Source organism: Miscanthus floridulus, chromosome 5 (assembly GCF_019320115.1).
Source record: "Miscanthus floridulus cultivar M001 chromosome 5, ASM1932011v1, whole genome shotgun sequence".
NCBI lineage: Eukaryota > Viridiplantae > Streptophyta > Magnoliopsida > Poales > Poaceae > Miscanthus > Miscanthus floridulus.
In genome coordinates this window covers 58111523-58255701 of record NC_089584.1, presented here as the reverse complement: position 1 = coordinate 58255701, position 144179 = coordinate 58111523, and the positions used below count along the sequence as shown (strand labels likewise).

Here is a 144179-nt window from a genome sequence, read left to right as displayed (position 1 = left end):
ATAGCTGTTGTTGTAAGGGAACTCAACTAAGGATAGGCTCTTCTGCTATTTTGATTCATAAGTTAAGATTTGAACTGTAAACCGCTCTTCTAGGATCTAATTTACACTTTTAGTCCGACTATTAGTCTAGGGAGTGGAAGAGTTCTATCATAATCCAACATAGTACCCATGGTTTTATGAAAGTTGTGTCATAATCCCGGACCTTCCAAGAATGAAATAAGCCACTTGGTCCAATCATCAATTATGCCCCACATCGTGTCATTTTATTTCTGAGAGCAAGGTAATGTCCATACCAACTGTAATGTTCATGTTGATATCTCCTTATTTCCTTAGAGGAATGTCCATGCGCTGAGGTAATCCTATGGTTCTCTGGTGTTCAGCCTTTACTTCTTTGGTAAATGTCGTATCTAGCCACATAGGTTGGAGTAACATGTTTTCTGACAAGATGGCTTCTCAGATTTGCTGATCTTGTGGAGTCCATAATTGATTCTTCAATCACAAGGTGTCTCATGCATCGATCTAGTAATTCAAGAGCTTTTCCCCTGGCATAAGTGTCTTGACCTTCTCGGATCTTCTAGTATAATTTAAGTGCTTCTCTGATCTCCTCTTCTAAGGTGTATGTGACTACTATCATCAGCTTCTCCAACCCTTCAGGCAACTTAGGCGATCGCTTTATGACAACCAAGGTGCTACAAAAGGTGTGATAGTGGCCATCTCCATATAATCGAAGTCACCTATACCGAAGCTACCAAGGTGTTGTAATAACTTCTCCTATTCAAGCCATTGGCTTCAATATTTGCTTTTCCTAGATGCTAATGAATCTCTAGGTCATCATTCTTGATCAAGTCTAACCATCTATGTTGTCTCATTCAGCTCATTCCACGAGATTGAATACTTGAGGTTCTTATAATTGGTGTAGATGTCACACTTGTTGACGATTAGGTAGTGTCTCCACATCTTAAGGGCATGAACAACTGCAACTAACTCAGGGTCATGCGTGGGGTAGTTCTTCTCAGGATTTCTCAACTGTTGTGAAGCATAAACAATCACTTGATCATTATGCATAAATAGACTTCCAAAATCCTGCTTGGAAGCATTGCGATATACCATGAAATTCTAATAACTATCAGGTGAGGCTGGCGACAATATCTAGCTATTCCAAGAAAACTTTTGATATCGGTAACATTCTATATCTGCTTCCGTTCAACTGTCTGCTTCAATCCTAGATGGGTCCATTGAAAATTCCATTATGGTCAGCACATACTAGGTTTTTTAAAACCAAAATTCACACTTCTCAAACTCAGCATACAACCAATTCAGCATTAGCCTCTCTAGCAATTCTCTAAAATGCTTCTCATGTCCTTCGTCTATTTCTAAATAGATCAAGATGTTGTTAATGAATTCCATGTCTACCTTATCTGACTCTTCCATGAAGGTCTTGTTCATCATATTCGTGAAATACACGGGTGCACTAGTTAATCCGAAGGAACACTATGAACTCAATGCCCAGTTTAGGCGATATTTCTAGCAACTCATCTAAAAAGATGTCCTATCATCGGTGAGTATCCGAATGTCTTATAGGGTCTTCTCTGTCAAGTCATGAGGTTCATCTTTCTCTGTGTCATCCAAATGATGTGTAGCATCAATCAGTACTTGAAGGACCTCTAGGGTGTTTTAGGCTTCCATATTGAGCATATAAGAGTTTAGGGTTTGATCTCTTATCCCCATTCTGAGAATCATATCAATATCTATCTCAAACTTTAGGACTGTCAGGCCTACTAGTAGTATATTCTCCTCTCTTAAGTCTTGCAAATTTGTATACCAAGGTGCAAATGACATCTTCAAGGGGTGAGCTAGTGATGATTGATTTGCTTCGTCATTTACTCAGAAGGGACTATTGCTATAAGAACTTCGAAGAGACATGGGGGTAGGTGGCTCCTTCTATGTTTATATTTCCAATCTCAACTTTAGGGAAGTCTTCTATTGCACTATTGATTGTGGCATGGTTAAGTCTTCTGTGATATTCAAGGGACATGAGTAGCATGCTTCGAGCTGGTGATGATCGGTTCTCAAGTAGTCCTAGCTAGACAAATGTTTGACGTTGAGGGCAAACTTGGTCCTTATGTCCAATCTAGTGACTTGCATAGCAACTTCAATCACCTTCTTCTCCTTCTTCTTTAGCATCAACAATTTGCTAAGTTCACACTTCTTCTTCTTACTCTTATTGCACTTGTTAGATTCCTTAGCACATAGCTATTCTTGAGGCTCGTTGTGGTGGGGTCTAGGTAACTTGAGTTGGAGATATGAAGCTACCATACCTCTGAAGCCTATAAGAGCTTGAATTTATCAAGATTTGGCTGAGATCTCTGTCTCTCCTCATTGTGGAAGGCTTTTTCTCTAGTGCATTCTGCTTATGATCCATTTCCATGAGAGTAGCTGTGCTGATTCACTTCTTCAGAGTCGGGCAATCATGAGTGGCAAGAACATTTTGCAAGGCATGGGGGAGATTCTTTACATAGTAGGGCTTCCTTTGTCTCTCAAATTATGTGTACTTAGGCACATATCTCGTTAGCTGTATGAATTTGGTGGTGTACTTTTGAACCAACATAGTTCCCATCTGCAATTTCTAGTGTTCTTCTATCTTTGCTTCCATCGTTCTTTCCATGGGGTGGTACTTGTAGAACACTTGTGTAAGAATTCATCCAACCAATGTTAACAGGGTCAGAGTGCTTAGCACAAAATCAATCTCACCATGAGTTGGAGATGCCTCTGAACTAAGAGGTGGCAATGTTCAAACCTTCCTTGTCAGTGCATTTCACTAGTCTAGCCTTTTTATTTGATTCCATGTAACCAATCATTTGCCTTGATTGGGTTGTCTACATAGTCAAGGATAGGAGGCTTTAGCTCATAGGACTTCTTGAGCTTCTTGCCAAAAGATAGCCTAGGTACTGCTGCATTGTCAATCTCTTCTACAAGATATGGGGCTTTTGCGCTATAGCTGTGGTCAGACTGGTGCCTCTAGACTCTCCATTCTAGGACTCTAGTCAGGTTTTGGGTGTATCCAAGCTTCACTACATGGGCGATGGATGTCCAAGAATAATTGTCCATTACCCTGATGTGATTCTTGGAGCGATGGATGACGGGTATCCAAAACTCATACCAGGGTTGGTGTCCATCGGACTCTCCAAGCTAAGATCACTAATATGTTGTCTAGCTCGTCTGGCTCAATCCTTCTTGTTCTCTAGCTTGATACTCTTTCCAAGACTGGCATCCGGTCATCCAATGGTAAGGTGGGCTTAGGATTATCTAGCTAGGTTGGCTAGGGTCCGGAGTCTTACACACATAAAATAGTTGCTATAGCCTACACTTAGGCATCAAAAAGCACAAGAAGCACAATAACACAAGATCTAGGCAATCAAACAACATTACAACTCCTATATGCATAGCGTTGACTTAAGGTGACTCCAGGCCTTCAAAGTCTCACACGACTACCGATCTAGCATGGGCGGTAATGGGGAAGGTTCTATACGGGTCAACTTTCCAAAATTGGGATGTCAGATAGCACTAGAGTTCATGGCGAAGCAAGAAACAAGTGTTAATGCCTATGGTTCTACAACAGATAGGATGGTTGGCTTCTATACTAGTGTTTGGTCCTAAGAGTCTCATCTTAGGGTCAAGTATGGCTCTGATACCAACTAAAACGATCCTGATTTTCCCACGAAGGGAAAATCCATAGATACAAATTATAATGTGATAGTCCAGGAGATCAAGCCATCACATTATCAAATAACAGTTGATACCATAGTTCATACATAGCAGAAGTATAAATTTACAAGGTATTACAACACTTGGTTACACACAAAAATACATTGTTATACTAGCAAAAACGCACACAGGGCTTCATCAGAGTAGACGTAGGCATCGGTGGGTGAAGGCTCCTCCTTCATAGACTATCATCAGAGTTGACGTAGAGCGTTGACAGGTGAAGGCTCCTCCTTCACGGGCAATCAACAGAGTAGGCGTAGTACATCAGCAGGAGTTGACTTCATCTTCATCTCCTCAACCAAACTTGAGTGTAGGAATGAGACCTTCTAATCCTTCTAATCTCCATTATCGTCGTCGTAGATGACATCCAAAACCTACCAAATATCTTCCAATATGATTTGTACTAGCCACTGGCTCCCAACCTATGCTTTGCGTATGCTTTGTGGTAAGTGGAATGCAAGGGTAGAGCATAAGGCCTATATATGGCTATAGGTTTCCTATGCAAGTTCATCCAAATTTTATAATAGTTCATCAAGTTTTTACCCATCTCATCCACACATTCACCCATCCCATCACCACACTCTCACTCTCTAGGTGGCAAGGATGACTCCCGCTCGTACCTTGCCTCAATGGCCAAAGCCAGAAACCAACACCAAACCTAGGGGGGAGAAGAAGAAAGGAAAACTCTCGCTAATCAAGGGAAGTGTAGGTCATAGGAATGTCCATATCCGTGGACACGGCTATACGTATAGATCGATCAACTCTGCAGAGCATGTACATCTAGAACCACAAGATCAACATCATTAGCGGTGTGCCGTGCCTAGGCAGATACCGACTGCCTCCCAACCGGTATGGTGCCACCCTACCACTCAGCCCTAGGCCACACCAGAGTCGATCGACATGTTGAGACTGTGAGATGTAGTACCAGGCCTCTAGAGGTCACTACACTATCTTAGGAGGGTGTGGGCGATACGCCCGTACCTCACTACACTATCCACTTCCAACCTAGAAGTAATGGCATTGTCCTAGTTGGTCAGGTAACCGTCCCTCGCCCATTCAGGAGCGAGTGGAGTGTACGTAGGGTCCTATGATTCGGTTCTCTCAACATACTAGTCCTTAGGGGGATCAGACATGATGTCTTCTCAAAGAGGGTAACCAACACCCCATGCCTCCATGGCACCTCCATCCTAGGGCTTCATCCCATAAAGAAACTCCACCTTGGGATCTCCTCATCTCACAAGAACCCACCACAAGTACCTCTTGTAGAGGATGCCCAGGTCGCACCCCTCAGCAAGACTCATCCAATGACTCGTCATAAGATCCTGCCTGATTATTACCACATTATCGGCACCTTGTGCCTTAACCACTCACAAACAATCCTCCACCAAGCATCACATCATAGATATAATGCATAGTAGAAGCAGTAGCAAGTAAGTAGTAAGCGGTCATCTAGCCTAATAGCAGGTGTGCAAGGGTATATAGGTTGTGACAAGGTAATGGCTTTCAAGCAAATCTACAATGCAACATATCATAGATCATTTGCATAAAAGTAAAGCACTAGCAGCTACATTGTTGCATGTCTAATAGGATTCTATGAGGTTGAATGGGACATGGCACCTATTGACTGGCCATATCCAAGGTCCTTAGTGTACTCATAGCCATTCTCTTCATGGTCCTATTGTCGTTAGTGTTCCCCTTCCTCCAGCGGGTTTCGATCCAATAGACGTTATCCTCAAAGAAATTACCTCGATAGAGTGACAAATAAGGCAATAAACAATCAATACTCTAAAAAGATGACTAGACATGGAAAGTTTGAACAACACAAAAAGAACACCAAGGGAAAAAGACTTAGCCCTCTCGGTGGATGTCTGATCCCTGGGCTAAAAGAAACAGAAGTGGTTGTTTGCTAAGCACAAGCTTAAGTCTTAGCCTAGCCAATACTTCCTGGGTCAATCGTGTCGACCTGTATAGCTTCAATAAAAATGGCATAGACCCTAGCTCATCTTAAGCGAACACCATGGCTTGCGGTCTTCTGATCTGGGAGTCATGGAGATTGATGGAAATCGAAAAGAGCGGCTAAGGGGAAAGAAGTAGTTCTAGTCTCTCCCAATCCTTATGCCATTATAATTGATGAGAACTAAGGGAGGGTGGAACAGGGGTAGAAGAGAAGGGAGGTGGTTTGCTTCTTCCAATCCACACACCATGGCAAGAGACAGGGCATCGAAAGGAGTGACACACAAGTTAACATGAGTGCCCAACTACTTGTAGGGTACCATGATCTAGGTGCACTAAATGCACTAAGACATTCCAAGGGTTCTTAGCGGTGTGGTTGTCACCAGCAAGATCCAAAGAAATGCTACGGTCTAAGTAGGTACAAGCATACAAGGGTTTAAGCACAACAGAACCAAAAGAGGGGGACACAAGATTTAGCTTCCTTTGTTCCACTCGCCATAGCAACGATGGGAATCGAAGGAATGGAATCAAGAGAGCAATAAACACCAAAAAAGCAGAGGGCTCAATCCACATCTTACTGGATCAATGAGAATTGTGAACAAAAGAGGAGAGAAGATGGAATCTGCACTCTTTCGGCCAACTCATCATGGAATGAACGAAGGTTGGAAGAAAGGAGACACGATCCCATGATCCAAACCCACTCGTAGGGCACCATGACCGTGCAACTAAATCAGCACAAGGCTATCCCTAAGGTCCATAGCGATGCAGTTATCACCGCTAGAACCGAAGAACGCTATGGTCAATGTGGTACAAGCATACGAGGTGGTTGGGATAAACAAGCGAGCAAAAGAGGTAAAGCCCAATGTTCATGGCGAGGCAACTCATGGCCATGAGTTTCACCTAAATGAGTTGGCTTCTGACGGTTCTATGAAGGTTGTCCCCTAATTCGTATCCCACTAGACTAGGTCACATAGGCCTCAAAATGTGTGGGTAAAAACCACGTCGACATCAAGTCCACCATGGCCATGTCCTAGGGACATGGATGGGAGCTAGCGCTTGTAGTACTTTAGAGCCAACTAAGAAGTGAGGGAACAAGTTATGCTCGGCATTACGGCCATGGCGAGTCAAACCCATGACCAAAACAATTGAATGAAGTATGATCCCTCGATCGCTCAAAGGCATGGTCCCCAGATGATAACAAACAACACACAACCAGCAACACAACAACACAAGAACAAGAGTTAAACTGACACAACAATGACTAGATGGAGTAGCACATATCCATAGCACAAGAGATAGACCAGCGCGAAGGTATGGCATAGGCATATATAGAGATAGATCAAGATCATGTATGAAGTGTATGAATGAGCATAGATGATAAAATGATGTATGAACAAGTCTATGAAAGAGCAAGAAAAGGGTTTTCATCGATGTTGGGAATGGCGTTGACTACGGTTCGACCTTGCTATGGATGAAGGGCTACTGTGGCTTGGCCAAGGTGGTGGATTGGTGCTGAAGGCACGGTCTTGGGGTCCTATGGTACTTCTACAAGTCCAGCACAGCGGGTTCCAGCAGCTTGCTATCACGGGCCTCCTATAGATGCTTATTGAGGCTGTTGCTAGAGACGCCAGCGACGATGAGGAGGGTTGCAAAGGTGTGGCTTTGAGCTCGCAGCAGGGAATGATCAGGGACAATAGGTACAGTGGTCGATTTCAACGAAAAGAGGGGGCTTTGGGTGGTATAGAGCTCACTTGTGGTGGAGAAGGATAGGTCGCCAGCGAGGTGGTGCCGCTGCCAAGCTTGGTGAGGTGGTTGGCATGATGAACAAGCGATGTAGCTCCTATTCTTGGCATGGCTCCTCAGCAACAGCAGAGGAGGGCATGACAGGGAAGGCATGACCTTCCAGTAGGGTATGGAACTCAGTGCGATGGCTGGCCTCAGACGAGATGAACGGTAAGACCAACAGTGAGATGGAAAAGGCAGGGCTCAGGCACATTGGCTCATCAATGGCAGAGGAGGAGCTCCGATGAGGGTGAGGTAGAAGCTCGATGGGCACTAGCTCAATGGTGAGGAAGGGTGCTAGCGACATTATGGTTCATGGAAGAAGATGACGGCGCCACGGTTATGGTGGAGAATGAGCTTGATGTTGTGGAACAGTGAGGCTTGAAGTGAAGATCATCGTGGAGGTATAGCTTAGCATGATGGCGAGGGTGCACGGATCAACTTGGAGAAGGTCACGACCAACGATAAAGCAGAAGCAGGTGCGGTGGTGTCCTGCTCGGTGAGGTGCTTATGGATGGGGAGGCGAAGGGGGTCGTGGTTGCCGTGTCTAGCTACGACATTCCCAACACTTGGCATGGCCCTACTGGTCACCGATGAAGGACGCTATGAGGTAGAGTCAGTAGGCTCGATGTTGTGGCTTCCCTGGTGATGGCGAGAAAAGGTGTCCGCAGTGATGGCACTGCCATTTGGTGGAAATAGTGGTGTTGCAAGGTGGAAGGATGAAGCAACAAGCTCGGACAAAGGCACGACAAGGCGAGGACATCACACTCTAAGAAAGGGTGCGTCTGCATGGTGAAGGAGACCGGTGGTGCATGGTGTTGGCTTGGTGGCATGGCATAGCAGGCACTAGGCGGTGTTGTGGGCTCAGGGCTGGTTGTGGCGTGGCGTGAATGAGAAGGAGGAAGAAGGAGCAGTGGTGGATTAGGGAGATTGCAGGAAGCAGTGGTAGCTAGGGCTCTTATAGGCACCGCGAGCTAGGGTTTGAGGGAGCTCCGATGATCTCTAGCATCTATGCCATGGATGGAACATACGGTGGTAGATGTGGGGCTTGGGGTATGGATGCCGAGGCATGGGGTGTAGTGGGTGTGGCTTCGCTCGAGCAGCGATGGTGGCATGAGTCACCTAGGGCATGTGACTAGGTGTGACTCAGGATGCACCTAGTGTTTCAGGTGGGGCACGGGCCCATAGGGGCTAGCTAGGCTAGTGGGTTCCACGCGTGGGATGGGCTAGGCGAGCGCTACTGGGCTACGCTGTGAGCTAGGCCACGTGAAGTAGAAGGGGCGTGGGAGGGCACCGTGGACCGATGGGAGAGGAAGAGGGGAGCCAGGGCAGCTAGAGGAGGAGAGAAGCTAGGCCAAGAAGAAAGAGAGTTGGGCTGGTGGAGTAAGAAAGGATTCAAAAGGAATTTGAGAGAGATTCAAAAGAAATTGAGAAGGATTTTGCTACGGATTTTTGCACTCCAACTCTAAACAAAACTCTCAACCCAAAACCAACTCAAGAATAGTAACCAATGTGCCAAATCTTGAAGGCAAGCATCTCAAGAACTTATGGAAGAAGTCCTTGTCCTTCACCTCTTCTCCAAGTGCTTTGAGATCATTGACAAGCACTTGAAGCCTATGAAATATTTCCGGCACACTCTCATCCTCCTTCATCTTAAAGCTTGCAAACTTCTCTTTGAGAATGTATGCCTTTGCACCCTTCATGGCTTGAGTGCCCTCAAATGATTCCTCCAATTTCTTCCATGCCTCATGAGCTCTCTCAATATTCTTGATTTGCTCAAATGTTCTCTCATCGAAAGCATCATGGATGGCACTAAGAGCAATGTCATTATTTTGGAGTAGCATCTCTTCGACGGTGGTGGGAGCCTCTTCATCATCAATCTCAATTTTGGTCTCCACCACCATCCAAACCTTCCTATTGATTGACTTGATATAAGTTGTCAACTTAGCCTTCCAATAGGGATAGTTGGAGCCATCAAATTGGGATGGCTTCTTTGTGTTGTTGATTTGAGCCATTTTTACACTGAAGGTTGTTAAGCCTCAAATCACGGTGACCTCAGCTCTGATACCACTTGGAAGGTCTTAATGGCTAGAGGGGGTGAATAGCCTATTAAATTTTTCTACTACAACACTTAGCAAACCGGTTAGACAATTATGAGGCAAAGCAAGTGTTGCGCTAGCCTAGTAAAATTGCAAGCCACCTACCATAATTCTAGTTTATATATATTTTCTATCCACACAATAGCTATATCACTACACTAAGTTAGTGCGCTCTCAAATGCTAACTAAAGAGCCATACTAACCAAACTAACAAGCTCTCACAACTAGCTACACTAAAGAGCTTGACAACTAGTTTGCGATATTGTAAAGAGAGAGAGATAGTTATACCACCGTATCAAGGAGTGAACCAATTAATCACGAGGATGAATACCAATGAAGACCAATCACCTCGGAATCAAATGATGACATAATGTTTTTTTACCGAGGTTCACTTGCTTGCCGGCAAGCTAGTCCTAGTTGTGGTGATTCACTCAATTGGAGGTTCACGCGTGGCATCACATGCCAAACCTTCAATAGGGTGCCGCACAACCAACACAAGATGAGGATCACACAAGCCATGAGCAATTCACTAGAGTACCTTTTGGCTCTTCACTGAGGAAAGTTCAAGAACCCCTCACAATCACCATGATTGGAGCCGGAGACAATCACCAACCTCCGCTCAATGATCCTCGTTGCTCCAAGCCATCTAGGTGGCTACAACCACCAAGAGTAACAAGCGAATCCCATAGTGAAACACGAACACCAAGTGCCTCTAGATGCAAACACTCAAGCAATGCACTTGGATTCACTCCCAATCTCACAAAGATGATGAATCAAAGGTGAAGATGAGCAGGAGGGCTTTGGCTAAGCTCACAAGGTTGCTATGTCAATGCAAATGGCCAAGAGAGTGAGCTAGAGCCATCCATGGGGCTTAAATAGAAGCCCCCATGAAATAGAGCCATTGTACCCCTTCACTGGCCACAACACAGGGTGACTAGATGCTCCGTCATATCGACCGGACGTAGGATCCCAGCGTCCGGTCGCCCAATGCTTGCCACGTGTCATCAGCTTCAAACGTTGATCTTTTGATCTCAAGGGTCATCAGTACATTTAAGTAGTGACTAGACGTGCTGCTCAAAGTGACCGGACGCACCAACACTAACATTCGGTCATTTCTAGTAAGGTACCAGAAGCAAAAATTCACGACCGGATGCATCCGGTCATGCCCGACCAGACTCACCCAACGTCAGGTCACTCAACATCTCCCCTATGCGCTGCATATGTCATCATACATCATACTAACTAGACTCAGGCCCTGAGCATCCAGTCATTTCTCATGCTAGCATCCGGTCATGAGACCGAAACCACATGCTCACTGCTACCATTGACCAGACGCACCGATCCTACCAAGACCAGCGTCTGAACACTTACAGTGACCTCTGTTCACTTGGGTTAAGCCACTAGACATGTCCGTTATGCTCTGTGAAACCCTGTCTTTTCTATACAGTGTGTCGGTGGCACCGTTGGACTGTCCACACTCTATAGGCGGACACTCCATTGATGAAGTTTCTAACCCTTGCTCAAATGTACCAACCACCAAGTGTATAACCTTATGCACATGTGTTAGCATATTTTCACAAATGTTTTCAAGGGTGTTAGCACTCCACTAGATCCTAAATGCATATGCAATGAGTTAGAGCATCTAGTGGCACTTTGATAACCGCATTTCAATACGAGTTTCACCCCTCTTAATAGTATGGCTATCGATCCTAAATTGGATCACACTCACTAAGTGTCTCGATCACCAAAACAAAAATTGCTACTACCACTTATACTTTTGACTTGAGCCTTTTATTTTTCTCTTTCTTCTTTTCAAGTCCAAGGACTTGATCATTACCATGGCATCACCATCATCATGTCATGATCTTCATTTGCTACACCACTTGGATTGTGCTACCTATCTCATGATCACTTGATAAACTAGATTAGCACTTAGGGTTTCATCAATTCATCAAAACCAAACTTGAGCTTTCGCAATCGCACGGATACCGCTATAGCTTTCACCTAGAAGTATTTCAAGTATCGTATCCACAGGGAAACATGTGAGACTAACTATGGTCTAACTTAACTAAGGGTAGAAACATGGTTAGGATAAACAGGAGCATAGAGAGGATAACTAAGGTTCTCTAGTTCTAACTTTGGAAAGCTATGTCTTCTACTATTCAACTAGGGACATTACTAGGGAAAGACACCAGCAGAGGATGCTTTCCTTCGTAAATAGGTCCTACTTGGCCTAAAAATGGGAGGTGGACTATAGAGGATTCAATGAGGTTATAAGAGTCACCCTCATGAGCTACCACCGATCTATAATGCAAGGTGCATCCACGATTAACCTAAGTCTAAGCACCACGCTTACACTTACGATTAATACTTTACTCCCCCTAGGAAGAGAATAAAGCACTCAAAAGAGTCATGATCCTAATGAACAATATAAACAAGATGCATACTTGAATACGAAGTTGATTGCTAGAGACATCTTAGAAGCAAGCTCAGATAAAACATGGATCCACCAAGGTACAAGCCGTAGAGACACCTCTATCTCACTATTATTTATAAGACTAAATCCTACAGAGGACTAATCTTCTCTTGATAGTTGGCTCTGATCCTAATGGGGATGATATGAATTAGGTTTTTAGGATGGCTCCAGGGAGGGGATACAGGGGGTAACATCAATTCTGGACCCTTGGATCAAACCGACTTGATTAAACGGCATAGATGCGATCTTTAAGGCGATGGAGAACCGACATAGCAACAAGGGACTGAGCGGTGGTCCTAGGGGGCTGGTCATTCTATAGGTGGGACCAACCGATCCCACCTAGTGCCCTCTCGCCCTCCACCATGGTGTGGTGTCTTCTACATGCTTCTAGTGTTGTTTATGCCATGAATAAACTTGAACAATGGATCAGGAGTTGCTACAATGCTTTCACACCTCAAAAGTACACATGCATTCAACCAAGAATTCTCCTCCGGATTAGAATAAACTAGTCTAACTTTTAAACTCACCCATATTACCTTCAACCATGGGGCTTCTTAGCCTTCACTTGGGTCTTGAGTAATTAAAAGATAGAACAATCAAGTCAAGCACTATAGTCAAAAATTCTTTGTTCCACCATTGTTCCAGAGTTTTTATAAGTTTACAAAATAAAAGTCAGAGATTCCATTGTACGACACTCTCAAGTCTCTCAATATATGTGGTATTTGTGGATCCTCACCAAGGCAATAAAGATGTTATGCCTTTTTCTTCCTACCACTAAGGCTTATGTGGAGTTCATAGGTAGGGAGGAAGCTAGAGCATACTTGCAATGCATATATTGTAAAGTCAAACAACGGATCCAAAGAGAGTTGAGTCATACAATCAAATCAAGATGTGCATGTGTGTGGAATATATATGGTGGATATATATGGTGGCTAACCTAATTCTACTTTGCTCCTTGAAAACTTATCTCTCTTCTGAAACTTGGAAACATTTGCTAGAGAATAGGGACTATCTTATTCCTCTCTTCTTCTTCTTTTCAGGTGGGTATCTGAGTACACATTGTAAGGAAAATGGACCATAGGCCCATTTACTTTGGATTTTGGTGTTTGATGACCAACACAACCAAATTGAACTAATGAATTTGCAAGTAATTGTTCTATAGTTCAATAGGGTGCAAGATGTGACTTGGACGAAGGCAACATGATGATCCCACGATCAATACCATAAGCAAGACCATAGAAGCACAAGAGAAGAACCAAGATATCAAGCAAAGTCCAAGCATGAAGATAGGAACCAAGCTGGATGCAAGATCGCGAAGAAATGAGCTCCACAAAGATGACCAGACGCGGCCCTATGAGGACCGGACGTGGCTGATCAGTTGCTCGGCAATAGTAGGTGTCAGTAGCAGTGACCAAACGCTGAGTGAAGCAGTGACCGGATGCACCAATGACACTATTCTTCATCATGGTAATGTTTTCAGCGTGACCAGACATGATGGCAGGATGACTGGACGCACCAAGAAGTAGCATCTGATCATGTCCAGAAAGGTTCTAGAGCGGCGCCAGCGTGACCAGACGTGTCCGATCGAGTGAGACCAGACTAGGCCTAGAGTTTGATCAACACGCACGCTCCAATGGTTGGGACGACCGGACACATCCAGTTAGGACGACAACAGCGTCCGGTCAGTAGCAGAAAGCTGGGTTTCACCCTCCAATAGCTACATTCTCTATGGGGCTTATAAATAGACCCCCCCAACTGGCCATTTGAGTATAGGAGAACTGAAGAAACATACCAAGGGTGTTCATACACCATTTTAGTGATCTCCACTTGCATAGTGCTTAGTGATTAGTGTAGGTGATTTGCAAAGTGCTTAGGTTGATTAGACTACCGCTTATATGCTTGCTCTAGGTTTAGGCCTAGTGTTTAGTGAGGTTTGCACATCTCTTATCACTAGGTGCTTGCGCGCACCATTGTTGTACATCGGAGGGGCTTGTAGTCCTGCAAGATCACACCATCCGCGTTTATGGTGTGGCCGCCACCATGTACTGAAGGGAACAAGGCCTGCGGTGTTTTGGCCAAAAGCTTGATAGTGAAGACAGCGGGGAGCGGTCTAGGAGAGGCTTGCCGAAAGGCACACCGAAGACCCACTTGCGCTTGGGGAAGGCCCAAGGCTATCCACAGAGTTACCCGACCAAGAGCTTGGCCCTTGCGAGGGGCTCCAATGAGGACTAGGGGGAAGCTTGCGCGCTTCTCGATACCTCGATAAAACTACTAGAGTCATCGATGGGAGTTTGTATATCTCTACCTTACTCTTTAGCTTTTGCATTTACATTGTAATCTTGGTGTGTGCTTTACTTTCCTAGCTTAGTGATAGGCTAGTTGATAGGTTTGGAACCTAGGTTGCATAACTCCTTTTACGGTGGAGATAGCAACATACTAGCAAAACTGTAGTTGCACATTTAGATAGTTTATCTTTAGCATAGGTTTTGCTAAGGGTAGAAAAAGAGGCCATAGTTTAGAGTTAGAGTTTTAAGTTTCCTAATACACCCCCCTAAGGCGTCACGGTCCCTTACACCCATTGTTTTAGATATCTTAGACACTTGTCCATTTTTTCTTAACTCTCTCTATTTCTTCTTTCTCTTTTTTTATGAACAACTTTTGCATAGCCCATGCCTCTTTTCTGCAACAAAACTTTAGAGAGATAGCAACAAGAACTTGGAGCATTTATTTTAAGTCAAAACCTAATAAGCATGTTTTTGTGTTCACTCCTAGTGTAGGAGTAAAATATTTTTGGGTGGATCTAGATGGAAGGCATGTTTTTCTGCCTACCCCTAGTGTAGGAGCAGCAGGTGTATATGGTGTGTACGTGATCTTGATTTTAATAGCATGACAAACATCTCATAAGGGTCAACAAAGCTTGACAAAACTCAATGCAATTACAAGCAGCGTATATGTGGAAGTTTTCCTAGCCTAAATAACATGCATGGCTCTGGTGGGAGTTCAAGCTTTGTCATACAGGAACTCACCATGTAACATTTTTCTATTTTTTAAAAGATAAATCTCTAGAACTTTAGTGTCACTTGGGACAAGATAAACATCAACATAGACCTTCTCATATCATATCCTTCAATTACCTAGACATAGATCAAGCATATGCTACCCATGAGTTTCAAGTTCAGAGCAAATTCTCATATCAAAATAATTTTATCCAAAACTCGAGAGAATTCAAGGCTGAAAACTACATACTTGAAAGGAATTACAATAGAGAAACTATTCATCATTTCCTTTTAAGAGATTATTCTGAGTGCTCTTTATTTTATTCAGCTCTTAAAAAATTAAAACAAACTAGGCACACCTTTTTATTTTGTTTTCAATTTTACTAGATCACACATTATTACTATAAATGACTAATGCAAAGATAATTTTTTATTTTGTTTTTCATTCATTATTTTTTAACTAAATAAAAGAAACTAAAATAAAACAAAAAGAGGAAAGAATACTTACCCGGATACATGGGAGTGCTTCTCCCCAAGCAAGCTCTTTTGGTGAGGGTTCGATGTAGTAAGTCCTTCCAACTGGACTTCTTGTGAAGTTCATTGATCAAGTATCTCGGTTTGCTCTGAAGATGAGTATTCTTGTGGTGACGCCTCTAATGGTAATGTCACATTCTTTCACCAAACCTATCTTGGTTTTGAGTTTGATAGGTTTAGAACACTTGTAGAAATTTGAAGAATCAACTGACTCTCCCATACTTTGTTTGAAGTGTGTCTAGCTCATATAAACAAGGTAGAGATCAAGTGCATGGGCTCTGTTGGTGGAAAAACACCAACAGAACCAAAACTTTATTTATTCTTCTCTAACCTCAAGCACATTGAATATGATAGAGTTGATGTTATGTGCTTTGTTTATTTATATCATGAGTGATAAGATTAGAAGATTGAGCATGAATGTAGCATTTAAGTATATTTGGCCAAAAAGGTTGAGTTTCTTAACCTATGGAAGGATTGTCTATCTATGCATAATGTATCAATCTTTACATGATTATGACTATCATCTTCTAGAGATAGGATGTGCACTTTTTAGTTTAATTAGTTAAGGCTATGAAATCAAGAAAACGGGTGCTAGGAACAAGCTTAAAGAACTAAGCATGTTGAGTTAATCAGATTAGATCAAGTAAGTTATAACTCAAACATGTTTATTTCTTGTTTATGTGCCTATCAGAATCAAGGAGAAACTCTTCTAAAAAATAACCATTTACCTTAGGATGTTACGTTTATCATTGGAGCTTGATGACACCATGTGATGAAGGGTAGATGATTTGTGATGGTCCTTCCCTATTGATTGAAGTTTTCCTTGTTCGGCTAGCCTTGCAATTTGGACTATTCATGAGCGGCTTGTCTCCTAGATTGCACCATTTCTTTCTCATCCTTTTGTCATGCCATCTTTTTGCTCTTTGATCTTTGTCACTTTGTTGGACCTTCCGCTCCACTCATTGTTTTATGTCTACAAAGGATTAGTGGACAACACATACCCGAAGGATTGTACAAATAATTCAAGGCAGATGTAGTGTTGTAATAGGGCTGAAGGTCATCTTTCTATGCTTTAGAGGAGTTGGTTTTAACATGTTAATTAGCATAGAACTTTTTATCCCATGTTTTAAATGGTGTGCCTTGCTTCATCTTCGATTTGAAATCATCTCGTGACTTACCCAAATTGAATTAAATGTTTCTTGTAGGAGTTAGTCTAACAAAATATCCAGCATCTACTAAAGCATAATATCGGCTCAAAAATCAACTTAGACACCACGTCTAATTTAATTTAGGAAGGCATTTTAACCTAAGCACCATGCTTAATTTAAAAGTCGTTGGAAGTAAAATCAGCACCCCTAAACTAAGCACCATGCTTAATTTAAAAGATGTATAAACATACTCCAAACCTTAAGCATACTATAACAAACAAAGGTAGCATGAAAGCATTATAGAGATTTATTCAAATAGAGATGAAACAGCATGGTTGTTATTTAGCAAATTAAGCATGGCTTAAAGGTAGAGACAACCAAAACATGGCATAGGATTTTTTAGAAAAGTTCATCCCCACACTTGAATTTTGCAAATGCAAAATCAAGTTTGTATGGATGTGATTAAATGTTGTATGATAATTGGTTGGACATACCTTGCGTCATCATCCTTCATTCTTTTTGCTTCAAACCTGAAATGGTTAGTGACAAAAATACTTGAAGGAATATTTTCACAACTAGGTAAATGCACGTGCGTTGCAACAGGAACACATATATCATGATAACATTTGTAGGAGTGCATGTTATACTGATACTGCAATCATGATGTTTGGAACAGCAATATTACATAAGTCTTCAGGAATGATAGATAATTGAAATATAACTCCAAAATTGAATGTGAAATTGAAAAATCTCTCAATAGTTCGACCAGGAGAACATGCTTTGCATGGACACCAAGCTGGTCACCAATCAAAGATGATCCAGAAGATTTTCAAGTCCAAGATATGGCGTCTGACTTCTTGCAGCTAAAGCATGCAGATGCCTCAAGCTATATTTAGAAGTATCCTGCATATAAGTTTTTTTAATTTTTAAAGTTAAATTACTATTGATATTGTATCGATATGTGATGTGTTACCTCTTTCATGGAGTTAGAACCTCTTTATATATGATATTCTTTGTGAATATATCCTTTATCGGTTTCTTCTTCCACTTTTGTCGGTGCAGAAAGTAACCAACACGTAAATATTTGTAGTTATGTCGTACGTTGTGATCAGAGGTGGCCTAGCACTCAATGATATAGAGTTTATACTGGTTTAGGCAACATGCCCTACATCCAGTTTGAGTCAGTCGGTGACTTTATTCCTGAGCCTAGGTGCTCGAAGTTTGCAGTGGTGTTACAAACAAGAAGAAGAAAGATGGGGGGTACAAGAGGTCTGGTCGAACTTTGGTCAAAGGGACCAAGAGTGATGGGAACTCTACTATGCGCTATGTGTTCGAGCGTGTGCTCAAGGTTTGAACCTAGTGGTTCTGTTGTTGTGTACTAGTGAACTTGATCTATCTTAATAAACTTAGATGTGTTGGAGAGAGCGCATTCCCTTTCATAGATGAAGGGGATGGCCTTACAAGTGAGAGGGAGAGAGTATGTTCGCTGCTAAGTCTTGCTGCCCACGTCGGTGGGTACAAGATGATGGTAGGTGCCCACAATACTATTGAATGTCAGATGCACATGGGAGGTTGCGTCGTCTTCTTCCAGTATGGAAGATGTCGGTGCCTGCCATACTGTTGATACCCAGAGGTATGCGAGGGGTTTTACCATGTTCATCGGGTACAGTAAATGCCAGTGCCCACAACACTATTAACGCCTAGAGGCATGTGGGGGAGCCTTACCATGTTTGTCTGGTATGGGAGTTGATGGCGCCCACAACACTGTAGGGGAAAATGTCGGCGCCTACAACACTGCTTGGGCTCTGTCATGTCAAGGAGGTTGTAGAGTACTATCCTACAGGTGTATAGGGCATGTTCCTTGGTATTGTGGTTGACTTGAGTGCCTTGCCTTAATTTCTCTATCTGTTCCCTGGTCTATACTGGGCGGGCGTCCCTGGTCGGTTGGTCCCAATCGAATCTGATTATGCTAGTCATAGAGGAGTTGTAAGCAGGGGTTCGACACATTCCCGGTCGGAGAAGCGGGTTGAAGTCAGAAGCGGTGTTTAGCTAGGCCTTCCGATCAGAGAGGCCGTCCAAAGGTGGGCTGGAGACCGAAGCGAGCGCTCCGGTCAGAGAGGTGGGCCAGAGTTAGAAGTGGGCATCGTTCCTCCTCGGCCAGGCCTTCCAGTGGAAGATTGGATCATCCTTCTAGCCTATCGCCTAGGCATTTGGGCTGGCCCATGAGTTGTGCGTTGCTCGCAATATTGTTTGTTGGGCTGAGCCCTTGTTGGGAAGCCGGTCCATGAGGGACCCCGAGTTTATGAACCCGACAGGAGCCCCTGAGCCCCCGGATGATTCGGGTAGAATCGTCTAGGGTTTTTTTGTCTCGACGGTGGGTGCACGCGAGCGCACCCATGGGTGTAGCCCTCGGGCGATTCGGGTAAAATCATCTAGGGGGTTTTTTCATGTTGCCAACAAGGGAAGTTTTCGTTTTGTCAGCGGGAGCACGTGAGCGCACCCACGGGTGTAGCCCCTGAGCCCCTGGGCGATTCAGGCCAAATTGTTTGGGGGTTTTGTCAACCATGCGTGTGTGCGTGTATTTTAGTCGAGTCAGTTAGTTTTGGGATTGGATGAGACAGAGCTCATAGATCCGAGCATCGGTGCACGCCATGGGATTAGGCGAGTCAGAGTCGTAGATCCTGGTATCGGTGCAGCCTGCGCAGCTGAGGTAGTTTGTTTGGGGATCTGACGAGACAGAGCTTGTGGATCCTAGCGTCAGCATGCGCCATGGGATCAGGCGAGTTGGAGTCATGGATCCTGGCATTGGTGCAGCCCACGTAGCCAAGGCAGTTCATTTAGGGATCGAACAAGATGGAGCTCACAGATCCTAGCGTCGGTGCATGCCGTGGGATCAGGTGAGTAGGAGTCATGGATCCTAGTGTTGGTGCAGCCCACGTAGCCGAGGCAGTTAGTTTAGGGATTGGACGAGATGGAGCTTGTGGATCCTGGCATCGATGCACGCCGTAGGATCGGGCGAGTCATAGTCGTGGATCCTAGCATCGGTGTAGCCCGCGCAACCGAGGCAGTTAGTTTAGGGATCGGATGAAACAAAGCTCGCAGATCCTAGTGTTGGTGCGCACCATGGGATCGGGCGAGTTAGAGTCATGGATCCTAGCCTCGGTGCAACCCGCATAGCCGAGGCAGATAGTTTAAGGGATCGGACAAGACGGAGCTCGTGGATCCTAGCATCGGTGCAACTCGTGGGATTGGGCAAGTCATAGTCATGGATCCTAGCATCAGTGTAGCCCATGTAGCCAAGGTACTTAGTTTAGGGGATTGAACGAGACAGAGCTCCTGGATCCTAGCATCGGTGCATGCCGTGGGATCGGGCGAGTCAAAGTCGTGGATCTAGGCCTCGGTGCAGCCAGCGCAGCTGAGGCAGTTAGTTTAGGGATCTTGAGCCCCCAAGCCCCATTAGGCTTGGTGGGGTTTGGTTTGAGTTTTGTGCGTTACCTTGTCCTCGGTTTCTCATAATCGGAGGGGCTAAGCTTTGTCGCTTGCCTCGATCACTCAGGCTCGAGTGACGCGCACGGTGCGCTCGCTAACAGGTGTGATCGAATGGAATCTGGGTCCATCATTTGTGATGGGGTCGCATAGCCCTCTTGTGATATTCCACTACTCCTTTACCTGCAACCCGACAGATGCCTAGGTTGTTCCGAAGACTGACCCGGGTGGCCTGCTGGCCTCCCCTCGATGGAGATTCTATGGGTTTAGCGAGAGGTTTAGGATCGAACGAGAAGGTTAAGATGACCCTGTTCGCTTTAGGGCAGACTAGGTGAGGGCCACATAGGGCTCATTTGCATTTTCTCCCCTAGCTCTATTTGACATGAGGAGGCCTCGGGCCCTTTGTGGGCCAGCCTTCAAACCCCCATCGGTCGTTGTTCATGTTGAATGAGGCAACTGCCCCTTCGTGACACAACATGGAGCATTGTGATGCATTTTGCCACATGTGCTATGCCTTAGTTCCTGAGCCCTTGGGCGATTCATGACCCGAATCATCCAGGGGGCATGACGTATGGAATTAATGCGTGTATGGATATATGAATGATTATATAAAGAAATAGCGGGGGTCGGTAGTGTTACCTTGATGACTCGAGTGATGGGGTTTGAAGGGCTCCAATCGGAAATGTCCGATCGGGATCCATGCTCATCGTTCGTGATGGAGTCGGCATGGGACACATGGGGCGTCCCTCTGCTCCTTACCTGCCTCTTGGTGTTTTCTTGAGCCGTTCGATTGACTTAGGAAGCCTGATGGTCTCTCCGGGTGGAGATCCCATTATTTGGGTTTTTCCAAGTCCCATCTGGGGAGGCGGAGAGTTGCCTGCATGGTGGCGCTTTGGTTCTTATGCCCGACATGCGGTAGTGGTGGGCCATACCCAGGCCACATCCTATCTGACCAGGCACCATTTCATCGGTCAGTGTGCATCCCATCATTTCCTATCCACATTGAATGGGGGAAGGGACAGAGTCTTTTGCTCTGATCCTTTGCCCTTCTTTAGCTGTCGTGTTTCCTCCTTAAATAGGGGGAGGGAGAGGGCTTCTTATTGCAATCCTTTGCCTATTCTCCAACTATTGCCTCTCCTTCTTCTTCCTCCTCACCGAGAGTGCCTGTATGCTGCGGCGGTTCCTAAGTGAGAGAGAGGGTAAGCAAGGGGGAGGACTCATAGATCCCTTCGTGAATCTAGAGCACAATGTCGAGCTGGAGGTCCCCCAATGTAGATGAGGTGCTGGTGGTCACCTTCATCTAGAAGGGACTGTTTCTGCCGAAGGAGGTGGCGCACTGGAGGGTGTCGTATGTCGCCGGCTTCATCACCATCTATGAGGCTTTCATCGAGATGGAGCCACACGTGGATTCCTTCCGATGAGTCTTCTTCGGGTGAGCCTTGTTGGAGAGGAAGACACTCAGGACTACGTCAGTGGGAGGTTTTGCCCTTGTAGCTGCTCAAGTTGGCTAGTTCATAAAGTTTGATGAGATATCTTCCAGCCACTATGGACATACCTTGGCGGGCAGCGTCCCTGCCCAAGAGCTACCTCGACTGCATGAGAAGGTCAGGAGCTCCATGCTCTTTTGCTAAGCATCTATGGGTGCGATGCCCTTGAGGTACCCGTTGCGCTTGCCGAAGTCGAGCAAGAAGAACCGAGCGGGTCCCTTACGACGGTGGTTGTGTCCGGCGACGTGTGTCGTGACCTCTCCTTTGGCATAACCGATGCCGCCGAGCGGCCACAGTAGTATTTGGAGTAGAAGTAGTTAGCAAATATAATCGTTAAGTTTGCGGGGGAGCCCCCGTGTGAATAGTTTTTTGTATCAATGAATACATCAGTTCTATTTTTGTGATAGAATCATTGTCCGTTCCTTGTTTTTTATCCTAGCATAGCTTTGTTTTTATCCTTTCTTTTTTGCACCTACCTGTTCGTTCCATAGGCTACAGCTTTTAAGAACCTGGACATGGCCCATGGGGCTTGGCTGCTCGTAACCTTAGGTCGTGGCAGGGTGCGTTCGGTTGGGAGTAAGAACAAAGTCACATAGGGCAAACAAAGGAATGGAATGCGCTTCTGTTCGGGGACAAAGTTTTTACCATGTGATAGTAAAAAGAGGTAGTATTTAGTATTGTACCCTCATGGAGCCCTCGAGCGACCTGGGAGGAAAGTGTTTGGGCTAGGGTGCTTTACAGGCACAAGTGTTGACTAAAAAGCGGTAAGACCAAATTTAGGGGAAAACGATGTAGCTGCTCAATGTTCCAAGTGTTGGTGAGAACGTTGCCATTGTCATCCTTCAGTCGATAGGCGCTTGATTAAATCACTTCGCTCACCATATAAGGTCCTTCCTATGGTGGAAAGAGCTTGTGTTTTTCCTTCATTGATTGGGTCCTCTGGAGCATGAGATCACCAACTTTGAGGATCCTCCCCCTGATCTTCCTTTTGTGATACCTGTGGAGAGTTTGTTGGTAGCGAACGGAGCGGATGACAGTCGTCTCGTGGGCCTCCTCGAGTAGGTCGACTATGTCTTGCTGAGCCTCCACGGCTCGATCCTGGTCGAAAGCCTTCACTCTTAGGGCGTCGTGGTTGAGGTCGGAGGGCAGCACTGCTTTAGTTTCGTAGGCCAGGAAGAAGGGTGTGAACCCTATGGATCGGTTCAGGGTTGTTCTTAGGCTCTAGAGGATTGCTGGGACCTCTACAACCCATCGCCCGATGTACTTGTTGAGTCAGTCGAAGTGCGTGGTTTAAGTCCTTAGAGGACCATGCCATTGGCACGTTCGACCTAACCATTAGTACGTGGATGTCCGACCGAGGCCTAGTCGATTCTGATGCCGTATCTATCACTGAAGTTGAGGAATTTCTTCCTGGTGAAGTTAGTCCCGTGGTCAGTGATGATATAGTTAGGAACGTTGAACCGGTAGATGATGTTGAGGAAGAATTTGATCGCCTCTTCTGAGTGGATGTTGGTGATGGGCTTGGCCTCTATCCACTTGGTGAACTTGTCGACCGCCACGAGTAGGTGAGTGAAGCCACTCGGGCCTCTTTTGAGGGGTCCTACCATGTTAAGGCCACAGACCGCGAATGGCTAGGTGATGGGGATGGTTTGGAGCTCTTGTGCTGGCAAATAGGTTTGTCGAGCGTAGAACTAGCATCCTTCACACCATGCCTGGGGCGCGTTTCACTGCTCCCCTTGATGGTCTGGCTAGGACCCGTGTCGCCTACTCTCATCGCTGCTTGGTGGACGTCATCATCATGCTAGGCCTGATGCCGGTTGCTGATGATGCTGTGAGTGTCTTGGTGCGGACTGGGCCGTTTGTGTACCGACGGTCGGTGCAGAGCAGGCGCCAGGTCAGACCATGGCGTAGCCGCTGCCTCCCGTGCCACGCTTGGCGGTTTTAGTGGTGAGCGAATGGAGCAATCCATCTGGTGCATCCCCACTAACCTAGTGGGGAGAGAGGGCGCGTGTTGGAGTCATGATGCAAAGTTTTCTACCTATTGAACGGCGATGGCTTCTACCAACGCTCGGAGGTTTCGGTAGACCGCCTGCTCCTAGGGGTCGACGGGCTCAGGAACGCCACACAGAAGCATTGCCGTAGCGGCGATGTTCTGGCTAGCCTGAGCAAACTATGAGGGGCTGTTCCCCTTATTCGTGATGTCACGCTGGACCTGGCGAGCATGACCCCAGGCACTGCCCGCCGAGTCATGTGCATGGGGCACAACATGCTGCACCGAGAGCGCTGGCGCAGGCAGCGACTGGTTCAGCCGCCGTCGCCGTAGCTCCTTGGTGTGCTCCTGTGCAAGCATGAGGGCCCCTACACGTGGGTCCAGAGGGGTGTGAGTCTATACAAACTCTGCAACCACCAGTGGCTACCCTAGGGCATTCGCCATAGCGCACTCCCGGGATGGACGGTGGCTAGGCGCCACATTACTGATGCTGGAGCCATCGGTCTCAACCTCGTCATCTAGGGGTTCATGCAAAGTGGTGGGAGCATAGCTCCCCATTCTCATAAATTCAGACATGAGAGGGGGTAGCGCCAGCGTCCTTTAGAGCCCCCGAGCACACACGTTCGTGGGAAATGTGAAGCTGTAGGGGAACCGATCGTACGGTGTTTGTGGTGCAGACAAAATGGTCCCTCCGAATAATCGGTAGGAGATAGTAAATAACAGTATGCACATTACTTACAGCAGGGTTTGAGCAGAGAGTTTGCTCGAAATGAAGCGCAGGTGCCTCATTGTTGAAGTCATCACGCGTCCTGGAGCCGATGGAGGGCGCCCCTTCGACAGGCGCTAGAACGAGTGCCTCCTCGTGGAGGTGTAGTATGCCGAGCCGGTCAGCGACGAAGTCCAAGCTTCCAAAGAGGAAGGCCTAGGATGGCTCGAAGACAGGTGGAACCCATATTCCAATAGGTGGGGAGTGCGGGAAACTCCAGTGAGCCAAAGAGAGTCGTATCGCTTGAGCCCATCATGGCGAAGGTGGCGGAAAAGTGGGCCATCCGATGACCAAAAAGTGTTGAACGTACAACGTCTTCCCCACGGACGATGCCAACTGTCGGTGCAGAAAGTGACCAACATGTAAATATTTGTAGTTTTGCCATACGTTGTGATCAGAGGTGCCTAGCACTCAATGACGTAGGGTTTATACTAGTTCAGGCAATATGCCCTACGTCCAGTTTGAGTCAGTCGGTGACTTTATTCCTGAGCCTATGTGCTCAAAGTTTGCAGTAGGGTTACAAACAAGAAGGAGAAAAATGGGAGGTACAAGAGGTCCGGTTAGACTCTGGTTAGAGGGACCGAGAGTGATGGGAACTCTGCTATGCGCTATGTGTTCAAGCGTGTGCTCGAGGTTTGAACCTAGTGGTTCTGTTGTTGTGTACTAGTGAACTTGATCGATCTGAATCAACTTAGATGTGTTGGAGAGAGCGCATCCCCTTTTATAGATAAAGGGGATGGCCTTACAAGTGATAGGGAGAGAGTACGTTCGCTGTTAAGTCTTACTACCCACACCGGCGGATACAAGATGATGGTAGGCGCCCACAATACTATTGAATGTCAGATGTACGTGGGAGGTTGCATCATCTTCTTCTGGTATGGTAGATGTCAGTGCCTGCCATACTGTTGATACCTAGAGGTATGCGAGGGGTTTACCATATTCGCCGGGTACAGTAAATGCTGGCGCCCACAACACTGTTGATGCCCAGAGGCATGTGGGGGAGCCTTACCATGTTTGTCTGGTATGGGAGTTGATGGCACCCACAACACTGTAGGAGAAAATGTCGGTGCCTACAACACTGCTTGGGCTCTGTCATGTCAGGGAGGTTGCAGTGTACTGTCCTGTAGGTGTATAGGGAACGTTCCTTGGTATTGCGGTTGACTTGAGTGTCCTGTCTTACTTTCTCTGTCCGTTCCCTGGTCCTTACCGAGCAGGCATCCCCGGTCAGTTGGTCCCAATCGGCTCTAATTGTGCTAGTCAGAGAGTAGCTGTAAGTAGGGGTTCAGCGCATTCCTAATCGGAGAAGCAGGTCAGAGTCGAAAGCGGTGTTTGGCCAGGCCTTCCGGTCGAAGAGGCCATCTGAAGGTGGGCTGGAGACCAAAGCGAGCGCTCCAGTCGGAGAGATGGGCCGGAGTCAGAAGTGGGCGTCGTTCCTCTTCGACCTAGCCTTCTGATCAGAGATTGGATCGTCCTTCTGGCCTGTCGCCTAGGTATTTGGGCTGGCCCATGAGTTGCGTGTTGCTCGCAACGTTGTTTGTTGGGCCGAGCCCTTGTTGGGAAGCCGGTCCTTGTTGGGGCGAGCCCTTGTTGGGAAGCCAGTCCAGGCCAGTGATGATGAGGTCATTAAAACAATCCCATGATGTGGCAAGAGATTCTTCTTCTAGTTGTCTAAAATTTAGAACTTCTTTCCAAAGGCTAACCACTTTAGAGATAGGAAAGAAACATAAATAAAATTTAGAGCATAACATTTCTCAATCTCCTTGCCTACTTCCTACGGTTCGACTATACCATTGTTTAGCTCTTCCCGTCAAAGAGAATGGAAACAACTTCCATCTTAAGGTCTCATCAGACATGCCAGCGATACGCAAGCATGCACAAGTCTGTGCAAACTCCCATAGATGTGAGTATGGGTTTTCGGTGTCTTCTCCTGAGAAGGATTATTTCCTTAATCTGTTTTATTAAAAACGGGCGTAACTCTTAGTCAGGTGTTAGGATAGGCTCTGAAGATTTTGGTGGCTTTAGCCTTGCGCTCGTGGGTTTAGCATATTGATATATAGGTGTGTTATCCATTCTAAAGGAAAAATTAAAACAAAGAAAACAAAAGATAAATAATTAAGCTAGGTTTGTAGTTAATTCAGCAACCATTTCCCTGGCAACGGCGCTAGAAAGCTTGTTGGTATTTATTAACACATATAGATATAAGATCCGCATGCATACGGATACCACTGTAGCGTTCACCCGGAAGTATTCTAAGTATCATATCCACAGGGAAACATGTTTGACTAACTACGGTATAACCTAACTAAGGGTAGCAACAAGGTTAGGATAAACAGGAGCGTTGAGAGGATAACTAAGATTCTCTAGTTCCGACTTTGGTAAGCTATATCTTCTACTATTCAACTGGGGACATTATTAGGGAAAGATACCAGTAGAGGATTCTTTCCTTCGTAATCAGGTCCTAATTGGCCTACAAACGAGAGGTGGACTATAGAGGATTCAACGAGGCTATAAGAGTCACCCTCGCGAGCTACCACCGATCCAGAATGTAGGGTGCATCCATGATTAACCTAAGTCTAATCACTACGTTTACACTTACGATTAATACTTTACTCCCCCTAGGAAGAGAATAAAGCACTCAAAAGAGTCATGATCCTGATGAACAATATAAACAAGATGCATACTTGAATCCGAAGTTAATTGCTATAGACATCTCAGAAGCAAGCTCAGATAGAACTTGGATCCGCCAAGGTACAAGCCGTAGAGACACACTCTATCTCACTATTATTTATAAGACTAAATCATATGGAGGACTAATCTTCTCTTGATAGCTGGCTCTGATCTTGATGAGGAGGATATGAATTAGGGTTTCAAGATGGCTCTAGAGAGAGGGATACAGGGCTATATATATAGGGGGTAGCGTCAATTTTGGACCCTCGGATCAAACCGAATTGAATAAACGACCGGTCCCACCTGGCGCCCTCTCGCCCTCCGCAGTGGTGTGGTGTCTGTTGGTGTCTTCTAGATCCTTCTAATGTTGTTTATGCCGCGAATAAGGGCGATTAATTTTGACATATAGGTCCACATTGACGGTTTTTTAATAAACCCTGCTGAAAATATAGATTCACCAAAACTCGTGGAATTTATTAGTTTAAATCCTTAAACCTATGTTTGGTGATGGAATTAAGTATATATGCAGGTTATGTTGATAGTTTATAATTAGTGTCTGTGATCATCAATAAACTTAAATAAAGATCCTTTCAGACCATGTAACGAAGGAGAAGGGATATTGGGACCTGAGGTTCCTTATCTTAGTGCAATTGGAGCGCTCATGTATCTTGCAAACATCATCCGACTAGATATCGCTTTTGCAGTGAACTTACTAGCTAGATACAATGATATTCCTATCAAGCGACATTGGACAGGAGTTAAGAATATCCTCAGATATCTCAATTACACAAAAGATCTTGGACTTTTCTTTCAAAGAAAAACAGATCCAAGTATAATTGGATATGCAGATACTGGTTATTTATCATATCCCCATAACGTCAAATCTCAAGCTGGCTTTGTATTTTTACACGGTGGAACTGCCATTTCATGGAAGTCTTCAAAACAGACTCTAGTGCCTACATCTACTAATTTATTCACTAAATCTTTACCAGCAACCATATTCCAAAAATATATTCATGGAATTCGTATGCGTCGTTTCAGAGATTTGCAAGGTCCAGGGGAGTCTCTTCCTGAGTTAATCCTGTTCACACATCATATTGCATTTCCTAATCTTACATGAGTTTTTAATTAATTTTCTCATGGGAGATTTAACAATGCAATATCAATACAAGATTTTATGTTTTCTATTTTTCCCCGCAGCATATTCAAGGAAATATCAAGGATCAATTTTCAATTTTCTTCGAAACTCAACGGATTTCAAAAGGACTAATGCACGTCACAGTAAGGATATTCTCATGAAAATTGAAAGAGCAAATTGATCAAGGGAGAATGTTAGAAAGTCATTAGTGATCAATTAGCAGTAAATGATGTCATTAGACATGTGTTAAAAGTAATTAGACATGTGCTAATTAAGATTAGCGCCAACCGTTCAGGACCTGGATAGCCTGAAAGGGCCAGTTTTCTGTACGAAGAGTCATGTACTCACACCCCTTCAGGGGATATAAGGGCATGTTTGGATGAAGCCCTGGGCTAAAATGCCTGGCCTGTAACCTTGCCTCTAGCCTGCCTGGAATGTATTTGGTTGGAACCCTGAGATATTTGTCTGGGAAGCACTTGCCTATGTCACTTGCCTGCCACCAGGCGATAGAAATCGGTCGCCTGACTTCTCAGTCAATCTGCCTGGACATATAATAAATGTACTAATCTCTTTCCTCTGCTCAAGGCTCAAGGCTCGAGGATCAAGAACGATGTGACGGACTCAATATTTATTTAAACACAGGAACTTGCTGAACCAAACGTTGTCTGCTCTTCCATTCACACTGGCAAGATATCAGGGCTTCAACCAAACAAAGCTATGAAATCAGAGTATGCCTGACCAATCAATTTTGCCAACCATAACAGGCAGGTCACAGGCAACTGAAATGCCCAGGCAACTTGCCCAAGGTACAAACCAAACATGCCCTAAATACGTAATCACTGTACAGTTCACTAACCAATCAAATCACTCTTTCATTGCATAAATCGCTTTCGCTTTTCCTTTCAACAGAGACTAGCCTTAGGGCATGTTTGGTTCTAAATAAGTCACCTACTTATAAGTTAAAAAAATGACTTATTTTGTCAAACACCACTAACTTATAAGTCATCTTTGCTTATAAGTTTTAAGTTGGTTCACTCCTGCTTAAAACTTATAAGTCACCATTTTTCGCATGGGGCCTACATCTTTAATGAGCTTATAAGTCATCTACGACCAAACAGACATGACTTATAAGTCACTGGTTTTCAGTCACCTGACTTAATAAGTCACCTGACTTAACAAACAGGACCTTAGCGTAGGCCCAATACGGACTAACAAGTTTGTTGACTTGAACAAAATGTACTTGTACTGCCTGCTACTTTTGTTATACTGACGCATGTCTTTTTTCGACACCGTCCTGCAGCTCCCCAACGCCCTCCGGACTGCTGCCTGCTCGTTCCGTGAGATGAAGCCAATCAGTTTGTTCAGTTGGTTCGTATCGTTGCGGGTCTGTGAAAAAATATTATTGATTGATTTATATGAGAGAAAAATACTATTTTGATTGAAAATTTACGATTATTTACGATAAGTCAGCCAAACGAACAGGCTGAATGTATGACACTAATGCACTACAGGGCTACAATACACAGTGACATGGAAGACTAGTGCGGATGTGGCATTTGAGGCATGCTGGAGCGTTGGGAAAAGCCCTTAGCTTGTATTGCTGCTGTCACCAGCTTGTACCAAACCAACCAGCAGTAAATAATCTACGATATGATACGGCCTCCTGAACAGGCTGACGATGGATGCTGGGTGTGCACGAGCCAGTACACTTTTTTAATAAAAAAAGGAAAAAGCAGAAAACGCGCCCGTTGAGATTGCTGGGCCGTGCAAACTCCGGCGGCACACGGGCGCGGGGGACGCCGGCGTCCCAACTCACGGCTCGTGCGGAAGCGGAACTGAACCAGACTTTGCGGCCTGCTCGGCTTGTCGCCTCGATCTCCGGCGGCCGACTCCGCGGCTGCGCACTTCCAACTACACAGCCGCCGCCCCAGCGAAGCTGTGGAGGACCAGCAAGCGTCCCTTCACCGGCCCCCTCCCTCCCTTCTCTTCCCTCCGGTCGACCAGATGGCCTGCCACGTGAAAGGTGGTAGGACAGGTGGAGCGGGTGGACGGAGAGTCGCTATCCTACGCGGAGTTCGTCCACCGCTTCATGGCGCCCAACCGCCCCGTCGTTCTCACGGGGCTCACCTCGTCCTGGCGGGCCCGCAAGGACTGGACGCTCGCCGGGCCCGGCGACGACCGCCGCCACCCTGATCTCGGCTTCTTCGCCCAAAACTTCCCTTCCCCTCTCGTTCAGGCATTCCCCCTCCTCATCCGTGCTGATGGCCCGTGGTACTTGGTACGCGAATGGAGGACCCGCACAACAACGATATCAATTGCGCAGGTTGCTGACTGCTCCTCGAGGGATTTCACGGACCAGAAGCGGCTTGAGATGTCCATGCAGGAGTTCATAGACCACTGGGTTGGTTCTGCTCACGGTGGCTCAAGCGATTGGGATCGGGATGGTTCTCTGTTGTACCTGAAAGATTGGCACTTCGTTAAGGTTTGTTCCCAGTGCCCTGCTCGCTTAATTTCGCAGAGCAATAGCATTGCCTAGTATTTTTTGGTCCTCTGGCAGTCTGGTTCATCAATTATACAGATCAAATGATGCAGTGATTTGGTGTTGATGCGCTTGACTCAGTGGGTGCTACACTTGACAAACATGTGCTAGATGTGCTAATATTGTAAAAAGAATAGTAGTAATGTGTTACCTCTTTTTTTTTAAAAAAAAAAAACTAGTGGGGGACCTGAATTTTACATTCTTAGGTTTATGGTAAATCGAAACAAACAGCGAGTCACTTTATTGCATCTCCTATTTTTGCTAAAACATTTTATGGTAATAATGTAGTAATTTACCATGATCACTGTTATATTTGTTTCTATATGCTGTGCTTATGTGAAGCTGGAAGATCTAACAGAGATGGTGTAACTTGTTACTTTATATAAACTAATATATGTTCAATATTATTCTAAGTTGGAGGAAAATTGTGGTGTGGAATCAGTTCGACCAAGCAGCATGGCCCTGTTGCAAGTTGTATGCCCACTGATTTTATTTCTTCTTTTTTTTTTTGGCATAGCTCAAACTTATTAATTGGTATAAGTATAATTGGCTAGCTACAAGGTTTTGCTCCAACATTGGCAACATTGTCTTTATCCACATATGAGTGCTAAGGACAAAGTTGTTTTCTTATTTGAATCTTTTTTCATCCTGGTGTCCTGAATTATATGGATTTCACCATAACTTCTGTGTTATGCAGTTGATCCTCACTTTGAAATGAACAATGTTTGTGCCTATGCTTACAAAGCTACAAGATTGACTAATCCTTGGATAGCATAGTATTATTACGCAGACGGCGCCTCTTTCTTTTTGCAATTGATATTCCATTTCCTGCTGTGACAGCAACATGGTTGTAATTACTTTTTTTAACTTAACTTTTCAAGAGTACCCTGATTATATTACATATACCACACCAACCTTCTTTGTTGATGATTGGCTCAACATGTATCTTGACAGTCACCCTATACATAGAGATTCTGACATTGCCAATCATTAAAATGAAATAAACTGTTCTGATTATCGGTTTGTTTACATGGGGGCAAAAGGTATGTTCCGTTTTATGATGTATCTTTCCTCTCTGTTTTACATGTCTAGCATTGTGGAATTCTGTGGTTCTACACGCAAGTTGCCATGGTACATGATAATTAACTTTACACATGATTATGGTTGAGCTTTGGTCTGTAGGAACCTGGACTCCTCTGCATGCTGATGTTTTTAGGTCATGGTCAGCAAATGTTTGTGGGAGAAAACAGTGGTTGTTTCTACCACCATCACAAAGTCATTGTATATTTGATAGGTACAATTTTGTCTTAGTATTTCTTATTTATATTTTATATTGTTGTTAGGTAAAAATGAGTTTGGTACTATTAGTTGATGTAGAATGGATTAATGAGAACATGACAAGTGAACCTGTTAGGTGCAAATGGGAAGTAACCATTAAAGCATCGTTGCAACTTTTACATAGAGCTTTTGCATTATTCAAAAGAAACATAATACATTGTGGAATGATGTTCGATATATATTTTTGTACATTCTATTGTTACATGATCAGTGGTTGTTGATTATGCCATGTAGGAACATGAGATCCTCGGTCTATGACTTACATGATGATGTTTCTGAAAAGCAGTTTCCTGAATTTAGTAAGGTCTCCTCCCTCCCTCCCTCTCTCTTAGTGTCCTTTTTTGAAAGTTAATTTTATGAAGTTTCTTTTGTAGACTGAATGGCTCGCATTTAATAGCAGGATGAAATCATATTTGTTCCCAGTAGATGGTATCACCAAGTCCATAACCTGGTAAATATCATTTGTTATTTGAGATATAATGTACCGGTTGGGTGTTATGCATTCTACATTGGATTAAATAGGGACAGAATAGGATAATGTGAACTATCCATCATGGTCTTTTGATTAGATTTGGTTGATACACTAAATGTTTTAATTTACTGGACATTTTTTAAATATCTTCCACCTAACAGTGACCAAGTGGCATGTGTAATCTACTTTGATCAAATTTTGTCCAACATTGGTATTGGAGTTATCATCCTCTTACTTTGAGGGTGTTGTCATCATTTACGCACTTTGTTCTACCGAAACAAATGGAAGGGTTTGTCGTACTGTCCCCATTCATGGGGTTTGAAAATGTCTTGAATCTATGACCAGTAAATATCATGCAGAAGAGGGCCAGGACAGTGGGGTTTTATGGGTTGAGACACTACTACACTAGAACAGAGAGAGGCTGACAATAGATGAGGGAAGGCGACTAAAGCGGGAGAAAACTTCAGAAGAGGGGAAGACTGTTCATTCCCATTGGTCGCACATGAACTTGTAAATGATGCTATCCTATCCTTATATGGATGGAGCATGACTTGGCCGCTACTCCCTCTGTTCCGGATTAATTCACTTTAGCATTGTCCTAAGTCAAACTTCTCTAACTTTTTGACCAAGTTTTTAGAAAATTATATTAACATCTACTAGTTTAATAAACACACTATCAAGACATTTCATGGAAAATTTAATGAAACTAATTTGATATTCTAGATGTTGGTGCATTTTTCTAGTAACTTGGTTAAAGTTAGATAAGTTTGACTATAACAAAACTAAAGTGAACTATAATTTGGAACAGTGGTGTCGGGGACCTAATACCGGGGTACCCCAGAAGGTGGAACCAATAACCACCGAACGTGAAAAACTTCTGGACGCATAAGGGCGCCGTTTCATCCCTTGTTCGAGTGACAGGAGTTTGGTTCCGCCTCGCCCGACGCCTTTGGGAGATAACTCTACCTCGCTCGAGGGCTCAAGGTTAATCTCTGTCTCGCCCGACGCCATTGGGACAGGCTCGGTCTCGCCCGAGGGCCAAGGGATAAACTCCGTCTCGCTCGACGCCTTGAGGGCGGGCTCGGTCTCGCGCGAGGGCTGAGGGATAGATTCCGCCTCGCCCGACCCCAGAGGGGCGAGGTCGGTCTCACTCGAGAGATAGGAATTGGTCTCCGTTTCGCCCGACGGCAAGGAACGAGTCTCACCCTGCTCCATATCTAAAGATTGTATTCATCCTACCTGACAACTTCTCCCCATTCCCTCAAGATGATAAGTACAGGGCAAGACAAGACGTTCGGGTCAACCATGGCTCCAAGGACCATACCCTGCGCCCTGGCAGGAAAAGTACTGCCAGGGGATGACAGGACAGGTGCTTTAGACCCTTCCGGGCGCCGCAGAGCCCGAAAGGTTGTACAGGTGCGTGCTCCTCGCCCTGTAGAGTTGTAGGCGCCGCCTTCAGCCCTGGGACACGCAACCCGACGAAGATATACGACAACCGCTACGCTCCAGAAAAGGATTTACTACCTCCACGAACGACGGATTTTTCGTCATCATGCTATGGACCCAAGGGAGCGGCGCCCGCTTCCCGACCCCTCAGGTCCGCCAAGTCAGAAGGCCTTGACCACGGCATTACGCCGGATTCCGACCCCTCGTCCCTCCGACGAAGACTCACAAGAACTAGAAGGCGTGCGGAGCAAGGCTAGGAGAGGCTGATAAGTCAAAACCACTGTACTACAACCCACACCCTACGCAGGGCAACGTTCTGTGATCAACCTGACATTCTACAGAGACATCGACAGTATTGTAGGCACTTATCTTCCTTCGCACTCATCAGAATGAAGGAGGAGGATTGGGTAGACGTGAGCCACAAGACTAAGTAGAGTATACATCCTAAACCCTCGCCCTTGTAAAAGCGCCCCCCTTTCTCTATAAAAGGGGATGCACTTCCTCCATCAGACGGGCGGACGCTTAAGACCGAACAATACGACACTCAGATACACACAGTCAAGTGGCTTCGAACCTCTTGACCTCCCTTCAGCCCTTCCATCAGAGATTTGGGACCAGTCTCTCTCTCGATCGTTTGTACCCCTTACTACAAACCGTTCACGGTGCTAATAACACGAGCAGCAACAAACTGGACGTAGGGACTTTCGGCCCGAACCAGTATAAATCTTATGTCCTTTAGCGCACCATCCGAGCCTAACGCGCATTACTATAAATTTACTTGCCGGTGCTTGTACGAAACACCGACAGTTGGCGCGCCAGGTAGGAAAACTTGCGTGTTCCAAATCAGGCCTCGGATGGCCACCCACGCAATCAGCTGGACCCCGGGCGCACACGTGCGTTTCGGCGACCTAGATTTCATCATCACACTAGGAGGAGAGCTGGAGCTGACTCACTCAGCCGCCCCATCTCTCCCTTCCATCAACCTCAGTCGTCTTAGGCTTGAGGGCCCACCGGGCAACTCCCTGGGAGTCTAGTCACCAAGGGAGGCCTCTCACAACGCCACCCTGTGTCCGGAAGGGTCCGTTCGGAGCGCCTCGACGGCGTTTCCGTTCGGTCTCGCGACCGCTGGCCGCCTTCAGGCGCTACGTATGGCTCAGTCACCCACGGACATCGAGTTTGTGGGGGCGATTGAGCACGATATGGAGACCCTCTACGGGCTCCTCAACGAGGAGCCAAGATCATTCTCTAGCTCGGATTCCAGTAGGGGGAGCCACCACCCTTCCCGGGAATGCTTCATGACGTAGACCCCCGAGGGTCACGTCGAAAGTGTCTCCAGGGAAGAGGTCACCCCTACGAACAACCCTGATAGCAGATCCGGGGAAGAGACGACTGGCTCCATCTCGCCTAAGGATGGAGTAGCTGAGGGCTCGTCAGCAAGAGATCGATGAGGCCGGGCAAGGGCTCGTCCGGGAGTACGCGGACATCAATCGCGAGATTGAACGCCGCAAAGACGGGGGGCGCGCGCGCGCCACGGCCCGCGCCGTACACCAGAGGATCCTCACCGACGATGGGACCCTTCCTCGCTTTGCCTGAGCCAGCCAGAACATCGCCGCAGCAACCGCCTTGCTGCATGGCCTTCTGGAGGCCGCGACGGCCGAAGATCGCCGGGCCCACAGGGAGATTCGCACGTTGCTCGAGCGTGCAGCGGCGCAGCATGCGGAAAGTTCGTTGTCTCGACGACGCGAACCCGACACCAGCCAGCGCACCCCCTCAGTGCGTCCCACCAAGGACGCGTCCGTTCATCAAACACCGCCAGCCGGCGGGCAGCCCTCCGTCGTCCCAGTACATCAACGCCTCGGCCATGGCCGCGACGTACGCAGCATCATCGACGCTCGGAGACGTGCCCACGGCGACGATGGAGAAGCAGCATGCCGCGGCTATCATCCCCGACGTGGCGGACGCTACGACAGCAACGAGGACCGAAGCCCGAGCCCTGGCCTGCCAGGCCCTCAGGCTTTCGGCCGACACATCCTCAACGCTGCGTTCCCCCTAAGGTATCGACCGCCTACCAACATCTCTAAATGTTCTGGCGAAACAAATCCCGGGCTTTGGCTCGAAGACTATCGGCTTGCATGTCAGGCCGGTGGTGCGAGTGATGACAATTTCATTATTCGCAATCTCCCGCTGTTCTTGGCCGATTCGGCGCGAGCATGGCTGGAGCACCTACCGTCCAATGCTATTCAGAGTTGGGCGGATCTGACGGAGATCTTTGTGGGCAACTTCCAGGGCACATACAAACGCCCTGGAAACCCATGGGACCTCAAAAACTGCCGCCAGAAGGCCGATGAAACCCTTCACGGGTACATTCGGCGCTTCTCTCAACAGTGCAACGAGCTCCCTAACGTCGCCAACGCCGACGTGATAGGAGCCTTTCTGTCCGGAACAACCTGCGAATCCCTAGTCCACAAGTTAGGACGCAGGGGCCCACAAACTACCAAGGAACTCCTGGACATCGCCACCAGTCACGCCTCTGGGGAGGAGGCGGTCGGAGCCATCTTTGATCGCTCCGACGGAAAGATGAGGCGGGACGAGGACGCCGGCGAAGGCGCCTCCAACCGTCCCGCCAAAAAGAAAAATAAGAAGCAACGGCGCGACAACTCGCTCGTGGCCGCTGCCAACCGCAAACGTGGTCGGAAGCCCGCGGAAGGCACTCCGAACCACTTCGAGAAAATGTTCGAGGGGCCATGCCCAAACCACGCCTTCCCGGCCAAGCATCTATACAAGGATTGCGGCCTTATGCGCAAATACTTGGCCGGGGGCCTCAACAAAGGGAAGCAGGGGAAGGAACCTGTTCTCGCCACAGACGACGCAGAGGAGAAGGACGACACCTTCCCAACACCGACCGGCGCCCTCATGATCTTCGGAGGATCAATGGCCTACGACTCCAGGCGCCGCCAGAAGGTCGCGTGTCGCGAGGTCTATACAGCCGGACCAGCCACGCCAGCCTTCCTGCGGTGGTCGGAATCCGCCATAACCTTCGACCGGACCGACCATCCGGATGCCATCCCACATCCGGGAAGGTATCCGCTTGTCGTCGATCCGATCGTCGGACCTAAGCGGCTCACGAAAGTACTGATGGACGGAGGCAGCGGCCTCAACATCATGTACGCCAAGACGCTCGACGAGATGGGCGTCGATCGAACGAACCTCCGCCCCATCCGAGCGCCTTTCCATGGCGTCGTGCCTGGTAGGCAGACTATGCCACTGGGGCAGATCGATCTACCCGTCACTTTCGGAGACCGGTCCAATTACCGGACCGAGACCCTCACCTTCGACGTAGTGGGGTTCTCTGGGACTTTCCACGCCATCTTGGGACGACCATGCTACGCGAAGTTCATGGCCGTCCCCAATTATACGTACCTTAAGCTGAAGATGCCGGGTCCCCGCGGGGTCATCACCATCGGCACCTCTTTCCAGCGCGCTTACGAGTGCGAAGTCGAATGCTGCAGACACGCATCCGCAGTCATTGCCTCCGAAGAGCTCGCCACCCTCAGGGAAGAGGTCGTTGAAGAGGCACCCGACGCGAAGAAATCAGCCGGGTCGTTCGAATCGGCAGAAGGCTCTAGGGAGGTCCTCTTGGACCCCAGCAGCTCCGAGGGCAAAAAAGTCCGTATCGGGACCGCGCTCTCCTCCGAATAGGAAAGCGCGCTCGTCGACTTCCTCCGCGACAACAAAGACATCTTTGCGTGGAAACCCTTGGATATGCCAGGCATCCCGAGGGAGGTCGCCGAGCATACTCTCTAGATCCTCCCGGGCTCCAAGCCGGTAAAGCAACGCCTGCGCCGCTTCGACGAGGAGAAACGAAGGGCCATCGGCGAAGAGATAGCCAAACTGCTAGCCACAGGATTCATTAAGGAGGTATACCACCCAGAGTGGTTAGCAAATCCCGTTCTTGTGCGAAAAAAGCGGGAAATGGAGAATGCGTGTCGATTATACCGGCCTCAATAAAGCGTGTCCAAATGATCCGTTTCCTTTGCCACGAATAGACCAAATAGTCGATTCCACCTCGGGGTGCGAAACCCTCTGCTTCCTTGATGCATACTCTGGCTACCATCAAATCGCGGTGAAAGAGTCCGACCAGCTCGCGACATCTTTCATCACCCCCTTCGGATTGTTTTGCTACGTTTCAATGCCATTCGGTCTGAAGAATGCTGGGGCAACGTACCAGCGCTGTATGCTCAATTGCTTCGGAGACCTCATCGGGTGAACCATTGAGGCCTATGTCGATGACATCGTAGTCACAACCAAACGAGCTAACCACCTTGTCGCCGACCTTGAGCAAACATTTGCGAAACTCCGGGCAAACGGCATCAAACTCAATCCCGAAAAATGTGTTTTTGGGGTCCCGAGGGGCATGCTGCTCGGCTTCATCGTCTCCGAGCGTGGCATCGAAGCCAACCCGGAGAAGATATCAGCCATCACAAGGATGGGCCCGATCCAAAACATAAAGGGGGTTCAACGGATCACAGGGTGCCTCGCCGCCCTCAGCCGATTCATTTCGCGCCTCGGCGAACGAGGACTCCCCCTTTATCGACTCCTAAAGAAAGCTGACCGTTTCGAGTGGACGGCCGAGGCTCAGGAGGCGCTTGACATGGTTAAGCGATTTCTAACTAAACCACCGGTCTTAGTTCCTCCATGGAACGGAGAATCCCTCCTACTGTATATATTGGCCACCACCCAAGTGGCTAGCTCCGCCTTAGTAGTAGAGCGAGAGGAAGAGGGGCATGCCTTCAAGGTGCAGCGCCCTGTGTATTTCATCAGCGAGGTGTTATCCGACTCCAAAACCCGCTACTCCCAAATCCAGAAACTCCTCTACGCCGTCCTCATCACCAAAAGGATGCTATGCCACTACTTTGAGTCACACCCCGTGACAGTAGTAACATCGTTCCCCCTCGGCGAGGTCGTCCGTAGCCATGATGCTACGGGAAGAACCGCAAAGTGGGCACTCGAGCTGATGGATCAGGGCATTTCCTATGCTCCCCGAACAGCGATCAAATCTCAGGTACTAGCTGACTTCATCGCGGAGTGGACCGAGGTCCAGATGCCATCAGCAGCCGTCGATCAAGAGTACTGGACAATGTACTTCGACGGATCGCTGATGAAGAAGGGCGTCGGAGCAGGACTAGTCTTTATATCTCTCCTCGGGGTCCACATGAGGTACATGGTTCGGCTCCATTTCCCCTCATCAAACAATACTGTAGAATACGAAGCGCTCATCAACGGCCTACGAATCGCCATCGAGCTGGGCATCCGACGCCTCGACGTCAGGGGCGACTCTCAGCTGGTCGTCAACCAGGTCATGAAAGAATCATGCTGCCACGACGCCAAGATGGAGGCATACTGTCAAGAAGTCCGATGGCTGGAGGACAAATTCGACAACCTCGAACTCAATCACATCCCCAGGCGTCTCAACGAAGCAGCCGACACGCTCGCAAAAGCAGCATCTAGCCGAGAGCCAGTCCCAACTGGCGTCTTTGCCAGTGACCAACACAAACCCTCGATACGCTACGCGGGGTCTGAACAGGCCAACGATGGCCCTTCTAGTCCGACCCCAGGGGCCGATCAGCCAACTGCTCCGCCCGACCTCGAGGTCATGGAGCTTGAAGAGGACCCAGCAGTGGAGTCCGACCCTCCCGATGACTGGAGAACGCTTTACCTCGACTACCTCCTCCACGACACACTACCGGCAGACAAGATGGAAGCCCGATGGCTCGCACGACGCGCCAAGTCATTCGTTCTTGTAGAAGGCGAACTCTACAAACGGAGTCACAACGGGATTTTGCAACTCTGTATCCCTGGCGAACAGGGAAAACTCCTGCTGAGCGACATCCACAGTGGAGTCTGCGGTCATCATGCCGCACCAAGAATGTTGGTTGGGAATGCATTCCGACAAGGTTTCTACTGGCCCACCGCAGTAGCCGATGCCGAGCAAATTGTACACACCTGCGAAGGGTGCCAGTACTATGCTCGGCAAACACACCTCCCGGCCCAGGCTCTCCAGATGATCCCCATCACGTGGCCCTTCGCGGTCTGGGGGCTCGACCTGGTTGGGCCGCTCAAAAAGGCGTCCGGGGGCTTTACCCACCTGCTTGTCACCATAGACAAGTTTACAAAATGGATTAAAGCTCGACCAATATCCACGATCAAATCCGAGCAAGCCGTGCTGTTCTTCCTCGACATCGTCCATCGCTTTGGAGTACCGAACTCCATCATCACAAACAACAGCACGCAGTTCACCGGTAGGAAATTCGTTCGATTCTGTGATGAACAACACATCTGGATCGATTAGGCAGCCGTCGCACACCCCCGGACGAACGGGCAGGTCGAGCGCGCAAACGGCATGCTCCTTTAGGGCCTCAAACCCAGAATTTTCAACCAATTGAACAAATTCGGCGCACGCTGGCTAGCTGAGCTCCCGGCCGTGCTCTGGAGCCTAAGGATAACTCCTAACCGGGCCACCGGCTACACGCCTTTTTCATGGTCTATGGTTCCGAGGCCGTTCTCCCAACGGACCTCGACTACGGAGCACCAAGAGTCAGAGCATACGATGAACAGGGGGCCGAAGCATCTCACCAAGATGCCATGGACCAGCTAGATGAAGCCCGCGACATCGTCCTCCTCCGTTCGGCTAAATACCAGCAGGCGTTGCGACGGTACCACAGCCGACGGGTGCGGGGTCGAGCCTTCAACGTCGGAGACCTCGTCCTCCGTCTTGTGCAGAGCAACAAGGACCGCCACAAACTCTCCCCGCCCTAGGAAGGGCCCTACGTCATTGCGGAAGTACTTCGCCCAGGCGCCTACCGGTTGAAAACCATCAACGGCGAGGTCTTCACCAACGCCTGGAACATCGAGCAGCTACGTCGTTTCTATCCTTAAAATAAGCTTACACTCTTCCTTATCAGATTTTGTCATAACAAAACCCCGATCCTTAGTGACTTCCGACCCCTGCAAATTGCGAGGGGTCAGACCTCACTCGGGGGCTGGCATGTGATCGTAACATATGACATATGTAATACAAGTACTACGCTTGCAAAAAAAACCTCCTGTGTTATATTTACAAACATTCTCTAAGTTTTCCATTCGCCTCATAAACGAGTCCCAAGGGCTAAGATTTTGGGAACCAATTCTGAATATAACTGGTAGGACTACGAGACACCCACGCCCCAGTGGCTGCAACCTCTTTGCTCACCAGTTCAATCAGAATTAGTTCACCCATGTTCCTAGTTTCTTATGACTTAGACCATGAGAAGGGTCGGAAAGCACTAAAATCATTCCTACAGAAAGGAGAAAGATAAAAAATTGCTTGCCATAAGCAAAGGATGTAATTTTGTTCATTTTTTGCACAAATTCGTCACTTACAAAGCGATTTTATTATAAAAAGGAACAATATACTTATAAATTCAGAGGACTGTTTACTCGGGGGCTTCCCCACAAAGTTATTTCATTACAGTCTCTGCTTAGCTCTACTACAAGTACTACTGCGGTTGCCATGCCACGCTCTCCATCGGCGACGCCCGGGGCATGTACATGGGCCAGCTCGTCTACTGCGGTCGCCGCGCCACGCCCTCCATCGGCGACGCCCGGGGCATGTACACGGGCCAGCTCATCTACTGCGGTCGCCGCGCCACGCTCTCCATCGGCGACGCCCGGGGCATGTACACGGGCCAGCTCGTCCACTGCGGTCGCCGTGCCACGCTCTCCATCAGTGACATCCCGATATCCCGCCGCTTCGCTGGATCCTCGAAGGCGCCACCATCTGCAACGCCTTCGCCGGAGCGTCCGGGGACTACGCCATCGTCGTCAGCCGCAACCCCGACAGCGACGCCTCCGCCGGAGCGTCCGGGGACTACGCCATCGTCGTCAGCCGCAACCTCGACAGCGACGCCACCGCCAGGGCGTCCGGGGACTACGCCATCATCCCCAGCCACAACCCTGACAACGGCGTATGGGTAGGAAATGCCTCCCGCCAAAGGTGGAGCACAGCGGACGACGGCGTAGTCGACGACGTACGACGCCTACCGGCGCCTCTTCTCCTTCGGTAGCAGCGACTCCTCAGCAAGGGCGGCACGCACCATCTCATCTACGTTGGATAACCTCCGGCTCGACATCACGCTTCAGATTCACGAGCGAATCTGTAAGTTTTCTCTCTCTTTGGCATTACTCTTCCTCACTCAGGAACCGCTACGACGCACGAACGCATTCGGCGGAAAGGAAGGAGAGATAGCGGCTCGGAGGCAGAAGATGAGGTGGGATGAGAACTCCCCTCCCCCTCCCTATTTAAAGAAGAGCCAAAGGAAAGGCGAAAGGTTGGACGAAAAACCCTCTCCCTTCTCTTCTTTAAATACAAAATCAATGTTGATTGATACCTGAGGGGACGCGCCGAAACTGACGGGACGCGCCCCGGTCGACGAGGCGTCCTCCCCGGTCAAACTGAACACTGCCTGGGTATGGCCCACCACTGACCCTCTCTGGCTGCGGCAATTAAGGCGCCCACATAGGCAGACAAACCTTCACCTCCCCATGCAGGACTACGGGACGATCCGACGGCACGACCTTTTTGGATCTCCTGGGCCGGCCATTCGGCCCAGAAGAGACGACGAACAAACGTCCAAAGAAAGATAAGCATCTCAGCCTTCTTACTTTATGCGTTCAAATTCATTCTCGAGCTGCCGACCCCGTCAAACGGCGGGAACACGAACATCACTCGGGGGCTGCCGAGGATGTCTACCAGTCTAGACATCCTCCCCACCCGACTCCCTCCGTACACTTGAAACTAAGGATGCGAAATACGGGCATAAAACTTTGAGTAAAAACCGGACGAACTAGCAGACCCTACGCCTCGATAGCTACGGTATTTCTGTTCACCAGAAAAACCATGCTCAAACGCCCCTCGCGTCTCCGGCTTCAACGTCTGCCTTTTCAAGAAGGGTTCGGAGGGGTCCGCCTATAGAGTCTCTCCCAAAGGAGAAGCTGTCAGGCTGCCCAAGTTAATTAAACGGCTCGGATCGCCACCGAGATACGAAAAACAAAGAATAGCAATTCTTATGCAGGTTACTCCAACCTCATTGCGAACATCAGGGTCCGAACCCCGCACGGACACATTTGGTAGAAGCTTTTCGCCACTCATACCGCCACGGTAACGTTACCGACCCCGCCTTCATTTCGATTATATTATACATATGCAAAACATCCCAACGCTTCGTGTTGCATCACGAAACGGCCGTCGCCTCATTCGATATAGGCGACCACAGGCCGAGGTTCGAAGGTCGGTCCGCAAAGGGCTCGAGGCCGCCTCATGCCAAACAGAGCCAGGGAGAAATAACCGAGACAAGCCCCAGCGGCCCTGCCCGACTCCGCTCAGAAGCGGACAGGGACGTCTCGACCCTTTCTCGTTCGATTCTAACCCCGAGCCAAACCCACAGAATCTCCATCGAGGAGAGGCCATCGGGCCGTCGGAGCCTATCGAACGGCTCGGGCATCTACCGGGAGGCGGGTTAAGAAGTTGTGGAGTGCCACCAGAGGGCTCTGCCGACCCCATCAGCAAATGATGGACCCGGATTCCATACGAACGTACCCGTTAGTGAGCTCGTTGAGCGCGATACTCGAGCCGTCGAGGCAAGTGTCGTTCACTCAGCCCCTCCGATTGCGAAAACCGAGGACGGGGTAATACGCAAATAACAACCGGCCCCTATCAGACCCTAACAAGGCTCGGGGGCTCAAGCCAATCAATACAGGGACACAGGTTCGAAGGCCCCACCTTGCCGAGCCCATAGAATCCCCAGTTGAGGATTTCTGTTGGAAGACAGGGCGGAGAATATTGCGATGTGATCCATGGACTTCGTCGACCCTGTCACCAAAACCACAGTTTCGATCTCCAGTAACCCCCGACCCCAGCAAATGCAGGGGGTCAGACCTTACTCGGGGGCTGGTTAAGGTACGGCTACCTCCTTTCTTTCTTTCGAAACAATCTCCTCGCATCATGACCAGCGGCATAATTCAGGGGAACAAATTGGTAAGATCGCAAAAAATCAAACAAAACAAAATTACGACGCAAAATCACGAAACCGCGTCCAGACTCGAAAAAAAAAACCGACACTTATCCACATATTACATATAAGTTGTTCTCAAAATTGTTCGACTAATTACTTCCGCGGAGGGAGAACCATCTCTTTCAGATTGTCTGCCAGGTTTTTCGCAAGGGGAGCAACCATCTCCTCCATTTCCTCCAGCTCTTCATCCTCATAGGTGGATGGGAAGCCTTCACTCATCACCTTCAGGTTGATTTCCTTCTCGTAATGAGCATGGGCGACGGTGAAGGCCTGGGTGATCCCGGCGTGAAAGTCACTCTCCTCAAGCTGGCCCACCCGAGCCGTGATACCTGCGACACGAGCCACGAGCGGGCTGGTCTCCACCGGCTCCGTCACATTCAGGGCATTAAGGACCTCCCCGACCGCAGCTTGCAGAAGATCGTGTTCATCGCTCTCAACCTGAAGGGCCCTTCGTGCATGGGCAGCCTCTTTTTTCAGCTTGACGGAGACGTTTTCAGCGCTCAACCTTCGGTTCACCGCGTCACCAAGCTCCGCCCGGAGAGAGCGGACCACCTCGACGTCCTCGTCCACCTTCTGCTGGAGGGCCGTGGCCCTATTCTCGGCCCTCCGCCGGAGGTCCCGCTCCATCTCCAGCTCCTTCAGGACTTCGCCGGCCTTCTCATTAGCCACGGCATTCCTCTACAGCAGCTCGTCTCGCTCCTTGTGGAGCTTGGTGATCTCCTCCCCATCCAGCTTGGACCTCGCTGACAAATCCTCGAACATCCCGCGGGCCTCCTCCGCGTCTTGACGCGCCTGGGCCTCTCGCTCCTGGGCGGTAGCAAGCTGTGCGGCCATGTCTGCTCGCAGCCGGGCCTCCTCGGAGAGGCGATCCCACTCCGCCTTCTGCTCGCGGAGGAAGCGGGATTTATTCCGGCTACGAGCAACAAGAACCTGAAGAGGAAGAAGACTGGAATCAGAAATGCGAAAACACAAAAACATGCGGAGAAAGAAGAAAATCAGGCAAGTACCTGGGTAGTAGGAACGACAATTTCACGCAGGGCTCCTCTGGCCTGGTCCAGGGCCTCCAGCATGGTCGAAATTCCAATGTCAAGACCCTCCCGCTCCATGCTCTCAGAATGATCATCGAGCGAGAACAAAGCTGACGTCGGGTCTTGGGCGGCCATCCACTGAAGCGGCAGCTCCCCCCGCGCGGGGGAGCGGCTTCCACCCGACAAAGGGGCCGGGGCGGCTCCCTCCTAACCCTGTGCGGCACCACCGCCGCACTCGAGGACCCTCCGGCTGGACCCTCCTCCCTCTGGGCCGCTTCGAGCGCCACGGGCGGATCCACCTGGGCCCCTGGTGGCGCGGATTGCACTACGCCCTCGAGCGCCACCACGACCGCGCCCGGCTGATCCAGACTTGGCGCAGTCACGACCACCTCCACCGGAGGTATGCGGCCCTCGGCCGGCTGTTCCACGTCCGCCATGGAGGAGGCCGCCCGCTCAGTAACCTCCGCGGGCGTAGGAGCCACCACGGACGCTGTCGGGTCGGCCAACGCGGCCCCGACGTCGGCATCACTCCCGCCCGAAACAGGGGTGACGCCAGGCGACGCCGTCTGTCCCACTTGAATGGCGAGACTCTTCTTCGGCGCCAGCCCCAGGGGGTGACCCGTCCGCAAGAACCTGCACAAAGGTATTAATCATTAGACCAAAATAGAAATGAAAAAAGGATGAAAACAGGGGAATCGGCAGCTCACATTGACGTTCTCGGCCGGCGGAAGCGTTTTGAGGACGGATCCCCAGATCCCTGCCCCGACTCATCTGGGCGGGACCGTTTCGAGCCTACTCCCTGCTCCGGGGCAGGAAGGTTTACCTCGGGGGGCGCGGCTTCAGACCCGCTCCCCTCCATCGTCTCATGGGGCGCGGCACCAGAGCCGCTCCCCTCCATCGTCTCACGGGGTGCGGCACCAGAGCCACTCCCCTCCCCCGTCGCTTCGGGGTAGGCAGCGGCAGGCCCGCTTTCCTCCACCCACCGGTCCTCGACTGGCACACCGTGCGAAGCGGCGGACTCGCCAGCCTCCACCAACCTCATCGATTCACTTCCCTCCGCGTGGAAAGGGAAGGGTCCCTGCACGGATGGGTGGCCACTCGTCAGCGTGTCCTCGTCCTCCAGGACGTCCCAATCCACGCCGACGGCTACCTCGTCGTCATCATCATCGTCGTCGTCTTCATCCTCACTGCTCACGTCCTCCCCCCGATCCCGTGCCTCCTGCTTCAATCGTTTCGCCTTCATCTCCTCCCTTGCTTTCCTGTCCCGCTCGGCCGCGAGTCGATTCGCCGCCGCCACGGCCTTGTCCTTCGGCAGCGGAACCGGACTATCCTTGAAGACTAGCCCCCTCGGCTGATCCCAACGTCACAAAAGCAAGTATTAAAAAAGGGAGATTCAGGAGAAAGAAAAGAGCACGGGAGAAGAGGGCTTACGAATTCAAAGAACCCAGGCTCCGGCCGCATTGGGGGATGTCCGGGCACCAGATACACGATGTCGAGGACCCTGCCGGCGGAATCCTTCGTCGGCTCCGTCGCCTCCTTGATGCGCTGCGCCACTTCCGAGTAAGGGAGCGCCTCGTCAACGAGCACCGTCCCTTCAAACATCCCGGGCATCATCCGATGCAGGGGAAGCACGCGCGCCATCAGTGGCGCCACCCTCCTCGCATGGTAGGCACCGATAATCCCCGTCCCCTTTACACCCCGATCCTTCAGGGCTTGGAGGGCGGAAAGAAGGTCGGAGATGTGTTTCTTGTCTTTGGACTGGACGCCCAGCTCTACGACTCCGGAGCATCCACAATAAGGCGTCCAGTGTACCTCGGTAGGGTGGCACTCACATCATCCCTAACATAACACCACTGCGAATGTCATCCCTTGTTGGATGTCGCCAGACGCATGTATGGGTAACCCCTCGACTGGGTATGGCGCAGATGGATGCTGGCACATCCCATCGGCGCGTTCATATCTTTTCCCCCAATCTTCCTCTTCGATAAACTAATGTTAAAGAAATATCGCCACAGATCAAAATGGGGATCGATCCCCAGAAAACCCTCGCACAGGGCAACAAACGCTGCCATGTGTTGAATCCCATTGGGAGTTAGATGCTACAGCTCCACCTCGTAATAATCCAGCAACCCCCGAAGAAATCTATGCGCGGATACCGCGAATCCCCGCTCATGAAAGATGGCGAAAGAGACAACATACCCTTCGGGCGGCACCGGCTCACCCTCGTCGCCAGGTAGCAGCCACTCCTGGACGACGGACAGTGGGCGGAGAAGGCCACGGCGGACGAGGCCCTCCAGACGCCGTGAGGTGATGCTAGATCTGCCCCACAACTCCATTAAAGCAATAGGGGAGGAGGGCAGGCGCGAGCTTGACGGCGGCTGCAACACGAACGCAAGCTGGTCGGTGGTGGCGATACGGGCGCAGGAGGCTAGGGCGATTGGCGGCGGATGTTTCAGAACGCAAAGGCAGGGGAGCGAAATACGGAACCTTGGGGGCGAACCCCGTGGTTTTATAGGGGGCAACGGACGCGAGAAGGGCAACCGTCCGCCTTGATCTCCGGGCCTGCCACGCGCGCCACCGCGTCATGTCGCGGGACACGCGCCCGCAGTTCCTATTCTCTCACCCCAAAAATCTCGGCGGACGGTTCGCCTTCCCCAGGCGAATCCGGACTCTCTACCCACCTGGGAAACGCAAGCCACGAAGGCCTGTTCTTTTCTCTTTGGCCCACCTAGGGCCCAGAAGCTCGCCGGCCGGCCCAACTAAGGAAGGATCCGCGAACGATCCGAAATCAAGGGCAGAAGCACCAGTTAGGTCAGCCCCGAATCAGTTCCCAGCGAACGGGATGCCACGACCCACTCGGAAAAACATCCAGTTGATAAAAAACTAAGTCCTTCAGCCTTACCCGCGAAGGGACCGATACAACCCCCCAGGCGACTCTACTCGAATCACCCGGGAGCTCGGGGGCTACACCCATCGGGTGCGCTCGCACGTACCCTCTGGCAAAGTAACTTCAACGAAGTCAAAAAACACCCTCTAGGCGGTTCTACTCGAATTACCTAGAGGCTCGGGGGCTACTGTCGGGGACCTAATACCGGGGTATCCCAGAAGGTGGAACCAATAACCACCAAACGTGAAAAACTTCTGGATGCATAAGGGCACCGTTTCATCCCTTGTTCGAGTGACAGGAGTTTGGTTCCGCCTCGCCCGACGCCTTTAGGAGATAACTCTGCCTCGCCCGAGGGCTCAAGGTTAATCTCCGTCTCGCCCGACGCCATTGGGACAGGCTCGGTCTCGCCCGAGGGCCAAGGGATAAACTCTGTCTCGCCCGACACCTTGAGGGCGGGCTCGGTCTCGCCCGAGGGCTGAGGGATAGATTTCGCCTCGCCCGACCCCGGAGGGGCGAGGTCGGTCTCACCCGAGAGATAGGAATTGGTCTCCGTTTCGCCCGACGGCAAGGAACGAGTCTCACCCTGCTCCATATCTAAAGATTGGATTCATCCTACCTGACAACTTCTCCCCATTCCCTCAAGATGATAAGTACAGGGCAAGACAAGACGTTCGGGTCAACCATGGCTCCAAGGACCATACCCTGCGCCCTGGCAGGAAAAGTACTGCCAGGGGATGACAGGACAGGTGCTTTAGACCCTTCCGGGCGCCGCAGAGCCCGAAAGGTTGTACAGGTGCGTGCTCCTCGCCCTGTAGAGTTGTAGGCGCCGCCTTCAGCCCTGGGACACGCAACCCGACGAAGATATACGACAACCGCTACGCTCTAGAAAAGGATTTACTATCTCCACGAACGACAGATTTTTCGTCATCATGCTATGGACCCAAGGGAGCGGCGCCCGCTTCCCGACCCCTCAAGTCCGCCAAGTCAGAAGGCCTTGACCACGGCATTACGCTGGATTCCGACCCCTCGTCCCTCCGACGAAGACTCACAAGAACCAGAAGACGTGCGGAGCAAGGCTAGGAGAGGCTGATAAGTCAAAACCACTGTACTACAGCCCATACCCTGCGCATGGCAACGTTCTGTGATCAACCTGACATTCTACAGAGACATCGACAGTATTGTAGGCACTTATCTTCCTTCGCACTCATCAGAATGAAGGAGCAGGATTGGGTAGACGTGAGTCACAAGACTAAGTAGAGTATACATCCTAAACCCTCGCCCTTGTAAAAGCGCCCCCCTTTCTCTATAAAAGGGGATGCGCTTCCTCCATCAGACGGGCGGACGCTTAAGACCGAACAATACGACACTCAGATACACACAGTCAAGTGGCTTTGAACCTCTTGACCTCCCTTCAGCCCTTCCATCAGAGACTTGGGACCAGTCCCTCTCTCGATCGTTTGTACCCCTTACTACAAACCGTTCACGGTGCTAATAACACGAGCAGCAACAAACTGGACGTAGGGACTTTCGGCCCGAACCAGTATAAATCTTGTGTCCTTTAGCGCACCATCCGAGCCTAACGCGCATTACTATAAATTTACTTGCCGGTGCTTGTACGAAACACCGACAAGTGGGGGTAAGAAACTAGTCATGATAAATTGCTAAATTAGGAGAATATCCATGCAACTTCTAAATTAAGAAATGATCTTCAAAACAACTGAGGCAACACATCTTTATGCATTGTGCACTTCCATGCTGTGGTTGCTGCTGGGCCCATATCCATGGAGAACGAATCATTTTCCTTGGCATTTGAACCGATGCAATGGTTAATCAATTTGAATAAAATTTTACTTCCAATAACTAAACTGTAGTTAGTGAGATTATATTGGCTGAGTTTTTTTAAGAAACTAATATGGACGATCCAAAAGAGAAAAAACAACTAATCATGATAGATTGCCAAATTATGAGATATGCATGCGACTTCTTGATTACGAGATGATATTCTAAACAACTGAGGCAACACATCTTTGTGCATTCTTCACTTCCATGCTGTCGTTGCTGCTGGACCATGTCCTTGGAAGAACTTTGAATCATTTCCCTTGGCATTTAAATGATGCAATGGTTAATCAATATGAAGAACATTTTACTCCCAACAACTAAACTTTAGTTAGTGAAATTATGTTAGAAATATTTATTTATCTGTTAACATTATTATTGTAGATCAATCTGAAAGATATTTCAAATGGCAGTGCATTCATTTATGTCTTGATGTCCTTGGGGTCTTCCTTGTACTACTAGCAGCTAAACTCATGTGTTTTTCTATTTGTGGTAATTACTACAGGAGGATACTATATCTATAAATCATAATTGGTTTAATGCCTACAACCTACATTGGGTGGTGAGTATTTGCTTTTTTATCAAGTTAAGTTGTAGAATAACAAGATTTCATTCCTGCTAATACTCTCCTCATTTAGTGGAACTTGCTTTATGAAGACTACAAAGTTGCAAAAGAATATATTGAAGACATTCGAGATATATGTGATGATTTTGAAGGAATTTGTCAACGGAACTTGGCAGCTAATACAGGTAATATTCCAGTATCTGGAATAATCACATGAACAACAAGAAAATGCCTTGTTTACCTTCTCATAACATCCTGTTGGAACTATTTTCAGGCATGAACTTCTGTGATTTCTTTGTTTTCATAGTGCGGTTTGCCTTAGCCAATGTAATTGAGCTTTACCATCTTCAGCAGCCAGAGGTTGCAACCTTGTCAACAGAAACTGCACACCATTTGGTCTATAATCTGACTTCAATTCGTAATGTTGCATCAAAAATGACAACTACAGAGGCTTTTACTACTGAGAATCATCTTTGTAGTCTCTCAGGAAGATAACCGCAGTGCTTTCTCTAATATCAAACAAATATTAGAAGGGGAGAGTTTCAGAAGGCTATCGATGACACTGTCAAAGGTGTATGACCACATAGACAGAAGGCAAAGAAGTGTCAAATCTTCGACCTCATATTTGAAGGGCTTTTCGTCAGTGATCTGCTTGAAATCTGATTGCAATGTTATTGATCACATTACTTCTTTGGTTGATGAAGTTTGTGGACCTGAGGATTTGGTGAGACTAATTGATAGTGCTCTCTGTGATGGATAATTTTTAGTGCATCTAGCATTCTAAACCTGTGCTTGCATGAATCCTTATTCATCAGATATGATGGAATACTTAATAACTTGTGGATATTCACAGCCTGTCAATTGGAAGGACAACTGTGCATTGCATCCCCATTGTTTGTCTTTGCAGTGCTTACCTTTCGTGATAGAACCTCCAACCTTGCATTTTTCTGATGTGAGATTATGCACAACATTGGAAGGTCAAAAGATTGCCCTTCCATGGCAATCGGACTGTTAAAGTCTTCCATGTAAAAGAAGCTGTCGCTAAGGAACTAATCATTTGGTCAAACCAGTCCCTTCTGAGATCTGCATGGAGTTGGATGGACAAACTGGGCACAGCTTATATATTCAGACAATTTCCAAATATTTTACTACATGTAATGTCACCCTAAAATCTCCATTTTGAGATGCGACAAGCAAACATTAAATAAAATAAATGATTTTTTTTATAAATATTTTCTAGAAATTTTGAGCTTTAGCTAGTTTGTTGTCAATCCAGAGAGTAAAAATGTGGTTTTATTTGCTTGCATTCATGTCTTTGCATAAGCTTTGTATCTTAAATTCTACACTGCTTAGAGTAAACTAGATCTCATTTTTCTTTTTCTTTTTTTCATAACCGTGTGTATACACAGTCGGAACTTTATTTTAAATATTCAGTTAAAAGATATAATGTAAATTGTATGACATTGGATTGGAATGTTCTTCTTGGCCTGTTCTAGCCTGTTTCCTGACGACTGAATGAAACCATGTCCGGTGACTAGGTGGCGCAGTCTGAGGCGATGGCCGCAGTGTCGCATGGACATCAAATTATTGCTTGTCAGGTTCTCAGATCCATTTGGGGACTAAGCAGAGCAGCGACAGTATGAGCAAGCAGTCAAGAAGACCGTACCCGGATGCACCAGCGAGCGGCGATCTGCGCTTCGTTTCCACTGCGATCGTTGCTCCTGCTGTAGTGCTGTCTCCCCTTGGCACTGCCGGCTACCGGCCAGTTCACCTTTCCAGAGCCACACCGTGCCTTTGTCTGCTGGATTGTTGACCGTTGCTGGGGTCTTATGATATGTACTGTTCTGTTTTACCAGACATGCGAATTCTCCATTCGTCTGCACCAGCACGTGATCTACTCCTACTAGTAGAAGCGACAGCAGCCTCTGGGATTCGCTGACAGGTACGTTTGATGGTAGTAGCTGCTTTGACCTGTATTGGGTCCGGGACTAATTTGGGTCCGGGACCAATTTTTGTACCGCTAAATATAGAGTAATTATAAAACTAATTGTATAGATGAAGATTAATTTACGAGACGGATCTATTAAACCTAATTAGCCCATGATTTAACATTATGGTGCTAAAGTAAACATGTGCTAATGATAGATTAATTAGACTTAATAAAATTATCTTGTAAATTTCTAATTAGCATTCATACTATGTGACAGGAACTAAACTTTAGTCCCTCGAACACTCCGTTGATGGGAGCTCTGTAGGGTGAGTACACCCCTGTTCTCGTGACATCCTCTTTATCACAATCATGCTGTCAGGTGAGTACAACCTATCATCGGAGCTCTGTAATTAAGTTGCGCTGTCATCTATACGCTCTACTGTTAGGCACATTGTGGTATTATGACGGTTTGCTCCTGCATGCTTCCTTCCACTACTCAGCTCCACCATTTCCTACCTCGGCGCGACGCTCTCTTTGCCTGCGTCGGCGTTCCTCGCCTGATGCTGAGCCTTTTCTCCTTTGCTGATTCCTCTCTCTCTCTCTCACTCCGTTTTGTCTCTTGCGTTCTGAAGTGGAGAGGCAACAAGACCTTAGGAGTAGATGACCCCACTGACGGTGGATGCCCCACTTTCTGATGATACGTGTATCGAGGACTTGCTAGCACATTATAGATTTGCAGCATCCCAAATATATCCCGCGTTTCTCAAACGCATCCTTCGGTACATAAAGACTTTTCAATATGGTCTTAAGTTGCATCCATGTCTACTATTGGCATATCCTGATACTTTTTGGGTTGCCTGTCTCTACTCATAGCTAATTTTTTGGCTATTGTATGTCTCATGGTGAGAGTAACTCTGATCTTCTCCCGCTCCTCCAATTGTCAAGACACGGCTTCCGTTCTAGTGCTAAGGAGGGGCGGAGCTAGGCCCTTCGCATCTCTACCTTAACTCTATTGTTTTAGTAGAGTTGACCACGACATCATTAATTTCCTGCTAACTTCCCTCACGGTGCTAAAGGTTCTGTAACAAATGCAGTGGCTAAAACTTGCTACACTACTTCAAATCTATGGATAGATCACCACCGAGTCTAAACCCAGCATCAATCAGAGCCAGGAGAGGATAATTGGTAGTGGTGGGAGGACTTGCCTATCACCGCTAGTGACGAACCCAGCAGTAAAAGGAACATATCACTATCAGTTAGAGCTTTGACTCACCAGTGATAGGTTAAGGTCCCGTTTGGACTGCAGCTGCTAAATTTAATCTCTCATAAATGGTTTAGTCCTATTTAGTCACTCTAGAGTTGCTAGAGATGACTAAAACTCCTTTAGTCCCATTTAATCATAGTATTTGAATAAAAAGTGACTAAATAGGATTAAATGAGACTAGATTTAGGAACTCCTAGCTGAACCAAACACCCCCTAAGCGTCCCTGCCGGGTCTAGGATCTACCTGGCAAAAACATGTCATTGGCAGTTCTATTTAAGGATAACTATTGGGTCTAGGCCTTACCTGGCAGTGACAAGGCGATACTCTCTGCCGGACAGTGACCACTATTTTCTTTTTTTTTTGTTAAAATAGTATATATTTATTGTTACATTTAAATTTAAATAGATGTTGGTGTCCAATATTTTAAATAGACGATACTCAGGCTAATCAAGGGCAACTCAGTGACCCATATCGTGGTGAACTTATCGATCATACTGAATATCCGCGGCTTTAGCCCATGCCCATGGAGCACCATCCCGTTGGTGCACAACCTGGCCGTTAGTTTATGGATGCGCCACGGTGGCCTAGTCGATGTAAATGACATAGTCGTCACAGAAACGGAGGAACAGTTTCTAGCTGTTGTGGATGATGAACGGTTGGAGAACCGGCCTAGGACAGTATGCGTTGTGCACTAGTAGAGAAACAGATCTTTGGTTCAGCACATTAGTCTCGGCTAGAATTGGAAATTTACTCATATTAGTTCCGGGTCCAAGTTTCTTTGGTGTCGGAGGACCTTTTAGTCTTGGTTGGTAACATCAACGCGGACTAAATGGTATACAATACTCCCGATTAGTGTTACCAGCCTGGACTAATGTAGACCCTTTAGTCCTGGTTAGTGTTATTAAACCGGACCAAAAGTCATTCGATGGGTTAGTTCAAAGGCCCTGTTCGTTTTGCTAAAAAGCCACGGCTGAAAGTACTGTTTCTGATTTGTTGCGAGAGAAAAACACTGTTCGTTCGCTGGAATAGCATGGCTCATAAGGCAAGTGAACAGGGCCAAAAAGAAAAACATCACATCCAAAATCACATGTGATGTGTAGGTTGGGTGAAAAGATATGCGTAAGGCAATACATAAGGTCTTATGTACGAATCCCACCTGGAACAGGGGTGGGAGGCATTATTTTGTTTAGCCTTATAGAGGACCTTTAGTCCTGATTGAAGACAACCAGATCCCAATCGATTTTCTACTGGTGGTGGCAATTGGCCAATGCTGGTTTTGACTGGGCTTCTAAAGCCTGAATCCATTAGGCCCCATTTGGATCCTTGGAATTGAATTCATTTTAATAATCATAATTAAACACAAATTAATTAAGCTAATATGGTTGTATATGAATTATATTAGTATATTATTGTTGGCTATATAAGAGGGATACTTATGTATTGCATTTCTACCGTAGAGGAGTGAGTGTAAGAGTGTGTTATAAATTACAAAGTAGAAGCAATGGATGATAATCTATGGAATCAATTTTCATCGCCCACTCTATGAATTTGAGATAGGCTTATATGTGAATTTTAAAAAGTAATGGAATGTCAAATTTCAAACTAAATAGCCTAATTTATTAAGTAGATTTCAATTCCTCCCTGTGAAAGGATCCGAACCTTACCATATTGATTGGAATCGGTCCAATCTCGGCGGCAATAACAAATTTGCTGCGCGTGATTTGTTCGTGTTCATCTCCATGTGCTGACTGCCTGACCATGTCACTGTACGGCAAAATGTCCACCAATAGCTTTGTCTCACTCTCTGTGGATTTTCGTTCCACTGTGAACGTCCGCCCTACTCCTGCTCTGAGCCTCGCTCTGACTGTGAATGTGTGTTAGACACTGTAGCAGGTTAGGTGTCCTGTTTTCTCCCTTGAACATATAATTAGTTCATCATGCATTTAGCTAGTACGATGAGGTTATGGCAACACAACACGGTTGTTACCTCCTGAGTCCTGACACAGCACAGCAGTGAAGCTGAAGCCTGCTGTCTGCTGCCCTCTTTATCCACCGGTTAGTGGATGCATGCCAATGTTGCATGTAATGTAACGTAATCTAATGAAAGCAGTGCAGTAATGGTATGCTTAAATTCTTCCGTCGACAGGCACGAGTTTGTTGAAATGTTATTGGCTTCAACAGTTCAACCGCAACTGCAATTGCAGCAGTACGTGTCACTCTCGGTAGATGTTTTCCTAAACGGTTTTTACACGGTCGTCCTTCGTTGAGTGTTTAGGCTATTTACACGGTGTTTAAACAAAGTTAAACGGTCTAAACGGTTTATATTTAAAAAAAATACATATAATTATATATGTATGAAAGGATCAAGATGCCCAAGAAGGAGTGAATTGGGCTAATTCTAAATTTTCTTGCAATAATTAAATTCTGCGGTTAGCCCAATTAACCCTTTTTGCCTAGAAAAGTGTTTCTATTAATCTAACGCACAACGGACTTGTAACCTATGTTCCAAACTTACTCTAGCATGGCAATTCTATGAATGTAAAGACAAGTATTGAATTGCTCAACGTAAATGCTCAAAGTAAATGCTCAAAGTAAATAGAGAGAGAGGAACGCGGCGATGTTATGCCGAGGTATCGGAAAATCACCACTCCCTACTAGTCCTCGTTGGAGCACCCACGCAAGGGTGTAGCTCCCCCTTGATCCGCGCAAGGATCAAGTGCTCTCTACGGGTTCATTCTTCGACACTCCGTCGCGGTGAATCACCCAAAACTGCTCACAACTTGAGTTGGTTCACCCACAAGCTCCACCGGGTGATCACCAAGCTCCCAATCACCACCAAGCCGTCTAGGTGATGGCGATCACCAAGAGTAACAAGCACGAACTCTCACTTGACCACGCGAAGCCTAATGAGAACGGTGGATGCACACTTTGCTACTCTTGATTCACTAATGAGGCTACTCTCTTGGATTCACGAATCTCAATTATCTCACTAGGACCTTCCTCTTCTTGGCACTCACAAACGTGTTTCTCAGCTGTTGGAATGAGCAAAAGTAACTCTACACACGAGTGGAGCTTCTATTTATAAGGCAGCCTAAAAACGAACTGTTATGAGCTTCTGTGGGGTGACCGGACGCTCTGGTCAGTTCAACCCGTATTCCAGTGATAAAGTGTTGACCGGACGCTGGCAGGGTCCGATCACTACTGACCGGACGCGTCCGATCGTATTAAACCCTCACTGGAACCTTATTGTACTCGACCGGACGCTGAACCCCTAGGGTCCGGTCAGTACTGACCGGACACATCCGGTCGTAGATTCTCTTCTCTAGAACCTTATTGGAGTCGACCGGACACTGTCTCTCAGTGTCCGGTCACTTGACCACTCCAGCGTCCGGTCGCACCGAACGCAATCTCTTGATCAAATGAACTGACCGGACGCTGCGGCCAGCGTCCGGTCAGCATTTGACCCTCCATTCACTTCCAACTCTCGAACATATGTGAATGAAGTTTGCTCCATAGGATCATATGGCTGTTGTGGAGCTACCTAGTGCTAGTTTTAACAAGTGTGCACCACACCTAACTCACTAGACTCATCTAGGTCAAGCTACCCATCCATACCCCCCTTAATAGTACGACCAAAGGAAAAACAAAGTCCTAAACTACTCTAAGTGTCACTCCAACTCCAATCGACACTTAGAACTAGTCATCCTTAACCTTATTGTCCATCCTTTGAAAACCGAAACGATTTCCATCGTAGGGGCATGACAACCTTGATTGCCTAATTGATCTCCATTACCATGACCTAACTTAATTACCTCTACAAAACACACGTTAGTCATAGTAATCTTGTATTGTCATTAATCACTGAAACCCAACAAGGGGCCTAGATGCTTTTAATCTCCCCCTTTTTGGTGATTGATGACAATATCACCTCGAGTATGTGAAAGAGTGAGGTTTTTGACGGGCTTGGTTCATATAAGCTTTTGTCGATAAGAACAAAAGTGTTAGGCAAGCTTATATGACCCAAGCCAACACGATGTACTCAAAAGATATGAAATAAGCATGAGTACAAGTAGTAAAGCTCATTTGCATCTGAGTATAATCGCAAAAGCAAGGGCAAATGAGCATAACACAAGTGATATGACATATAAAGGAATTCAAAGTAGAAAGCACACATGTCATATATCACAATCACGTAGATATCACTATCACATAGATATAATAGTAAATATGGATGCATAATGTATCACACACATAGAAACTCCAAATGTAATAGATAATAAGCTAATAATAGATAACTAGCTTCCCCTAAACGTCGCTCCCCCTGAGTCTACATACTCAAACCCTCTCTCCCTTTGGCGTCAAACACCAAAACCTAAGGGTTGGTCAGCGGGGCTGCAGCGGATGAGCCGGGCACTGAGGTACGAGGAGCAAGATAAAATTGGGCGCCATCATCATCTGACCCTGAGCTCTATACTGACTGACCCTCTGTGGCTGGAAGTGTCTCTAAAGCGGTCTAGGTCTAAGCTAGGGTAGGTGCTGCCTGTGATGCTGCTGGTATGTCTATCGTAGGATTTGAAGAGGCGACAGATGAAGGGAGCCTCTGAGTAGTCACGACGACAGGGGCTGCTGTAGAAGGACCGGTGGTATGCATATGTGGCGGTGTAGGCATGCCGGTTAACTCGCTGAAGGATGCTCCAAGACTCCTAGAGACTGACGTATCAGGCACAAATAGCGAGGATGACTGATCTGATGAGAAGCCCATATGATATGGTGTGAACTATGGGGCTACCACTGGTGAGGACAACCACTAGGACACCTGAACTGTGGGAGAAGCAAACGGAGCTGGAGGCTATCCCTGACTCTGAAGCCCACTAGGCTATACTGCTGGAGTCATCGAAGTGGTGACAGGCTGAGCAAGCTGGGGCAAAAGCTGTGGCTGTGGGGCCCCAAGTGTTGTTACTACATGCTGCATAAATCCCATAAGCTGCTACTGCATGAGTAACTGTTGCTAGAGGATCTACTGCTGTCGCTGGAACTCGTCCTGACGAGCCTGAAACTGTGCAAAGTTTGTAGCTATCTAATGAGCCTGTCGTGCCTAATCCTGCTGCATCCGCTCAAGAATAGCAATCAAAGCGGGGTCCGTCTATGGTGCAGGTGGAGCTGAGCTAGAACTGCCAGCCTCTGCATCATGTCTGCGTGGAGGCATATGAGGAATCAGCAGATAGTCATCATCTGAATTGTCACTAGACTCTGTCACCTCCTGCTATGCCTCAAGCTGCTCCTCAGTAGCGGCTATGCCTCTGATAATCTCGTCCTGCTGAGTTGCTGACTCTAGAACATCTGGACAACGGCTGGGCTGAGTGGGTGCCTGTGGTGTGCTGTGCCTGATCCTCTGTGCCATGTTATAAGCTGGAAATTCTGTGGTGGTACCTTTATACTCGGCAATCATCTCTAGGGTCCTAACCTGCACAGCCTTAAGCATCAGGAAAGTGATCCAATGTGCATATGGGAGTTGCCTACGACCCTTTAAGCCCTCAGCTATAGTATCCTCCATCTCTGATAGAAGGAGGTCCCAAATGTTGAACGTGGTCTGCTGCATCAGGGCATTGAGGAGCCAGAGCTGTAGGCGAGTCAGACCCTCTCTGTATCCCAACCTAGGAAGTAGTGTCCTCCTGATGATAGCCTCTAGCACTCGAGCTGTAGGAGTGAAAGGATCAAGATGCCCAAGAGGGGGGGTGAATTGGGCTAATTCTAAATTTTCTTGCAATAATCAAATCCTACGGATAGCCCAATTAACCCCTTGTGCCTAGAAAAGTGTTTCTATCAAACTAACGCACAAAGGACTTATAACCTATGTTCCAAACTTACTCTAGCATGGCAATTCTATGAATGTAAAGACAAGTATTGAATTGCTCAAAGTAAATACTCAAAGTAAATGCTCAAAGTAAAGAGAGAGAGGAACGCGGCGATGTTTTGTCGAGGTATCGGAGAGTCGCCACTCCCCACTAGTCCTCGTTGGAGCACCCGTGCGAGGGTGTAGCTCTCCCTTGATCCGCGCAAGGATCAAGTGCTCTCTATGGGTTGATTCTTCGACACTCTGTCACGGCGAATCACCTAAAGCCGCTCACAACTTGAGTTGGGTCACCCACAAGCTCTGCCGGGTGATCACAAGCTCCCAATCACCACCAAGCCATCTAGGTGATGGTGATCACCAAGAGTAACAAGCACGAACTCTCACTTGACCACGCGAAGCCTAATGAGAAGATGGATGCACACTTGACTACTCTTGATTCACTAATGAGGCTACTCTCTTGGATTCTTAAATCTCAATCACCTCACTAGGACCTTGCTCTTCTTGGCACTCACAAACGTGTTTCTCAGCTGTTGGAATGAGCAAAAGTGACTCCACACATGAGTGGAGCTTCTATTTATAAGGCAGCCTGAAAAACGAACCATTATGAGCTTCTGCGGGGTGACCGGACGCTCCGGTCAGTTCAACCCATGAACCAGTGAAAATGTGTTGACCGGACGCTGGCAGGGTCCGATCACCACTGATCGGACGTGTCTGGTCGCATTAAACCCTTACTGGAACCTTACTGGACTCAACCGAACGCTAAACCCTCAGGGTCCGGTCAGTACTGACCGGACACGTTCGGTCGCAGATTCCCTTCTCTGGAACCTTACTGGAGTTGATCGGATGCTACCTTTCAGTGTCCGGTCACTTGACCTCTCCAGCGTCCGGTCGCACCGAACGTAGACTGCTGATCAAATGAACTGACCGGACCCTGCGGCCAACGTCCGGTCGCACCGAGGCCAGCGTTCGGTCAGCATTTGACCCTCCATTCACTTCCAACTCTCGATCATATGTGAATGAAGTTTGCTCCAAAGGATCTTAGGCATTCATTGGAGCTACCTAGAGCTAGTTTTAACAAGTGTGCACCACACCTAACTCACTAGACTCACCTAGGTCAAGCTACCCGTCCATACCCCCCTTAATAGTACGGCCAAAGGAAAAAACAAAGTCCTAAACTACTCTAAGTGTCACTCCAACTCCAATCGACACTTAGAGCTAGTCATCCTTAACCTTGTCGTCCATCCTTTGAAAACTGAAATGATTTCCATCGTAGGGGCATGACCACCTTGATTGCCTAATCGATCTCCATTACCATGACCTAACTTAATTGCATCTATAAAACACACGTTAGTCATAGTAATCTTATATTGTCATTAATCACCGAAACCCAACTAGGGGCCTAGATGCTTTTAATCTCCCCCTTTTTGGTGATTGATGACAATACCACCTCGAGTATGTGAAAGAGTGAGGTTTTTGACGAGCTTGGTTCATATAAGCTTTTGTCGATAAGAACAAAAGTGTTAGGCAAGCTTATATGACCCAAGCCAATACTATGTACTCAAAGGATATGAATTATGCATGAGTACAAGTAACAAAGCTCATTTGTATCGGATTATAAATGCGGAAGCAAAGGCAAATGAGCATAACACAAGTGATATGACATATACATAATGTAAAGTTGCGAGCACACATGTCATATATCACAATCACGTAGATAGCACTATCACATAGATATAATAATATGCATGAAAGTAAACACACGAATGCATAAGTAATAGTGTATCACACAAATAAAACTCCAAATGTATATAAGTTAATACTAGATAACTAGCTCCCCCTAAATGTCACTCCCCTGAGTCTACATACTCAAAACATCTCCCCCTTTGGCATCAAACACCAAAACCTAAGAGTCGGTCAGCGGGGCTACAGCAGATGAGCCGGGCGTTGAGGTATGAGGAGCAAGCTGGAACTGGGCACCATCATCATCTAACCCTAAGCTCTGTACTGACTGACCCTCTGTAGCAGGAAGTGTCGCTAAAGTAGTCTGGGTCTGAGCTGGGGCAGGTGCTGCCTATGAAGCTGCTGGTACATCTGTCGTAGGATCTGAAGAGGCAACATATGAGGGGAGCCTTTGAGTAGTCACTGTGACTAGGGCTACTATAGAAGGACCGGCGGTATGCATATGAGGCGGTGTAGGCATGTCGGTCAACTCACTGAAGGATTCTCCAAGACTCCTGGAGACTGACGTGTTAGGCACAAAAAGCGAGGGTGACTTCTCCGGTGAGAAGCCCGTGTGATATGGAGTGAACTGCGGGGCAACCATCGGTGAGGACAACCACTGGGACACCTGAACTATGGGTGAAGCAAATGGAGCTGGAGGCAGTCCCTGACTCTGAAGCCCACTGGGCTGTACAGCTGGTGTCCTCATGGTGGAGGTAGGCTGAGCAAGCTGGGGCAAAGGCTATGGCAGTGGGGCCCCAAGTGCTATCACTACATGCTGCATGAAGCCCATAAGCTGCTGCATGAGTATCTGCTGCTGAAGCATCTACTGCTGCTGCTGCTGGAGGAGCTGCTGCTGCCATTGGAACTCGTCCTGACAAGCCTGAAACTGTGCGAAGTTGGTAGCAGTCTCCTGTGCCTATCGTGCCTGATCCTGCTGCATTCGCTCAAGAATGGTAATCAATGCGGGGTCTGTCTGCAGTGCTGGTGGAGCTGAGCTAGAACTGTCGGCCTCTGCATCATGTCTGCGTGGAGGCATCTGAGGAATTGGCAGATAGTCATCATCCGAACTATCACTAGACTCGGTCATCCCCTGCTGTGCCTCAAGCTGCTCCTCCTCTATAGCGGCTATGCCTCTAATGATCTCGTCCTACTGAGCTGCTGACTCTGGAACATCTGGACGATGACTGGGCTGAGTGGGTGCCTGTGGAGTGTTGTGCCTGATCCTCTGTGCCATGTTATATGCGGGAAACTCTATGGTGATAGTCTTGTACTCTACAACCATCTCAGGGGTCCTGACCTGCACACACTTGAGCATCAAGAAAGTGACCCAATGTGCATAAGGAAGCTATCTACGACCCTTGAAGCCCCCAGCAATAGTATCCTCCATCTCTGATAGAAGGAGGTCCCAAATGTCGAACACGGTCTACTGCATCAGGGCATTAAGGAGCTAGAGCTGTAGGCGAGTTAGACCCTCTCTGTATCCCAACCTAGGAAGTAGTGTCCTCCTGATGATGGCCTCTAGCACACGAGCTATAGGAGTCAGGTCACTGGGATTCCTGCTCGACCCCTCACCAAAGGGCTCCTTGAAGCAATGTCGCACCAGATCCGTGGGGGGCACCAACCCTCCATGAGGACGCCTGGGAGGCTCCTAATGTCCATAACATACCTCATGTAATTTGACAGGCTGATCCTGTAGCCTCAGTATCTCCCGGGCCCTGAAATTCATCACCCTGTAATCTCTGTCGTTGAATGCAAAGTGAATGAAGTTGTGATGTGGATCAACGTAGAGTGAAGCATAAAACTGCTGAACCCAAGATGGTACATATACTGCTGTCCGGCCAATCAGATTTGCGAGCCCTAGCAAATATGACAAGTAGGGGCGGATGTGCTCTCCAGTTGCTACCACAATAGACTCTAAACTACAGACTCTCTGAGATCTAAACACTGTCTCACTATTGAGATAGGCATTATAGAAATCCTCCTAGAGTGGCGTGTAGAACCCCTCAGCTGCTCTCTCATCCCTCCTCGGAGGAAACCACACATCGAACTCAACAAACCTCAGCTGGCTATCCATGACGAACTCTAGTGGTTCACCTTGACTTGAGGGCCACCACAGCCAGCCAGCAATGGTACGGTCAATTGATTAAATAGGTTCCCCCAACGCAACAGATAAGGAAACGGAGAAAGAGTCCTGATGCCGCGCAAAATCCACTGACCAGACGCTCTGGTGGTAGCGACCGGACGCTACCACCCAGTGTCCGGTCGATTCCAAAGAGGTTCAATTCCTCTGGAATCATGACCGGACGCATCTGGTGGTCCATGACCGGACGCAGGAAGGGTCCGGTCAGCTCAGCCTGATTCTCCTTCAAACGACCGGATGCTGGATCCCTTCCTGATCGGACGCACAAACGCAGCATCCGGTCACTCCTTCAGCAGCAGTTCACCTTCTAAACCCTCATATTTTTCAAAATATTTTGCCTTAGGCTATAATTCTTTTTAAGAAAATAGGCAATAAGAGGGCAAATAGAACAAAACGACAAAACAACATCCATGTATATGCAATACTATGTAAGTAAATCTAGTTGCTTGTCAAGTTTGATCCAAGGTTAAGCTTCTTCATATGCTTTTCGGCGGTTATCTTAACCATGTTAGACAAGCCCTATATGCATTACCAAAAATTAAACATGTTGTATATTACAATGAATGCAAGGGACAACACAAGCTCAATTTTTAGTGAAGTTGCTAAAGTCAAGTACATTGAGCTCATTCCACAATCTACAAAATGTAGCATCATCTAGCGGCTTAGTGAAGATATTCGCTAATTGATCTTCGGTTCTTACACCTTCTAGTGAAATATCATTTTTAGCAACATGATCTCTTAGAAAGTGATGGCGGATATCTATGTGCTTGGTGCGAGAGTGTTGAATCGGATTATTTACAAGTTTTACCGCACTTTCATTGTCACACAAAAGAGGTACCTTTTCTAGAACTACACCACAGTCTAGCAAAGTTTGCTTCATGTATAATATTTGTGCACAACAAGCACCGGCGGCAATGTATTCCGCTTCGACGGTGGACAAAGCCACACTATTTTGTTTCTTGGAGGACCAAGACACATGTGATCTACCAAGCAAATGGCACCCTCCGGATGTGCTTTTTCTATCAACTTTGCATCCGGCATAATCCGAATCAGAATAGCCAATTAATTCAAATATAGCTCCTTTGGGATACCAAAGGCCAATGCTTGGTGTGTGCTTAAGATACCTAAGGATTCTTTTTACAGCAATTAAATGTGTTTCCTTAGGACTGGCTTGAAATCTAGCACACATCATCACACTAAACATGATGTCGGGCCTAGATGCGGTTAAATATAATAAGCTACCAATCATAGAACGGTAGAGAGTTTGATCAACCGGGTTACCTCCCTCATCTTGGTCGAGATGTCCATTGGTAGGCATTGGTGTCTTGATTGGCTTACATTAATCCATCTTGAATCTCTTGAGAAGATCTTTTGTGTATTTCTCTTAAGAGATAAAGATGCCTTCTTTCATTTGCTTGACTTAAAAACCAAGAAAGAATATAAGCTCACCAATCATGGACATCTCGAACTCCTTCGACATCAATTCACCAAATTCTTTGCATGAGTCTTCATTTGATGATCCAAAGATGATATCATCAACATATACTTGACAAATGAAGATATGCCCATCAAGCTTCGTGGTGATTAGTGTGGTGTCGACCTTCCTAATGGTGAAGCCCTTCTTAATGAGGAAGTCCCAAAGGCGCTTATACCAAGCTCTTGGGGCTTGCTTAAGCCCATATAGTGCCTTGGACAACCTATAAACATGATTAGGATATCTAGGTCTTCAAACCTGAGAGGTTGATCAACATAGACTAGTTCATTAATAAAGCCATTTAAAAATGCACTTTTCACATCCATTTGATATAGTTTTATTTCATGATGTGAAGCATATGTAAGTAGAATACGGATGGCTTCTAATCTTACAACCGGTGCAAAGGTCTCTCCAAAATCCAAACCTTCAACTTGAGAGAACCCCTTTGCAACTAGTCTTGCCTTGTTCCTCACAACAACACCTTGATCATCTTGCTTGTTGCGGAACACCCACTTTGTTCCAATGACTCTTGCACCTTTTGGTCGCTCTTCAAGAGTCCAAACTTCATTGTGAGTGAAGTTGTTCAACTCTTCATGCATGACATTGATCCAATCTAGATCTTTAAGAGCTTCTTCTACCTTGGTAGGCTCATAGCAAGAGACAAAAGAGTGATGAGCAATAAATGAAGTAAGTTTTTGAGATCGAGTCATTACTCCCTTTGATGGACTCCCTATAATAAGATCTTATGGATGATCTTGTAGGAGAGGTGTATTTCTTCTATTAACCACTTGGGGAGGAGGTTGTGGAGCATCAACATCTTGTGCTTGTACCACCATTTGCTCATAAGAGATATGAGTATCTTCATTTTTTACTCTCCTATCTTTTTCACCATCTTGTGGGACACTTGATGAAGAGGGTTGGTTAATGACTTGTATATCATCTTCATCATCTTTTGGCTTAATGTCTCTCATTGGAATATTCTTCATAGCCTCCCTCAATGGTTCATCACCTACATCATCAAGGTTCTCATGTGCTCCTTGGGAGTCGTTAGATTCATCAAATTCCACATCATATGTTTCTTCAACCAAGCCGGTGGCATGATTAAATACTCTATATGCTTTGGACTTCGATGAGTAGCCAACAAGAAAACCAATGTCACAACATCTTTGGAACTTCCCTAGGTGTTGCCGCTTCTTGTAGATGTAGCATTTGCAACCAAACACCCTAAAGAAAGAGACGTCCGACTTCTTCCCATTGAGCAACTCATAAGGTATCTTGCCAAGGAACTTTTGAAGGAATAGGCGGTTTGATGCATAGCATGCGGTGTTGATTGCTTCCGCCCATAGTGCTTCGGGGGTGTTGTACTCATCTAGCATTGTCCTTGCAAGAGTGATCAAAGTCCGGTTCTTTCTCTCAACTACACCATTTTGTTGAGGAGTATAAGTTGCAGAGACTTCATGCTTGATCCCAACTTTATCACAATTGGCTTCAATGTTTGTGTTGTCAAATTCTTTCCCATTGTCACTTCTAATCTTTGTGAGCTTCACTTCAAATTCATTTTGAGCTCTCTTGGCAAACTTCTTGAAGTAAGATGCAACTTCGGATTTGTCACGAAGGAAGAATACCCATGTATACGTTGAATAGTCATCCACAATCACAAGACAATAGAGATTCCCTCCCAAACTCTTGTATGTTGTTGGTCCAAATAAATCCATGTGTAGGAGTTCTAGCACTCTTGTGGTTAACATGAAAGCTTTGGTTGGATGAGTATTTGCAACTTGCTTGCCGGCTTGACATGCACTACAAAGCTTGTCCTTTTCAAACTTCATATCCTTCAACCCTCTCACCAAATCATTCTTCATAAGCTTCTTGAGTGAGGTCATCCCAACATGAGCAAGTCTTCTATACCATAGCCACCCAAGTGTTGTTTTGGTGAATAGACAAGTCTTCAAGTTTGCATCTTCGGAGGTGAAGTCCACTAGATATAGGTTGTTGTATCTAAATCCATTGAATATCACTTGATTGTCATCTACCTTGAATACAACAACCTTCTTCTCGGTGAACAAGCATTGGAAGCCAAGATCACACAATTGTTCAACGGATAGCAAGTTGAAGCTCAATGAAGCAACATAGAGCACATTGGAGATGGAATGATCATTTGATATTGCCACTTTGCCCAATCCTTTAACCTTGCCCTTTGAATTATCTCCAAATGTTATTTTCTCTTGTCCATCTACCTCTTCATCTAGTGAGGTGAACATACGAGGATCACCGGTCATATGTTGAGTGCAACCACTATCAATAACCCAATGACTTCCACCGATCTTGTAGTTCACCTACACACAAGAGATTCAAGCTTTAGAAATCCAAACTTGTTGAGGGCCCTTCACCTTCTCAACAAGTGACTTAGCCACCCAAATCTTCTTAGGCCTACTCTTGTTGGGGGGTCCTAGGAACATGACTTTTATCTTTCCACTAGAATCTTTTCTAAGCATGTAGTGAGCATTGAAAGCAAAGGGTCTAGCATGCTTAGGCAAGGGTTGTGGCAGTAGAGTTTGACACTCATGAGCAAAATGGCCTTCTTGTCTACACTCAAAACATCTCTTTAGCTTTGGCTTTGGCTTTGATTGTTGTTGTTGAGCTTGAGCCTTCTTCTTCTCTATACTTGCCACATATCCAATGCCACTTCTATCCATCTTCATGACGGTGTTCATAAGTAGCTCACTTTGGAGGTGCTTGCCTCTAGCAAACTTGCTCAACCCAATCTTGAGATGCTCTTTCTCTAACTTGAGTTTCTTATTTTCTTCCTTTAGAGCATCATCTTTCTTCTCTTCCTTGAGCTTCTTGTTTTCTTCTTTGAACTTCTCATTCTCAAGGATCAACTCTTTGTCATGATCAAGAGTTTCTAGCACAATGATGTTGTGGCTTTTCATCTCTTTAAGATCTTTCATGAGCTTCTCATTATCACTCTTGAGCTTGACATACACATCATAGTCGTTGCACTCAACCACTTGCTTGCCTTTGCTACTAGATCCATGCTCAATGCTTTCATCAATTAAATCATCACATGAAGTAGCTATATCAATCTTGACAACATGGTTAGTAGCAACATGTGGCTCATTTGGTAAAAATTCTTAAGCAATAACAAGAGTATCATGATTAATCTTAAGAGTAGTGTATTCATATTTTGGCTTGTTGTGGCTAGTGATGAGTTCATTGTGCACCCACTCAAGTTTATTATGTTTATCTTTAAGCTCTTTCTTGGAAGATTTGAGCTCCTTGAGTTTAGATGATATAGCATCATTAGTTTCTCTAAGCTCATCATTAGCCTTTTCCAATGTATCACACTTAGCTAAGAGTGAATCATTTTTAGCATCAAGTTTTTCATTTGTAGCTCTACTCTTTCTAATGATCTTAGTGTATTTTCTTACTATTTTGACAAGATCATCATATGTAGGTGAATCATCATCATCGCTATCGCTATCATCATCACAAGCTTGCTCATCATCACTACTATCATCATTCTTAGTTACCTTGCGTTCATCCTTGGCCATAAGGTATAGGTGTGTAGAGGATGATGGCGATGGTGACGGTGAAGATGTAAGATCAATAGCAATGGCGGCCACCTTCTTATTGTCACTATCATCATCGGATGATCCACTTGATGAATCAATGTCCGTGAGGCAATCACTGACAATATAGGCCTTTCCACCCTTCTTCTTGTAGAAGTCCCTCTTTTTGACATCTCTCTTCTTGTATGGCTTGTTCTTTTTCTTCTCATCTTTATCTTCATTGCTTGAGTCATCTTTCTTGCCCTTGTTCTTATTCTTGAACTTGTCTTTCTTGGGCTTTGTGCATTAATGAGCTAGATGGCCAAGTTCGCCACAATTGTAGCAATCCATCTCGGAGATTGGCTTTCTTCTTGAGCTAGTGAAGAACTTCTTCTTCTTGCCGTCAAACTTGATGCCACTCTTGTTTAGCTTCTTTAGCATCTTGGCGATCTTCTTCACCATGAGAGCAAGACTTTCTTCATCATCTTCATCACTTGAGCTCTCATACTCAAGTCTTGCTTTGCCCTTATCTTGGCTAGCTTTGAATGCTAAGTCCTTCTCTTTCTTCTTTGTAGAGGATGAGCCATCTTGTGGCGTGATGTGCATGTACATCTCATGAGCATTGATCTTCCCCAAGATTTGTGTCGGTGTAGCGGCGGAAAGATCACCTTGATGTAGCACGGTCATAATATGCCAATATTTGTCAATAGGGAGGACACTAAAGATCTTTCTCACAACGTCGGATGGTGACATTTGAGTAAGTCTAAGCCCATTAACTTCCTCTACAAGAACATTTAAACAAGAATACATCTCATTAGCACTTTCTTTGGGAAGCATCTCAAATGAATTTAGCTTTTTAATCACAAGATGATAGCATTCCTCACACTCACTCTTGGTTCCCTCATGGAGCGCACAAATATCCGACCATAGTGCATGGGCGTCTTTGTGGTTCCTTACATGATTAAACACATCTTTGCAAAGGCCTCTAAAGATGGTGTTTCGAGCCTTTGCATTCTATTTTTCATAGTTAACCTCATCACCTTGTAGGTTAGTAGCATCTCGAGGTTTTGGGAAGCCTTGTGAGGCGGCTCTAAGAATACCAACGTCTAGAGCTTCTAAGTACGCCTCCATGCGAATTTTCCAATATGAAAAGTCATCTCCCTCAAAGATAGGAGGAGGTCCATCCCCGTGAGACATCTTGCTCAAAGTGATTAAGCTTAAAACGTGAGCACGAGGCACCGATACCAATTGAAAGGATCAAGATGCCCAAGAGGGGGGGTGAATTGGGCTAATTCTAAATTTTCTTGCAATAATCAAATCCTACGGATAGCCCAATTAACCCCTTGTGCCTAGAAAAGTGTTTCTACCAAACTAACGCACAAAGGACTTGCAACCTATGTTCCAAACTTACTCTAGCATGGCAATTCTATGAATGTAAAGACAAGTATTGAATTGCTCAAAGTAAATACTCAAAGTAAATGCTCAAAGTAAAGAGAGAGAGGAACGTGGCAATGTTTTGCTGAGGTATCGGAGAGTCGCCACTGCCCACTAGTCCTCGTTGGAGCACCTATGCAAGGGTGTAGCTCCCTCTTGATCCACGCAAGGATCAAGTGCTCTCTACGGGTTGATTCTTTGATACTCCATCACGGCGAATCACCCAAAGCCGCTCACAACTTGAGTTGGGTCACCCACAAGCTCCGCCGGGTGATCACCAAGCTCCCAATCACCACCAAGCCATCTAGGTGATGGTGATCACCAAGAGTAACAAGCATGAACTCTCACTTGACCACGCGAAGCCTAATAAGAAGATGGATGCACACTTGACTACTCTTGATTCACTAATAAGGCTACTCTCTTGGATTCTCAAATCTCAATCACCTCACTAGGATCTTGCTCTTCTTGGCACTCACAAATGTGTTTCTTAGCTATTGGAATGAGCAAAAGTGACTCCACACATGAGTGGAGCTTCTATTTATAAGGCAGCTTGAAAAACAAACCGTTATGAGCTTCTACGGGGTGACCGGATGCTCCGGTCGTATTAACCGGATGCTCCGGTCAGTTCAACCCGTGAACCAGTGAAAATGTGTTGACCGGACGCTGGCAGGGTCCGGTCACCCCTGATTGGATGCGTCCGGTCGCATTAAACCCTTATTGGAACCTTACTGGACTCGACCGGATGCTAAACCCTTAGGGTCCGATCAGTACTGACCAGACGTGTCCGGTCGCGGATTCCCTTCTCTAGAACCTTACTGGAGTCGACCGGACATTGCCTTTCAGCGTCTGATCACTTGACCTCTCCAGCGTCCGGTCGCACCGAACAAAGACTGCTGATCAAATGAACTGACCGGACCCTGCGGCCAACGTCCGGTCGCACCGAGGCCAGCGTCCGGTCAGCATTTGACTCTCTATTCACTTCTAACCCTCGATCATATGTGAATGAAGTTTGCTCCAAAGGATCTTAGGCATTCATTGGGGCTACCTAGAGCTAGTTTTAAAAAGTGTGCACCACACCTAACTCACTAGACTCACCTAGGTCAAGCTACCCGTCCATACCCCCTTAATAGTATGACCAAAGGAAAAAACAAAGTCCTAAACTACTCTAAGTGTCACTCCAACTCCAATCGACACTTAGAACTAGTCATCCTTAATCTTATCGTCCATCCTTTGAAAACCGAAATGATTTCCATCGTAGGGGCATGACCACCTTGATTGCCCAATCGATCTCCATTACCATGACCTAACTTAATTGCATCTGCAAAACACACATTTGTCATAGTAATTGTGTATTGTCATTAATCACCGAAACCCAACTAGGGGCCTAGATGCTTTCAAGGAGTAAGGTCACTAGGGTTCCTCCTCGACCCCTCACCAAAGGGCTCCTTGAAGCAATGTCGCACAAGATCAGTAGGGGGCACTAAACCTCCATGAGGATGCTTGGGAGGCTCCTGCTGTCCATAACATACCTCATGTAATCTGATAGGCTACTCCTCTAGCCTCAGTATCTCCCTAGCCCTAAAACTCATCACCCTGTAGTCTCTGGCGTTGAATGCAAAGTGTATGAAGTTATGATGTGGGTCAACATAGAGCGAAGCATAGAACTGCCGAACCCAAGATGGTACATACACTCCTATCTAGCCAATCAGATCTGTCATCCCCAGCAAATATGATAAGGGCAGATATGCTCTCTGGCTGCTGCCATAATAGACTCTATACTGTAGACTCTCTGAGATCAGAAGACTGCCCCACTGTTCAGATATGCATTGTAGAAGTCTTACTAGAGCAGTGTATAGAAACCCTCTGCTGCTCTCTCATCCCTCCTCGGAGAAAACCACACCTCAAACTCTACAAATCTTAGCTGTCGAACCTGTCTGGCCATGGCGGCCCTCAAGTCAAGATGTACTACTAGAGGGGGACCCTGTGGTCTAGGCGGTGGGTGTGAACCCCTGCGCTGTGTAGCTGGCCTCGGTGGAACTGTAGCACTGGTACAACCAGAGCGGCGTAGCTGGGGTGCCTGCTCGGTCTCCTTGGCCTACTAGCTCTCCTAAGTCTCCTGAGCTGGTTGAGGCTCTGCTGGTGGGGGCTGCTACTGTGGCTCCTGCTGGGACTCCCCCTAAGGTCGAGGCTCCTCAATAGCCAGTCGACGTCCTACCATCATGACAGTCCTAGGTGGACCACCATGATGACGCTCAGCCTCCTCAACTGCTGCCCTCTGTGCTGGTGTGAGCTGCGGATCTACAATGACAACACCACTGTGAGCGCCGCCTCTCTCGGCACACTCTACGGCCTCAGCGACTGTTGCTGCTCTCGCTGTCTCTACGTTGGGGTACTTGCGCTTCTTAGATGTAACCTGCTTCGTCGCCTTGCCTTTGGTTCCTACGGGCAAGCAAGGCGAGGGCCTCCGATCGTCATCTCCTGGACCACCACCAACATTATTGGTGCGAGCCATCTAATCTGACAAGAGAAAAACTGCCGCTGTCAAGATCAACTGTCCACTGACACTTTCGAGGCTTGGCCTCGATCCGTACTCGCAAGCTTGGCTTCGAGTTAACTGACAACTACACCTGTCACCTCAACGACATCGACTCGCTGCACGATGGAATAGATGGATATACAAGTAAATACGATATATCTAATAGATGCAAAAACCCTAGGAAGCAAGCAATGTAGGTATGAAATTGAGGCGACGGGCTTTCTACCTGACGAACCGGTGATTCGAGAAAAGAAGAGTTGTGTCACGCGGGGGAAACCTCGGAACCGGCTAGGGTTAGGGTTTTGAGCGGTAAATGAATTGACAGCCCTGGATGTGATTTGAAATCAGTGTTATGAAATCGATCTAGGTTACAGACAAAATAATGTGGTTAAGGGCATTGCCTTACCAAAAACACAGTCGACCAAAGGAGAGCAATGGCTCAGGGAGACGCTGATAGCTGTCGGCGAGGACGGGAGCACGCACCAGCACTGGAAGAGGCGGCAGTGCAGGAGCTCATGGAGGCATGGCGACACAGCGAGGTGGAGCAGATGCGGCTGCAAGGTCAGGCGCTCGGCGCAACACGGGAGGAGGCGTGGGAAGCGACGGTGGAGACAGTGACGTGGGCAAAGGCGAGCATGGCAAGCTCTTCGGCGATTTGGGACTTGCGGCGGCTAGGGTTAAGGAAGTCGACGGGATGGATCTAGAGCAACGCGGTGATTCAGTTAAAAATGTTCCCCAACGCAACAGATAAGGAAACGTGAGAAGAGATCTGATGCCGCACGAGATCCACTGACTGGACACTCCGGTGGTAGCGACCGGACGCTACCACCCAGCGTCCGGTCGATTCTAGAGAGGTCCAATTCTTGTGGAATCACGACCGAACGCGTACGGTGGTCCATGACCGGATGCAGGCAGGGTCCGGTCAGTTGCCTTGAACTCCATGTAGATCGACCAGACGCTGGAATCCTTCCTGACCGGACGCTCAAACGCAGAGTCCGGTCACTCCTTCAGCTTCTGTTCACCTCCTGTGAACTGACCGGACAGCGTTCGGTCACCCTTTTCCAGCAAATCTTCAATGTTCCTTCGCGCTGCCTGTTCCCAATCAAGTCCCAACAAGAATAAGATCCAAATAAACATCAATCAGGACTGATGTGAGTCACCTCTCTCAAACCCTCATATTTTTCAAAATATTTTGCCTTAGACTATAATTCTTTTTAAGAAAATGGGCACAAAGAGGGCAAATAGAACAAAACGACAAAACAATATCCATGCATATGCAATACTTTGTAAGTAAATCTAGTTGCTTGTCAAGTTTGATCCAAGGTTAAGCTTCTTCACACGCTTTTCGGCGTTATCTTAACCATGTTAGACAAGCCCTATATGCATTACCAAAAATTAAACATGTTGTATATTACAATGAATGCAAGGGACAACACAAGCTCAATTTTTAGTGAAGTTACTAAAATCAAGTACATTGAGCTCATTCCGCAATATACAAAATGTAGCCTCATCTAGCGGTTTAGTGAAGATATCCGCTAATTGATCTTCGGTTCTTACACCTTCTAGTGATATATCATTTTTAGCAACATAATCTCTTAGAAAGTGATGGCGGATATCTTTGTGCATGGTGCGAGAGTGTTGAACCGGATTATTTGCAAGTTTTACCGTACTTTCATTATCGCACAAAAGAGGTACCTTTTCTAGAACTACACCATAGTCTAGCAAAGTTTATTTCATGTATAAAATTTGTGCACAACAAGCACCCTCGGCAATGTATTCCGCTTCAGCGGTGGACAAAGCCGCACTATTTTGTTTCTTAGAGGACCAAGACACAAGTGATCTACCAAGCAAATGGCACCCTCCGGATGTGCTCTTTCTATCAACTTTGCAACCGGCGTAATCCGAATCGGAATAGCCGATTAATTCAAATATAGCTCCTTTGGGATACCAAAGGTCAATGCTTGGTGTGTGCTTAAGGTACCTAAGGATTCTTTTTACGGTAATTAAATGTGTTTCCTTAGGATTAGTTTAAAATCTAGCACACATATACACACTAAACATGATGTCGGGCCTAGATGTGGTTAAATATAACAAGCTACCAATCATAGAACGGTAGAGAGTTTGATCAACCGGGTTACCTCCCTCATCTAGGTCGAGATGTCCATTGGTAGGCATTGGTGTCTAGATTGGCTTACATTCATCCATCTTGAATCTCTTGAGAAGATCTTTTGTGTATTTCTCTTGAGAGATGAAGATGCCTTCTTTCATTTGCTTGACTTGAAAACCAAGAAAGAATGTAAGCTCACCAATCATGGACATCTCGAACTCCTTCGACATCAATTCACCAAATTCTTTGCATGAGTCTTCATTTGATGATCCAAAGATGATATCATCAACATATACTTGACAAATGAAGATATGCCCATCAAGCTTCTTGGTGAATAGTGTGGTGTCGACCTTCCCAATGGTGAAGCCCTTGTCAATGAGGAAGTCCCGAAGGCGCTCATACCAAGCTCTTGGGGCGTGCTTAAGCCCATATAGTGTCTTGGAAAACCTATAAACATGATTAGGATATCTAGGGTCTTCAAACCTGGGACGTTGATCAACATAGACTAGTTCATTAATAAAGCCATTTAAAAATGCACTTTTCACATCCATTTGATATAGTTTCATTTCATGATGTGATGCATATGCAAGTAGGATACGGATGGCTTCTAATCTTGCAACCGGTGCAAAGATCTCTCCAAAATCCAAACCTTCAACTTGGGAGAACCCCTTTGCAACTAGTCTTGCCTTGTTCCTCACAACAACACCTTGATCATCTTGCTTGTTGCGGAACACCCACTTTGTTCCAATGACTCTTGCACCTTTTGGTCACTCTTCAAGAGTCCAAACTTCATTACGAGTGAAGTTATTCAACTCTTCATGCATGGCATTGATTCAATCCGGATCTTTAAGAGCTTCTTCTACCTTGGTAGACTCATAGCAAGAGACAAAAGAGTGATGAGCAATAAATGAAGCAAGTTTTTGAGATCGAGTCATTACACCCTTTGATGGATTCCCTATGATGAGATATTGTGGATGATCTTGTGGGAGAGGTGTATTTCTTCTATTGACCATTTGAGGAGGATGTTGTGGAGCATCAACATCTTGTGCTTGTACCACCATTTGCTCATGAGAGCTATGAGTATCTTCATTTTCTACTCTCTCATCTTTTTCATCATCTTGTGGCACACTTGATGAAGAAGGTTGATCAATGACTTGTACATCATCTTCATCATCTTTTGGCTTGATGTCTCCAACTGGAATGTTCTTCATAACCTCCCTCAATGGTTCATCACCTACATCATCAAGATTCTCATGTGCTCCTTGGAAGCCGTTAGATTCATCAAATTCTACATCATATGTTTCTTCAACCAAGTCGGTGGTATGATTAAATACTCTATATGCTTTGGACTTTGATGAGTAACCAACAAGAAAACCAATATCACAACGTCTTTGGAACTTCCCTAGGTATTGCCGCTTCTTGTAGATGTAGCATTTGCAACCAAACACCCTAAAGAAGGAGACGTCCAGCTTCTTCCCATTGAGCAACTCATAAGGTGTCTTGTCAAGGAACTTTTGAAGGAATAGGTGGTTTGATGCATAGCATGCGGTGTTGATTGCTTCCACCCATAGAGCTTCGGGGGTATTGTACTCATCTAACATTATCCTTGCAAGAGTGATCAAAGTCTAGTTCTTCCTCTCAACTATATCATTTTGTTGAGGAGTATAAGTTGCGGAGACTTCATGCTTGATCCCAACTTCATCACAATAAGCTTCAATGTTTGTGTTGTCAAATTCTTTTCCATTGTCACTTCTTATCTTCTTAAGCTTCACTTTAAATTCATTTTGAGCTCTCTTGGCAAACTTCTTGAAGCACGATGCAACTTCGGATTTGTCATGAATGAAGAATACCCATGTATACCTTGAATAGTCATCAACAATCACAAGACAATAGAGATTCCCTCCTAAACTCTTATATATTGTTGGTCCAAATAAATCCATGTGTAGGAGTTCTAGCACTCTTGTGGTTGACATGAAAGCTTTGGTTGGATGAGTATTTGCAACTTGCTTGCCGGCTTGACATGTACTACAAAGCTTGTCATTTTCAAACTTCACATCCTTCAACCCTCTCACCAAATCATTCTTCATAAGTTTCTTGAGTGAGCTCATCCCAACATGAGCAAGTCTTCTATGCCATAGCCACCCAAGTGTTGTTTTGGTGAATAGGCAAGTCTTCAAATTTATATCTTCAGAGGTGAAGTCCACTAGATATAAGTTGTTGTATCTAAATCCATTGAATATCACTTGATTATCGTCTACCTTGGATACAACAACCTCCTTCTCGGTGAACAAGCATTGGAAGCCAAGATCACACAATTGTCCAACAGATAGCAAGTTGAAGCTCAATGTGGCAACATATAGCACATTGGAGATGGAATGATGATTTGATATTGCCACTTTGCCCAATCCTTTAACCTTGCCCTTTGAATTATCTCCAAATGTTATTTTCTCTTGTTCGTCTACTTCTTCATCTAGTGAGGTGAACATACGAGGATCACCGGTCATATGTTGAGTGCAACCACTATCAATAACCCAATGACTTCCACCAGTCTTGTAGTTCACCTACACACAAGAGATTCAAGCTTTAGGAATCCAAACTTGTTGAGGGCCCTTCACCTTCTCAACAAGTGACTTAGCCACCCAAATCTTCTTAGGCCTATTCTTGTTAGGGGGACCTAAGAACATGACTTTCATCTTCCCACTAGAGTCCTTTCTAAGCATGTAGTGAGCATTGAAGGCAAAGGATCTAGCATGCTTGGGCAAGGGTTGTGGCGGTGGAGTTTGGCACTCATGAGCAAAGTGGCCTTCTTGTCCACACTCAAAACATCTCTTTGGCTTTGGCTTTGGCTTTGATTATTGTTGTTGAACTTGAGCCTTCTTCTTCTCTACACTTGCCACATATCCAATGCCACTTCTATCCATCTTCATGATGGTGTTCATGAGTAGCTCACTTTGGATGTGCTTGCCTCTAGCAAACTTGCTCAACCCAATCTTGAGATGCTCTTTCTCCAACTTGAGCTTCTTATTTTCTTCCTTTAGAGCATCATCTTTCTTCTCTTCCTTGAGCTTCTTATTTTCTTCTTTGAGCTTCTCATTCTCAAGAATCAACTCTTTGTCATGATCAAGAGTTTCTAGCACAATGGTGTTGTGGCTTTTCATTTCTTCAAGATCTTTCATGAGCTTTTCATTTGTGTTCTTGAGCTTGACATATTCATCATAGTCATTGCACTCAACCACTTGCTTGCCTTTGCCACTAGATCCTTGCTCAATGCTCTCATCAATTAAATCATCACATGATGTAGCTATATCAATCTTAACAACATGGTTAGTAGCATCATGTGGCTCATTTGGTAAAAATTCTTGAGCAATAACAAGAGTATCATGATTGATCTTAAGAGTTATATACTCATCTTTTAGCTTGTTGTGACTAGTGATGAGCTCATTGTGCATCCACTCAAGTTTATCATGTTTATTTTTAAGCTCTTTCTTAGAAGATTTGAGCTCCTTGAGTTTGGATGATATAGCATCATTAGTTTCTCTAAGCTCATCATTAGCCTTTTCCAATGTATCACACTTTGCTAAGAGTGAATTATTTTTAGCATCAAGCTTTTCATTTGTAGCTCTACACTTTCTAATGATCTTAGTGTATTTTCTTAGTATTTTGATAAGATCATCATATGATGGTGAATCATCATCATCGCTATTGCTATCATCATCACTAGCTTGCTCATCATCACTACTATCATCATTCTTAGTTACCTTGCGTTCACCCTTGGCCATAAGGCATAGGTGTGTAGAGGATGATAGCGATGGTGGCGGTGAAGATGAAAGGTCATAGCAATGGTGGCCACCTTCTCATTGTCACTATCATCATTGGATGATCCACTAGATAAATCAATGTCCATGAGCCAATCACCGACGATGTAGGCCTTTCCACTCTTCTTCTTCTTGTGGAAGTCTTTCTTTTTGCCATCTCTCTTCTTGTATGGCTTGTTCTTCTTCTTCTTCTCATCTTCATCTTCATTACTTGAGTCATCTTTCTTACCCTTGTTCTTATTCTTGAACTTGTCTTTCTTGGGCTTGGGGCATTGATGTGCTAGATGACCAAGTTCACCACAATTGAAGCAATCCATTTCGGAGATTGGCTTTCTTCTAGAGCTTGTAAAGAACTTCTTCTTCTTGCTGTCGAACTTGATGCCACTCTTGTTTAGCTTCTTTAGCATCTTGGCGGCTTTCTTCACCATGAGAGCAAGATTTTCATCTTCATCTTCTTCATCACTTGAGCTCTCATACTCAAGTCTTGCTTTGCCCTTGTCTTGGCTAGTTTTGAATGCTAAGTCCTTCCTTTTCTTCTTAGTAGAGGATGAGCCATCTTGTGGCGTGATGTGCATGTACATCTCATGAGCATTGATCTTTCCCAAGATTTGTGTCGGTGTAGCGGTGGAAAGATCACCTTGGTGTAACACGATCACAATATGCCCATATTTGTCAATGGGGAGGACACTCAAAATCTTTCTCACAACGTCGGATTATAACATTTAAGTAAGTCCAAGCCCATTGACTTCCTCTACAAGAACATTTAAACGTGAATACATCTCATTAGCACATTCTTTGGGAAGCATCTCAAATGAATTTAGCTTTTTAATCACAAGATGATAGCATTCCTCACGCTCACTCTTGGTTCCCTCATGGAGCGCACAAACGTCTGACCATAGTGCATGGATGTCTTTGTGGTTCCTTACGCGGCTGAACACATCTTTGCAAAGGCCTCTAAAGATGGTGTTTCAAGCCTTTGCATTCTATTTTTCATAATTAACCTCATAGCCTTGTAAGTTAGTAGCATCCTGAGGTTTTGGGAAGCCTTGTGAGGCGGCTCTAAGAATACCAACGTCTAGAGCTTCTAAGTACGCCTCCATGCGGATTTTCCAATATGGAAAGTCATCTCCCTCAAAGATAAGAGGAGGTCCATCCCTGTGAGACATCTTGCTCTAAGCGGTTAAGCTTAAAAATGTGAGCACGAGGCTCCGATGACAATTGAAAGGATCAAGATGCCCAAGAGGGGGGTGAATTGGGCTAATTCTAAATTTTCTTACAATAATTAAATCCTATGGTTAGCCTAATTAACCCCTTGTGCCTAGAAAAGTGTTTCTATTAATCTAACGCACAACGGACTTGCAACCTATGTTCCAAACTTACTCTAGCATGGCAATTCTATGAATGTAAAGACAAGTATTGAACTGCTCAAAGTAAATGCTCAAAGTAAATAGAGAGAGAGGAACGTGACGATATTTTGCCGAGGTATCGGAGAGTCGCCTCTCCCCACTAGTCCTGGTTGGAGCACCCGTGCAAGGGTGTAGCTCCCCCTTGATCCGCGCAAGGATCAAGTGCTCTCTACGGGTTGATTCTTCGACACTCCGTCGCGGTGAATTACCTAAAACCGCTCACAACTTCAGTTGGGTCACCCACAAGCTCCGTCGGGTGATCACCAAGCTCCCAATCACCACCAAGCCATTTAGGTGATGGTGATCACCAAGAGTAACAAGCACGAACTCTCACTTGACCACGCGAAGCCTAATGAGAAAGGTGGATGCACACTTTGCTACTCTTGATTCACTAATGAGGCTACTCTCTTGGATTCACGAATTTTAATCACCTCACTAGGACCTTGCTCTTCTTGGCACTCACAAACGTGTTTCTCAGCTGTTGGAATGAGCAAAAGTAACTCCACACATGAGTGGAGCTTCTATTTATAAGGCAGCCTGAAAAATGAACCGTTATGAGCTTCTGCGGGGTGACCGGATGCTCCGGTCATGTTGACCGGACGCTCCGGTCAGTTCAACCTGCATTCCAGTGATAAAGTGTTGACCGGACGCTGGCAGGGTCCGATCACTACTAATCGGACGCGTCCGGTCGCATTAAACCCTCACTGGAACCTTACTGTACTCGACCGGACACTGAACCCAGGGTCCGGTCAGTATTGACTGGACGCGTCCGGTCGCAGATTCCCTTCTCTGGAACCTTACTAGAGTCGACCGGACGCTGCCTCTCAGCGTCTGGTCACTTGACCACTCCAGCGTCCGATCGCACCGAATGCAATCTCTTGATCAAATGAACTGACCAGACCCTGCGGCCAGCGTCCGGTCGCACCGGAGCCAGTGTCCGGTCAGCATTTGACCCTCCATTCACTTCCAACTCTCGAACATATGTGAATGAAGTTTGCTCTATAGGATCATAGGGCTGTTGTGAGGCTACCTAGTGCTAGTTTTAACAAGTGTGCACCACACCTAACTCACTAGACTCATCTAGGTCAAGCTACCCGTCCATACCCCCTTAATAGTACGACCAAAGAAAAAATAAAGTCCTAAACTACCTAAGTGTCACTCTAACTCCAATCGACACTTAGAACTAGTCATCCTTAACCTTGTCGTCCATCCTTTGAAAATCAAAACGATTTCCATCGTAGGGGCATGACAACCTTGATTGCCCAATTGATCTCCATTACCATGACCTAACTTAATTACCTCTGCAAAACACACATTAGTCATAGTAATCTTGTATTGTCATTAATCACCGAAACCCAACAAGGGGCCTAGATGCTTTCAATGTGCAAGTAAAAAATCAAGTATACTAGCATTTATACATATTTATCCGAGTAAAAATCAATTATTTTGGTATGTACATATATTTTTGCATGTGAAAAGAACTAAATATAGATATTTATGCATGTAACATATCAAGTGTACACATTTATAAATATAATAAACTTAAGTATATAAATTTATCCATACATAAATGAACTAGATTTACTTCGTGTTCGCCTAAACAGCCGTTTAAACGGTAACCCGTTTAATACTGTTTATCTTCGTTTTGTTTATGCCGTTTAGACCGTTTTTCCTGTTTTTTGACCGTTTAATTTCCGTTTACCCCATAAACAAAACAATTTACCACCGTTTATCGTTTAGTGGTCGTTTCATCGGCCGTTTAGGCCGTTTAGATGAACCCTGCTCTGAGTCGACCACATGCTCTGCTACTAGTACAGCCCAACATGAAGGGACAAACGGTTGCTGATCCGTCTTTTTCGACGTGTTTTTTTAGCTGAAATAATATTTTTCTCTTGCAGCAGCCAGAACCGTGTTTCGGGGCCTAGGCCTGAAGCTGCTCACTGCTGCGCCCGGTAGCAGCGGAATGAAAAGGCCAAGAAAGACCCAGTGGCCGGCTCTCTCTCTTCTTGGCCGAACGCTACTCTTGGCTTGAAGGTGCCTGTGGCTGCCATCTGCTAGCTTTCAGTGTCCGGCGGCCATGTTCCTTCTTCTCACTCTCACCTGTGGCTGTAGATTCTAGGAGGAGCTAGCAACGGGAGCAGACCGACCGGTGAGGTGGTCCAGGTCCTGGAGATGTGAGTGTAATAAGGCTGGGAAAAATGGTTGGATCGGTGGATTAGATGCTTCCGCTTTACTGCAGAATGCATGGATGTAACTTGGACGTGAAGGAAGGGACAAATGCCTTGGGAGATAAAAGAAGCTAAAGGAGAAAAAACTACTGTACTAGTGTACCCCGGCCCCCTACAGGCAGGTTACTGTACAGCTCTAGATTCTAGCTAGAAATATATAGCATGGCATTCCGGCTAATTCTGTCGTCTCATGAGTTTCATGTTCCTCGTTGACGCGATCGGTTATATTGTTTCACCGAGGTGTTTGATTGCTTCTAGTAGCTTCAAATGTCAGCACACAGTTTTACTAGCTTTTCGAGGTCGAGGTACTTGATTTGTTTTCGCTTGAATTTAGAAACGACGACGACAAGACTTTGCATGAGGCTCTGTTGCTTAGCGTCCAAGCGCGGTACAAGCTTACTAGTTTTGGTTTCTCTTTGTTCATGATCGATTACTGAAGACTTTGAGTCAGAGGCAAGCAAGGTAAGCTGGAAAAGGAGTAAACAAATGCATGTATATACTGCTACCTTGGCTACATTGTTCAGGGGGCTTTTACATTACAACTCGATCGATCATGCTACCTGATGAACTGGACTACGTTTAACTGGCACTGAACCCTTCACCCTTTTGTTTCAGACCACTAAGAAAGGAAAAAAAAAGAAGAAAACTACATGATCCAGAATTCTCGCTTTTGAGAAATTAATTAACCTTTGGTGGGAAGGAAGGAAAAGAAAATAATAACAAGAAAGAAAGAAAAGACCAGAACCAGACCAATAAAGATACTTGTCTGGAGAAGCAAAATGCAAAAAGGTAGGTATTGGTATCCTCCTCCCCTGCATGGCTGCATCATCACCAAGTAACGAGACGATCTTGGAATGGATCAGGATTGCTACCGCTACGTGCACCTGACGTTCCTGCCCGGCCCGCCGTAGTAGAAGTAGTTTCCCCAGACGGCGTTGACGCCGCCCTGGATGTCGTAGCAGTTGGGGTGGTCGGCGGTGACGTGGAAGCCGGCGGCGAGCGGGACGAGGCTGTTGTCCCAGTCCACCACCTCCAGGTTGCGGAAGTAGGAGGCCCGGCCGAAGCCTTCCCCGGCGAAGTGGCCGCTGCCCATCTGCGTGGCCGTGTGGGACCCCGACGCGCGCGTGTTCACCACCTCGCCGCCGAACTGCACCATGCTCGCGTGCGACGCCAGGTGGCTGAACAGCAGCGACGGCCAGTACCCCACCAGCTCGCCGGAGCCGAACTCCAGCCACCAGTTGCCGTGGTTCGGGTCCTGAAAGAGCCAGTAGATTTCAGGTTAATTTGAAGTGAATGAAACAGAGAAAAAGCAAAGACGAGGAAAATTCAGCTCCACCACTGCTACTCATCATATTCATTTGTAAAAATAAAAAAAAAACTAACGTGCTGTGTGTGAAAAGCCGCGCACTTGAAAAGCCGAAAGGAGGAAGCAAACTAAAGCAAGGACTGGAGTGCACTGATGTGCGGCGTGTGCTGCTGTCTGCCGCCTGCGCCCCGTGCAGGGAGAGGCACGGACGGAGTTGCCATTGAACGAGCTAGGACCGGCGGGGACCGCATACTAGATGAGAGATTGAGAGATGCCTACGCACCTTCCAGACGAGCAGGCTGATGTCGAACTGGCCGGCGTTGTAGGCGGAGGTGGGCGAGATGGCGGCGCCCATGGCGATGCGGCTGTTGGTCTGGATGAAGCCGGAGCAGAGGAGGTTGTAGCACCCGGTGGTCTGGTACGCGTCCGTCTGCAGGTCATCAGATCAGTCAAGACTCGATCAAGATGCTAGATGCATGAGGTGATGAGCAATTGAGCAGAGGAGGTGCGTGCAGCGAGTGCAAATGCTCACCGTCCAGTAGGTGAAGAACCTTGGCGCGTTGTCCCCGTACAGCTGCGGGCTGACCTGCCACCCTGCCTCGATGGTGTTGAGGTCGTTGCCGAAGGATCCCGCGATGACCCAGATCTGCGACAGGCTGAACTCCGACGCCGTGCTCACCTGCGGCGCCCACACGTTGATGCTCGCCTTGGCGCCGTAGTACTCGTCGCCGGCCACGTACCCCACCGCGTGCTGCATGCGTCAGGGACGACGGTGCACTCGTTAGCTAGCCTATCAATTGCTTCGATCTGAATGATGTCAGGCTGTTGTAATAACTGCAAGCGGGATTGGACGTTTCGTTCCTCCTAGTTTGTGGTCTGGCTTGTAGCGCTTGTCAGCTACGAGTACTATTGGCCCCCAATTCCCATGATCCTATACCTCGTGTCCGCCGGAGACGGAGTCGCGCCGCACCCTGCTTGCGGGCGCCCTGCCGAACCGCCTGACGGAGCTGGCGCGGAGCACGTCCGCCTCCGTGACCCGCCTGATGGGCACGGACCCCTCCGGGCACGCTTCCCCGGAGGCCGCCCACAGCTGGACGCCGGCATCCGCGGTGGTGTCATTACTGGGGCGGCGGCTGTGGTGGTGCCCCTTGGGCCTCGCCGGCGGGTCCGCCAGTGGCCTCTGCGCGCGCAGCCTTGGGTGGTCGAAGGCCGGCTGCAGGTGCGCCGCCACGCAGTCGATGAGGTCGCCGTCGGGGCTCTGCAGTGCAGACACACACGCCGACAACCGAGCAAGCAAGGTCACTATCAGTGTCGTCATTGCAAATCATGCACACACAGTGACACAGACACCTCGATCGGCGACGGAACAACAAAGAGAGCAACCAATGCAAGAGCAGAGGAGGAGAGGTGCACGCACGTGCCTGGATGGTCCGGAGCGCCGGCTTGTTGAGCCTCTTGAGCAGCGCCTGCACCCTCCTGTACCGCCGGAGCTCGTCGCCGGGCCGGAACCTCTGCGTGTCGTTCTTCGCCGCGGTGGCCCTGGCCCAGCCGGCGGCAAGAAGAAGCGCGACGAGCAGGAGGCGCACGAGGTGGGCAGCGGCGGCGCGGGACGAAGAATAGGAGGAACACGAGGCCATCGTCGTCGCCATCAGTGCGGCGTCCGCCTGCTGATGATCGGCTTGTGAATCCTCCTGCTGCAGATGCAGTTGCAGAAGAGTGGCTTGTGCCCTTGGCTGCTCACGCGCTTCTTCTCCCAAGCAGGCGACGAAGAATACATTGGCCGGTTCGCTTCCGCCTGTATGTGACTGCTGCTTGGGAGTGGGAGCTGGTGCTGCTGCTGCCGCCGCCACAAATAATCGAGCTGGGCGCCGTCCGACAGCACGCGCGGCTCTGCACTCTCAAGTGACAGCTGGCGGATCGTTGTTTCGATTTGGCCAAACACGAACGAAGGAGCACTCCTCCTCCCTCTACGCAACGATATCTCTGCTCTCTGCTGCTTCTTCCAAGGCGCTGCCGAGGCGAGCACACCGGGGGCGCTATATAGCATAGCACTGGCACTGGCACTGGCAGCCACGTAACTAGGCGGCTTATCGATCATGGTGACTAGAGATAGAAGAGAGAGGAAGTAACTACTAGTACTCCAGCAGTTAGCTTAGCCATAGGGGGCCGGGCCGGGGCCGACAAAGCATGAGGCTTTGCAGCATGAGGCAATTGAGTTGGGTTGAGAGGGAGGAGGAATCCCATAATTTACTGTGTGCCCAACCAAACGTCCCCCCAGCCCAGGTGTGGAAGTGCCCATGCCATGCAATGGAGTGCTGCGGCTGCGCAAGCGCGATGCAATGAGTGGCAAGGAAAGGCATGCATATGCCATTGGCAATTTGCCTCCACAACTCACCTCCCATGTCGTCTGTGTTGTGTGTGTCCACCACATTGCATGCACCAGCCCAACCGGTTAAAGAGACAAACGGGCAAAGCAGCAGCAGCAGTGGTCTCGTCTCATCATACGCCGGGGATACTTGCAGGATGGGTATGTAGGCCAAAGGGGTATGCATACTCTTTGAGTATTTGGCATATTTGTCGTAAGTTGACATGCATCGATCAATTGATGAGGCGCGCGCGCGTCTGGTAAAGCTGTTGTCCCCTCCTCCTTAGCGAATCCGATGCCCAACATCTTTTTATTTTCCACGGTGCATGTCGACCACCTTCGCGGAATTACTCGTCTCATCAGACGTGTCTGACGATCAGTGTACAAGCCGACCATGTTATGGGACTTCCATACGGTGGGCGATCGAGCTCTCAGGAAGCACTATAACTGGACCAACACAATTACCGCCACCCCTCTCTAAAAGTGGAGGAACAAACAAACAAACAAAAAAGAAGCCACGTTTGGCGTGGCTGGCCTTAATGGCTTCGGCTTTCTTGTTTTTAGCTTCAGAACTGTTCTCGTGTGCTCTTTCGGTGGGCTTTTAAGTAAACTGATGATCTACTAAAGCCCTGCAAAAAAAGACCTTACATAGAGCATATCAGGATTTCAATCAAAACATTGAAAAGTGTTCAATGACTACTAATATATTACCAATTGCGGCCAAATCAATATCAAGGCATTTTTTGAGAAAATAGTTTTTTTTTTAATTTTGACGTCCTCAGGAGTTTTGCACCAAATCATTGAAGCTTGTAAATTTCTAGCCTCAGGCTAAGGATAAACTCTAAAAAAAGCAACAAAAGATAAGTGTCTAAAAGAGCATTAATGACAAACTAAGCTTTGAGAGCCTATAGGAAGACAACCATTCATTTTTGGGGAAAATCTCAATTGTCGTAGTCTCCTTTTGGAAAATGGACTAAAACCGTGTCCAACAACTCACCATCAAAATAATCTATAAAGAAGAGTGTAATATTTTTTTGTCAAAAATTGTATCATTTCTTGTCAACCATATAGACCAAAATACTACACTTGCCCTTGCGAATTTAAAACCACAGTTTATTTGGTTCAACTTGCTGTAACTATGTTTGTAAAATAAATTAGTCATTGATATGTGATGTACGAAGCCATTGATACAACTTTCAGATATCATTGCAGACATTTTTCTAGTAATTGTTGGAACAAATGACAACATTCGAGTATTTCAACTCTTAATACACCCTGTGAAAATGAAAAATAAGGAGCACGTGTGTGTGCGCGCTTGTGGATATCTATTGTGTAATTCATAAAAAAATAACTACATAACTGGTTTAGTTCTTGAAAATCACAATTTCCACTACCTTATAGTAAGCTAGTTTAAAAAAAGTTTCAATTTCTGAAAATGAGGCATTGTAATCTATCTGAAACACGTATAAGATGTAATTAGCAAGCCTTAAGCTTTATTTGCGTGAAGCCATGAATCAATGTTCAAATAACAAGCAAGCAAAAAATAAGCCCCCCTTTAGAATGCAGTTTTTTTTTTCTTCTAATTTCATATGTTTTTTCAGTGAAAATGAACTGATTTCTGTCAAATCTATGTATAACTTACGTGAAATTTATTGATTTCAAATGGGTCCTAAATCTGTGTCTGCATGCAGCTTGCTTGACCACTTTAAACCCGGTCAATCTTGAGCTACACAGGTGTTCTCGTAGGACCGAGGGGGCAAGAGGCAATAGAATGCAATGGGGGCAGAGTCCAGTGGCTTTGGCCTTTGGGTTGGGTCCGCTCTTCATCTTTTTTATTCCGGTGCTCTATTCTCTTCTTTTCACCCATCTCCTTCCCCTTTATCTCCTTCATTGGGTTCTGCAGGGAGCATGCTTGCTTGGCTACATAGCTATTGCTTGCTCCTATGGGTGTGGCTGTGGCCACTCTACTCATCAGAACTCTCCTTTGCTGTTCATCTGCAGCTGCCTGCTGCTTGGTCCTACATGGAATGAAACTCTGATTGTCTGTCTCAGAGGTCCCCAGATCTCCATGTACATGCTACCTTTCACTGTTTCCTAGGTCCTCTACACTCCAAACTAGTTTTTACTTTTTTCTTTTACCCTGGATACATGCATGGGGCAAAAAAGGGGCTTCTATTGTGTTTGTTTGCACTTGCAGGGCCAAAGGAATTTTCACCTCATTGACAGAATGTAACTTTTTCGTGTCTTGGGCCACGCTTAGTTTCACCAAATTTCTAACTTTGACACTATGCAAAAAGAAGATTTTCCGTCACATCAAACTTGTGGTACATGCATGGAGTACTAAATGTTGACGAAATTAAAAACTAATTGCACAGTTTGGTTGTACTTTGCGAGACGAACGTTTTGAGCCTAATTAGTCAACGATTGGACAATTATTACCGAATAAAAACGAAATGCTACAGTGCACTACTGTGTCGCTGGAAATTCGGCGGCGCCAATTCCGGGCGCAACTAAACGCGGCCTTGGTGTGCCAAAGGCATGCACGGAAATATGGAATGAACAGTGACTCCCAGGTAGTAAAATTTGAAAAGCGTTCCCGGTGCCTCCGGTACCAAAAACGTTTCTTGTCCCGTCCCGGGATCTGTTAAGTTTTGCCCATCGTGCCTCTGGGTTTCATACAAGGTTCAAAATAAACCTTCCATTTTTCCCTGTGGGACTGAATTTGAAGAACAGTTCGTATCCAAGAAATCTCTCTGCTGTGCCGGCCATCATAAACTGAGATGGTCTGAATCCAGTAGATCTTGTGCAGACATACTAGAGAGCCCCCCGAACCTGATACGGAGCAACAGTTCTTGCTCTACTTTTGGCTGCATCTCAGTACACCGTACACGCACGTATGAACAGGCACAGATCCTCTCTCCCAGAACTCAACCCCGTTTCAGCCTGCAGGCGTATTGAGCTTACATGCCGGCATATCAGGCATGGTACAATATTTTTCTCTCCTATAAAATCAGCCATACAAATCAACACAAACAGCTTATATACTAGCCGCTATATATTACTGAGCTGATCTCTCTCGTAACCGTGCCATGAGCTTTACTGACGACGAGTATTCTATTTTTACCTCCGTCCACTGATCGACTGCACTAACCAGCAGCAGCAGCAGAAGTAATCATGCCCTTCGTATACTCTGCAAAGCCCTTTGCAAAGCGATCGGCTAACGTGGGGCCTGCCGCGTATCTCAGGTTGTGTTTAGTTCATGAAATTTGGGAATTTGGCTACTATAGCGCTTTCGTTTTTATTTAGTAATTAGTGTTCAATCATGGATTAATTAGGCTCAAAATGTTCGTCTCGCGATTTCCAACCAAACTGTACAATTAGTTTTTTTTCATCTATATTTAATGCTCCATGCACGTATCGCAAGATTCGATGTAATAGCTACTGTAGCATTTTTTGGAAAACTTTTTGGGAACTAAACACAGCCTCACTGTCCTGGATTTTGAGAGCAGTTTTGTTTTCTTTATTACTCGGAGCACTAGCAGAGCCGTGCAGTGCTGTGCTGGCAGCTCATCAGTTGCATGCTCCACTTTGTATGGATTCAGAGTAAAGAAAACACACAGGGCAGAGCTAAGCCTGATTAGCTAGCTGGGTTAATTATGTGCACCGCTGCATTGGCTGCATCTTTCAACCGTGTAATCTATGCGGCCACACGTCGTGTCAGACAGTACAGGATGATCCACCTCGCAGGCATATGGCGGCAATGATGCAGTCATGCCGTGGAAAAACGACGTGGCTAGCGCTGTCTACATAGTCCACATCCATCCGCCTCACTTTGATTTGCATGTGCACCCTGCCTTCGACGCTGCATCCGCCGCTCTTCGTGTCAGGATGGATCGTCGCGTAGCCCGCACCCGCCTTGCACATGGATCCTGCCCCTCCCCCCCAACCTCACAACTCCCGCTGCAATCGCTCGGGACCTAGGAGCCGGTCCCCAGCTCTGACGTGCCCCATCCCCTGGCGCCAGGGCCGTGCGCCCATCACTCAATGTGTCCTGTGAAATACTTGCAATATGAAACACTTGGATGCAACATGCGTCGGACAAAGATAAAACATTTGGAATATTTTGTTGCAATATTTGTGTGAAACATATGCAACATCCGGATAAAACACTTGCAATATGTGTGTGAAACATATGCAACACCCAGATAAAATATTTGTAACATGTGTGTGAAATATATGCAACATCTAACTAAAACACTTGCTACAACATACGTCTGAAACTTATGAAATATTTTTTTTCAAAACGCTTGCAATATACCACTGAAAGCACTTGCAAAAATATGCAATATATGCAACATCCCGATGTACTTTTGCAGCATCCATATATAACAATTGCAACATACCTCTGAAACACTTGAATATACATTTGCAATATAGGGGAGGGGAAGGCCAGGGCCGGTTGATTTCAATCGTCGAGGTGATATCTGGAGGCAAGCGGTGGCGCGCGAGCACCACCAGCACCGGCCACGCTCATTGGTGCCCTTGGCTCGGCCAGGGAAGACTTGAGGCGCCACGGCACGGGTTGCCCCAGCAGCCATGGTGGGGTCAGCGGCGCACCCAACAGCGATGGGCGACGGATGGACGACGAGGGAGCGAACGGTGCAGGTGACTAGGACGTAGGTGAGCAACGCAGGTAAGCAGCGCAGGGAGCGAGGGCACGCGTCGTGGCTGACGATGGGGGAAGGGCACGACGCGGCAGCACGACGAGCACGGTGGGTGAGGAGGGTGGCCAGCGAATAAGCATACGAGGGAGTGAGGATTTTTTTTCTGAGAGAGAGCCTCGTTCGGATGGGAGCCAAGGATGGATGCCCATGTTAGGTCATTATGACCCGAAAATTGGGAGCCAGCAGCCATTTGACGTCCCTGCTACACCAGTTTGTATTCAATAATCGATGTAGGTATTATATAGCCGAGCGCATTTCCACTGCTCGTTTAAGATACTCAATTAGAGTATGCACAATAGTTATATGAGTGTACAGTGTACACATTATATGTACATATATAGAGTACAAGAACATAGCTTCTCAAAACTTAGTTTGAACAAATTAAACAACACCCGACGGGTGTGTTTCTATACATAGCAGAAAAAAAAGATTATAACCCTAGGAGCCCATGACCAGGCAACCCAAAAGAAACTAAAAAAATAACTAAACAGTGTATGAATGTATCACATGCCGCAATTCAGCTATCCAACCGTCAAAAAAGACCAAAACCAAACCCGCCGCCGCTAAGTGTCACAGATTCGTTAGGCCACAAAGAAGCCACAAATGCTCCTATGAACTCAACAATGCCCAGCCACAATGCTCAAGAAGCACACTATGGACACTTGCAAAAAGAAGTGCAAAGGGAAAGGATTGAGGCAAATAAAGAATAATCCACTCGTCCCCGCATTAAACCATCATCATCGAGTATTGGTATTTATTAACTTGTCACTTGTTTAAGTAGCCGTCTAATGTTGTTGATATTTCTTAACATCACTTTTGCTAAGTTGTCATCCCCAGCTATGATGCCAGAAATGTTTATTGGTACCACCTAGAATGACACTACGAAGTACTTTAGTATTTCATGTGACTAGAAAGAATATATATATATATATATATATATATATATATATATATATATATATATAAAGGAATCTGCAAGCACATAGATAATTATACAATTGTAGTAATTCACCCGTGAGTATTTCAGATATCGTTATTTATATTTTTACCATAGGAAATGACAGAAAGTTGGAATATATTGATAACTTATACTCTTGATGGAGAAATAAACCATAACCCAACTTCTACTCACAACAGGGGTATGTCAAGAGATAAATATGATAAGTAATGATAAATAATAAATGATCACTCAGAGTACTCCTTTCTATGGCATTAACATTGCTAAGTAGAATATTAGAGAAATAATTTCTAAGTTATTCTTAATTACAAGTCAAAACATACGTTGATTAGTGCAATTACACTTAGTAGTCATGGCTAAGATCAACTTCATATCTACATAAAAGGGATATTACTAAGAAAGATTAAGAACAGAGCTTGTCTTCCTTCATAACTAGATCCTACTTGTCCTATATTCCGGGAGTGGACTACAAGGAACTCAACGAGAGTGTCACATCCGTGATCTACCACATGGCCTAGAATATAGGGTGCATCCGTAGGTAAACAACGTATAAACACCACGCTTCCACAATGTGGACCACTCACCCCTGGTACCTTAGAATGAGCGCTATACGAACTTATGCTTGAACATGATGATAATCTAACTATACTAAGCATATAATCAAAGTAGACGATGAATATGATAACTAAGAACATGAATAATATTAAGAACAATGTCAAAACAATTATAGCAAACATATGAATAATGAAAGATACAAAAGAGGATATAAGGGGCTATACCAAGCCACGCTCTTGACAAGATCTGGAATCCAAGCGAAGCTTGCCTTTCTCTAGACCTAGCCTAGCTAGCTATGCCCTAGAATATGATGGAGCTCTGAGGATGATTAGGGTTTCTGTTTTCTTTACTGAATGCAATTCTACTTGAGGGAGGGGGTAGGGACTGGTATATATAGGCCGTAGCATCCATTCTAAGCCCTCGGATCAAACCGACCTAAAGGAACAACGTAGATGCAAACCCTAAGGCGGTGGATAACCGACATTCGAAGGAGAAGGCTGACAGTGGGCCCCACAGGCTGGCCGGTCTGTAGGTGGTGCCGGTTGGCATCGTCTCGCGGTCTTTTTCGGTGGTTTGGCTTCTGGTGTCATCTGGAACCTTCTGAAGTTGTTTTTGCCGTGGATAAGCGTGATTACTTCTGACATCTAGGTCTACCTTGACTATTTTCTGGATAAACCGTGCTGAAAACATAGATTCACCAAAACTTATGGAATTTGTTAGTTTAATCCCCTAATTTTATGTTGGTCATTACATCCATGCCCTTATTCATGTTATATTGATGGTTTATAATGTTTGTTAATTACTGCCAACAAACTTCCCCAAGCTTAACCTTTGCTCATCCCTAAGCAATGCTAAACTTATCAAATGGATTAGAAGTTGCTACGATATTTTCACTCCTCAATAGTACAATGCGTTCAAACAAGAATTCTTCTCTGGATTAAAATAAATTGATCTAACTTTCAAACTTACCCGTATTTTCTTCAACCATGGGGCTTCTTAGCCTTCACTTGGGTCTTGAGTAATTGAAAGATATAACGATCAAGTCAAGCACTATGTCTCAAGTTCTTTGCTCAATCATTATTTTGGAATTTTTATAGGTTTTCAAAATAAAACTCAGAGCTTCCATTGTATGACACTCTCAAGTCTCTCAATATATATGTTATTTGTGGATCCTCACCAAGGCACTAATGATGTCATGCCTTTCTTTTTCTACAACTTTCTTTTCCTACAACTAAGGCTTATGTGGAGCTCATAGGAGTGGAAATAGCATGAAAGAGCATACTTGCAATACATATATTGTAAAGTCAAACCTCGGATCAAAGAGAGTTAAGTCATACAATCAAATCAAGATGTGCATGTGTATGGATATATGGTGGATATATATGGTGGCTATCCTAATTCTACTATGCTCCTTAAAAACATATCTCTCTTTTAAACTTGAAAATACTTTGCAAGAGAACATGAGCTATCTTATTCATCTTCTTTTTTTTCAGGCGGACATCTGAATACCCATTGTTTTCAATATCTCGGACACTTGTCCATTTTTCTCAACTCTCTTTTTTTGAATAACTTTTGTATAGCCCCATGTTTCTTCTTTACAACAAAACTTTTGAGTAATAGAAAAAAAAACTTGGAGCATTTATTTGGTGGAAAATCATAACAAACATATTTTTCGTGTTCACTCCTAGTGTAGGAATAAAATATTTTTGGGTGGATCTAGATGGAATGGCATGTTTTTGCGCCTACCCCCATTGTAGGAGTAGTGTATATGTGGGTGGTGTGTACGTGATCTTGATTTTAAGAGCATGACAAACCTCTCATAAGAGTCAACAAAGCTTGACAAAACTCAATACAAAACAAGCCACATATATGAGTGAAAGTTTTTCTAGTTTAAATATCATATTTGTCTCTGGTAGGAATTCAAGCTTTGTCATACGGGGGCTCATCATATAAATTTTTTGTATTTTTGAAAAGATAAATCTCTAGAACTTTAGTATCACTTGGAACAAGATAAACAGCAGCTCAGACCTTCTCATATCGTATCCGTCAATTATCTAGACTTAGATCAAGCATATGCTATCCACGAGTTTTAAGTTTAGAGTAAATTCTTATATCAAAACAGTCTTATCCAAAACTCAGGAGAATTCAAGGCTGAAAACTAGGTAATTGAAAGGAATTACAACAAAGCAACTATTCATCATTTCCATGTCAAGAGATTACCTCCAGATTCCTTTTTATTTAGCTCATAAAAACAGAAAGCTAGATACACATACTTTTTATTTGTTTTTATTTTTAAGATATCACCTTACTAATATATATATCTCATATAAAGACAAATTTTTATTCTGTTCTTAGTTATGCATCTTTTTTAGCTAATAAAGCACACTTGTAAAAGAGAAAAAAATACTTATCTAGATACACGGGGGACGCCCTTCCTCCAAGCTTGTTGTTGTCATGGTCGAATATTGAAGTTGAGTGATCCTTCTCAGAGTAGATTTTGCCAGCTGATGTCCTTCTCGTCCGTGGGTGGAGCGTGATGAAGACAACCGGGTGATCTTGCTCTTGTATATCATCCTGCAAAGTACCAATAAGAACACCAAAACTCGTGGAACATATTAGGATAAAGGGTTAGCAGTTAGCAGCCCAGAGATTTGTTGTTCTTGAGATTGAAAATATTTTTGAAATGGTAGAATTCTAGCAGGATATCTTTCTCATATTTTTGGATTTTCTGACATAATGCATGCATGGTATTTATATTTTTCACCGCCACAGTAAATATTCTTGGGGGTTTTACACACCGTAGAAGTATTCACATGGGGCTTAAGATTTTTATCATGCATTAATGAAAATTTTATTTTATTTTCTAAATGCAATGCTAATGTAGAAAAGGTAAATATGCTAAAGTGAAAATAATTCAGGCAATGCAAAAAAGTAAATATAGATAACTACCGCTTTACCTCCCATGAGGGTTCAGATTTTTATGTCCTATGGACAGGACTTTTCTCTAGTCTTGTTCATTCTTTGGGTGCATTTGTCGGTCCCAAAGATGGAGACCTTGATGGTTGCACCTCTTGCGATGGTGAGTCTGATGATGTCACCTTTTCCTTCCACACCTGCTTGGTCTGTGGACTTGATTTTGGTAGAGTAGGTTCATCCTTCACAACTTCTTCATCTTCTTCATCATTCTTGGGGAGTTGATTCTTCCGATGTTGAGATGCTCGACGTCTCCTCTAGAAGCGGGTCTTCTTTGGCTGTTCATAAGTGGTATAACTATTAAAATAGCAATATACCTGTCGGGGACCAATAGTAGGGTACCCGAAGAGGAGGAACTTATGACCATCAACATTGATTCATCCAAGCAGTCAAGAGCGCGACTATAGCTCCAACCGACCCCTAGGCGCGTAAGCTCCACCTCACCCGACCCTAAGGCTGCGGGCTCCACCTCGCCTGACCCTTGGGTCCGTTCTCTGCCTCACCTGACCCTAAGGTCATGGGCTCTGCCTCGCCCGACCCTTGGTTTTGCACTCCGCCTCGCCCGACCCCGAGGCCACATACTCTGCCTCACTCGACTCTTGGGTTCATGCTCCACCTCGCCCGACCTCTGGGGTAGGCTCCGCCTTGCCTAACCCTGAGGTCATAGGCTCCGTCTCACCCAATGGAGACCCATACCACCACCAACCACTCTAGGTCCAAGCATATGGGTCTGGGTCAAAACTCTGACACCAAGGAAGAGACCGACATGCTTTGATGTAACCCATGGCCACAACGGGCCATATCTAAGGATTCACATCAGGAACAACGTCGGACATACCAGTGCTATTCTACCTAACCCCTGTACGAACGCTGATAGGCATGTCAGCTCACCACGACGTCTGCTGTGAAGGAATGGAATGCCATGACCGACAGACGATGCCTATGCATGGCACTAGTGACGGACAAGGCCACGACATGAAGGTATCCTTGATGACATCTATAGTGTCAGTGGGACCTGCATGAAGGAGAAGAAGGACCCAATGATCCTAAAGGACTTCTTCTCCCACTCATTCTTCTTTTTTCCTCTGCTGTAACCCATGCTTTCCCTTGGCCTATAAAAGAGAAAGCAGGGCATCCCATGAGGGGGATTGACCCATCGACGATCGATCCGATACGACCCCAAACCGATCAGAACCAGATACACACAAAAGCAGCAACCGAGCTAATGGAAACAGGGATCCTGATCTTTCGTCAGGTAGTGATAACTATCGTTGTGGTGGAGAATGACACACCGATCTGGCTTCAGATCGAAAGATCGAACCCTGCAATCTTAGCACCACAACTCCTCTGGTTATCAACCGAGACACGGATCCGGTTGACCTCACCAAGAAGGCTAATCCCTGCCTATGTAATGAAGAACACAAGCAAGAACAAGAAAGAAAGCAACCAAATTGCAGATGATTGATTAATCTCACGAAGTTGGGGTCTCACAAACCGATGAACGGCGAAACTATTCTTGACAGATTAATCTAAGCAAAACCCAAAACCTACAGACGGCGGCGACGTATGATTATAAAGGTCTTAGGGTCGTCAGCTACCCTAGATGCGCCCCCTAATGGCCCCAAACATGATACATGGTCCAATAGACCAAAAGACGGTGTCGCAGCACCCTGGTAGATTCTGGACACTGACTTGTTTTGATGATTCCTATTGATTCTGAAGGCCTTTTGATGTGAGACCACTTGGATTGGCTTCCTTATCAAATTGGCTTTCCAACCATATGTGGATCATTGAAAATAGGGTCTGGATGCGGCCTCGGTGACTAGTTTAACGTAGACTAGTCCTGGAGGCCGAGGCAGACTCGAAATCATGTTGGATCGGGGCTCCGGTTTCTGTTGAACGTCCTTGCTGGTCATCAACACCTCCACCTCTTCCTCTAAGTCCCTCATGACCCTCTCCAATGTTCCTAAGTAAGATAACATTATTAGGTAGTAGTCTATTATCAAAAGTATGAAAAGGATCGCTTAAGAACGAGCTCACCTCTAAATTGAGTTGACACATTCGAGCTCGGGTCATTGGACCTTGCATGACGGTTGGAGGATCAGCGGGTACATCCAAAGGAGTGATGTCCTCATCATCCTCCCCCTCTTGAAACTAAGTCATCCTTGACTCAAGCTCATCTTCTTCTCCCAAATAAGGCTTCAAATCTGCAATGTTAAAGGTGGGACTAACTCCGAACTCAGGTGGCAACTCAAGTTTGTAGGCATTATCATTTATTTTCTCAATTATCTTATAAGGACCAGCTGCTCTTGGGATTAATTTAGACTTACGCAGCTTAGGAATCTATCTTTTCTCAAATGTAACCAAACCAAATCACCCGGTTCAAGTTTAATTTCTTTTCTACCTTTACTACCAGCAATTCCATACTTTTCATTCATTCTTTCAATATTTGCTTTAGTTGTTTCGTGCAACTTACGAATGAATTCAGCACGCTCTCTAGCATCACTATGTGTTCTCTCAGTGGTAGGTAAAGGCAAAAGATCAATAGGAGCATGAGGGTTAAAACCATACACTACCTGAAAAGGACTTACCTTAGTGGTGGAATGTTCTACCTTGTTATATGCAAACTCCACATGCGGCAAACACTCTTCCCATATCTTCAAATTGCGCTTCAAAATAGCTCTCAACATGGTGGACAATGTTCGATTCACTACCTCAGTTTGCCCATCAGGTTGGGGATGACATGTTATAGAAAACAGTAGCTTGGTCCCCAATTTATTCCACAAAGTGCGCCAAAAATGACACAAGAATTTTGCATCGCGATCTAAAACAATAGTAGAAGGCATACCATGCAAGCGAACGATTTCTTGAAAGAAAAGGTCAGCAATATAAACAACATCGTCGCTCTTATGACAAAGAATAAAATGTGCCATCTTAGAAAAACGATCAACCACCACAAAAATATTGTCCCTCCCTCTCTTAGTCCTTAGCAAACCCAACACAAAATCCATAGATATATCAGCCCAAGGAGTAGAAGGAACAGGAAGAGGCATATACAAACCATGTGGGTTCAACCACGACTTAGCTTTTTAACATGTGGTGCACCGAGCCACGTACCGTTCTACATCTCGCCTCATCCTAGGCCAAAAGAAATGTGTGGACATCACCTCCTCTGTCTTCTTGGCTCCAAAATGTCCCATCAATCTGCCTCCATGTGCCTCCTGCAACAACAAAAGATGAACGCGAGCCAACTAGAATGCATAGGTGGTTAGCTCTAAACAAAAACCCATCATTGATCATAAACTTATTCCATATATGTCCTTCTCTATAATTTAGCAACACGTCCTTAAAATCAGGATCAAGCGCATATTGTTCTTTTACTGATTCAAGCCCAAAAATTCAACAATCAAGTTGGGACATCAATGTATATCATCTAGACAAAGCATCAGCAATCACATTATCCTTCCCTTTCTTGTGTTTGATAATATAAGGAAAAGATTCAATAAATTCAACCCATTTAGCATGCCTACGATTCAGATTATGTTGAGAGCGAAGATACTTAATTGATTCATGATCAGAATAAATAACAAATTCTTTAGGCCACAAATAATGACGCCACGTCTCTAAAGAACGGACAAGTGCATACAATTCCTTATCATACGTGGAATAATTAAGAATAGGGCCATGCAATTTTTCACTAAAGTAAGCAATGGGTTTACCATCTTGCATCAAAACACCCCCAATGCCAACTCCACTAGCATCACATTCTAGCTCAAAAGTCTTACCAAAATTTGGAAGTTGTAGCAATGGTGCGTGTGTGAGCTTGTCCTTCAAAGTGTCAAAGGACTCCTCATGTGCCTTTCCCCAATGAAACACCACCCCTTTTTTCGTCAACTCATGCAACAGGGCAGCAATGGTGCTGAAATCTTTGATGAACTGGCAGTAGAATCCTACAAGACCAAGAAAACTCCTCACCTGTGTGATGGTTTGGGGAACCGGCTAGCCCTTTATGGCTTCAATTTTCATCTCATCCACCTCAATTCCCTGTGGAGTTACAACATAGCCAAGAAAAGAAACTCGATCCGTGCAAAAGATGCACTTCTCAAGGTTACCAAATAAACGTGCATCGCGTAAAGCATTAAAAACAACACATAAGTGATCCATATGTTCATCAAAAGACTTGTTGTAAATCAATATATCATCAAAGTAAACTACCACAAAACAACCAATATAAGCTCTTAAAACCTCATTCATTAAGCGCATGAAAGTGCTAGGTGCATTTGTCAAACCAAAAGGCATTACTAACCACTCATACAACCCGAATTTGGTTTTAAACATAGTTTTCCATTCATCTCCAAGTTTCATTCTAATTTGATGGTAGCCACTTCGCAAGTCAATCTTAGTGAAAATTATAGAACCACACAACTCATCAAGCATATCATCTAGCCTAGGAATAGGATGATGATACCGAATAGTAATATTATTGATGGCTCTACAATCAACACACATATGCCAAGTTACATCTTTCTTAGGAACCAAAAGTATAGGAATGGAACAAGGACTAAGGCTTTCACGTACATACCCATGGTCCAAAAGGTCTTGGACTTGCCGCTGAATTTCCTTAGTCTCCTCGGGATTGATTCGATAGGCAGCACGGTTGGGCAATGTTGCTCCCAGAATCAAATCAATTTGATGCTCTATCCCTCTCATAGGTGGCAGCCCCCAGGGTATCTCAGCTGGAAAAATGTCCTCATACTCCTACAAAAGGTTAGTGACAACAGGAGGCACCAAGCTAACAATATCATCAAGCAAAAACATAGCTCATTTGCATACCAAAGCATAGCAAATATCATCATCAGAAATTTCAGCAAAGTCACATTTTATTGCAAGCATAACACCACCCTTCAATTTAATCCCCTCAGCCTTAGAAATAGATGTAGACTTATCCTTTTTAGGTGGGAGAATAGAATTAGTAACTTGCTGATTTTTAGATTGAACATCATTCAAACTAGCAGCGCGTTCTCTATCAGCTTGTACAATTTGAGCAGGGGTTAAAGGTACCAAAGTAATTTTATTTCCTTTATGCTCAAAGGTGTATTTATTACTTCTACATGGTATGTAGCATCATTATCATGTTCCCAAGGATGACCCAATAAGAGTGAACAGACTTGCATAGGTACCACATCACAATCAACAGAATCAGCATAAGAACCAATGGAAAATGAAACTCTGCAAGTTTGTGTTACCTTTGCTTCTCCAGAATCATTTAGCCACTGAATATGGTATGGACATGGGTGTGGGCTTGTGGTCAAGCCAAGCTTCTTGACCAAATCAGAACTCACCAAATTATTGTAGCTACCTCCATCAATAATGACACATGCTCTACAGTTGCTGATGATGAAGAAAATCTAGAACTAGTTATGGCGTTGTAGCTTCTCAGGTTGATGCACTTGTGAGCTGAGCACCCGCTGTACAATGATGCTCCTATAGGCCATCGTGGCCTCATCACCAAGGACTTCGCTGTCCTCCTCATCTGCATCTTGGTCTTCTTCATCCTCAATGTCAGAGGTGCTGATGTATCCATCTTCTATAGCAATATATGCCCGCTGACTTGGGTAGTCCTTTTGCACATGGCCAATGCCATGACAGCGGTGGCACTGAATGCCCAAAGTGTGTCCCGTCGATGCAACGAATGAGGCACTCTTGGTAGGCACCTACAAAGAATTTTTACCTGAATCTGAAGGTCGTGTAGGAGGTGCCTTAGGTGTAGCGGTAACTCCAGAGGCTATTGGTCGCTTCCTCGCTGGTGGAGGTGCCTAAAAAGTGGTTGGCTTGGTCAGCCCTGAGATGGTGCTGAGCGTGGCGTGTATGTGGTGCTGACCTTGCTCTTGCTCTGCTGTTCACGCCCCTGCAATTCCTTTTCTACAAGCATAGCAAACTGAAACAACTGGTTGATAGTGTTAAATTCTTTATAACCAACAATGTCCTAAATCTCATGCCTCAAACCTAAATAAAAAAGACAAATGGAATCTTCATTCCCCTCAACAACACTACAATGCATCAATCCCTTTTGGAGCTCACCATAGTAATCCTGTACAGATTTATCTCCTTGTTCTCAATGCATCAATTTCTTACGCAAGTCTCTATGATAAGAAGGAGGTATAAAACGATCATGCATAGCTACCTTAAGTTCTTCCCACGAACCAGGTAAAGCATCCTGTGTAGCTAGCCCATTCCACCAAATAATGGCAAAATCCTTAAACTCACTAGTAGTTTGTCGAACTCTATGATGCTCAGGCACAAGGTGGGTGCTAAACTTTTGTTCTACTGTCATCTCCCAACCAAGATATCCCTCAGCATCATAATGGCCTGAAAAAGATGGTATTGTGAACTTAATCTTAGCATAAGGATCATCAGGCACACGGTGATTATTACCTTGATGGTGGTGGACACCACCCATACCTGTCGTGTTGCGGTGAAGACGTTGTCGTAATCTTACTTGTCGGAAGGTTGATCGATCTATGTTCCCACTGGCATCATGCACCATGTCTTCTAGCAAGAGTCCATCGGTGTTGCTGCCGGAGATGTCGTTATTGCTCGCCACAAAGGTTTCCAACTCAGTAACCTTGTCGGTTAGCGTGGAAATTCGTCTGTCCAATCTCTCCATGCTGTTGCCAATGTTGAGTTCAATGAGTGTGTCAGTGATGGCCTTCCTGACGGCCTCATTCATCCTTTTTTGGGCATCCTCTACAACAGATTGTAGTTGCTCTTGGCTGACTCACTCGTTGAAACCCTTAGGATTGTTATCTCTAGTCTGATCACCTCTTGTCATTGTAAACACAAAAATAGGAACAAACGGTGAAAGTTATCCCTAACAAATGACTACGTGGTTACAGTTGCAGTGGTGTCACTTTTCACAGCAAGTGGAAGCGTCTTACCAAGCTCTTACAAAGTTCTTACCAACACAAGCAGTAGGCGATACAACCGATGGCTGGTTCGTGATACCTGTGAGGTAGTGGTACCTAGATTGCAAGACCCTTTTTTTGTACTAATCTGAAGAGTTTGTGGATCTTGGAAGGCACAAAAAGAATAATATGTATATCTGGCACACAAGTCAGTAACAGAAAGTAATGTTGAATTATAGTCCAAAGTACTTGTTCTCGTTGTTGGTCTAAAATGTTCCTAGTACCAGGTGTGTAATGAACAAGTGTGGTGGATAGCAAGGTGACATGGGTGTGAAAAACAAGTATAGTGGATGGCAACAGCAACACAAACAAGAAACCAGATAGCACACGCTAACACAACTCACTTTGGCCTTCTCTATGTGCTCCTCTAGATATTGTTCTACTTTTGCCCCTCTCTTTTTTCTATTTTTTGGGCTGTCATTTTTTTGGGAAATTTCCACTTTTTCTTTTTTTCTTTTGATATTGTTTCTTCACTTAGGACCACAAAAAAAGTAACCACAGAAAATATGAGCTTAAACAAGTGAAAGGTGTGGCCTGTGGAAATTTCAGAAGACGTGCTCAAAATCGACAAAAAGCTTGTGACCACGAAAAGATGATCTTGTGACCAGTTTTTGACCAAAATAAAAATCTCCGACCCCAAAAAAGCAGGAGATGGACGGATCCAAAAAAAAATTCTAATCGATTTTGATATATGGAATGTCGAAATCCAAGTTCGTATGCGAAAACTAGACCAGTTTTAAGAATTTGCTCCGAATTAGAGGACAAAACAGGAACAATGCACACAAAATTGGTCATGGAAGCAAAGATTTGATGGAAACGATGGGGAAAACACACGAACTGGACTCTAACATGACCTAACCATCAACAAGACCTCGACCAGGATACAAACTCAACACGATGGACTCTAAAACTAAAATATGCAAAGGCTATGGCACGGAAGGTTCTAGGACAGGATAAAAAAGTATGACACTAGACTATGGGACGAATGCAAAACACTCCAAACTAGGGGATAAATATGAATCTGATGGTATACCTTAGCTCTGATTACCACTTAATAGAAACGGGGATCCCGATCTTCCGTCAAGTAGTGATAACTATCGTTGTGGCGAAGAATAACACACCGATCCAGCTTCAGATCGAAAGATCGAACCCTGTAATCTTAGCACCACAACTCCTTTGGTTATCAACCAAGACACGAATCTGGTTGACCTCGCCAAGAAGGCTAATCCCTACCTGCGTAATGAAGAACACAAGCAAGAACAAGAAAGAAAGCAACCAAATTGCAGATGATTGATTAATCTCATGAAGTTGGGGTCTCACAAACCGATGAACGGCAAACCTATTCTTGATAGATTAATCTAAGCAAAACCCAAAACCTAATGGGCCCGAACACGATACACGGTCCAACGGACCAAAAGATGGTGTCGTAGCACCCTGGCAGATTCTAGACACTAATTTGTTTCGATGATTCCTGTTGATTCTGAAGGCCTTTTGATGTGATACCACTTGGATTGGCTTCCTTATCAAATTAGCTTTCGAACCATATGTGGATCATCAAAAATGGAGTCCGAATGCATCCTCAATGACCAGTTTAACATAGACTGGTTCTGGAGGCCGAGGCAGACTCGAAATCATGTTAGACCGAGCCTCCGGTTTCTGTTGAACGTCCTTGCTGGTCATCAACGCCTCCACCTCTTCCTCTAAGTCCCTCATGACCCTCTCCAATGTTCCTAATCAAGATAATATCATTAGGTAGTAGTCTATTCTCAAAAGTATGAAAAGAATCGCTTAAGAACGAGCTCACCTCTAAATTGAGTTGACACATTCGAGCTCGGGTCATTGGACCTTGCATGATAGTTGGAGGATCAGCGGGTACATCCAAAGGAGTGATGTCCTCATCATGAGCTCTCAGCACCCTTTCACTAGAGACTTGGGACCTATCCCTCTCTTGCCTGTTTGTAACCCCTACCACAAACTTTTAGTGCTAGTAACACGAGCAACAGCGATGAACTAGACGTAGGGACTTTTTGTCCGAACCAGTATAAACCTCATATCATCTAAGCACACCATCCGAGCCAAACACGCAATACTAGAAATTTACTTGTCGGTGGTAACTCAAAACACCGACAGTTGGTGCGCCAGGTAGTTGCCTTTTGCGCGTCTCAACATCCACTTTAGATCTTGGATGGCCAGTCATGGCGTTAGCTAGGTCTTGGGTACACACGTGCGCTTTGGGGACCTAGACTTCATTGTCACAACAGAGGGAGAGTTGGCGTAGGCTCCCACTGCCATCCAACCTCTCCACTCCACCAGCCTCAATGTGATCGCCGAGGTGCTTGAGGAGCTACAGCTGCATGCACTAGAGGCTCATGGCCTCGAGAGCGACTAGCTCCTCGACTTTGACTACGGGAGGTTAGAGCACCCGCTCGACGCATTCCTAGGACCCCGACCATCCTAGGAGGACCTGTGCCACCTCACCTTCTCATTTGCCAATGTCATGGCGTAGCTTGCTGGAGGAGAGCCGCTCTCTCTAGAATACATCATTTGGAGCGCCCCAACAGTGCTCCCATCCAGTCTCCACAACACCGCAAAGATCGTTGTCCACCTTGTGGTGCAACGCACTCCTCCATCCCCCATGAACGATGAGTTCGTGGGGATGACTGAATATGTCACAGAATCTTTCCATGACCTCCTCATAGGAGAATCGGAGTCGCCCTCTAGCTCTGACTCCAGCAGGGGGAGCCATCATCCCTCTCATGAATGTTTCATGGCAGGTACTCCCGAGGGACACGTCGAAAGCATCCATGAGGGAGAGGCTACCCAGACAAACAACTTCAATGATGAGGTCGAGAGGGATGCAGGGGCCCCACCTTGCCTATAGGTAGAGTAGCTAAAGGCTTGACACCAAGAGCTCGAGGAAGCACAATTCTAGCTTGAGCAGGAACGCATGGAGCTCGAGCGAGAGATCGAGCGCTATGGAGACGGTGGGCGTGTGTGCGCCATGGCCTACGACGTGAGCCAGAGGATCATCGAGGACAATGAAGCCCTCCCACACTTCACCCCGGGCGAGCCAGAACAACGCTGCTACAACAGCCTTGCTCTAGGGGCTTCTGGGGCCCATGATGCCCGAGGATCATTGGGCCCGTCACGAGATTCACACGCTACTCGAGCATGCAGTGGTGTAGTAGGCCAAGAGCTCGCTGTCCCGATAATGCAAGCTTGATGCCAGCCAACGCACACCCTCAGAACGACCCGACAAGGATGCGTCAGTCCACTAGGCGCCTCAAGGCGATAGGCCACACACCATGGTCTCGGTGCATGAGCGTCTTGGCCGCCACCATGATGCGCACGATACCCTCAATGCTCGCAAGCATGCCCACAGTGATGCGAGGGAGGGGGCTAGCCATGGCTACCACCCTCGTCATGGCAGATGCTACGATAGCGGTGAGGACCGAAGCCCAAGCCCTAACTTGCCGAGACCTCAGGCCTTCGACAAACACATCCTCAACACCGTCTTCCCACCATGGTACCGACCACTGACCAACATCCCAAAATACTCTAGGAAAATGAACCTCGGACTGTGGCTCCAAGATTATTGGCTTGCTTGCTAAGCCGGTGGAGTGGATAATGACAATTTCATTATCCACAAGTTTCCATTGTTCCTAGCCGATTCGACACAAACGTGGTTGGAACACCTTCTGCCCAACAGAATCCAAAGTTGGGCAGACCTAAAAGAGATCTTTGTGGAAAACTTCTAGGGCACATACGCGCGTCCTAGGAACACCGGAGAAACCCTTCATGGGTACATCCATCCCGATAGTGCAATGAGCTGCCCAACATCACCGACACTAACATCATAGGAGCTTTCCTGTATAGGACCACCTGCGAGTCCCTGGTCCATAAGCTGGGATGTAAAGGCCCACGAACAACCAAGGAGCTCCTCGATATCACCACTAGCCATGCCTCGGGCGAGGAGGTGGTTAGAGCAATCTTTGATCGCCTCAAGGGTAAGGAGAAGCGGGACGAGGATGCCGGCTAAGGCGCCTCCAACCATCCCAACAAGAAGAAGAACAAGCAGTGGCGCGAGGCTCGCTCATGGCCACCGCCGACCACAAGGGGGGTGGGAAGCCCGCTGAGGGTACCCGAACCACTTTGAGAAGCTTCTCGAAGGGCCATGCTTGAACCATGCCTTCACCATCAAGCATCTATACAAGGATTGCGGCCTCATGAAGCGATTCTTATCGGGAGGCTCCAACAAGGGGGAGTGTAGGGGGGACCCCAAGCTAGCCATAGATGACACCAAGGGGAAGGACGACGGCTTTCCGACACTAGATGGCTACCTCATGATCTTCAGAGGGTCGGGGGCCTATGACTCCAAGCGCCGCCAGAAGCTTGGATGCCATGAGGTCTATATGACCGAGCCAGCCATGTCTTTCTTCCTCCGATGGTTGGAGTCCACCATAACTTTTGATCAGACCGACCACCTGAAAAGTGTCCCACAGCTAGGATGATATCCGCTCGTGGTTGACCCGATCATCAGCACACAACAACTCCCTAAGGTACTAATGGATAGAGGCAGCAACTTCAACATCATGTATGCTAAAATGCTCAACATCATGGGCATCGATCAAGCGCATGTTTGGCCGATCAGGGCACCTTTTCGTGACATCGTGCCTAGAAAGCAGGACGTGCCACTTGGGTAGATCGATCTACCCATCACCTTTAGGGATCCATCCAATTACAGGACGGAGACCCTTACCTTCGAGGTGGTCGGGTTCCATGGAACCTACCACACCATCCTGGGCGTGCATGCTACGTGAAGTTCATGGCCGTCCCTAACTACACCTATCTAAAGCTAAAGATGTTGGGTGCATGCAGTGTCATCACCATCGGCACCTCCTTCTAGCATGCCTATGAGTGTGAGGTCGAGTGCTATGAGCATGCCGTGGTAATTGTCGCCTCCAAAGAGCTCACGACCATTAGGAAGGAGGTCACCAAAGAAGCACCTAACCCCAAGCGGTTGGTCGGGTCTTTTGAACCAGTAGAGGGCGCTAAGGAGGTCCTCATAGACCCCGGTGGCTCCAAGGGCAAAGTGGTGCGCATTGGCACCATACTTCCCTCCAAATAGGAAAACACGCACGTTGACTTCCTCCATGCCAATAGAGACATCTTTATGTGAAAACCCTCAGACATGCTAGGCATTCTGAGAGAAGTCACCGAGCATGCCTTGAAGATCAAGCCAGGCTCCAAGCCGATGAAGTAGCGCCTACCCCGCTTCGACGAGGAGAAATGTAGGGCGATCGGCGATGAGATTGTGAAGCTTTTGATGACCAGGTTCATCAAGGAAGTTTGCCACCTGAGTGGTTAGCCATTCCTATTCTTGTACAAAAAAAGAGTGGGAAATGGAGAATGTGTGTTGACTACATGGGTCTTAGAAAAAAGCGTGTCCAAAGGATCCGTTTGCTTTGCCATGCATAGACCAAGTAGTCAACTCAACCTCAGGGTGCAAAACCCTTTGCTTCCTTGATGCATACTCCGGGTACCATCAAATCATGATGAAAGAGTCCGACCAGCTCATGACATTTTTTATCACCCCATTTAGATTGTTCTACAACATCACAATGCCGTTTGGTCTGAAAAACGCGAGGACTACGTACCAGCGTTGCATGCTCAAGTGTTTCAGGGACCTCATCAGGTGAACTATTGAGGCCTACGTGGATGACATCATGGTCAAATCCAAATGGGCTGACCAGGTCGTAGCCGACCTAGAACAGACCTTTGCTAAACTCTGAGCAAATAGCATCAAGCTCAACCCCAAGAAATGTGTTTTTGAGGTCCCAAGGGGTATGCTTCTAGGTTTTATCATTTCCAAGCGTGGCCTCAAAGCCAACACAGAGAAGATCTTGGCCATCATGAGGATGGGCCTGATTTAGAACATTAAGGGGGTACAATGAGTTATAGGGTGCCTCGCCACACTCAGCCGCTTTATCTCATGCCTCGATGAACGAGGTCTCCCCCTCTATCAGCTCCTAAAGAAGGCCAACCATTTTGAATGGATGCCTAAGGCCTAGAAGGTACTTGACATGGTCAAGCAGCTTCTAACGAAGGCCCCGATCCTAGTCCCCCTGACCGATAGGGAACCACTTCTGCTCTACACATGGCCACCACACAAGTGGTCAACGCCACCCTAGTGGTAGAGTGAGAAGAAGTGGGATGCACTCTCAAAGTGTAGTGTCCCATATACTACATTAGTGAGGTCTTGTCCGATTCCAAGACCCGCTACCCCCAAATCTAGAAGCTCCTGTACACCATCCTCATCGCCAAAAGGAAGTTACATCACTACTTCGAGTCACATCTAGTGATGGCCATGATGTCCTTCCCTCTTAGTGAGGTCATCCAAAACAGGGATGCCACAGGAAGAATCACCAAGTGGGCACTCGAGCTGATGGGTCAAGGCATTTCATATGCCCCCCGAATGGCCATCAAGTCCCAAGTGCTGGCTGATTTCATTGCAGAGTGGACCGAGGTCCAAATGCCACCAATAGTCATCGACCAGGAGTAGTGGATGATGTACTTTGATGGATCGCTGATGAAGAAAGGTGCCAACGTGGGGATGGTCTTCATTTTTACCCTTGGGGTACACATGAGGTACATGGTTTGCATCCATTTCCCCTCCTCTAACAATGTGGCTAAATATGAGGCACTCATCAATGGCCTATGCATTGCCATCGAGTTGGGTATCTGATAGCTTGACATCCAAGGTGACTCCCAGCTGGTCATCGACCAAGTCATGAAGGAATTAAGCTACCACAATGCCAAGATGGCTACGTATTGCCAAGAAGTCTGCTAGTTGGAGGCCAAGTTCAATGGTCTCCAGTTTAATCACATCCCGAGGCATCTCAACTAGGTGGCTGACATGCTGGCGAAAGCGGCGTCTGACCAAGAGCCAGTGCCGATAAGCGTCTTCACCAGCGATCAATACAAACCCTCGATCTGCTATGAGGAGCCAGAACAAGCCAGTGATGGGCCACCTACCCTAGGCTTAGGGGCTAACCAGTTGTCAGCTGCATCCGACCCTAAAGTCATGGAGCTTGATGAGTGTCGATGAAATATGGTTGATAGTCTACCTAAGGGTATGCCCAAGGTAGTAGATTGTCGGCAGACAGATGCGCAAGCCACAAACAAGACGGTGACACAAGATAGACATGAGATTTTATCCAGGTTCAGCCGTCAAGAAGGCATAATACCTACGTCCTACGTCTGATTGTATTGTTGTATGTCAATGAGAGATGTTTTTTAGAGGGGTCCCCTACCTGCCTTATATAGTCCGGGGGGCAGGGTTACAGATCTAGAAACTAATCCTAGCCAGTTACAATTGCCATATGCGGCCGGATAAGGATTCCTATTCTAATCGACCAGGATCTTGCTTGATCACCAAATCTGCCTTGACTCCTTGCACGGGACTCCGATCAGGTTGGCCGGGCCACGCGTCATCTTTTGGTGGACCAAACCCACTGATCCAGGCTGGCCCAAGCCTAGCCGTAAGGGTATAGGGGTTAATACCCCCACAGCTAGTCCCCGAGCACCATGTATTATGCTGCGACACGCCATTTTAACCTTCTCCAACAAGTAAGGCTTGAGTCCTTGACATATCTGACCACCGTTGTCACCAGAGAAGTAGGTTGTCCGAAGAATGTATGGTGCTCTTAAGAAAAAAGAAAAAGATTTCCATCCTGTGAAGTATGCCCACTTGTATTTCTGAAAAGAAATGTAAGTGATTCTTGAAGCGTAGCATCCTTGATCATCAGAGGTGTAGTGGTCGAAAAGCAAACACATTCACCGCAAGGTGAAGTGTGCCCACTTAGTCCCCAAGCCTGGCAGTAGGTGACATAGGCACGTGGTGCCAGGGTCTAAAAAGAATTCCCAGTTAAGTTGAGAACCCAATTGTCGTACAGGCAATACGAGATGCACCGGTAGGTGCATCATACCAATGTAGTCCTCGGGCTTGCTAGAAGGCGAAGTATGAGCCTTGTAGCAAGGTCTAAATAAATGTCTCTCAACTGTATGTGAGTACAAATCACATGTATCCAAGGAAAGCGATCTCCGAGCAGTGGTTGGGACAGTCCCCGAGCACGATAGTAATCCTTACAATTAGTCAAAGCATATGGGTCGATTAAATAAACACATTCACCGCAAGGTGAAGTGTGCCCACTTAGTCCTTGAGCCTAGTAGTAGGTGATGCAGGCACGTGGTGCCAGGGTCAAAAAAAGAATTTCTATTGAAGTTAAGAATCCAATAGTCGTGCAGGCGATAAGAGATGCACCGGTAGGTGCATCATACCGATGTAGTCCCTGAGCTTGCTGGAAGGTGAAGTATGAGCCTTGTAGCAGGTCTAAATAAATGTCTCTCAACTATATGTGAGTACAAATCACATGTAGCCAAGGAAAGCGATCTCCGAGCAGTGGTCGGGACAGTCCCCGAGCACATTAGTAGTCATAGTAGTCCTCGAGCACGGCAGTGGTCGGAGCAGTCCCTGAGCACGGCAGTGGTCTGGGCAGTCCCCGAGCACGTCAGTGGTCTGGGCAGTCCTCGATCACGGCAGTGGTCTGGTCCTTCCTTGAGCACAAAACATGCAGCGAAAAAACGAACGCCGCTTGTATTATTATTTGGTGTATTTATTTATCTCCTTACTCTGTCAAGTCCAATCTGACACGTCTGGTCAAAAAACAGACGGGTATAGCACGTCACTCTGTCTTCTTGCTCTTTCTGGCAAACAGTCGCTTGGCACCTATATGGAGGTGCGTCAGTGTGGGCCCTCTCACACTATCAACGAAGAGGCGCGTACACTGGTAACGAAGGGGCGCATTTATTGGCATAGATCTCGAGGTTGTGAAAACAACCGTCTGCGGCGTGTGCGCATGTCTCCCAAGAATCTTAGGCAGATGAAATGACAGAGCTCTTGGTTATTTATAATATAGAACTGGTAAGTTACTTTTTACCGATCCCCATTGTCATTCACCGCCGTAACCTTCTTCTTCCTCTTGCTAAACCCTATTCCTCCGAAAATCATCACCAATCCCCCCTCCACCGCATCCACCCCTTTAGCAAGGGCAGATTAATGGCGAAGAGAGATGCCCAGAAGAAAGGCGGAGTCATGGCGAAGGAGTGGTGGAAGTCAAGGAGCAATGAGCAGACCATAGAAGACCTGGTCACCATGGGAGTGCTCCACAACAAGGCACTCATGGGATGGCATGCGCCGAAAGGAGAAAGCTTCCCCGATCCACAACCAGGTGAGATTGTGGTTTTCGAGGATTTCTTCAAGCGGGGTTTTGGGGTTCCAGTGCACCCTTTCCTTCAGGGGCTCTGCATGTATTATGAGATTGGGATTTGCAATCTACATCCCAACTCGATTCTTCTTGTCTCCACCTTCATCCATCTTTGCGAAGCCTATGGTGGCTTCTAGCCCCATTTTGACCTCTTTCGCCATCTGTTCTATCTACGAAAGAAAGGGAGCGACAGGTCAAAGATAGCCGGAGGCGTATACCTCAATCTGTGTGACGGTATGAAGGCCCAATACTTGCACTGCCCCTAGAACACCTCACTGGACGAATGGTACAAGAAGTGGTTCTACATCCGCGAAGAGCCAAACACGATCACCCTGTGCGACGTGGGGTTGATTCCGGAGAAGAAGAACAGCTGGTCGGAGAAGCCCGAGCACTTGGAGCAGATCGTAGAACTGTTCGGGATGATCCTGTGGGGAAAGCTGGACGGTCCAAGCATGGTCGGGAACTTCATCAGCCGAAGGATCCAGCCCTGCCAGAAGAGGGTACATCCTAGATACGAATACCAGGGGACCACAGATCCAACGAGGACTAGGAAAGAGGTGCTTGACAAGATCGAAGTCAAGGCCAGGATTGGGGAGCTATTCAACTTAGCTAATCCCAATTATGTTAGATTAAGTGACATCGAGCACACCTTCAAGCTGGCCTAACCTCCCCCAAAGGTAAATGATACTTCCTTGTACCTGTAGAGTTATGTTGTAACAAAATTTGACTGTGTTGTCGCCTTTATGTTTCCTAGAGTAATGGTCATGACCGGGCAGCAGTGTTCATGTCTCCACCCCCTAGTGTGGATTGGCCACAAGTTGCTAGCCCAACCGCCTAGACCAGTGCCAGGACTGAAGACGTCGACTGAGCGGTACTTGGGGTTGGGGAGGAGGCAACGGCCAGGGCTACTGGCAAGCGGCCAGCAGCCAACAGATGTCATCAGGCCATCTTCCCCCTTTCAGACGATGAAACAGAGGATGCAGACATCTTCTGACTCGTCCCTCAAAAGAGGAGGAGACAAATGAAGTCGACGGAGCAGCGTGGCTCTTCTGTGCCAGCAGGGATCGCATCACCGACCACTGCAACATAGAGGACAAGCAGAGAAAGGGTCGAGCACCAAACCTCGGCGCTAGTACTGGTCATGGAAAAAGACCCGGTGGAACCCACCGAGCACGTGGAGCAAGCGTGGTCGAAGAGACGCTCCTTCACCATGTCATTCTATGCTTCCAAGCTATAAGTATTTATAACCTTGATGTAAGCTTATAATTTGTATTGAACAGTAATGTCTTCTAAACTTTTCTCTGATATATTAGGTCGGCATCCTCCAAAAATCCCAACTAGCTAGCTGGGTGCGGCATGACTTCACCAGCAATGGTGGAAAAAACTGCCCAGCAGCCAGCCGTGGAGGAACCTATGGAAGAAAATCCACCGGCACCTCAGCAGACGAGCGGCTAGACCACAGTCCCCGAGTGACTGGTCGAGAAGAGAGCCGAGCCAAGTACAAGTGCTTCGAGCACTAACCCTGCTGAGGGGGACACTTCAGCGCCAAGGGGGCCATGCCAAGCCGAGGAGCAGCAGCCGGAGGTGGCACATAGCACGCGTGCCAATGCTACGGCTCATGAGAAAGTCATAGTGGTCGTAGAGACTATAGACTCCAGACCAGCGCCACCTCCTGAACAAGAGGCCGAAGAGGACGAAGTAGAAGAGATCTTGGGCCGTCCCCAAGACCAATGACAACATGTATATGTGTCGCGCTGGCGGAACGATGAGTGGGTTATGCATGAGGAAATCCCAGAGGTCGAAGAGACCCTAAAAGTTGAACGAGCGGCAAAGCGTCTGGTGACAGAAGTCTAGGTATGTTTGGCTTGACCACTTGATCCTGCTATTTAGTCAAACTATCTGACTTAGCTTGTTTATATACAGGACTTGATGAAGACCGCAAAGTACCGAAAGAGGTGCTTCAACCAGATTGAGGGAATCACGTCCAACAATAAAGAACTGGTGGCCGAGGTGGAACGCTTGCGCCACCAACTTGAAGCCGCCGACCAGGAGAGGACAGAGCAAGAGGCACAGAACCAAAACCTGGTTGTCCAGCTTAGTAACAAAGAGCAGGAAAAAACAAGTAAGTTGTCATTTTATCATAGCAAGTGCATGACACATGTTGTTGCATTGTTGGTAGTGATAGCTGTAGTGCAGGCTTAGAAGCCGAAGTAACCCGCCTCTAGGAGGAGAATAGCCGTGTGACCGCAGAGTGTGGTCGCCTGAAGGAGGACAACGAGAAACTGGCGTGCAACCAATCTCAACTCTAGGACCACACAACCAAGATGAAGGAGGAACTGAAAAGTAAGTGTTCCAGACCACCTTTCTCATTCTGTTGCCCACCTTATCTTGTCGTGCCATTACATTTTGATGTCTTGTACGGTTTGCAGTTTTAAAAGTCAATGCCAAGAAACATCTAGAAGCCATGATGAAAGATCGTGATGGCTAGAAGGCATGATGCCTAGAGACCACTGAGGATTGGGATACATGGAAGAACCGGTGCCAGGAAGTGGCAACTAGCGTTTTGCCTGTCCTCGACCTTATCGACCCAGCGCTCACAGAGGAAGAGCCAAGGACGCCTCAGCTTGGACTGGTCGAGAGATGTAGAAAAGCATGGGGATGGTTCCAAGAGTTCGTGAAGGAGGCGGGTGAGTACACGGGTGCACATGTGCTAAGCATGGTGTGTGCCCACTATCCCCTAATCGATCTCAAGCGCCTGGAGGCTAGATACTCGAAGGAGGTAGACCCAGACAAGGCTAAGGAGCTTTGGATGGCCTAGCTGGACCTATTGTCAAAGATAATTGGCGACATTAACCAGTGTGGAGGTGGGACAGCACCTGTACAGGGTACGCCATCGACAAGTCAGCTGGAAACGCCATCAGCTGCAAGCCAACTGACGAAGCCTGCGGTCTTGACTAGCCAGGCATCGGTGGGGCCATCCCCTTCAGCTCGACTAGCACAAGAGTCCCCGAGACTCGAGTAGGATGTCAAAAGCAGCGAGCAGTAGGTGCCACGTGCCCCGACCAGCCAATGGAATAGGCTTAGAGCTGTAGAAGAAGGACATAGTTGTGTTATTGTAAACTTGGGCCTCTTTAGGCAAGCTTGTAATAACATAACTGTATATCATCATAAGCTTGTTTGCTTTGTATAAAACATATTTAAGCTTGAAACTCATGTTGGTGTAACTAAGTGAGAACATGTTAACATTCTGTTTAGTTGTACCATTTTGCTCGACACGTCATCCTGAAAAGTTTGTGCAGCCCTAGTTTGGCATGTGGTCAGAGTGTGAGGTGCGTGACCTGTACACACGTAGACACAGACAAGTCAAACCAAAGGGGACCTGCCGATCACCCATAACGTAGAGAGCGGATCCCATGCACGTGTTGGGAGGAACCAGAGACAGGGCCTGCTCCGAAAACCATAGAAGGAATGGTGGTCGGCTTTTACTGGCTAAGTTAGGATAACCATAAAATTTGAAGTGACACATTAGAGTGGTCGGAGGAATCATAATAGCTTTATTGAAGTAAATCGAAAGTACAAGAGGAGTACATATCTCAGTAGTTAAGCATAGAAACATCTAAGCTTGTCGATGTGCCACGAGTTTGGTACGTCCATACCGTCCAGGTGAGCTAACCTGTAAGACGTTGGTTGTGTGACTTCCTTGATCATGAAGGGCCCCTCCCATGGGGTTGTGAGTTTATGGACACCAGCCTGGTTTGTCTTCCACTTCAGGACCAGGTCCCCGACCACGAAGAACCGTTCTTTAACGTTCTTGTTGTAGTACCTGCGCAAAATAGCAAGGTATTTGGCCGTATGTACACAAGAATCGAGCCGCTTCTCTTCTATGCTATTCACTTCTAGCTCCCATACTTCATTGACCTTGCCTTCATTAAAGTTCTCTACCCGTGCTGATCTGAAAGCTATATCTGCTGGGAGGACTACCTCAGCGCCGTAGACCATAAAGTATGGTGAGACGCCGGTGTTACGACTAGGCTGAGTTCTAAGGCCCCAGACCATGGCTGGTAACTCTTTGAGCCATCTTCCGAGAGCTTTGTCATTTTCTCTATACATCCTCTTCTTCAATGTGTCCAAGATCATGCGATTTGCCCACTCGACTTGTCCATTAGCTCTAGGGTGCGCCACCGAGACATATTTTACTACTATGCTCCTTTCATCGTAGAAGTCCCAAAAAGCGTTCTTGGTGAACTGAGTACCTAGATTAGTGATGATGCTATTGGGTATGCCGAAACAGTGGATGACCTGGTCGAGGAATGTGACAGCCTTTTCTGAGGATGCCTGTACCAAAGGCATGTATTCTATCCACTTAGAAAATTTGTCGATCAACACAAAGACGCATGTAAATTTCCCTAGAGCCGTTTTGAAGGGCCCGATCATATCTAGTCCCCAGCATGCGAAGGGCCAAGAGGCTGGTATTGTCTGGATCTCATGTGCTGGTACATGGATTCTCTTGGCGAAGAACTGACAACCCTCATAGTGGCGGACTAGCTTCTCTATGTCGGCTACTACTGATGGCCAATACAACCTTGCTCGGAAAGCCTTATCGACCAGCATTCTTGAGGCTGCGTGGTTGCCACAGGAGCCAGAGTGGATTTGGTCCAGGAGATGTTCGCCATCCTCCTGGGTTATACACTTCATCAAGATTTCCTCCTTTGCGTTCTTGCGCCATAGCTTGCCATCGACGAGCAGGTACTACTTACTGCGACACATCAGGCGCGTGTTTTCTGTTCAATCAGTGTAACCGCTACCATCTGTTAGGTACTTGATGAAAGGTATTCTCCAGTCGGGCTCATGAGTGGTCGGAGGTGGCTCGGTGGTGCTCGATGCTGGAACCGTAGCCACCAATTGCTGGTCTGGAGGCTTGTCGACCGTGGAATCTTCCTCTTCAATGGAAGGCATGAGCAGGTCTTAGACGAATATGCCATGTGGGATTTTGGCTCGAGATGATCCTAACTTTGACAGCGCATCCGCTGCTTGATTTTTGTCCTAGACCACGTGTATGTACTCGATGCCATAGAACCTACCTTCTAGCTTTCTGATGGATTTACAGTATGCATCCATCTTTTTGCTGGTCGTGTCCTAGTCCTTGTTGAGTTGGTTGATGACCAGAGCCGAGTCTCTATAGACATAGAGATGTTTAACGCCAAGCTCAACCGCAATGCGCAAACCATGTAGGCATGCTTTGTACTCGGCGGCGTTATTAGATGCTAGGAAATAAATCCTAAGGACGTACCAGAGCTGCTCCTTGGATGGTGACATGAAAAGGACTCCTGCTCCCGCACCGTCAATGTTGAGAGAGCCATTAAAGTACATCGTCCAATACTCGTCGGATCCAGGAGAGACAGGCGTGCTTAAGTCTGTCCACTCGACGATGAAATCGATGAGTGCTTGAGACTTGATTGTAGTGCGGCTTGCAAATTCCAAGGAGAAGGGGCATAGTTCCATTGCCCATTTGATGATGTGCCCATTCGCATCCTTGTTGCTAATGATGTCTCGCAGAGGGTACTCAGTCATGACCACTACACGATATCCATCGAAGTAGTGTTTTAACTTTCGGGATGTTATCAGTATGGCGTAGATCAACTTCTGAATTTGTGGGTACCTGGTCTTGGACTCATTGAGTACCTCACTGATGAAATAGATTGGTCGTTGTACCTTGTAGACGTGGCCGAGCTCATCGCGCTCGACCACCATGGCCGTGGAGACCACTCGATTAGTAGCCGCAATGTAAAGTAGGAGTGTTTCGTCTTCTCTTGGAGCAGTAAGGACCGGAGGTGACATAAGGTATTGTTTTAGCTGTATGAAGGCAGCGTCTGCTTCCTCCAACCACTCAAACTTTTTGAATGCTTTGAGTAGTTTAAAGAACGGCAATCCTTTTTCACCTAATCTTGATATGAAACGGCTAAGGGCGGCCATACATCCGGTAAGCTTCTGAACATCCTTCACCTTTTTGGGTGGCTTCATGTCCAAGACAGCTTTGACTTTCTCCGGATTAGGCCGTATGCCATCGTGACTGATGACGTTGACAAGTAGTATGCCAGAAGGAACACCAAAGATGCACTTCTTTGGGTTTAATTTCCACTAGAATGTGTTAAGGGCTGCAAAGGTGTGTTACAGGTTGTCAACAAGGGTATGTGCTTCCTTGGTTTTGACAACTATATCATCAACATAAGCCTCAACAAGGTCGTCTTTTATCTCGTCTTTGAGGCAAGCTTGTATAGCGCATTGGTAGGTAGCCCCGGCGTTCTTGAGCCCAAACGACATGGTCATGTAGCAGTAGGCGCCGAAAGGCGTGATAAAAGATGTCTTGATCTGGTCATCCTTTTTGAGAGCGATCTGGTGATAACCAGAGTAGCAATCGAGAAAGGAAAGTAGCTCGCAACCGGCGGTTGAATCTACGACCTCGTCTATGCGAGGTAAGCCGAAGGGGTCCTTAGGGCAGTGTTTGTTGAGATCAGTGTAATCAACGCACATTCTCCATTTATTATTCTTTTTGCGTACAAGAACCGGGTTGGCTAACCACTCCGGATGATACACTTCTTTAATAAATCCGACTGCCAAAAGCCATGTAACTTCTACCCTAATCACCTCCTTTTTGTCGTGAGCGAACCGTTGTAGCTTCTGCTTGATAGGTTTAGCCTTGCCGTTGACATTCAAGGAGTGCTCGATCAAGTTCCAAGGTACACCAGGCATGTCAGCAGGTTTCCATGCGAACACATCCATGTTGCTCCTTAGGAACCTAACGAGCGCATCTTCCTATTTGGGATCTAGGTTGGCCTCGATAAGGCCCGTTCTGCTGGGATCGCCGTCGACCAGCTGGATCACCTTGTGCTCCTTGGACTTAATGTTCTTGCATGGAGCCTCAAGCTCTAGGATCTCTAGGTGGTCGGCCGAGGTCTTCTTGGCATCGAGCATGGTCTCTGCCATGTGAATAGAGAGGTCATGAGCCTCTGCTATTTTGAAACTATCGTCCTCATAGGTATAAGCTGCGTACATGTTGCCTCGGAGGGTTAGAACTCCTTTCTTGGTAGGCATCTTGAGCACTAGATACCTGTAATGAGGTATGGCCATGAACTTGGTGAGCGATGGTCGACCGAGAATAGCGTGGTAGGTACCATCGAAGTCAGCGACCACGAAGTTGACGTAGTCGGTGCGGAAGTGGTCTGGAGTCCCAAATTGCATCGGTAGCGTGATCTGCCTAAGAGGTGTAGAGCTCTGTCTGGGGCACGTTGCTTGAGGTCCACCTGAGCTATCTTCAGGGTGGGCAGACTGTTCTTGAACAGTATATCGATGGAGCTATCGCTGTTGATCAGTACTCTGTCGAACTGAACCTTGTTGATACAAGGATCGAGGACTAGGGGAAAATGTCCTGGCTTAGGTATTGCGGCCCATTGGTCCTTTCTGCTGAAAGAGATTTCGCGGTGAGACCACGGAGGGAGCCACGGATCGGTGAGGAGGTTGTTGGTGTTGGCCACGTTCAAGCAAGCGAGGGCAAGCAGCTTGTGTTCTCATTTGGTCTCGATGGACACTTTGCCTCCGATGATAGTGTGCACACGATTGGTTGGCTTGACGTACTTGTGACGAGGGTCTGCATCGTCGTCGTCGTTATCCTCGTTGCGCTGTTCCCCTGCGTCGTTTGGCTTGTCGGATGTATCCGAAGCCTGTTGACGCGTGTAGATAGACTTGAGAACGCGGCAATTCTCCATGGTATGGTTTGACTTAGGATGGAGCTGGCAGGGCCCTTTCAATGCTTTGGCATAGTCATCTTTGTAATTACGACGTCCGCCACCTTTTTTAACAGTGTTGACCTCGCCGTCGTCTTCCCGAGCATGCTTGCTCCTGTAATTGTCACGGCGGTTACGCCGCTGATTACGTTGGTCGCGGTGGTCGTGGGAGTTGTTGCGCTGGTTGCGGCGGTCAAAATTATCATTCTGACCATGGTTGCTGTGGTAGTCGTCGTGGTGTGGGGGGTGGTCAGAGCATGGAACCTTGCTGCTTCTTCAATAATTATCTTTTTAGCGTCATCGGCATTTGCATATTTCTTAGCGGTGGCCAGGAGCGCTATAACTGATTCGGGTCTCTTGCGCAGGAGCTTGTCCCTTGGGGCATCGTGGAAGCGGAGGCCAGTGATGAAAGCCTCGATTGCCTCATTGTCGGAGATTGATGGGACCATGATGTGCATCTCTGAGAAACGCCGGACGTACTCACGCAGTGGCTCATCTTTCCGATCTCGAATCCATTACAGATCGTATTTGTTTCCCGGTTGCTCGCAAGTTGCAATGAAATTGTCAATGAAAGCCTGCTTGAGCTCTTGCCAAGAATCAAAGTAGTTCGCCAGCAAGCTAACCAGCCATTGGTGACCTGCATGGCCAACAGCAACTGGGAAGTAGTTAGACATGATGTGCTCGTTAGCCATGGCTGATCTACACGTAGTTTCGTAGAGCATGACCCATAATTCGGGGTTCTCCTAGCCGTCGTACTTCTAAAGTTTCTCGAGCTTGAAGTTCTTGGGCCATATGACTTGGTGAAGGTGTGGAGTAAACTGCTTCAGACCTGGCGAGCCGTGGGTAGTGTCATATTCCATACGGCGATAAGTTTCGTGAGATGCTCGATTGTTGGCTCTTTGGTTGATGCGATCGCACAAATCGCTTTCCCCGAGGTAGCGGCGGAGATTGTTATTGCCATCACGGCGATCCCGGTTGCCATCCTGATTAACCCTGCGACCGCAGCAATTATCGTAGTTATCTCGACGGTTGTCATCCCGAACGTCACGGCGGTTGTCCTCCCAACGGCGGTTGTCGTCCTGACCACCATCATGACCGCCGTTTCTGCCTTGACGATTGTCTGATGGGTCATTGTTGCATGAGCCACATTGGTTGAGTGGCTGTGAGCGACTTGAGTATTGGCGGCTGTGGCTTGATTCGACTGAAACGGATGGAGCCCAGGCTTGATTCACCATCTCTGCGGTCTGAGCCATAGCAGCCGTCAAATAAGCTTGTATATCATCGCGAACTGCCTGGGTTTCCAGGGTGTTGGGTAGCCATTGCATTGTTGCCATGGCGACGGCTACGTTGGCGCTTGGAGTCCTGAAGACCTGTTTATCCCCCACCCTATCGAAAGCATTGTTGAGGTCGCGTGGTTGGACCCTTATGCATCATGCCTCCTCTTCTGCTTCAGCTTTGATTTGCCGGCGATTAAACCAGTCAATATTGCATGCCTCGCATGCGATCCTTTCTTGTTCTGTTTCGCCAACTGCTGGCAGTTCATCATTGCTGACAACGTTGATCAAACCCCCTCGCCTTGGTGGGAAAGATGAGAATTGCGGGAAACCCGAGGTGTGGTCTAGGATATCCAGATCATATCGGACGCCTTCATCGTCATGATGCTGGAGCTCGGTGTGCACGGAGGCATTAGATGCGATGCCAAACGAGGAGCTGGAGTCACCCTCTCGGACCGTGTGGACGGATCCTTCTTGATAATGCTCAATCCGGATCATGTTGACGAAGTTGCTTGGCCTCGAACGAGGCTGATGTACAAAACCCAGATCCGAGCAGCGTTGTATGTTATACGTGTAGTTGGAGGCAGTGTTGCGCAGGCCATAGGGCTTGGCCTAGTAGTTCTCCATCAAGGCTTCGTACTCGGAGAGTCAGAGACCCGTCATGGAGGTTGGCCGGTGATGAGCGGAGCGTCCTTCAGGAGTAGATATGACCACGAGATCTGTACCAAGTCATGCAGGATGACTAGCCCGAGCTAGTTGGGTAGATCTATTGTGGGGTGTGGTTACCTGCTCATTAGGTTGACTTTGAATTGTACTTACTAGAGCTAGGGTTTCAGCGAGTTTGGTGCCGACCCGATCGATGGAGTCGAGCAGGTCGGTGTTGTCGATCTGCTTCCCTTTGTAGCGAGGAAGCAGATGACGGGTTGTCGGCGTGGCTAAAGGTGATGCGGGTGTGGTCGGAGCCAGATGTACCATGGTCGGAGCCAGATCCATCGTGGTCGGAGCCGTATCCGTCGTGGTCGGAGCCGTATCTACCGTGGTTGGAGCTGTAGCCGATGCAGGTGAGGTAGTGGTTGGCACAAACTGAATCCATGCCTCCTCCGTGGTCATGGTGATGAAGTTGTCGGAGCCAGTGGTCCAGGTGATCTAGCCAATGGTGAATGTGAGGCCATTCGGCATAGCCATGGAGCCGAAGATGACGACCATCTTGTTTGCTTGGAGAGCAGTACGCACATCCCCTACCTAGCATGCCACTGTCGATGAAATATGGTCGATAGTCTACCTAGGGGTATGCCCAAGGTAGTAGATTGTCGGCAGACAGATGCGCAAGCCACAAACAAGACGGTGACGCAAGACAGACATGAGATTTTATCTAGGTTCGGCCGCCAAGAAGGCGTAATACCTACATACTACGTCTGATTGTATTGCTGTATGTCAATGAGAGATGTTTTTTAGAGGGGTCCCCTGCCCGCCTTATATAGTCCGAGGGCAGGGTTACAGATCTGGAAACTAATCCTAGCCAGTTACAATTGCCATATGCGGCCGGATAAGGATTCCTATTCTAACCGACCAGGATCTTGCTTGGTTGCCAAATCTGCCTTGACTCCTTGCGCGGGACTCTGATCAGGTTGGCCGGGCCACGCGTCATCTTTTGGTGGACCAGACCCACTGATCTGGGCTGGCCCAAGCCTAGCCATAAGGGTATAGGGGTTAATACCCCCACAATGAGGATCCAACAATAGAACCTGACCCTCTGGCCAACTGGAGGGCGCCTTACCTCGACTACCTCCTCCACGAGGCGCTGTCGACAAACAAAATGGAGGCTCGGCTGCTCACACGTCATGCCAAGTACTTTGCCATTATTGATGGCGAGCTCTATAGGCGAAGCCATGCTAGGGTCCTACAGTGCTGCATCCCCATCAAACAAGGGAAGCAGTTGCTGAGCAATATCCACAATGGGGTCTGCGATCACCATGCCACGCCTAGAACCCTAGTCAGAAACATGTTCCAACAAGACTTCTACTGGTCGACCACAATAGCCAACGCTGAACATATTGTGCGCACCTACAAAGGGTGTTAAACTATGCTCGACAGACCCACCTGCCAGCCCAAGCACTCCAGACGATCTCCATCACATGGCCATTCATGGTCTAGGGGCTCGATCTAGTCAGACCTGTCAAAAGGGCGCATAGGGGCTATACACACTTGCTTATCACCGTAGACAAGTTTACAAAGTGGATAGAGGCTCGACCGATCTCCGTGATCAAGTCTAAGCAAGCCATGCTATTCTTCCTTGACATCGTCCATCGCTTTGGAGTCCCAAACTCCATTATCACGGACAATGGTACACAGTTCACCAGAAAGAAGTTCTTTTGATTCTGTGGTGAATACCACATCCATGTCAATTAGGCCACCATGGCGCAACCCCACAAGAATGGGCAGGTTGAGCGTGCGAATGGCATGATCCTATAAGGCCTCAAGCCTAGGATCTTCTACTGGTTGAACAAGTTTGGCAGATGGTGGGTCGCATAACTTCCCACGGTGCTCTGGAGCTTGAGGACAACCCTAGCCAGGCCACTGGCTACTACCATTCTTCATGGTCTATGGTTCTGAGGCTGTCCTCCCAACCGACCTCGACTATGGAGCACCAAGGGTCTGGGCGTATGACAAACAGGGAGCCAAGGTGTCCCTCAAGGATGCCATGGACCAGCTAGATGAAGCATGTGACATTGACCTCCTCTGCTCAGCCAGGTACCAGCAAGCATTACACCGGTACCACAGTCGTCGAGTGTGGGGTCAGGCATTCAACATCAGGGACCTAGTGCTTTGTCTCGTCTAGAGCAACAAGAACCACCACAAGCTCTCTTCACCATGGGTGGGACCATACATCATCGCAAAGGTGCTTCGACTAGGCACCTACAAGCTCAAGATCATCGATGGTGAAGTCTTCATCTATGCCTGGAACATCGAGCATCTATGTCACTTTTACCCATAATATATGCACACTTTCTCTTATCAGTTTTGCTATTGACTCCTCGATCTTTACTGACACCTGACCCCAGCAATAGCAAGGGGTCAGGCCTCACTCGGGGGCTAATAAGAGCATATCTATCCAGTAGACATTCTCTATGCCCGACCCTTTCTCACATTGAGACTTGGAAACAAGGGTTGTGGAAATGAATGTTGAGTAAAACTAGTCGGACTACAAGAAACCTATGCCACAGCGGCTATGACGTTTTTGCTCACCAGCATGATCAGAGTTTTTTTCGCACCCCAAGCTTTTTAGCCTTAACTACCAAAAGAGTCGGTATGCGTCTAAGAGTATATCCACCTGACAAACATTCTCTATGCCTGACCCTCTCTCACGTTGAGACCTAGAAGCTAGGGTTGCGAAAACAAACGCTGAGTAAAACTAGTCAGACTACAAGAAACATACGCCCTAATGGCTATGACATTTTTGCTCACCAGCGTGATCAGAGTTTGTTCACCCGCACCCTGAGCTTTATGGCATAAATGACACAAAGGGTCGTAATGCACTAACCTTTTTATACAAAAAGGGGAGAAGGGCTAAAAAGTTGTTTGGCCATAATGAAATTTAAGAGTTTGTCCATTTATTACAAGTATGTTATCTGTCTAACTCATTTCTTGGGCGAGATGATCTCATCCTCTATCTCAATAGGTAAGTCTTATGCTAGCGGGTCACACAAGTCGATCAGATGGCTTGGCCACTACCGAGAGATAGGTAAGGAGTAGTAGCATGCCCCATGCAGGTTATGCCAACTCCATCATGAACAATGGACACAGATTCCACTTGGACATATCTAGTAAGAGCTCTTCGAACCCGTCACTCGAGCCATTAAGGTAAGTCTGGTGCCAGTATGTCATCCAAGTCGATTGGATGGCTCGGGCCGCTATCGAGAGATGGGTCATCTCTAAGTGACACCCGACCCTAGCAATGACAAGGGGTCAGGCCTCACTCAGGGGCTGGCAAGAGTGTCTATTCAGTAGACATTCTCTATGCCCAACCCCTTTCTCATGCTAAAACCTAAAGGCAAGGTGTGTGGAAACAAACACTAAGTAAAACTGGTTAGACCACAAGAAACCTACGCTCTAGCGGCTATGACATTTTTGCTCACCAGCATGATCATAGTTTTTGTCCCCGCTCCCCAAGCTTTAATCTTTGCCTTCCTAGGAAGGATTTAGAGGGGCCCACCAGTGGAATCTCCATTGAGGAGAGACCAGCAGGTCGCCTAAGTCGATCGAATGGCTTGGGCCACTACCGAGAGATGGGTCATCTCTAAGTGACAACTGACCCTAGCAATGGCAAGAGGTCGGGTCTCACTCGGGGGCTGGCAAGAGCATCTATTCGGTAGACATTCTCTATGCCCAACCCCTTTCTCATGCTAAAACCTAAAGGCAAGGTGTGTGGAAACAAAAACTAAGTAAAACTGGTTGGATTGCAAGAAACCTATGCCCTAGCAGCTATGACATTTTTGCTCACCAGCATGATTAGAGTTTTGTCCCCGCACCCTAAGCTTTAGCCTCCGCCTTTCCAGGAAGGATTTGATGGGTCCACCTGTGGAATCTCCATCGAGGATAGGCCAGTAGGTCACCCAAGTCGATCGGATGGCTCAGGCCACTGCTGAGAGACGGGTAGGTAGCAGCAGGATGCCCCATGTGGGTTATGTCGACTCCTTCATGAACGATGGACCCAGATTTCACATGAACATATCCGGTAAGAGCTTCCCGAACCCATCACTTGAGCCATTGAGATAACTTTACCAACCCCCACTTTACTTCTCTAGTGCATGAGCATTCATTTTCATGCATGCATTCATACATTCATCTCATACATTCAAGCATCGCATATGCAATTATTGTGTCACAACGCTTTGCATCGTGTCATGAAGCAGTAGTCGTCTCATTCGATATGAGTGGCGACCGACTAAGGTTTGAAGTCTAGCCCATGAAGGGCTTGAGGCTGCCTTGCATCAAACAGAGCTAGGGGAGAAAACAAATACGAGCCCTAGCGGCCTTTGCCCAACCCGCTCAGAAGCAGATAGGGTCATCTCGACCTTCTCATTCGATCTTAATCTTGAGCCAAGCCCACATAATCTCCAACGGGCCACCTGAGTCGGTCTCTGAAATGACTTGGGCCTCTGCTAGGAGGAGGGTTAAGGAGCAGTGGAATGCCACATGAGGGCTATGCCGATCCCATCATGAACGACGAACCCAGATTCCACTCAAACGTACCTATTAGCGAGCTCACCGAGCACGACACTCGAGCCATCGACACAAGTGTCATTAACTCAACCCCTCTGGTTGTGGAAACCATAGATGGGGCGATGCATAAAACTTGGCCAACCCCTACCAAGCCCAACGGGGCTCGGGGGCTCAAGCCGCCCAACCCCAACTTTGGAATCTGATCGACCGAGGTTCAAAGGCTGGCCCACGAAGGGCTCGAGGCCACCTCACATCACATAGAACTAGGGGAGAAAATGTAGATGAGCCCCAATAGCCTTTGCCTAACCCACTTAGAAGCAGATAGGGTCATCTTGACCTTCTCGTTCGATCCTAACCTCGAGCCATGCCCATAGAATCTCCATCGAGGAGAGGCCAATGGGACACCTAAGTCGGTCTCTAGAACGACTTAGGCATCTGATGGGAGGTAGGTTAAGGAGCAGTGGAATGCCACATGAGGGCTATGCTAACCTCGTCACGAACGATGGACACGAATTCCACTTGGACATGCCCATTAGCGAGCTCACCGAGTGCGTCACTCGAGCCATCGAGGCAATTGATGTTAGCTCAACCCCTCCAGTTGCGAAAACCACGGATGGGGTGATGATCACAAAGACGAGCCAACCCTTGACCAAATCCCTACTATGTGTGGGGGCTCAAGGAAAGTTAGACTTGCAAGGGGACTGAATGCATGGTCATAGAATGATGGATAAGATCCTAGGGAGAGGGTACGTGCAAAAACAAAGAATAACATTTCTAAAATAAGAGACGCTCTCTCCTACTAGTTTCGCTATCCTCTTCCTGATCTTTAGTGACACTTGACCCTAGCAACAGCAAGGGGTCAGGTCTCACTCGGGGGCTAATATGGGTATATATATACCCTTTCTAAAACAATCATCATGCCTGACCCCTTCCTCACGTTAAAAAACCTAGTGGCAAGGTTTGTGGAAACTAACGACTGAGTAAAGCTGGTCGGACTGCAAGAAATCCACACCCTAGTGGCTACGACACTCTTTCTTACCAGCATGATCAAAGTTTCCCGCCTACACCTTGAACTCTACGGTCTTAACAAATAGAAGGGTCAGAACACATTAACCCCTTTTCACACATAAGAAAAGAGAAAGAACAAACTTGTTCAACTGAAATAAAAGAATAGACTTGTTTGAACAAAACACAAGGGTCAGGACTTGTTCGATTATTATAAAAATGATAGTTCGACCTATTTAACTGACTAGCCCCTCCGAGGGAGAACTATGCCTTCTATCCTATCCACCAGGTCCTGCGAAAGGGGAGCCACCACCATTTCCATCTCCTCTAGCTCATGGACTTCATAACCAGGCATGTAGCCATGGCTCATCACCTCTAGATTGATGTTGTTCCCATAATGAGAACGAGTAGTTGAGAAGGACTGATTGACCCTAGCGTGGAGGGCATTCTTCTCGAGCTGGCGCACCCGAGCCATGATCTCGACAGCATGAGCCACAAGCGAGCTGGTCCCCTCCGACCGTACCACCTCAAGGTTGTCGTAGACCAATCCAAGAGTGGCACTTAGGATACCAAGCTTGTCACTCTCCGCCTGAAGATTTCTCCTCACATCGACGAGATCCACGGCCATACCGATAGAAACGCTCTCGTCCTCTAGCTTCTAGGTCATTGTGCTTTTGAGATCAGCCTAGAGGGAGGTGACCTTCTGCTATGCATCATCACGCTCTTGGCAGGCCTAGTCATGTTCTTGAAAAGCTTGGTCATGCTCCTCGTGAGCCACGCCGCATTCTGAGCAGAGCCTCTCCGCAGTTTGGATTAGTTCATCCCACTCCTTGCATAGCCAAGCAACCGTCGTGGCATCTAGGCTCATCCTCTTCTCTAGGGCTGTGAGCTTCTCCTCGACCCCTAGCTTCAGATCCATCTTCTTCTTAACTTCGCCTAGAAGGTCAAGGATCCACTGGTGATTCTCGGTGTCCTTCTAGAGCAACTCATCCTGCTCTTTCCTGACCCTGGTGGCTTCTTTGTCATCCTTCCATGACCTTATCGATAGGGCCTCGAATGCCTTCTCGACCTCATCAGCATCTCGATGGGCGTCGACCACCCGCAACTGAAGATTGGCCGCCTCCTTAGTGAGGGGAGTCAGCTCGGCCACCCTCTACTGGGTGGCAACAAGCTGAGCTATCACCTCCCCATGTAGCCATGCCTCCTCGATGAGGTGGTCCCAGGTTTTCTTCTATCGATGAAGGAACTGAGATTTCCCCTGGCTACAAGCTATAAGGGACTACAGAAAGAAAATGGTCAGGATATAAAAAGTATACAAAGGAAGATAAGCGCAAGAAGCAGCACCAAATAGTACCCGGCCAGAGGGAACAACAATGTCGCACAATGCGCCAGTAGAATGTTTTAGGGCTTCGAGCACCGACGTGATCCCTATGTCGAGGCTCTCCCACTCCATGCTCTCTATGGCGTCGTCGAGGGTGAAAAGCGTTGATGCTGGATCCTATGGATCTACCCACTAAAGCAGGGGCTCGCCCAGCATAGGTGAGCCACTACCCACTAATGTTAGGGCCAGGGATGACTCCCCGCTGGCTCCAAGCTTAGCCAACCCCTCTCGCCGTGACATCCCCACCGGGATGCCCCCTCAGGCGATGGAAGGGGTTAGTGGTGCGGACACCAATGTCTCTTTCAGCACCATGACTCTCTGGGACTGCTCGACCGCGTCCCCCTCCATCTAGCCCATGCCAAGCACTGTCGCTTGGGCTGCCAATGGCACGAGTCGTGTCGGTGCCTCAGGCACCGCTATGGTCATGCCTAGCTATGACACATCTGTCATGGCCGCTGCCACCTCCACCTGCATAGGTGGGGTCTTGACCGGTTGTGTTGCACCCTCCACGGTTGGCGCCATGAGCGCGGTTGGCAGCCCTGTCCGCCCCACCATCAGCAGCGATATCGTAGCCATCACAAAACCGATTAGTGAAAACAACATAGCTTTCAAATGGTTACAATAATATGAGTTCCCAATACATTGCTAGCATACGTGACATCCTCTAACAAAAGCATATAGATAGGAACACTATATGGAGTCACCGAGCCCACTAGCGGTTAGCCACCATCTTCAGCAGGCCGATACTTCACCGGCAACATGATGGGATAAACCCTGAGTACTCGAATGTACTTAGCTAGACTGACCCATCATAAACCAAAAATAAAGTGACACCAAGGATCACGCAAGGCTTTATAAGTATAGTTGGCTTGACAACATTTTGCATAAAAGCCACTAGTTGAGCTATACATTTTATAATTTGGTCCCATGTTAATTGTAGCTATTCATCTCTAGGTTAGCATCTATACTGTGCCAAACATGTGATATATAATTATGTAGCATAATAATAATAACCATAGTCGGTGTAACATTTTCTTGTTCATCATAACCATCAAATTCCATAGTCCAGTTACTACGATGTTGGGACTAGTCGAGTTTCTCACTATCCAGGAGAGATAGCGATTTGAATCGGTTGCAACTAGCTGGGCAGTTATTCCTAATACAAACCCACACTTCCCCATTGGGTTCACGTCGGGTCACCTTTGGTACAACTTAGGTGCACATTTTGCGGGTTCGATCAGCGCCGCACCCATAGAGACACTACCGGATGCCAGGTCGAACAGGACTCTAACCTGCCCTTGGCCTCACACTGGCTCCCCACACATCCTTACTACCTATAGTGTGCACACTCTAACAGAATGAGGCCTGGCCTAAGTTGAGCTACTTGGCTTCATGGTAGGAACGAGTTATCCAGCCAGCTAAGTGAGAGGCATGCGTTCAATCTCGACAAAAGCTTCAACAATGGCACGGTCCTTAATCGACATAGACAGAATCACATGAGTCAACCTACACATAGACTATGCTCGGCCTCCAGTTACATTATCCCATGGTTCTTTTCCACAATAGCAAATATAGCCAACCGTACTCTGATATTCACCTATATCTCGTAGGAGAGAAAATCACCCAACTTCTACCGGTCTAAGTATTTCTAAGAATATGTTGGATCTTGGACCTACATAAGGTTCAAGGTATATTTCTAGACAAGGTAGTTCTATGCATCAAGTGGTTCCAATCAACCCTTATAACCTAGTGCATAAAACATAAAGGACTCAAGTGATATTTGTAAAAATATAGGAGGCTTAGAATGCTCTGGGGCTTGCCTAGGATCCAACACAAAGTCAGTTCAGTTAGCTTGCACTGTCTTGGGGACATCTCCACTCTAGGCAAGCACTCCAGGGGTCCATCCATCTTTAGGATAGGTCCACCAAACACCATCTTTGGGTTTGGCTCCAACATCACGTTCTTCACGTGGTGCATCTAGCGTACCTAGATGAGATGCAAAATGCAAGTACATGAATGCAAAGAATGATCATATGAATGCATCATATAAAAGCGTTCAAGGCAAGCACAAGATTATGCACGACCTAGGCACCTAGAGTCATTTAACTAAACACTATTCAAGCACAACAAGTGGATATGGCAAGCATATCAAGAATGACATACCCGTTAACTTAAGTTCAGCAATTGCAAGCATTTATCAGTCAAGAACTAACTAAATATGTTTAGTCAAACAAGAGTAGGCTAAAGCAATTAACTTAGCACATGCCCAGAATTCTGGACAGCAGCACAAAAGCCACTTGTTTCAACCATAACGGGAGTTATAAGCATCCAACAAGGGTGATCCTAGACTTTGTGGAAAGCTAATAAAATTATCTAAAACTTTGTTATTAACACCAAAAGCTGATTCAACAACTAACAAGGTTAAAATACATCATGAGCAGAGCTTATACAAATAAGGATAGAAAACTGACGTGAACTTCAAAAATGCATAACTAGAGTTTTAATCATTCAACAAACATGATTCTTAACTTTCTGGAAAGCTTATTAGGTTATCTATAATTTTCTTATTACCATCTTAAGATGGTTCTACAGCTATCAAGGTCAAACAACACCATGAAAGCATCTCTATTTAGATTTGGATAGAACCTGCCATTCCACTTTGAACAACTATAACCAGAGTTCTAGGCCACCAAATAGGGTGTTCTTGGATATTTTGGAAAGCTTAACAAAAGAACTACAATTCTTCTATTATCACCAATACATTATTCCATGTTTAAATAAGCCAAACAACACAATCATTCAGATCTGTTTAGAGCACATACAAAAGCTGACAACAAACTTGTAAAATCTATAACTCTTAAACCATAATGCCTAAAATCATTAAATTTTAGGAAAAACGAGATAAGAAATGTAACATCCCAGCGCAGGGATTAATAGAATACTCATACCAATAAGTTGCAACTTCTTTTTTGGAAGCCCATCTCCAAAGAACTTTGAGGTTAAGCATGTTTGGCCTAGAGCAATTTCAGGATGGGTGACCGACCGGGAAATCCTTCCCGGGTGCGCACGAGTGAGGATAAAATGCATAGAAAAGACTTATGTGGGTTTGTGAGGACAATCTATGTCCTAGAAAAGCTGCCAGATATAAGCAGGCCCGACCTCGTAGAGGCGAGACGTTACAGAATGGTGTTAGAGCCGACTCTCACGGTTTCACGGGGGCGTGTGTCGCAGTTGCACAGGCATGGTGCGCATGGGTGGAGTGGTCCCAGAGTAGTCACACAGCATGGCACATGCATTGGCACTAGACACACAGACGCGGCCAAGAGGGGACATTCTTGGCTTGGGATTGACCGACGAGGACGTCGGTCTCTTAAGGGGGTGAGGATGTAACATCCTGGCCCAGGGATTAATAGGATACTCATACCAACAAGTTGCAACTTCTTTTCCGGAAGCCCATCTCCAAAGAACTTTGAGGTTCAGCATGCTTGGCCTAGAGCAATTTTAGGATGGGTGACCGATCGAGAAATCCTTCCCGGGTGCGCACGAGTGAGGACAAAATGCGCAGAAAAGACTTATGTGGGTTTGTAAGGGCAGTCTATGTCCTAGAAAAGCTGCCATATGTAAGCGGGCCTAGCCTCATAGAGGCAGGATGTTACAAGAAAATTATCTACAACTTTGATATTCACCATATTCATAGAAGAGATCATTATCATCATGAAGTTGTCACGACAACAGAGACTGCTCTAGCAGCCATTTTCAACTCATAGTCATTAGTTGATATACCAATCAAGAGAGCATCTAAACAAGCCCTTCCAAGGATCAACCAAAACTAACCTTCCTCAGCAACATGCCACTCAGCAACAAGTATTACCATCATCACAAGAAACACATATAAGCTTATCTACTATTAAGCTTTCATTAGTTTTTCTATATATATAAAAACCTATATATTAATTATAGGTGATGTTGTAAACATCTCATTTGGATCTCAAATTTTTATGAGAGATATATGATGACAAAACATGATTGTTGTAAAAATCTTACATGCTCAGGTTTTATAGATTAATTATTACAAAAAAGACAAATTGCTATTGCAGGAAAATATGTGTGAGCAAGATAAATCAAAAACACACTATTTTCTTCAAACACATAGCCATATTATGTATCAACATGACACAACGACCTCCTACCAAGGTAATAGAACAACATTTTCCATTTTTCATCTTTATTTTAATTATAAATCATTTAAAACCATTTATCAAGCACTAAGTAAGTTAATTCAATAACTCAACCATGTTGCATCCCAAGAACATCAAATTTTTACCACAGCACACATATAACATCAGTAGCCTACCATAAAAATTTCACCTCATTTGGAGCACCACAACTTTAGATATGAATTTATTCCTAGAAAACCCTAATTAACATAGATAAATAAAAACATCAAAAACCATCTACTAACACATGTCATAAAAATGACTCTACTGCATAGATCTACTCTCAAGGATTCCAAAAAGTCTTCATTTGCTATTTTATGATTTTTCTATGATTTATTATGATTTTCCAAAGTTTTAGCTAAATTAAAAGCAATAAAGGAGAAAGACATTTGCATTGGAGACCCTGAAGTTTCCTCAAATATCGATTCCAGCGAATAGGTCCTTCTAGGCATTATTCATATGAGTCTATATCTTTGCAGTTAGGCCCTCCCCTTTTCCTGAATTTTAGCGCGACATCCCTAACGCGAATTTGAGTAGAGGAAAGGCACGAGGAGGCTCGATGTCGGTCAGGGAAGGCTCGCCAGCGGCGGGGAAGATACGGGGGAGTATCCCCATACCAGGCACACCCACTAGTTCCCATGGCTTGGCCCAAGACGGCTCGAGGTGGCCCAATCACGTGCACCGGTGGCCATACCCGCAGCACCTCTAGCGGCAAGAGAGGACGCCAAGGAGAGCCAGAGGGGGTGGAGAGCTCAACAATGCTCTCCCCATCGGACATGGAGAGGCAAGGGCGCATGGTAGAGGAGGGGGCAAATAGCGCTGTGCATGGCGGCCACGTCGTCAATTCGTCAAACACGTGGTGAGCAAAGTTTTGGGCCAGTTATGGGCCGAATTGGACCTTGGGCCCAAAAGCAAAGTTGAAGCCCATGAACTGCTCTACAATATTTATTTAGGGGCCATGGTCATTAGGGCAGTAGATTAGTAGTTAATTAGCTCCAAAAATAGCACTATCAATGACTTGATAGTGATTAAGCTTTGTTAGGTTTTTGTTAGCTTTGGAAGGTCAAACTTGGTCAAACTAAGTCCAACTTTTGACATGCTCATCTCCAAGATGTAAACTCCAACTTTTATATTTGGATCAACTTGAGTTGCTTAATAAAAGTTCGAGAACATGAAATGCCAGCCATCATTAACATTGTAATCTCAGACTTATCCAAAATTTTGAGATCCAAAATAGCATTGGGTTCAGTTTTGAGGCCTCAGTTTGACTAAGTTAGGGACCAAAATAGTTCTTGACCCTTAGACAAAGTTTGTTGTACACAACTCAAGCTACAACTTTTATTTAAGGTTCAACATCAAAATAGGTGTAGAACCTATGGTTCTACTTTGGTCAAAGCAGCATCCAGATAAACCCTAAATTAGAGTTTTAGACCGATTGAGGCATTTTATTGGCATTTGCTCAACATGAATCCTTCATGACTTCTGTTGTAGAATTTAATAAGAGTCATTTGGGAAAGGTAGCAAGGTTTGGTTGACATCCCATGTTCTCATTCACTTAATGGAGCATTTCATGTGACTTTATGGCTCCAAACTTCATGAAACTTTTCCAACATTTACTATGGATGCATGTCAATGTAATGTATATGAAATAAGCATGTGTAACATTACTCATACATAATATTAACAAGGGTCCACATGTAAGCAAAGGTGCATTGCCCCAGTTAAGTTGGGACTCAATTTCATAGATTTGACCTCAACACCTTCATCACCACTTCTAAGATTAGAAACTAAAGCTCCTAGTTACGACTTAACATGTCATGTTTGAGCTCAAACCCACTGCTTAGCAAGTGGCTAACACCTGAGGTGTTACAATTCTAACCTTGATTGGAGGCCATCTTCTCTATGAGAGCTATTGCACTTGGGATTGTAAGTGATAAGAAAGCACCTCCAGCAGCAGCATCCATGTTCTCATGGGTGTAGTTGGTCAAGTCATTGTAGAAAGTCTGCATAAGTAGTCAATTCTCCATCCCATGATGAGGATATTTTGATATGTAGTCTTGAAGGTGTTCCCATGCCTCAGGGTTAGATTCATCGTGTTGCTGCTGAAAACTTGAAATTCTCCCACACAACATTGGTGTTGCCTGTGGGAAAGAATTTTGCTAAGAAGGTAGTGGAAAGTTATCTCATGTAGTGTTTCTATCCTTGCTGGCATAGAACCATTGCTTCGCCTTCCCCAAAAGTGAAAATGGGAAGAGGCGAAGTAATATAGCATCTTTGGTTACTCCTTTGATGGTGAAAGTGCTACAGATCTCCAGGAAGTGTTGGAGATAGGCACTCGCATCTTCATGTGTCTTTCCACAAAACTAGCTGGCTTGCACCATGTTAATGAGAGCTGGCTTGAGCTCAAATCCATTGTCTCTGACATTGATCGCCGGTCCAGTATGGATGTTGGCCGTAGTTAGAGCAGAGAACTCATGGAGAGTTTTGTCAGCCGTTGCTTCAAAATCTAGTGTTAAGCTTCGTCTTATCTGGTTGTCTTCCGAATCTAAAGCTGGGACTTTCTTGAGTTTAGCTCTAGTCCTCCTAATTAATGATTCTAGATCTTCAACGTAGTTTGTCAGAAGGTCAAAACTAGTCATACATTACCTTGCATAAGATATAAAAGTAGACAGAACAAGGGTAACTCTACTTGAGCAGAGGTAAGTGGTTTTCTCGATCACATCAATGGGTAAAAGTTATCAATATTTCCTTCTTTCCTAACTACCTTCCCCGGCAACGGCGACAAAAATGCTTGTTGGTATTTATTAACTTGTCACTTGTTTAAGTAGCCACCAAATGTTGTTGATATTTCTTAACATCACTTTTGCTAAGTTGTCATCCCCAGCTATGATGCTAGAAATGTTTGTTGGTACCACCTAGTGCCACTTCAAGAATGACACTACAAAGTACTTTAGTATTTCATGTGACTAGAAAGAATATAAATATATATATGAAAAGGAATCTGCAAGAGCACAGATAATTATACCATTGTAGCACTTCACCTAGGAGTATTCCAGGTATCGTTATTTATATTTTTACCATAGGGAAGGACGAATAGTTGAAATATATTGACAACTTATACTCATGATGGAGAAATAAACCATAACCCAACTTCTATTCACAACAGGGGTAAGTCAAGAGATAAATATGATAAGTAATGATAAATAATAAATGGTCACTCAAAGTACTCCTTTCTATGACATTAGCATTGCTAAGTAGAATATTAGAGGAATAATTCCTATGTCATTCTTAATTATAAGTCAAAGCATATGTTGATTATTGCAATTACACTTAGTAGTCATGGCTAAGATCAACTTCATATCTAAGGAAGATTAAGAACAGAGCTTGTCTTCCTTCGTAACTAGATCCTACTTGTCATATATTCGGGAGTGGAGACTACAAAGGATTCAATGGGAGTGTCACATCCACGATCTACCACATGGCCCAGAATATAGCGTGCATCCATAGGTAAACAACGTATATGCACCACACTTACACAATGTCGACCACTCACCCCTGGTACCTTAGAGCGAGCGCTATATAAACTTGTGCTTGAAAATGATGATAATCTAACTATACTAAATATATAATCAAAGTAGACGATAAACATGATAACTAGGAATATGAATAATATTCAGAACAATGTCGAATCAATTATAGCAAACATATGAATAATGAAAGATACAAAAGAGGATACAAGGGGCTATACCAAGCCACGCTCTTGACAAGATCTGGAATCCAAGCGAAGCTTGCCTTCCTCTAGACCTAGACTAGCTAGTTAAGCCCTATGATGGAGCTCTAAGGATGATTAGGGTTTCTATCTTCTTGACTGAATGCAATTCTGCCTGAGGGAGAGGGTAGGGGCCGTAGCATCCATTCTGAGCCCTCGGATCAAACCGACCTAAAGGAACGGCGTAGATGCAAATCCTAAAGCGGTGGAGAATCGACATTCGAAGGAGGAGGCTGATAGTGGGCCCCATAGGTCGGCCGACCTGTAGGTGGGTCCGTCTCGTGATCTTGTTCGGTGGTTTGACTTCTGGTGTCCTCTGGAACCTTCTAAAGTTGTTTTCACCATGGATAAGCATGATTAATTCAGACATCTAGGTCCACCTTGATAATTTTCTGGATAAACCCTGCTAAAAACACAGATTCATCAAAACTTGTGGAATTTGCTAGTTTAAATCCATAAGTCTATGTTGGTGATTACATCCATGCCCTTATTCATGTTATATTGATGATTTATAATGTTTGTTAACTACCATCAACATCGAGACAACCAAAACTTCTGAAAACTTAAACTTTACCTATAAATTTGTCTCATAATGTTATGGCTCTCTTGGATATGTGCCTTGTTTTCTGTAATAAATTGTTAAATAGACAATGATGTAATCTTTTAGAATCTCTCACATGACTCATGATTCTTGATATTTTGCATGAAGTTTTGAAGGACCCTATGGAAAAGAATTTGACGAATAGGTCTATAAGGCTCATATATGTATGTGTATATATGTATATCTAAACTTGTGTAATACATATACATGTCTATCATCACCGTTTTATTTGTAGAGTAATAAGAATTAACTTACAATATCAAACTATTAGTTAGAGGTGTCTAACAATAATTGGTGAGCAATGTTAATAATAGAACAGGACTAGAAAACATCAAAATGGAACTAATATGAATACATGATTGCCTTCAATAAGAATTAAACTTCATCAAAACAGCAGAACCCATGTCCAGTTCACAAAACAAGAGGTTACAACTGACAAATATTTGTTGGCTTCTTGTCAAAAGACACTTCATCATGCATTTCTTAGGTAGTTAATATTGTAAAATTTTCAAGGTCAATATAATGATGTCATTTTTCATATGAAACATAGGGGTGTTTGGGACTGCTCCCACCGTGGAGCAGCTCCACAAAAAACTAGAGTTTGTAGAGTACCTCTTTAGGTGCTCTCACTACACCCTTTTTTCTCGAACAGAGTGCATGGAGCTAAAACGGTTTGGCCAAAAAACATGGAGCAGAGCTGAAAAACGTGGAGCGGAGCAGTCACAAACAACCCCATAATAAGGCTCCTGGTCTTGATGTTTTTTAGTAGAGTTCTTTCGAGTGCTTTGGACTCTCATCAAAGATTACCTAATGACCATGTTTCGAGAGTTCCACACGGGTAATGTGCCCCTCTTTAACCTTAATTTTGGCACAATCACTCTAATCCCGAAGAAAAAATGGGTCAAGCAAATTCAGTAGTATAGGCCTATTTGCATGCTCAATGTTAGATTTAAGATCTTTACTAAGGTCTTGGCTAACAGCATACCTTCGGTTGTTGATAATATAGTGAAACAGTCACAGATGACCTTTTTAATGGGGAGGAATATTGTGGAAGGGGTGGTGGTCTTGCACGAAACAATCCATGAGTTGCATAGGAAGAAGAAGAAGAAGAAGAAGAAGAAGAAGAAGAAGAAGAAGAAGAAGAAGAAGAAGAAGAAGAAGAAGAAGAAGAAGAAGGATGGGGTAATCCTAAAACTGGACTTCGAAAAGGCTTATAATAAGTTAACTGGTCCTTTGTACAACAAACTCTCAGGATAAAGGGTTTCTCAGCGATCTATTGTAAGTGGATTGAGGAGGTTGTTAATTTGTCAAGGAAGTGTTGGGATTAAGGTGAATGAGGAAGTTGGTCGTAATTTATAGACCAGGAAGGGATTTAGACATGGGGATCCCTTCTCGCCTATCCTTTAGTAGCTGATATGTTGGCTATGCTTGTATCGAGAGCAAAGAACAATTGGCCAGTTTAAGGGTCTTGTGCATAATTAATTTGGTAGATTATGGGTTATCCATTCTACAATATACAGATGATAAGATCTTATTTCTGGAGGATAACTTAGAGGAGGCTAGGAATATGAAACTTGTACTAGGAGCATTTGAGAAGCTGTTGGGCACGAAAATTAATTATCATAAAAGCGAAATGTTTTGCTTCAATGCTGCTAATTAAGGACCGGGGTAAGGAGTATGTGGAACTATTTGGGTGTTTTGAGGGAAGCTTCCTCTTCAGATACTTAGGAATCCCAATGCGCTTCTAGAGGCTTTCTAACAAACATGGGAGTTCACTAGAAGAACGCTTCCAGAAAAACTTAGTAGTTGGAAAGCTTCTATGATCGGGTGGTAGGACATTATTTGATTAATTTGGTTCTTTCTAGCCTACCGATGTTCACGATGCCCTTTTTTCCCATCCCTAAAGAGGTGCTAAAAAGATTGGATTATTATAAGTCCAAGATTTTCTGGCATTGTGACAACCACAACAAAAAATAAGGCTAGCAAAATGATGAAAGATTTAGAAAGACTCTTGGAGATGCTCTAAAAATAAGGTATGTCAAAGACAAATGTCTAACTTAGTAATTCTTGGCTCAAAAAAGTTTAATTGAATGAGATCAAACTTCAAACAGAGCCAGGAATTAAGGTTAATGGTCACCGGATCAAAATTGATCAAGGCCCTCGAATTGTCCGATGACAATGTGCTGTAATATGCGTTATTAGGCAGCGTTGTCGACTGGACGATTTGGTGAAGGATCTTGTATGCACCGGCAGAAAATCTGGTGACACTATGCTAGCTAGGATTTAGTTTTTTTTTTAAGAAAAGCTAGGATTTAGTTGGACATGTTTATTGGAGTGTACAGTATGATCGAGTTGCACCTCGGTGGGTCGAGTGGATGTTCCAGGTTTACTGTGCAATGGTCTGTTCAACTTGTACATGCTTACTGATGTGCATCATATGATCCGCTAGACACCTTAGTGGTTGTAGCGTATCATCTCATGAGATATATATAGTTGAGGTATATTTTGAAGTGATCGTTAGAGGGGACTGTAGACATAGAAGCACCATATATGATCTGGTGGCCTGGTGCTCACAAGTCACAAGTGAGGCCCTGCGATCGTGGAGTGATGTTTTTTTCACGAGTCTTCATGAGATGATAATATGCTTTTATTAGTTTATTAATAATTACGGTACATTATTGCCTTCTCATTTCCGAGCTGTCTCACATGAAAAGGCATTTATGCTTCTCCGTTAGGGACCCTTCTAGTCCTCGACCTTATCAAGAATTTCATCCACATACAGTATCCGGATATGGCTGACCTATCTTTTCCAAGTGTAGCCATACATCGGTCTCGTTTGGTAATTATAAGGTTCGTTTTCGGCTCCTCTTAGCAAATTACTAAAAACACACTGTTCGTTACTATAGAAAAAATAACCATTATTTTGTAAACTGATGGAAAATAACTGATAGGAGTAGTAGAAGTCATAAATTTTGGCTTCACTGGGGCGTAAATCACCCCAAAACCATAGTAGTACGTCTAACGTCTAGAAGATGCCATTTTGTTAGTCAAGGGACCGTGCGGTCTTTCTTTTGCTTAGGCCCACAAAAACATTCTAATTGTTACCTACCTACCCACTAAGACGTACTAACACTACGTCAGATTTATACATCATTGTCGGTATTATCACTGTTAGATTTATGAGAACCGGTAGTGATGTACCTTTACCGTTGGTTATGAGCTTGAAAATAAAAAAAATGATTGGGGCTAGGCTAAAATCGGCAGTGAAGGACCACATCACTGTCGGTTTGTGGCTTGAACCGACAGTGTTTTGGCGGTCACTCATCACTGCCGGTTTAAGCCAAGAGCCGACAGTGATTGGGCTCTATCACCGTCGGTTCTAGCAAAGAACCGACGATGATAAGCATACAACAAAAAAGCTGCAGCCGTCCTCTCCTTCCTCCTCTCTTCCATCCCGAGAACAGAGATGCGCGTTTGGACCCTTCCCTCCATTGTTGCGGCTGCTCTTTACCATGAAGCTAGTGCTTGGATTTTAAAGAATGACTTGATCTTTTTGCTTTAAGGTTAGTAACAAACATCCACTCCTTTGATTTTGTTGCTTAATTAGCTTCGTTTTGATGGCTACATTGCTTGATTCACATTCTAGTTCTTTCTCCATTCTAGAGAACACTTTTCTAATTGGACATTTGTGCAAGGCTCAAATTATGGTGAATTCATCATCCAAACGGTTGTATGTCTGTTAACACATTTAAATTCCTAGCTAATTATTTCATAGTGGTCAAGATCATCATTGTTAGTATGTGATGCTATAATTAGTTCTTAGAAGTAGAGTAAAATAGATGTTCTTCATTATTGCACAATAATTATTTTTTACTACAATTTTCAATTTACAGGGCCAGGGCTACCAATTTTAATTTTCCAATAATTAGTGTACAATGATGTTTTCCAAAAATAGTACTTTCGAGCTACAATTGTTGTTTATGAAGCTCGATTTCTTATTAATTCTTTGTAATTACTGTCTCAGTATTTTTTTGTGCAGAGATGGATCGAGAGTGGATGCATCTATCCTAAACGGACAAGCGGTACATGCATGGCGTCAGCCAGTTTATCACTGATGCCAAAGCCCAGGCTGAGAATAGGAACCATGTCTTCTGCCCATGCAAAGATTGCAAGAATCATAGGATCTTTTGTCAAATTAAGTCTATACGATCGCACTTAATTACTAGGGGGTTCATGCCAAACTATACGATATGGACTATGCATGGTGATGTTGGTGTGAATGTTCTGCAGGAAAACGATGATGATGTGGATATGCTTGACGTAGCCATCCACAATGCTGACGAGAAACCCGGTGTCAATACAGAATCAATGGCCACAATTAATAATTTGTTTAGGAACACGCTAGCTGACGACATCGAGGATAACGATGATATTTCTTAGCTGCTACGTAATGTAGAGACCGGATGTCTTAGTGAAAGACAACTGCGAAAGCTAGAGAAAATAAGACAAGATGGCAAAACATCATTGTATAGGAATTGTCCAATGAGCAAACCGGAAGCCGACATCATGTTGTTAGAGTTCAAATTGATAAACGGATTGAGCGATAAAGTCTTTGATCAGTTGTTAGATATAATAAAGAAAATGCTCCTAGAAAAAAAACGAGTTGCCAGAAAAGACATCCTTGGCCAAGCAAATGATCTGCCCCATTAGCCTCGAGGTCAAAAAAATCCATGCATGTTCCAATGATTGCATATTGTACCATGGAGAAAAATACAAAGACTTAGACAAGTGCCCCAAGTGTGAAGCTCCATGGTACAAGGAAGGGCCGTCAGATGAGGGTACCAAGACCAGAGGAGGTCCCGTAAAGGTCGTTTGGTATTTTCCTATAGCTCTTCGGGTGCATAGGTTGTTTGCATGTGCAAAGTCAGCCAAGCTATTGCGCTGGCATGGCAAAGAGCATAAGAAAGATACAATGATGAGACACCCCGTCGATGGGCATGACTGGTGGACTATCAATACTATGTTCTATAAGGACATCGGTGAAGAGGTAAGGCACCTTTGCTTTGCTTTGAGCACAGATGGGATGAATCCTTTCGACTAGGTTAGAAGCAATCATAGCACCTGGCCAGTGACGCTCTGTATATACAACCTTCCACCTAGGGTCTGTATGAAGTTGTCGTACATCCAGATGCCACTACTGATCCAAGGGCCAAGACAACCTAGGAATGACATCGATGTGTTTCTAGAACTAGTGATCGATAAACTAGTGGAGATATTTGAAAAGGGTGTGCCAGATGTTTGGAACGAGTACAAAAAGGAACATGCCATGATCAAGGGAGTACTTATTGCTATAATCACCAAACTGCTAGGTCGAGGTTCATTGTCCGAAGAGAAGACAAAAGGCTATACTAGATGTGTCGAGTGCTTAGACGACACCGATGTGGTAAATCTGCCAAATAACACAAAGATAGTTTATATGGGACACCGTAGGTTCCTACCTAAAGATCACCCTTACCATAGGAATAGAAAAGATTTTAACAGTACTATTGAGAAATGCTTAGCTCCAAAATATCGAGACGGGCCTACGATACTTTGAGAACTCAACAAACTGGAGGCTGTCCTTGGGAAGAGGGACAATATAGTAGCAGTGCCTGATGGGAGCATTTGGAAGAAAAAAATGGTTTTCTGGAAACTACCTTACTGGCCATTTCTGAGTGTACGTCACTATCTTGATCCCATGCACATCACTAAAAATGTGTGCGCTAACACTCTTAACACCTTGATTGACACCAGGGGGACATCGAAGGATTCACTAGCCACACGCCTGGACATGCAACACTTGGGAGTTAAGAAGGAGCTACATCCCGTGGAGCTAGAGAATGGCCAGTTTAAACTTCTGGTTGTATCATGGACATTGAAGAAGGAAGAAAAGTGTGCGCTTATTTCTTTCTTCAATGAACTCGAAGTCCTGACGAGCTACTGTGTGAACCCGAAGAGGCTAGTGAACATGAGAGAACTCAAGTTCAACTATGGCCCTATGAAGGCCCATGACTGTCATGTCATTATTACTCAGCTGCTCCCTATTGCCCTACGTGGTATCCTCCCCCCAAAGGTTCATGCCCCAATCATAAAGCTTTGCTCATTCTTCAACGCGATCTCAAAAAAGGTCATTGATGTGTTCACGCTAGAGCAGCTGCAACGGGACATAGCCGAAACTCTTGTTAGGCTTGAGATGCATTTCCCACCGACTTACTTTGATATCTCATTGCATCTACTACTTCATCTTGTTGACCAAATTAGAGCCCTTGGCCCAATGTACCTGCATCAGATGTTCCCTTTTGAAAGATTGATGAAAGTTTTCAAGAGGTATGTTAGGAATAGATTTAGGCTAGAAGGGGGCATGGTTTAAGAATGGTCAACGGAGGAGACCATTGAGTTCTGCACATATTATCTAAACATCAAAAGGGTCAGAGTTCCATAATCTTATCACAGGGAAGAGTACGTGGCAAAGGAACAATTGAGGAGAAATCTGTTATAGTAGACGACCCTGTTTCTTTTAGACAGGCACAATTCACTGTTGTCTAGCAAGCCGAGGGTGTGATGCCATACATTGATGAGCACAAGTAATCGCTGCAAACTCTGTATCCAAGCATGTCACAGGCTTGGCTAGATAAAAAACATAAGGAGGAATTTGTCAACTAGTTGCGATGTCGCTAGCTTGGAATAAAGTTGGGTAATCAACTGGATGCCTTATCCAAGGGACCTTTGAGTACATATCTTAAGTACCAAGGGTATGAGAGCAATGGATTCACATTTTATATAAAAAAGCAAGATGTAAAGAGCACATACCAAAATTGTGGTGTTTGTTTTGATGCTCATGACGAAAACAGCAATGTGCAGGCGACATACTATGGTTTCATAGAGGAGATATGGGAGCTAGCCTATGGTCCATTGAAGGCAGCTCTTTTTCGCTGCTAGTGGGTCCAGCTCAAGGAAATCAACACTGACAGCGAAGAGGGTTCACTACCGTTGATCTCACTAAGACCGCATATAGAGATGACCCCTTCATCCTTGCAAGAGATGTTATGCAAGTCTTCTATGCAAGGGACAATAAGACAAAAGGAAGGCTAAAAGTAGTCCTAGAAGGGAAAAGGAAGATTGTCGATGTCGATGGAGTGATGGATGAAGAAGACTATAGGGGCTATTAGGAAATGCCACCATTCGGGGCGAACGTACCCCTACCTATCATTCAAGAGGGTGACAAACCTGCTTACGTACGGCTTGATCACAATGAGGCCCTCATTGTTGATGCACCTAAATATAGTTAGATTATTGTTAACTATATAATCATTATGCACATAACCGTGAAGGATGTTTGATCCTAATGAAACTCTCATCTCCTCTCTCCTCCTCGTTAATACTCTGCCAACTCAGCAAATATGCCAACGTATCATAGCAATTAATGAGAATAAAAGTTATTTAAAACTACCATGTAGACTGACCTTATTACTATTCAAACACTCGATTAGACACCAGACATAACATTTCTAAACTTTACTCTCTGAATTTAAACACCAGCTAAATATAAATATAAATATATATGTCTAGACTTCTGATAGAAGGACATTGGGGTGGCCATTCTCTTCTGAGCTACTACTAGTAGTGAGGGATCCATAGCTCCTCGGCACCACTAGTCCCCAACCAGTTTGTAGTCCCTGCTCGCAATACTCGAAGGAGCCTAGCCCATAGTCGGCATTGAGCAAAGGTGTAGTAGCTCCATTTCTCCTC

General features: G+C 46.3%; 1 protein-coding gene and 1 pseudogene across 1 annotated transcript; one reads left to right on the top strand and one right to left on the bottom strand.

Annotated features, from left to right (window-relative positions):
- The first annotated feature begins 30029 nt into the window (after positions 1-30029).
- On the top strand, positions 30030-82037 carry LOC136449994 (arginine-specific demethylase JMJ20-like; annotated as a pseudogene).
- Positions 82038-82357: 320 nt separating this feature from the next.
- Positions 82358-85270, bottom strand: LOC136449993 (protein neprosin-like). The gene is made up of 5 exons (XM_066450246.1): positions 84696-85270; positions 84212-84532; positions 83807-84025; positions 83558-83704; positions 82358-83223 (listed from the first exon to the last, which is right to left on the bottom strand). The coding sequence occupies exons 1-5, from the start codon at positions 84921-84923 to the stop codon at positions 82843-82845; spliced, it is 1296 nt and encodes a 431-aa protein (XP_066306343.1). The 5' UTR covers positions 84924-85270; the 3' UTR covers positions 82358-82842.
- Between the last annotated feature and the right edge of the window lie 58909 nt (positions 85271-144179).

Bases quoted from the DNA above. Each gene is read 5' to 3' on its own strand.
- LOC136449993 (XM_066450246.1), bottom strand. From the start codon at position 84,923: ATGGCGACGACGATGGCCTCGTGTTCCTCCTATTCTTCGTCCCGCGCC. The intron at 83,705-83,806 runs GTGAGCATTTGC...GATGACCTGCAG, and splicing joins GGTTCTTCACCTACTGGACG to ACGGACGCGTACCAGACCAC. The intron at 83,224-83,557 runs GTGCGTAGGCAT...TGGCTCTTTCAG, and splicing joins TCAGCCTGCTCGTCTGGAAG to GACCCGAACCACGGCAACTG.